General features: G+C 40.7%; 4 protein-coding genes across 11 annotated transcripts; 1 reads left to right on the top strand and 3 right to left on the bottom strand.

Moving 5' to 3' along the window:
- Positions 1-17,985: 17,985 nt before the first annotated feature.
- CASP3 (caspase 3) lies at positions 17,986-31,463 on the bottom strand. 4 transcript variants are annotated; one of them, XM_050338018.1, is made up of 8 exons: positions 31,364-31,463; positions 27,054-27,200; positions 25,843-25,935; positions 23,495-23,619; positions 22,862-22,990; positions 21,025-21,200; positions 20,419-20,536; positions 17,986-19,398 (listed from the first exon to the last, which is right to left on the bottom strand). In XM_050338018.1, the coding sequence occupies exons 3-8, from the start codon at positions 25,914-25,916 to the stop codon at positions 19,172-19,174; spliced, it is 849 nt and encodes a 282-aa protein (XP_050193975.1). In that variant the 5' UTR covers positions 25,917-25,935; positions 27,054-27,200; positions 31,364-31,463; the 3' UTR covers positions 17,986-19,171. The 4 variants fall into 4 exon arrangements, with proteins under 4 accessions (XP_050193975.1, XP_050193974.1, XP_050193976.1 ...); XM_050338017.1 differs by having other exon boundaries at positions 31,314-31,432; XM_050338019.1 differs by having other exon boundaries at positions 27,146-27,200; positions 31,314-31,432.
- A 19-nt stretch (positions 31,464-31,482) lies between these two features.
- On the top strand, positions 31,483-49,153 carry PRIMPOL (primase and DNA directed polymerase). Of its 5 annotated transcripts, none has more exons than XM_050338010.1 (13): positions 31,483-31,512; positions 35,492-35,676; positions 36,728-36,819; positions 37,527-37,668; positions 38,722-38,869; positions 43,028-43,321; positions 44,647-44,809; positions 46,096-46,193; positions 46,567-46,653; positions 46,741-46,849; positions 48,034-48,116; positions 48,197-48,243; positions 48,477-49,153. In XM_050338010.1, the coding sequence occupies exons 1-13, from the start codon at positions 31,488-31,490 to the stop codon at positions 48,771-48,773; spliced, it is 1,770 nt and encodes a 589-aa protein (XP_050193967.1). In that variant the 5' UTR covers positions 31,483-31,487; the 3' UTR covers positions 48,774-49,153. The 5 variants fall into 5 exon arrangements, with proteins under 5 accessions (XP_050193967.1, XP_050193968.1, XP_050193966.1 ...); XM_050338011.1 differs by lacking the exon at positions 31,483-31,512 and adding an exon at positions 31,775-31,825; XM_050338009.1 differs by lacking the exon at positions 31,483-31,512 and adding an exon at positions 32,548-32,625.
- CENPU (centromere protein U) lies at positions 49,145-59,061 on the bottom strand. The gene is made up of 12 exons (XM_050338014.1): positions 58,963-59,061; positions 58,660-58,789; positions 58,275-58,392; positions 56,769-56,874; positions 55,899-55,989; positions 54,752-54,824; positions 53,760-53,877; positions 53,298-53,376; positions 52,155-52,202; positions 50,744-50,805; positions 50,315-50,471; positions 49,145-49,596 (listed from the first exon to the last, which is right to left on the bottom strand). Exons 2-12 carry the CDS (start codon positions 58,708-58,710, stop codon positions 49,459-49,461), a joined length of 1,041 nt encoding a protein of 346 aa, XP_050193971.1. The 5' UTR covers positions 58,711-58,789; positions 58,963-59,061; the 3' UTR covers positions 49,145-49,458.
- A 1,656-nt stretch (positions 59,062-60,717) lies between these two features.
- On the bottom strand, positions 60,718-97,344 carry ACSL1 (acyl-CoA synthetase long chain family member 1). The gene is made up of 21 exons (XM_050338008.1): positions 97,225-97,344; positions 87,971-88,198; positions 82,537-82,651; positions 82,080-82,144; positions 80,701-80,802; positions 78,501-78,600; positions 78,160-78,338; positions 75,345-75,377; positions 75,114-75,165; positions 74,241-74,314; positions 73,116-73,193; positions 70,700-70,834; positions 68,948-69,082; positions 68,102-68,197; positions 67,758-67,830; positions 67,120-67,208; positions 63,884-64,000; positions 63,386-63,529; positions 62,730-62,831; positions 62,561-62,632; positions 60,718-62,364 (listed from the first exon to the last, which is right to left on the bottom strand). Exons 2-21 carry the CDS (start codon positions 88,163-88,165, stop codon positions 62,224-62,226), a joined length of 2,097 nt encoding a protein of 698 aa, XP_050193965.1. The 5' UTR covers positions 88,166-88,198; positions 97,225-97,344; the 3' UTR covers positions 60,718-62,223.
- Between the last annotated feature and the right edge of the window lie 42,097 nt (positions 97,345-139,441).

The following is a 139,441-nucleotide window of genomic DNA, read 5'->3' as shown; positions in this document are numbered from 1 at the left end:
AACTCCATGGGGTCTATTAAATGTAAAGACACTGACTCTGCCTAAAGCAACTCCTAAAGCCACAAATGTCTAGGGGCTTAAAGCTCTTTGATAGCCTTGAAAAAGGCCTGGAGTGGAAATGCCTGCAAATGGCTCATGGCAGGGCAGGTGTCCAGTGCTGATCCAACACCTCCCTCCAAGCAAAAGAGAAGAGTGTCTGGGGCTGGCTCTTGCAATGCTCAATGACTGTTGTTTCTAGTATGTCCTTCTAATTTCTTTGCAGAATGAGCCAGCTGTGAAAGACTGGAGTTTATGTATCAGTAGTTATTGCGTGGGAAAAATGCTTACCATCATTTAAATAATTTAATATCACACTCAGAGGACTGCTTATTCACAAAGTGGCACTTCCATGAATGACATTAATTTCTTTTGGTCAAAGAAAACACAGTTGGCTTCCCTGAGAAACACTAGGCAAATCACTAAGCAGAATTAGCAGCTTACTCTTGCTGTTTCTTCCTAACCTTCACCTGATCTCAGTGGAGCACATTCAAGGGTCTTGATGGGCTGCATTCTGTGTGTTAACAAAGGCATTTCCTTCCACATCTTCTAGCGTCACAAGTTCAGAGAATATACCAGAAGTTAAATCTTCTGTTGTGATTCCTTTTTTAGTATTGAAAGGTAATGGGGGAATGGGCAGCTTTTGTTTTCTAAACTTAACCTTCAGCAGTGACTCATTCCCTCCAAAAAGAGACTTTTACCTCTTGTGACTTGACTGTTTCAGTAAGACCTGGCAGCTTTAAAATCAGGAAAATTAAACCAGAAGCATCATATATCCACAACTTTTTCTTTACAAAATTTCTGAAGTTTGGAACTCACTCTTTTATTCACCTTCCTTAGGGATTCAGCTACTGGAATCAGTTGTTTGCATTAGCATCCTGCTTTCCCTTCACAAAAGAGTCACTATTCTGGCCTGGCCTTCATTTCTGTGAGAAAAAAACCCCTTGAATCTGGAAATCACTTCAGTTCTAGAAGGTAAATTAATAAGCCATCCATCTTAATTTTAAAGTTTAATAATATTTTTGAAAAGGTTAATAACATTTAAGACATTTTCTCTTTATGCCGTTGTTGTGGTTTCACCCTGTCTTTATGTGGAGCTGGCTATACCATAATTTTGGTTCTTAAAACCACTGTCACAGGCATTGTGAGTATTTACACAAACAATTGGAGCTGAATTTTCTAATGGAGCTGGGCCCCAAGCTTACCTGCTCACGTACAGCTGACCTGTTTATTTTTCTAGTATGTTAAAGTAGGAAAGCTAATCTGCTTTACAAGCCAGTATCAAGAAAATAAATCAATTGCAAGACTCCTGTAAGTCTTGCTTTAATAGTATTACCCACATCATCCTGAGTGCCTATACCCATTTTTAAACATAATGCATGGTTTTAATTTGTCCTGTCAAAAACATTCTGATGCTAATGTAATCTCCTGCACTGGCCTTTTAAACACTAGATAGTAATGATACCTTTCTTATTAAAAAAAAAACAAAACCAAAAAGCCCCATGAGATTTCTGATTATAGTTAAAAATTTGAAGTAGTTTTATATTACTGTAATACAAATAATCATTACTATTATTCCATTATACTAAGTATCATGGAAGAGTGTTGGCTAACCCTTAACAACTTGTAATAATTTCTTCTCTGAAATAAGTTTTATTTGTTGGAGGGCTTGTTGGTTTTTTTCATTTACTCTGTGTTTATACTGTTGTAAATAAAAGGATTGTCTGCGCTTTGGTGTTTCTGCAGTGTTCTAGAAGTATTTATGGTCATGTTAAAATTCATAGAAACTAAAGCTTGTTGCTTTTTTGCCGCTTTTTGCCCCATCCTTGCCAAGGGAAGGGGAATGGGCAGAGCAGTGGATGGACATCAAGAAGCATCTGCAAACTGTTGCAGGTAGAGCCCTGGAGGTACAGCTGGGTCTCTTCTTCCTCACCCAGCGTCTGGGGGAAAATAATTAACTCATTTAAGTCCAAATTGAGCAAATAGGCCCTTAAATACAAGGAGATGAGCAATACCTCTTGAGTTCAGAGAGAGCTTTCACGCATCTGAATTTCCATATGCATGCAGGAGTGTGTATGGGGAGAGCCTCCCACCTCTCCCCCTTTGCCTTCATTTTGCCCAGATTTCTTAACTCAAACTTTTTATGGTCCTTTCCCCATTTTTTCTCCCGCTCTAATGTCTGTGGGAGAATTAGTAGGAGTGTGGGAGTGTAGCTTGCTCATGCTGCTCCTATGGGATGTGGACCCCTGCCTCTTCCTGGTGGGGCTCAGCCATGTCATCTCATGGGATCAGAAGCACAGGTTATGGGCCTCCTGGCCAGCTGCAGCAGGGCTTCATCAACAGTGGCAGTGCTGTGTGCTGGCAGCACCACCCCAATGCTATTCAGGCAGCACAAAGAGGGAATTTCCTTAACGCCTTTCAGAGCAAATCCACCCGTGGGATAATTCCTTTGTCTTGGGTTGGGCTACGCCAGCAGGGACACCTACCCTTGAGAGGCTTCACAGGGTGTCTAAAGTAGTGGATACTACTCAGCTCTAATATTCCAGCTGTGCTGTTCTTCTGATTGCTAAGAAATGAGGTGGTAGGAGGGTTGCTTTGTTTTTACTGGTAATAATTAATGTAATAATTACATAAAACTGATGCAGGATGGAAAAATCTATTTGCTCAGACCAGATCTCTGAACAGTAGCTTCTCTAGACTGCAAAATAAAACTTTTCCATCACAACTCAAAGCCTCTCACGTGTTCAGGAAAGCCATGTCCTCATTAAGGTACTGCTTTATCCAGCCCTTAGTGAACTCCATCAGAAAGAGATAAGAGATAAAATAATAACCCATGACAAACATCTCTTCTACTGAGGAACTTTTATACCTTCCCAGTTGTATTGGTTTGACCACAGCCAGGTGCCCTAAGAGGATGGGTAGATGGGAAAAGGCTGTCTCCTGAGCCAAAAACATATATACAGCAGAGAAGAACACTACTGAGGGCTATAGCACCTATTCACATTACTTGTCATTGCTTTTATTTGGCTGCAGTACTTCAGCCCACACCTCTACCAGCTCAACTGCTGTACACTGTTTTCTTTAGTGACCCCAAGGAATTTGCTTAACACCAGCATTGTGAGAAAGTTTTGGCTACTCGTGTCTCTTGGCCCTCACAGCAAAATTTAGGGAGGAAAGAAGTCCTTTAAAAACATGGACAGCATCCTGACATTTCAGGACTGGAGTGGAGTTTGGCAGAGAAAACCTGGATGGGAGCCAGGCTGCTTCAGCAGATCATACCTGAAAGTGATCCCACTTAGTCCTGCTTTAATAGAGTGTTCTGCTGAAGTGGAAGCTTTTATGGCAATTTTCCCAGTGAAACTGAGGTAGAATATAAAGATAAGTGATATGTCACCTATTGGCTTGACAAAGCAGAACAAATACTTTTTCTTCAGGATAATAATGAGATATTAAGAGCTTTGCTTCATATCACGTAAAAACACATGATTTGATTTATTATTTCCAAACTTGTTTATTGTTGAAGTCAAGTCAGTTCTCTTTGCTGAGGCGAAAGAGACTTTTCTCTTTTCACCTTCCTGTTTGTAGTGCATTGTCACATATAAAGAAAACTTTCCAGGGATAGTCATTGTAGAAGTGCTCACCAGGCACATTCTCCCATCAGTCACTGTCTGAAGCAGATAACACCCTTCCTTAAATCCTGCCAAGGCCCATGGCTTTGTGGGAAGGAAGGTCCCACTCCATGCTAGGGGTGTTTTCCTCCTCTCCAAAACTAAGGAGGACAGAGGAGCCAACCCACCCATGGGACTTTCCCCAGACTGCCCTGGGCATCCCCTGGCAGATGTGCCCAGATGGATGAACCAGCATCCCACCTCCCATCCCCACATCTCATGGTCCAAGCCAGTGCACTCCCATGTTAGGCAATAGGAATTGGCAGGGAGGTGCTGGGACATGGACACTTCACCAACCCCTCAAGGGTGGTGGAGGCAGAGGGGTGCCAACAAGGGTGGGTCCTCCTCAGGAGGTGTCCTGCTGACAAAACAGGTGGTGCTCTGTGTGCCCACCAGCTTGTCTGACCCTGCAGCAGCCTCCAATGCTACATGTTTGGGGAGCTGTTTAAATATTGCTTGAGCCTTTCCTCTTTGGTGCATTTCCCAGCTCATACAACAGCAACACAGCCCAGTGTGACCCAAAAAAAAAAAAAAAAAAAAAGAGGGAGGCGATTATAAGCATTCAGTTTAAGGCTCTTCTCCCTGATGTTAAGATGGAGACTACAAGTTACACATCCACTTCCAAGCCAGCACCCTCTTTAAAGCTTTGTCTCTTTCACCTTTCCTAATCAGTGTTTAATTATTAATAGCACAGTAATTTTCAAATGAGTTCTGTCTGCTGACTGTCTTTATTGTATGTGGCCTGGCAACTCTGATCTCCAGAGAGCTTCTTCATAGCCTCTGCACATGCAACTGACCATCCGCTCAAAGCAAGACCAGATACAGCGTCTTCTGAATGCACTGGACTAGCTGAAGCTGAGCTCCTCTGCTACAGGAGGAGGGTCCAGTACTAGCCTGTCGAGTCCAGCAAGTTCATTTTCTGAAAGGCAGCAGCTGGCCCTGCTGAGCTGTTTCTGGAGTGCAGCTCTCCCATGACTCATCTCTCCTGCAGCCCATCTTGCTGCATTTCTCTTTTGACAAGTCATTTCTGCCACTCTGGTCGTTGCCCTGGTCTCAGATTTGCTAAGCCCATGTAACTGGGGAGAAGATCTTTCAGAGCCAAATGGCTGTCAGGGGCTGAACAAGAAAACCTTTCATGGCATATTAAAAGCTGACATCAATTTTAAGTCATGTATTCCCAGAATCTGCTGTTGTACTGCAATCTTGTTAGGATTACTGGAGTGTTGTTTAGCAATTTTTTGAGGAAACTGCCTTGAGTTCCCCAAAGAACTGCTGTAATGCAACTGGAGACATGCTGAGTTGGTATGTGAGTGCAAGGCATCTTGAAACTCTCAAAACCCTGGACAAGTTTGCTTTATCACTTTAAATGAAAGAGGTTGTGGGAGGGGAGGGAGGAGGAAAGCTGTTGGCTATTAATAGCGAACATGAGTAGGAGCTTTATTTTGAATGGCTTCTTTAATTAGTGACATGTAATGCAGAAGCAAGGCCCGTGATGCACTCTACCTGCTGACTTCCCATAGTCAGCATAGATCAGGCAGAGGCAGACAGATAAAAGTCCATTGCTGTGCAGGAGAGTTTTAAATAGGCGGAGCTAAAATGCCCAAGCTAAAAAATAACCAGGAGATCAATCAACCTTGATCTTCAGAGGGACTGTCTCTGAAGGTACACTAGTGGAGTCAGTGCCAACTCAGACTCAGGAAATTTAAGTTACCTTCCTAGTCTTACCTGCCTGCTGTGAGGTTTCCTCATTACTCTTATTTCTCTCAGAGTTTGTCTTTTATGTCCATGTCGATGCTAAGTTCCCAGAGATAACCGCTGTCTCCTCTTACTCGGTGTTACAGTGCCTGGTACAAATGTGTCTCACTTTCTCAGGAACCCTGCTCTTGTACAACACTACAAGAAATAATATTGCTCTGTACAGTGGTTCTCCAGTAGCACAATTTATTTGTACTCGTGTTTTCAGTATCTTAAATAAATCAGCAACCACCAGAAGCAACTATTTGGGAAAGCAACTATATTAGGAGAAGGCTTGCTTCCTTAGTTCTGTAAGTCATGGCATGACACCTGGACCTATGAACTCAACTGGACTTCAGCAGTACATTGCAATAGTGGGACTGTTCTGAAAAATGACTCAGATGCTTGTTGTTACTATTTGCCTGTTTGCACCTTGCTTTCAATAATTTCATGTGGGATGGCAAATCTTCCTTTTAATGAAAGGAGTACTCCACAGGTATGCATGTTATGGTGCTTATAACCAGTAACCAACCCCGCAGGAAAGTTTTAGTATGCAGATACCAAAAGCAGAGGCAAGGACAAACAGCTGCCAGGCTGAGGCAGAGCTCCTCCTTTCGCAGTAAAGTAGCTCTATGGGAATGCTGACTCACCTTCTCCCTGTATAAATAGAGGTGAAGAAAAAGCAATTATGTGTCATTTCACTGCATTTCTTTTCCTCCCGCACTGCCATTTCACTTGTGAAGTGGATCTGGATGAAGAGTCAAGAGTTCTCTGTGTGGGAAAGCTTTGTAAAATTATACCTTGGGCTATATGTAAAAGTCTGATAAGCAGGTATTAATAGTTCCCAGTCAGCTTCAAAGAAAGGGTAATGTTTCACTGCTTGGCAAGCCAACACTTAATGCACATAAACCCATTGTAAATAGCTGGTGGAATAATTGCAGAGAACATCTACCCAAAAGCTGTTACCAGATCTGCTGGTGGTGGTTGCACAGGCTTTTCCCCTTTTTTCTGACTTACCATGTATTTAAGGTTTTCATTGCAGTATCTCCCCTCTCTTCCCAACTTGTAGCGGGGGAGGTGAATCTTGCTCCTTAAGAGGAACATTTCAACTCATCTGCAAGTACTTTCTTGTCTGCTAGTGCTGGTCTATGACCAGTTGTTCAAAGCAGTGTGATTTTTAGCACCTGGCTCTCTCAGCACCAACGTTTCACTTTGCCAGTCAAGAAGTCACTGGCTGTCCAGTCAAATGGCTTCTCCTCCTTGGCCAGAGCCAAATGCCATTGCATTAAGTGGTTTTATGTGCAAAAGGGAACAGACATGGCAGATAGCTCTGAGAAGAGCTTCATTACATGGCTTGTCACCCCATCTCATTTCAAGTACTTTAACTGTTGCTCTTCTGTCCCTTGACCTGACAGCACAGCTAAATTATAATGTCAGCCAAAAACATATTTTCTCCTGAAGTCACAGGCTTTGAGTTCCTAGAATCAATTGAATGGCTTGGGTTGGAAGGGACCTTAAAAATGATCTAGTTCCAACTTACCCTGCTGCTGTGGACAGGAACACCTTTCACTAGACCAGGTTGCTCAGAGTCCCATCCAGCCTGGCTTTAACGCTTCCAGGGATGGGGCATCCGCAACTTCTCTGGGCAACCTGGTGCTTCACCACCCTCACAGTAAAGAATTTCTTCCTTACATCTAATCTAAACCAACTCTCTTTCAGTCTGAAGGCTTTCCCTATTGTCCTGTCACTACATGTCCTTGTAAAAAGTTTCTTTCCATCTTTCTTGTAGACTCCCTTCAGGTACTGAAAGGCCTCAGTCAGGTTACCCCAGCCCCAACTCTCTCAGCCTTTCCATCCCTCTAATCATCCTGGTGGTCCTCCTCTAGACTTGCTCCAACCGGTTGATGTCCTTCCTGTGTGGGGACCCCAGAGATGGATGCAGTACTCCAGGTGAGGTCTCACCAGAGCAGAGTAGAGGGGCAAAATCACCTCCCCTGATCTGCTAGACACACTTCTTTTGATGCAATAGTTGCAGTAGTCCTGATAAGCTGAGGATATGATAAAGCAAAAAACACAAGTTGCTCAAAATGCTCTTTTCTCCCACTTTATTAGTGGTTCTGGTAAAAGACATGACTTCTCTCTATAAGCTCGGTGATGAGAGGTTGCTCTTAGTATCCTCATCTCCCACTCTGTACCAGAACTCATATGATGTTGCTTGCACACTAAGCTGCTCTTTATTTTGCTAACTTGAAGGAAATGCCTAAAAGACAAAACTCATGTGGCTTGAGGGCTCATTGAGTATCCATCATCACAGGACTCCTTCTGTCCACCTGCCATTTCTGTTACTCCGTGTTTATGAATAACTGGGATCAGTGGATGCACAGCCAGCAGCCCACATGACCCGACATGGCTGCCTTGATTTTGACAGGTCAAAGCCAGCTAATGCCTGCTGGAAGTTATACTTCTGGAATACAGGAAGCCCTGATACACTGCATGGCAGTAAGAGGGGGCAGGCAGGTAAGACCTCTCCTCACTGCTCAACAACATCCCATTGAGGCTGGCAGAGTCTGTGGCTTAAAACAATGCTGAAAATCCTGGACTATACTCTCTTAATTCTCCTTGATGTTTCCTCCCTCTGCCCCTGGCTCAGGATCTCACTTTGTCTCGTTAGATCTGAGTTTCAATTTTGCCGTTTCCCAACCAAATCCCCATGGGACCTCAGAAAGCTGAGTTGCAGAGTTTGGCTGTGGCTGTGCTGTCTCCCATATACGCCTCTGGGATGTGTAGCTAAAGCAGCCTGGAAATGGGCGGCACCTGCAATGCTGTTGACTTAGGCCTGCAATCAGTGTTTGGAGTGTTTTGCAACATTTTACGAGATGGCAAAAGCAAACTATCCTCTGTTTTAGAAAGGAGGCAAGTGGTGAACTCCACAGCAGATATGTCTTGCGGTTATGGAGAGATCAGGATACAGGTGAAACAAGAACCCTGAGGCAGAGGAAGCTTGCTCTGTATTTTTACACTTTTCCGCTCTTATCTTTGGGTTCCAGAGGTTTGTGGCATTTTGCTCCAATCTTTTGCAGGGCCCTTGCACAGAAATATCTTGTTAGTCAGTGCCACATCTGCATCTATGTCCGTGCTGGAATCTTGTTTCCCACATAAAGCGTGATACCACCATGGTTTTATTCCCCTGCTATTCAGCTGCAGGTGTGACTACAAGGGACATAGCTTATAGCTTAAACCCAGAGTAAGGCCAGTGAGTGAACCAGCTCCCAAGGAATCTCCCCAGTGCTTCGTACTTGTAACCTAAATGCTAGGTAGCAGCAGATTCAGTGGGGTTCCTATCAGTCCTGTGAAATGTAGGTTTGGTTTTCTTTTTAAATTACCTCCGGCACTAAAATTAAGAAATCCTAGAAGGCTGTGATTTCTTTTCACCGCTTTTACTCTGCTCAGCTGCACATAGGTTTCAACGCCGTGTTAATCTCTGGGGCTCTAGAGACCCCTGTGATGATCAGTACAAGGACAAATCACCCACTGCAGCTGCCACTGTCACCTTCTCCCTGGTGAAGAAATGTGTGCAGGAGTCATTTGCCACAGCCATGGGCACCCAAAAAACCCAGAGGAGATCTCACCCCTTCGTACATGTGGCACAAAAGGAACATAAACAGGAAGCATAAAGCCACAGGAAATTCAATAACTGAAGTTCCTCTGTTCATAGATGCATTTTTTTTTTTTTTTACTAGCCCTATTGCTGTGTTTTATATCAGTAAAAAGCATTCACTTTCTCGCTCTGCTCAGACTTCAGGCAGGAAAAATACTGAAATTATTATCCCTTTAGGTTATGGATTGCTTTATGTTCCATTCTGCCTCCCACAGTGTTACAACCTGGTAACACCAAGCTCTAAAAATTCACACCAGGGAATGCTGAAATCCAGCTGTAGGCACACAGCTCTAGCCAGAACTTGGGAAGATGGTATAGATGGAAATATTGTTTTAAATGGGTTTGTAGAGTTTGGCATCTGTGAATGTTGCTGCTGTCACACTGTGCATGCACTCACATGCCAGTCACAAGATACCCTTCAGTTGCCCTATGTGTTTTAGTCACTAGGACAAGGCTGGTAACTACTATTTTGTTTTGAAGTGAGGGAGAGAAAGTAATGTGCTTTGTAGCATCCGTCGGAGCACTCCTTTTAACCCTTCACAACACTTCTCTCAGCAAAATTCTCCCATCTATCAGTTACACAGATAAGCAGTTTTTCTCCCAAATACTCCAGCTTTCAGCAGTGAATGAGGGGCACCCCATACTTAACTCCTTCTCTTGTCCTGACTCACCTCTCCTCAAGAATTTCTTCATCCACAGACACACACCCATTCCATCCCCTGTGCTGCTGATCCACTCTCTGCTCCAGCACAATTCTCCTGTCAAACTGAAAACCACGTTGTTCTCAGAGGCAGGACAGAGAGAAACCTGAAGGTTCCAGGTCAGTCTGTCCTGAACAATCTCTCTCTCTGTCTGTCTGCCTGCACTGTGACCTGGTAGGGAAGCAACATGGGGAGACCTCAGCACCTTTCCAAAAGTGGAAGCAGCCTGCGACTGACGCCAGCAGAGCTCACCTCACCTACACACTAGCCTGCAGAGAATCCCGCGACTCGGGCTTTCCAGTGTATCCACACAGCTACAACCCTTGCTCAAGAGCTCCACATCTTGGCCACCACCAATACTTTGCTGGGGCCTCCCCCAGGTGGTTTTCCCACGGACAGTTTCCTGGAGGTGGCTGTACTGGTGGTTTTCCCAGCCCACCCCTGGTCATCACTCTGTTGCTCTTGCATCTCTCTGCTGCTTCATTCTTCTCTTCCAAATACAGTTTTCTGACATAGCCTACTTGTCTGCTTTCAAAGCTTTTCCTGGTCTCCCTTGCCCACCAAAGCCATCCTTGTCCTGCTGCCCAGCAAGTGCTCCTCTGCTTTCTTCCCAGCTGCCATGCCCATTTGGACAATCCTCTAGAGTGGAATCATGCACAGCTCCTGGCATCTCTCCAATTACTCTTTAAAACTTTCTTATAGTAACTTCAGAAAAATCCACAACAGGTTGATACCACCTCTTTCTATACTGCCAAGCACCATCTCCTTGCCTCCTTTTCTACCCTACTGGTCCTGCCTACTGTTTCTTTCCCTGTCCTTTGCTTGTGAAGTCAGAGAATAACAGAATCATTTAAGTTGGAAAAGACCTCTAAGATCATCGAGTCCAATGCTTGAAAGATCAGCATCTTGTCAGCTAGACCATAGCACTAAGTGCCACGTCCAGTTGTTTCTTGAACAACTCCGAAATCTTTGAGGTTGCAAAGTTTGGGGCTTTCCGGGTGGCAGTAGGTGTCCTCTACTCTCTGAAGCAGCACAGGCCTGGCAGCAGCTCCTGCTCAAACTCATGGCTGGTACAATCAGCTGTTCCTAGGAACATTTTGTGCCCATCTCGTGGTGCTGTTGCAGCTCTCAGCTATAGCAGGTGCCCCCGACCCACATCTTGCACTTCTCCTTCCCCACCTCCTTTTCATTCTCCTTCTGCCAAGTTCCATCAGATGCTGCCATCTGAACACAAATTAGCACAAATGGTTTACCCAGAGGTTTTTACTTCTGCTCTTTAGGGCATTCCCTTGCTTTAGGGTTTTGCTGATTAAGTATTTTTTTATTGCAGGTCATTTTTGTGTTTTAGCCCTAAGGTAAGTCTGCCCCATGCCTGGACTGTGATCTCTCACAGTGACTGTCCTCCCTCCTCCTTAATTTTCTCTGCTCCCTGGTCTGTTCCTTCTTGTTCCTCACCCCCAGTTTTGTAAGCCAGGCTGCTTCCTCTTTCCCCCCTTCACTGGGACCATTTTTGAGTATTTTTTTAGCACTTCCCTTTTTCAGACTTGCTGTGCAGCAGTAGGTGACGGGGGTAGAGCATCCTGGGCACACACTGGAGTAACCCTCTGCTTCCAGCCGCTTGCCGCAGCATATTTTAATTTCGTCAACAACTGCACAGACTATTTATAATCAGCTCTCTGATTACATTCCTAAGGTCAACAACCAAGTTAAAAGACAGTATAGCTGATACACTGCTTCAAAACCTCCTCTCCACCAGAGGTTTCCAGAGCTGGTGGCTGGTATTTAAAGGCTGCAGCTAGAGGTGCCACCTTCTGACCTCCTGCTCAGGTCTCCCACCTCACTGCTGCCCCTCTTGCTTCCCCTGTGCTCCCCACTGCCTCCCACAGTGCTACCTTTGGGGAAACCTGATCAAAAAGTGCCTGTGTTGACATGCTCCAGCTGGTCAAGCCTTGCATGCCATATTCCCCATCAGGGTCTCCCCAGTTCACCCAACCTGTGTCTGGCCCCGAGGGGATACGGATCTTGCAGCACCCAGCTGGTGACCAGAGACACAGATGACAATGCTTACCATGCTGCTGTCCCTCCCTGCTGCTCAGTGTTTCAGCAGGAGGTGGTTGTTGTTCTGCCACCATCACAGGGCCAGGTCACTTTGGGCAGCTAAGCCACCTATCAGTTTTGAACTGATTTCAGCATGACCCAAATCCTCACTCTTTTCCTGTAACTTGCTTAGGAAAGTAAGCCAGTGCCATCCTTTGGACTTGCCTACAGAAACGTGGAGTCCTGTGGGCCACCAAGCCCTTCAGGCCACCGAGCCCTTCACAGTGCTGGCCCTTAGAGGTGGTCTACAAGGAAGCCCCACCAGAGCAGGGTGCCAGCCAAGGAGGTTTACATATCACATGAAGCCCCTGGAAGGACAGCAGGCATAAAGCATGGGGACTAGTGAAAGGGGTCAAAGAATCTGGTTTTCCTTTTGCCTCTGGACTGTGGGTTGGTTGCCCTGGAGAAAGGAAGGCTCTAGGATGACCTTACTGTGGCCTTTTAGTACCTGAAAGGGGACTACAAAAATAGTGGAGAGGAACTTTTTACAAGGGCATGTAGTGATAAGACAAAGCCTTTCAAACTGAAAGAGAGTAGGTTTAGATTAGATATTAGGAAGAAATTCTGTCCTGCCCAGAGACGTGGATGTACCATCCCTGGACCTGCTCAAGGCCAGGCTGGGCATTTGAGCAACCTGGACTAGTGGAAGGTGTCCCTGTTCACGGCAGGGAGGTTGGAACTTGATGATCTTTAAGGTCCCTTCCAACACAAAACATTCTATGATTCTGTGTTTTCACTCAGTAGCATTTCTGCAAACAGAAATGACTAAGCATAAAGCAGAGGTGGTAACAGCTCTTGGCATGCTGCTAGAGACTGGTAAAGCTGGATCCTTCTGATGCTTCTCCCATCTTCCGTAGGTCTCAGGACACAATTTAATTATCATAGTGCATGCATTCTTATATACATATATTATGCCCCATCCTGGATAAGAAAAGGTTCACCAAGAATTATGGACTCTTATGTGAACCTACATCTCCTTTAAATGCCAAGCCTGAAGGGCAGAGAGACCATAACCCACTTGGGGTTATTTATTGGCTTCCTGAGATCTTAATAACAGGTAGGCTGAATGGAGAAAGTTACACCCATGGGGTCACCAGTCTTACCAGCAATCTGGGCAACAGGACCAGATGTCAGGTGGGGAAGCCACAGTCCCCTGAGTGTGTGTCCAGGCTCAGGCCTTCCTGCAGCAGCAGTGTCATCACCAACGCCTGAAGGTCAACCCTAGCCCAGAAAGCTCACAGCCTCAGCTGAGGTGAGGTGGGAGAGCTGAGCATGGAGAACCAGCTGAGGACAAGGAGGCAAAGAAGGGTGAAGGGGCTCTACAGGAGAACCACTCTATGCTGAGAAGGTTACTTCTGTCTTTAGCCAGTCTTTTTGCATTGCATCATGCAGGAGAGGTATGGGCTGTGCATTTGAGGAAGTGGGTTTTAGCTGAATGGGATAAAAGGGAAACACAAAATGTTCTGGGTTCAGTACCAGAAGTAGACAGAAAGAGAAAGAGGAAATGTTTGTGTCTGTTAAGAAGGATCTTACAAATATAAATCACCCTGTTAGTGTTTACTATTAATCATGGTTTTGTGCAGATGATTGTAAATTGCACAGTGATGATTGTCTCCACTACTTTTTTTAAAGGTCTTGTGGTTAAATAAATAGAACCATTATTTTCTTTATGGTCATGGAGTACTGTGGTAGTACTCTTCATCCACAGGTAAATCTTTGTACATCAGATGCTCTCAAACCACTCAGATACTATAGCTTTAGGCATATGCAGGAAAACCTGTTACCTGGTCATTTTTCAAAGGTAGTGAGAGGGTTTTGCATGGCCCCTTTCTTTATACAATTTGAAGCCAGGAGGACCTATAAATCATGGTCTTCTACATACCCCATCCTATGTAATTTCAGTGGGTAAGTCCCTGTGAAGCTCACCATGTTCAACCAGACAGAAATACTCTGGTCTTGTGCACGGCCGGCAGAGGCAGAGCAGCATCCCTGGTCCTCCGACACTGGGGACAGCAGTGGTGAGCTATTGAATCCAATGCCAAATCTTGCCTGCCAACACTAAACAAAAACACTTCTGGAAAATGACTGCTGTGCATCTTGTTTTCTTTTGAGGCACTTCAATTATGTGATTGCCTTCATGACAGAACATCTTGGTCTCTAGGAAGAAAAGAACATTGTTTCATTTGTTTGGAAAAGTCAGGTATTAATTTTTTTGTTTTGTGATTATCCAGGAAAGTCTAAGCTTCAAAATTTGATTTTAAGACATAAAAATAAAATTTAGGACCTTCCCAGGCAAGTTCTTCTCTCTCTTTCCACTAATTGACTGTCATGATACAGGCAAAGCAAGCTATTGCACCACTCTTCTGTTTAAAGACCATCACCATAGGTATGACAGAAGCGTGTTTTGGGAGATGCTGCGGATTTTTTTCTATTAAACATTACAGAAATATCAGTGACATGACAGGGATCTGCATGGGGAGATGCTGCATAGTTGGAAATGTTCTTCTGGGTAGGTTTAGGACAGCAGAGACAAGCCTTTTTGCCTCAAAATCAGCTGATTCTGGTGTATTCTGATATGGAATAAGACAGGAAAGGTTTTTTGGGAAACAGCAATGAGATGTTCTCGCATACCTTGGGATGCAAGTCCCAGGATGTAATAAACAGGCAAGCTGACAGACAGCAAGCAACCACTGAGAGCTGAGAAAGGTTTACTTCATTCAGGAGGTTTTGGTCTTGAATGACTCAATAATGTGAGTTTTGGAGGTTATTGTGCTGTCTGCAGTGACACCCTGTGGTGATGAAGCAGTGGTTTATCTCTGACCCGTTACTGTTACCTGAGTTCTGCAGTGACTGTCCTGCTGCCTGCAGTCAAGAGCAGGAGGAAGTATACAGCTGAAAGGTAGTTTTTCCTGGTAATAAGATTCCTTATAGATATGAGGTGACAAGTCTTTTGGTGTTACTCTTATAATTTAGCCGTTACTATTCATACTGTTAATATTTCTTATCACTACTACTGATTTCGTATGTGTACTGCCTGGCTTCATCACAAAATAAGTAACTGAAATTATAGTTAAAAATACAGATTGCATGTGAATGTATAGTAAACTGGTTTAAAATTTCAGGAGAAACCATAAAGACTTCCAAGAGGAATGCATCATGTATAAAGAAATCTAGTACTTGTTAACAACTGTATCATCATAGAAGCAAAAAACGGTTTGGGTAGGAAGGGACCTTTACAGGTCATCTACTCCAACCTCCCTGCAACAAGCAGGGACAACTTCCACTACATCAGGTTGCTCAGAGCCCCATTCAATCTGACTTTGTTTCCAGGGATGGGCATCCACCACCTGTTCATGTTTCACCACCCTTATCATAAAAAACTTCTTCCTCAAATCTAGAATCTACCCTCTTTTATTTAAAGCCATTACCACTTGTCCTATTGCAACAGGTCCTGCTAAAAACTCTGCCCCCATCTTTCTTAAAGGCCCCCTTTAGGTACTGAAAGGCTGGTACAAGGTCTCCCTGAATCCTTCTCTTCTCCACCCTGAGCAATCCCAAATTCATATTTTGTGTATGAGTTTTCTTCTGTTATGGAGCAGAGTACCCAAAGTGTGGATTCTTTTCTCAAGGACAGATGATTTCCACAGGACTTACCAGCATTAGTGTCTGACTTGCCTTTTTCCTTTTTTTTTTTAATAAAACCCTATTTGAAATATGTACTCTCAGAGGTTGTTGTGGGAATAAGACAGACAGACTGCATTTAACATAAGGATTTGCTTAGCCAGAAGGGAGTACTTGACCTAGTGTAAACCAGGCAGCATGAACTGCCTCCCTGATTTCAGCCCAGGTCTGTTTCTTCATCCTTCCCTTGTTTAGCATCAAATGCATTTAGTAACAAAAAACAAAAACAAAAAAACCCAAACAAATAAACAAAAAAAAAGGTTGGTTTTGTTTTTTTTTTTCAGTTTTACTAGAAACACTAAAAGTTGTTAGGTATCTCATATGTTCTCTGTTAATGTCATAATTGATTTTTGAAAAGTTAGTTGTTCTGTTGGCTTTTCAAATCAGCAAAATACTAAGGTCAAGCCTTTTAAAAGCCACCTGGACATGATTTAACTGATGATCCAGTTAGCCATGCAAATATATGTATCTGCAGGAGAAAACAGAGCTCTGTGCTTTCCAGCTCAGTTTGGAAACTGCAGCCACACTAGGCCTGAAGGCCTCCCCCGGAGAAGTGATGGTGTGTTCCCATCAGTGTAGTATATTCAAAACTGTGCAACACTTCCAGAGAAGTGTTTTCAACCAGCCTTCCACCACTGGTGATTTGTTTGGCAAGGAGGTTTGACTAGAGCTGGTGAGCTAAGCCAAACCCATGGTAATTGGGAAAACATGATCTAGTTGAAAGGCTGAATCTGGGTAAGAGGCAGTGGGATGGAAGATTGTAATAGAGTAAGTGTTTAAGAAAGACATGAGGAAAAAGAACATTATCACCTCACCCTCTGCCTTCTCCAGCAGGCTCCATCTCTACCTGCAAGTCCCACCAGCTGGAACATTAGCTGAAATGAGCTAGAAAGATATAGATAACTTCTTGGCACCGTGAAGGAATTTACTGACTTAGAGTAAAATGCAGCTCTTGTCTTGAAGGGACTTGATGGGAATATTACCTCTTTTCCTAAGCCTTATCTCTATGTCCCCCTAAACAACAGCTGTTAAGAGTGTAGAAATTTGGCAGAAAATAAACTCCTGTCCTTTCCAACTCCCCCTCAGAGATCAGAGGGGCTGGATGTGGCCAGGTTAAATTTCTGACTATAACCAATTTGGCACTGTCAGTCTGGTTGTGTTCAGCAAGATCCCAAATGCACATTACACTGTAAGTTTGGTCTCATTTGCGACCACAGTCACCGATAGTGCAGTTTATTGAAGCAACAGGTTATAGATCCTTGTTAGATTGCCAGTGATCAGTTCACTAGGCCTACAAAATCTAAGTGTGGAGTGCTAGGTACAAGTGTTCCTGGGTATGCTACAGCACAGGTGGAGATGCAAATCTTACTGAAGAGACATTCCTGCTTTAGGAAGAGAGAGGAGCAAGCCTACTGACTAGTCTGCATGGTGGTCCTATTTTCATCCTCTGCCATGGCCATGGAGGATTTCAAATGTCAATTTAGACTTTCGGGAGAAGTGTTATTGCCATTATAAATGGTGGGGTGGAGCAACCACTTTGTATGTAAAAGAGGAAATCTGAGAGTTAAAAGGAGAGACTACAAAGGCTGTGGGTCTTGCTCAAAGGAGCAAGACCTTCCTCCTCTTCCACTTGATCAATTGCAGAGATAAAGGTTAATCTGGCCTCTACCTGGTAACCCATCACCCCCATCACCAGCCCATCACGCCCATTGTAATCCCTCCACTACATATCTAATGGCATATCTCATGGAAATCCCTTTACCAGGTATCTCATGGCTGTAGGCCTCATTCCTATAAACTGGTGACTCATCGTAGCTTAGATTTGATTTTGTTTTGCTCTATGTTAAAGACTATTGGAAAAGTTGTACAGTAATATTCCTTTGAAGGACCAAGAATCAAGACCAGAACCTATTAAATCTAAGAGAAGAGCGAACTCTGTGACAGGACTTTTACACAGCAAAATAACTAAGAACTCAAGGAACATCCTTATCCCCCCTTACTTCGAAGCAGATGAACAGAAGTCCTGTCAGTCATTTACATAATATAACTGTGCAGATGTTGTAATTCACAACCTACATGAACTGAGTTAAAATAGACCAATCCTCTCTCACAAAACATTTCTATAAAAGAGTGAAAAGATTCCTCCTATCCAGCATGCAGTCATTAGGGATGTCTAAATTTGCCTCCTCTGCATCCCTTCTGAACCTGCATTAGCCAGGTCTCAATCACTGCTCTACTCTTATTACCTGGCCATATGGCATAGAATGCTTTAAAGGGGCTTCTTTTCAACTTCAGGTGGTAAGGAGAGAAAAGGTACAGGAAAAAGGAGGAAAAGGGACATAATCAAAGTTACAATTAATTTGCAAAAGCTATCAGATCCTAAACAAATAACATACATAGAAAAGCATGATACAATTTAGGAAACAGTATTTAATTTAAAAAAGAGTACCAAATGCCTCTGGAAGTGAACATCAATTTGCTAACATTTTTTATGCTACACAATTTGAAGAGTTTCAAGTCTGGTTTTGCAAGCACCCTATAGTCATTTAGTATTCTGTCTTCCTCTGATCTTAAAGAGACTGCTACAAGCTGAAACATAAGCAGAAACATTTTACAACTTTGTAGAAGTCTGTTTCACAGCATTCAGAGTCAAGAAATTAACTATTTGTTAACATATTTTAGCTAAAGTTTTGTAAGTAACTCAAATTGATATTAAAGAAGTTAAATTTCTCCAGTGCCACAAATCTAGGCTTTCACACAGATTACATGTGATAAACATGTAGCACAGAGCAAACACACTCTTATTTAAGGCCAGAAAGAGGAAAACAGACTGTTCAGAATGCAGACTTCGTTTTGCATTGATACAGCCCCAAATATGCCCAAACAGCTCCACCCTTTAGGGAGCTGCAGAAAAAGAGATTTTGGAAGACTGGTCCCTTAGGCACTCAGCTTCAAGGTCAGAATACAACATTTATTTTGAAACAGCTACCAGCTTGATGTAATTGCTTTATCTAATATTCCATACATAAAGTTAAAAAATTATCAGGAAAAACTGACTATATTCTAAACATGCTTCCTACTTGTATGTAAAAAAACGAAATGGCTGTTTTCCACAGCTTATGCACAAAATTATAAAAATAGTTTAGGTTAAGTTATAACCTAAACTTCAAGAACTTAAGTTAAGACGAAATGTGTGACAACACTATTATATAACCATAATTAATACACGTATCACATTCTGAATCTTCTTTGTAAGATATGAAACCAAACTATTTACAAGAACTGTTTTTCTCTGCCCCTTCAGCAAAGTGAAATGTAGCACCAAATAGTTCTGATAAACGGTGTGATCTCTCTTCAGGCTCCCCTTCCTAATTTTTTGCGATGCTCAGAGCACTACTTTGAAATCTGCCTGTGCTTCAGTTACTCAAGTTTGCATTTCTAACACAGCCATACTATGAAATACTTCTAATAACGGACATATCTAACTTTGAGATAGTTCGTTGTGCCACACACAGTAGTAAACAGTTATCAAAAGTGGTATCTTGTACTAACACTGCATATAAATTGCAGATAAATACATGAACTGCAAAATTATTTTAGGAAGGGAAATAAAATTCTTTGGTGAGCATAGAGACAATACATGGAATCTGTTTCTTTGCATTAAAATCTTGTCGGGTTGAGCAGGACTCATACTCTGCCACTCTGCGATTTACACGAGTTAGAATCTGCATGAGTTCAAGTTTCCTTGCATGTTCCTTCAGCATTTTACACAGTGACTGAATAAACCAGGAGCCTTCAGCTGAATTCCTCCAGGAGTAATAGCCTGTGGAAGAGAGCAATGTCAAAGTGATCAGATGTAGCAGCCTTTGACACAGGACAGGTTAGCAATTAGGGGAACGACGCATTGTTTCCAATAGCAATCAATGTTGTAAAATAAAAACTCAAAACCACCAACAAACAAAATTTAGATTCTTCAAATTCCAACTCAAAAGATTTTTCTAATCCTCTCATGTTTTATAATCTAAGAAAACTTTAAGTAGGTAGACAATCAAAAGGCAGGAAAACTATCTTCTGCTGCAACAATCTTAGCCATTGATCACTTACTACTTCACAGAGTACATGAACACAAAGGAGGTGACAGTACAGATGGAGCCAAGATGCAGAATGGATTTCAAGGGCTCTGCCCCTACTAATTTTGCTTAAGGATGCTACGTAAATAGAGTTGATAAGCAAACAATACACTTGTGTTTATCCACCTCTGCATATCTGATTGCTTTGCTTTCTCAGAATAATACCTTTTCCTCCTGCTGCAAATTATTTGTACAACCCTGATTAACTCAATTTCCAGCAGATGAACATTTGAGGATTTGATAGGGAGAAAGATGTATGTTCAGGGTTTGGTGGCGGTTTTGTAGGAACTGAGAATAGCAACTACCTCAAAAAGAAATCAAATCAGTGTAGAAAAAGTGACTGAGAGAAGGAAAATCATACTTTCATGAAAGAGTGTATTGGGTCTGTCTGAGCTGGAGTTCGTTTCCTCACAGCAGCCCTCACAGTGCTGTGCTTTGCATTGGTAGCTAGAAAGGTGTTGGTAACACAACACAGTTCTGGCTACCGCTGGACAGCACTGGCACAGCATCAGCACTGTCTCTCCAACCTTCCCCCTGCCCCACCATTAAGCTTAGGGGGGGACAAAATCTTGAGAAAGCACACAACTAGTAGAGCTGACCCAAACTGACCAAAGGGATATTCCATACTAGTGAAGCCACCCACTGACTGGATACAACTACAAATTGTAATTTTTAGCACCAACAGAGGCTCACATATAGACACAGTCTCCCACCTGGAGCTGTAGAATATGCATACAGGAAGTCTGCTTCTACAGGTATTTTTTGACACACTGTTTCTTCTGATCCACTGTCTGTCTCAATACCGGAATCTAATTCGGTCCCTCTACAAGCCTATTTGGTGGAAAGAAGAATGGAAAATAAAATTAAAAATAAAGAAAATAAAGGCAGGGATCATGATCAGAATATTGATTTTTTTCATGTTTTCAAGATGGCAATATCTTGATTAAAAAACTGCAAAAATAAAACCAATTTATGTATCACATTTCCATTAGACTGACTCAGAAGAAAAGTAGCTAGCATTTATTTAAATCAACTACACAGTTTGGATAAGGTAGACATTCATTCAAAATTATATTCAGAAACTCTTTAAAATACTGGCTAAGTTTTTACTTAATCCGCAATCTCATCTATTACAAATACTATCTACCTAATAGGGCACATTGTGCCACTTTTAGACCTGAAAAGAATCTTATTCCAAAAGTAATTCCACTTAAATCAAATTTAGAAAGAATTAACTTTTATGCACTAATAATTAGTGGGAAGCAGTATTTTTTGAAGTATCTGACTGATTTGATGATCACTGTTCAGCTGTACATCACCTGAATGAAAAAGAGCTTGGGTTTTCCTGCTAAACTTCGGCACCTGTCACCTCTGAAAAGGCTTGTTAGTGCTTTCAGTTCAAGAGGGCCATCTGTACCATAGATTAGTCCTTCATCACCATGGCTTAGCAACACGCAAACAAAACTGCTTCTCTTGCTGTGATCTTCTTCAGAAACTTGAGAGAAAAAAAGAGAATTACCTTAACTTCCTGCATTCCCTAAAAATTTGGAACATTTGATCCTTCCTACGTGACTGAAATCTTTAAGAACTAATTCCCATGTTTAGAAATGTCCAACCAGTTTTCACTTCTGAACAAAATAAGTCTGCCTACTTTACTTATGGATGTTGGACACAGAAAACCCCAAATTAAAGGCCTACCCCACAGAACTAGGCCAGGAATACCACGGGGAAAGAGAGTGTTTCGAAGACAAACCTCACTCATTCAGTAATCATCAGTCTTGTGATCTGGGATTGGACCGATGTAAAGTTCTGAGTTTTGGGAAAGGATGGAGAAATCCGACTTCTCTCTCCTTCCGACTGGAGATGCTTCAACTACTTGGATTACGTGGGAACTGACTGTAGCATGAAAACTGCTGCTACTGCAGGGACCTAGGTACTAGCAGTACCCCTCTCCTCTCATTTTTGACTTGTAGCGCAGTCTAGAAAGATTTTTCAAGCCTCTTTAAATAAAACATTAAGACACTTAAGCTTGATATAAAGTGTCTGTAGATTTATACTTTTTTTCCCCTCCATCTAGTGATAGACAAAGAGCATAACATAGATATTCTCCAGTGTCTTTTGTTGCCTGACATCGTGGAAATTGTACTTGAGGGCCAAGATGATTCTTTTGAATTTATGAAAAGATGCAAATGTGGTTTAAAAGAAAGGATCCAAAAGAAACTCTGAGTGGTAACGCAAGAAGATGCAAGGGTTTGTACATGAAAAATGTAACAGCCTGTAAAGCTGAAGTTTTACTGTTTACTGCCAAAAAAAACCACCAAAAAAACCAACCAACCAAACAAAAACCCAAAACCCCCCAAAAAACAAACAAACAAACAAAAAAGAAAAAAACACAAAACAAAACAAAAAAACCCCACAAGACCAGGACTGCTGCAAGCTAACTGGCTGTTGGGAATAATCACTGGATGACTTTTACTGTTGAACTGAGATCTGAAAGAGTCTCGGAAAGCACTAGTAGGCATGAGTCACAATCAGAGCAGAGAACATTCCAACGGTTAACTAGAATAGGCTGTGCTCCAGGGCTACCAATACCTCCAGGCACCATTTAATTTAAGTGTCTAGATGTAGCCAAGTCCAAACAAAGCAGAACTAACACAGTAGTATAAAGCTCTCACTTGGGAGAAGGGTGTTTTGTTTCACAAGTTAGACAAAACTTGAGTTGTTTCTCTAGAAGAGTAACTCATTCCACACACCTGCAGTTCTGGTCCCTCAATCAGAACCCCTCTTGGGCCACACCACTAAGCATGTAGCACAGACCCCCTCTACCCAGTCAAGCAGGTTTCTTTCCAACTCACAGAGCTTCAGTGATCCCAGGGTCAGAATATAAATCAGTCTGCATTTAAGGTTCAGCCTTTTTTCCAGCCTTCTTTAGAAGACGAGATAGGATACGGAGACAACAGTCATGGCACAAAAGATGGAGAGACAGCAAAGATGAATAAACATAGAAACTATGACGTACATGTCATCCTAGCAATAAACCACTGGAAGGTGTGAAATGTCATCTAAAAGAACCATGTAGGAAGAGACGTGAGGGCTCGAGATGTATTTGGAAACAGTGGCTGATTTAACACACACACTGAACACATTATTACTTACCTTTTTTCAATAGTTTAAAAATGTCCTCACATGAAAGATCATTGTTGATCTTTATTTTATATCCCAATTTCATGAAAACCTCTCTGACACTTGCAGCATCTGCATCTGTACCCGAACGGGGTAGCATCCCTATACATAAAAGAAATGTGTTATATTTTTATATGATACAGATGGCATGGTCTGATTGAGCCAAATTCTTTTCTCATTTATACTGTTTCAATCTGAAATACTCTATTATTCCAGATCCATTCTAACAGAAAAACATTGTACTGTTACACATGCACACCATCTCCCACTCTCTGTACTTGTATTGTAGATTTATCTACATCTTATTTTTATATCTACCTATCTATGTAAGGACATAAAAAGAATTTTATTTGCAAAATAGAATTCATGACTTAAAGGTAAGACAGACTTGTACCGCCTATCAATTTGTCTCCTTGTTACTGCTATACCCTAATGTGTTCCCTCTCGGCACATTTGGAAGAATGCACCGAAATGAATCACACCCATTCAGATGACCTAATTTTAAACTGCAATCAAAGTTGGCCTGCATATTTAATTTTGAAGAATAACACATGGCACTAATTTATCTAAATTGCGGAAAAAAAATTAAAAAATTGAAAGTAGTACCAGTATGTCTGTGGAAGTTCTTATTGTTTATTATTATACATTCCCCCATTTCTGGATAATCCATTCTGTAACTGTAGTCTGGCAGAATTCCAGAGTCCATAGACTTGCTAGCAGGTAGGTTCCTTCTGCACAGAAACCAGACAAAATTTAGGTGTTAATTCCTGATCTCTCTATTTTCAAAACAGCAACACCACCACCACCACAATAGGTTATTTTAGCAAACCAAATGAAACTGGTAATGTTTGCTACTTTCTCTCTAGAAGTTCCCTCAGCAAGTTTGCTGATGACACCAAGATGAATGGGTGTGGTTGATACTCTAGACGAAAGGGATGTCAGCTAGACTTGAGAGGTGGGCCTGTGCCAACCTCATGAAGTTCAACAAAGCCAAGTGCAAGGACCTGCACCTGGCTCAGGGCAATCCCAAACATGGATACAGGCTGAATAATGAGTGGATTGAGAGCAGCCCTGAGGAGAACTGGGAGGTACTAGTGAATGAAAAACTGAATGAGCTGTCAATATCCACTTGCAACCCAGAAAGCAAATTGCACCATGGGCTGCATCAAAAGGAGAGTGGACAGCAGGTCCAGGGAGGTGATTCTGCCCCTCTGCTCTGCTCTGGCAAGACTCCACCTGGAGCACTGCATCCAGCTCTGGGGTCTCCAGCATAAGAAGGACATGGACCTGTTGGAGTGAATCCAGAGGAATCCATGATGAAGATGACTGGGGGCTGGAGTACCTCTCCTAGGACAGGCCGAGAGAGGTAGGGTTTTTCAGCCTGGAGAAAAGGCAGCTCTGGGGAGACCTTTCAGTGGCCTTTCAGTACCCAAAGGGGGCCTACAGGAAAGACAGGAGGGGCTTCTGACAAGGATGGGTAATCACAGAACAAAGGAGAATGCCTTTAAACTGAAAGAAAGTAGGGTTAGATTAGATATTAGGAAAAAATCTTTATTGTGAGGGTGGTGAGGCACTGGGATAGGTGCCCCAGAGAAGCTGCACATGCCCTACCTCTGGAAGTGTTCAAAGCCAGGTTGGATGGAGCTTTAAGCAACCAGGTCTAGTGGAAGGTGTCCCTGCCCACGGCAGAAAGGTTGGAACTAGAGGATTTTTAAGGTCACTACCAACTCAAATCAGCCTATGATTCTAAGTTACATCTGTGAAATCAGTTGGTAGATTTAAGTGAAGACTGTACTTGCCCAGAGGTTAAAATGAATGAAGCTGCTTTGTACAGTTAATGCTCCCAAATAAAACTTTTGTTTCGGTTAAAATGTGCACATACACAATGAATTTTAATAAAAAAGTAAAGTGTTATCTCTATTTGTAGTAACCTCCTGAGTAATTTGTAACAAGCTTAAAATTTAGAATCAAGGAAGAACTGTGTTTAAAGTTATAATGCCTCTGCACAGTAGAATATGAAAACTTAGCTTAAGGATGCCAGTTATTATATCAACAAGGAATCAGTTGGGGTTTTTTTACTATCCTCTTTTGAAAGCCATGTACCTGGAGCCAAGGTTAGCTCTGAAAATGCAAATGTGTTCAGAATTCTAACCCAAAGCCATATTATCATTGAATTTTCACAAGTAAACATTCAAAACCTAAAAGATGTAGCAGATATGTGCTCCTTTTCTGCTTAAGCAATAGCCACCAGTAGTAGTCATAATGGCTGCATCTGGATGAAGCTGCACTTTGGGGAGACAGATAACACAGTAGCTAAGGGCTACATCCCAAAACATGGCTGGTATGCAAATATGACTGTAAGTCAATTATCTTACTACATATACAGCATAAAGCCCAGGGCCTCCTGAGCTCTCCTGCTTGGCAGTGGGCTGCACACCAGGATCTCCCCTTCAACAGGGACGCCTCTCAAGATTACTCCTTGAGGCTGAGAGATTCCTTGCTGCAACAGATTCTTGGTAAGTAATTGATAGCAAGCTAAACTAATCTAAAAGTCTAGCTAAATGATTTAAATGATTGGTTGTGCACATACAATCCTTTAGACATAAGCTGTTGACCAAGTCTGGGACTAAGTCTGGATCCAGTCACACCCAGGCTCCCCTCTGATAAGAAGTTTAGAACGCAAGGAGGTCCTTTCTGAACCTCGTGACTCAACAAGAGAGTCTCTCCTTTTCAGTTCCTTGTACATGCATGTGGCCTGCTCTGTCAGACACTGTACATTTTCAAGTCAATACAACTCTAACAGTTGTTTATGACAGCTGTGACAATTATTAAAATTTACCATAATTGAAACTTTTCTTCTTAGCACTATTTCTTCTATGACTCTTGCCTTCTGTTGCAGCACAAGATTCTTCAAGACTTAAATTGAAGACTTAACCCAAAAGTACCTCACTTACCCTTTGAAACCTGGAACAGATTTTGCATCTGTCAGATCTCCCCCCAGATGTGGTCCATCTCTGATGTCTGCCATTGTGCCTTTCAATTATCAGCTTGAAAATGTAAGAAAATAGAAATGTTATGACAGTTCACAGAGTAACTTTAGCCTAGGAGTATTAGCAGACAAAAAAAATAGCATCTCTGAGTAATTCCTACATATTTTATCTTTGAAAGAAGAACATGAAATATTTTTCTAAATTATTGCATTCTAAAAGAACTCTGGGAAAAACAGTCAGACCAAATCATTGAAAAGGCCTACAAAAAGCAGGCTACGAGACAAACAAATTAAAAACAATCTTTAAAATATCGCAATGTTCCTACATGCGCTAGAAATTGAGAACCAAAAATCAAGCAGTACAAGTTATTGGACATGTGCAAAAATTAACATAGAAGATTAGATTTTGGTTCATAGTATTTTGAGAAATGAGTAATTTCTCTGCATTCTGTTTGAAATGAAACATCGTTGCATCCCATTCTAGTTGGTGTATGTGAAGGCAATTGCAAAATAAATTACATAAAACCATAACAATATAACTTCAAATAGTTTATGAAATGAACCTTATTCTATGGGCTGCTATTTACTTTTATCAGAACGCAGGACAATAAATTAAGATGGATACCAAGTCAGAAATCAGTGTAAAAGTATTAAAAAACCTCCCCCACAACTACTCTGTGTGTATTCATGGAACACATTACCAAAAGTTACCTTAAGCTCAAGTTTCGTAAAACAGTTAACCATCATAAATTTCAATCACCAGACAGGACAAAGTGATAAATGCTTAGAAGTGCTTAGACCTCAAGAAACAAACAAGGTATTACAAGGCAAGAATTTAACAAACTTACTTAGCAGATGTATTTAACAAACTACTTAACAAACTACTTCGCAGATATATTTATGGTAAGTAGAAATGCATACATAACCAGACCAAGTAGTAAGGTTTGCTGGTCAGATATGATGAAGATTCTTATTAAAGGCTTAAGTTCTTTGGTGGCAAACTATATTTGCCACCTTCCATCATCATAATATTATTATATTAAGTCTCAACTTCATATCTACAGAACATCAGAAACATCCATTTTCTGTGGCAATCATTATTGATGCATCAGAAGCACTAATCTGGTTATGTATAACCTTCTTTCTTTCCTTGTTTCTTACAAGACATTTACTTACGTTTTTAGTGACTTCAAAAGACCTTCAGGGTTATTCTGAATACTATTTCTTTGTATATTGGAGCACCGATGTAATTAAGAAATCTTGCTCACCAAATTATTCTAGACTTGAGAACTGTATTATGTAATGCAGCAAACAGGAAACTTCCTGAAAACCAAATTGCACAAGTATTAAATGAGCTCAGTATTTTAGAAATAAAATGTATAAAATACATTCTAGAAATTTAGAAATTTACTTTAAAGACAGTATCATGGGGCAGGAACTAAAGCAACAATGACAAACTTGCCTGCTTAGCACCATGATCTGGATTCATTCATCCTAACTGCAAAGTCTAATTCATTAAAACTTCCCTATGAGGAAAAAAGACAAGCACTTCCAAAGGTTACCTATGACCTGGGGCCTGACAGTGATCCAACCCTATGCCTTATAATTGTGCACTGCCAATAAAATCTAATTTATGTGATAACTGGTGTGTCCACCCAGCTCTAACTGAAGAGTAGAGCTTCTGATCCCTGGGAAGCAGAAAGAATGGCTTCCATTGACAAGAACACTGGAGTTCTCCTGCTTCTGCACAGCCCAGTTTCCAGGAGTTTCTCTGCTTTTTTTTCAACCCTCTCCCTACCACAATCATCCTTGGCTTTGGTTTCCAGCTTTCCTGAGGTCTCAGCCTGACACTTTTGAGCAAAATTTTAATTGTAGGAAAACATCCCACCAGACTGACCCACAATTCTGATGCAACTCAATGCTGTTCCTTCTTCTGGAGAAGGAGCTTTTTTGAACTACGTGCAAAAGCACAACCCAAACCCTTCACTGTGAATGGATTAATGGGAGAGACAGGGAAAAGGTTTACTTCCTTCCTCATTTGTTCTTTTGTCTACCAACAGTAATGAACAACTACACCATATAAAAACAGCACATATCATGTACCAACTCTATCATTGAAACCTGCCAGCAGGTGTGCTGACAGCAGTGTAGCCCTATCAGCACAGAAATCAGCTTCTGCTAAAACCCCAGGTGTTTATCCCAGCTGTTTGACACTGCAAAGATCTGCAGTGCCGGCACTGCAAGTACATGAAGCACAGAGTGTAAACCAGTAAATGTGTGCCTGCATGAGCTGTGGTCAGCTCCTCTCCATCATGTGAGCCAACCTGGGCTACCAAGAGCTACTTGGAGAAAAATTCACCCAAAGTATAGGGCAAGCTAACAACTCCGGCCAATAGATCAGATCTTGCAGTAACTAGGTAGGGTAAGTGGATCACTAGGCTGTCTTGAGTTCACATCAGATGTGCTCCAACCAAACTGCTGCATCCCTTTAGGCCCTGGTTTTAGTAAGCTGGTTTAGTAATGGTGAGATTAGCACTGGTGAACAGCAGCAGACTTAAGAAAGCAAACCGGAGACCTAACTGGCTGCAAGTACTGAGTGCTTCTACAGCATAAATGTTAAAGCATGCTGCAAACACTAAGAGAGATCTGCAACATTTAAGTGCTCTTAAATTATGACTAAAACTGCTGTAATTGATCCAATGCCAAAGAAACAATGAAACTGGAAAAATTAGCTAGCAAAACCTACAATTACAATAAACTATAGTACTTTGCTTCTGAAAAATGTAAAACACATTTTGTAATACCAATCATAAAAACATTTCTTACTGAAGCCTCTGCAAGCCTAGCTTGCAGCCTACAGTTTCAACTGTTTAATGAAGTGTTAGAGCTCACTGCATTCTACTTCATCACAATTGGAGCTTGTCTAAGAGACTTTACAGAAGTTAGAGAGATTGTCTAGAAAGGTTGGTTATAACTCGTTAGGAATTGAAATTCGCATGCTTTATCTTCATAATAGAATCTGTTACTCACCTTTAATATCCATCAATTTCTGATCACCTTAAGGCACCAAGTCATCTGCACTCGTTTAAACAACAAAAGACATCCACAAGGAGGTGTCTTTTGTTGCTAGGCAGTCAAATGCACATTTTAACCAGTAGCATGTTTTCTGCTCTAAAGCACCGGTCAGGGTAACAGCAGTGCTCTCTAGAGGATGATGCTGATTCTAACAGACTAAGAATTGCCTCATCTTGGTTTAGGTAATGCAATGATGCCATCCTCTTTCAAGCAGAATGCACATTTCCCTATGGAGGATGATCTCATCCTATTAGGGATGGCAGGGGTCCGGGAAGGGGTGAGGGGAGTAGGAATCACGACAGTACATAAGAATTTAATGAAAAAATGTTATTGTTATCCTTGACATTATTTTCTCTTATGCAATATGAATTTTCAACTGTAAGGAAATGTAAAAAACAAGTAGCTGAAAAGAGCAACAGCATTTTTGTAATCCAGCAGAATATAGTCTGTAGGTTTTAGGAAGTTTATTTTCCAATACTTCATCTTAAAAAAATATTTTAAAAATCCTATGACACAGATACAATGATTATAAAGATGATGCTATGATGATCTTTACAGCTACTAAGTAGTAAAAAACAAAGTGGTTCAAATGGGTCCAAAGCTATGCTTAGAAAGCTAACAAAAAATGACCTATGTCTCTCTGTATAGCAATAAAAGAAAAAATATTTTTTCCTTCTATAAATGTAGTTGTTACAATGCTTTTCTTTTGATAGAAAAATTATATATAAAACAATTTTTTACTCCCTTCCAGCCTGGATTTACTTACTCTTCCTGGACTTAATGAAAATAAATTCACATCCTCATGTATCACCACTGCCATACAAAACATCAGGTTTCTTTTTAAGTGATATTTATTTGAAATGAGAACCAACAAGTCAAATGAATGATACAGTGATAAAATAATACCAAAGCTTCTCAGATAGGGAAGGAAGCAAATAACTGAATTGCAGACCAGGAGAGACAAGACAACACATGTTCAGTATATATCTGCTGCTACAAAGCAATGATTGTAGCAGTATTAAAATACATCTCCAAAACAGTCATCAGTATTTAAAACATGTCCTTAATGATTACAAAAGGGCACTTTTCCACCTCACATGACTGCAAGAGAAAATGTCAAGCATTCAAAGAAGATATTTTATGTACATAAACATATATATGACATATTGCAATAATTTGCATGCAGACAAGCAAATTGAAATGTTTCCATTCTACAATGTATAATGCTAACCAATAATTATCTGATTAATAACATAAGAAAAATATAGAAGCTGTCTACATGAAAAACCAAAAAGCATTTGCAATATACCATTATATTTTCCATGTGACACTATCCCCCCTACTAAATACTGCTACCATCGATGGAAGCATGACAATTCTGTGACCACCCTTCCCATTACTTTGGTCTGGATATGGAGTTGGAAAGCCCTGACACTGGGCCAGCACCCTGATCAAAGCAAACAGACTTTTACTTAGTCAGCACTAAGCTGCAAAATTAGCAAGAGCTGAAATTATTCCGAGTGTAGATGGGACCCTTGCATATTAATTCACCAATACCAATTAATCACATCACCAACGCAATAGGCAATAGCCTTATCGGGCTCCTTAACATTAAGGGCACGATGTGTTAGTCCGAAACCTACCATCTGACAGGCGGGTAACTGAAGGCGAGAACTATGAGTCAGAGGGTAAAAGACTACATCAGAAAAGGTTAGTCATTGTCTGTCAGGGTCTCAAACTAACTTCCTCCAGCACTGGCAGGGTCGGTACACACGAGGTTTAACCCGCTTTGTTTTGGCAGATCCAGATGCAGGCTCTGACCCTGTTTCCGGTTAGTTAACGGTCTACCGAGGGGGACACCAGAGAGCAGCTTAGAGCTAAAGCGCTTTTTTTCCCCTCTCTTCTTTTTCTCCTGTTTAGTTTGTTTGTTTGTTTGTTCGTTTGGGCAGCTTCTCCACATAAACAGGCTGAAAGGGACCAAACTGCCTACCTCAAGCCTCTGAAAAACTCACAGCCGAGGTGCCGCGCCCTCCCCCGGGCAGGGTGAAGCGGCGGGGCCGGGAGAGCACCGCGGCCGCTCTGCCGCCTGGCCGGGCGGGACGGACCCCCGCCCGCAGCGCCGCCCGCCCCGCCGGGCCCTCCGTGCCGGGAGCCCCGCGGGGCGGCGAGGCGGCGCTGGGAGCCAGGCCCGCCCCCGGCTACACGCCCCTGCCCTTCTGCCCCTCACAGCCGACCTCCGCCGGGGGGATGCGGGCGGCCACGCGGGGCTGGAGAGCCACAGCCCGCTCTACCCCACCCCCCCGCCGCTTTGTTTGGCCCCGGCACCGCCGCGCCCCCATCCCTGCCGCCGCCAGCACCCACCGCCTCTGCCGCCCGCCCGCCAGCTCGCTCACTCGGCGCTGTGCTCCGACCTGCCTTCCCCTGCGCTCGGCTGGGCTGCGCTGGACACGGCTCGCTGCCGACGGAGCCCCGCGGCCGTAGGCCCGCCCGGCCCGGCGCTGGCTCCTCCCCGCGCAGGGCGGGCCGCCCGTCCCGATGGCGGCGGCGAGCGGCGGGGGAGGTGAGTCGGTGCCGGCGGGGAGCGGCCTCGGGGGCTCGGGGAAGGCGGTCCTGCCGTGCGGGGCGGCTCCCGGAGCCGAGGGGAGGCGGTGCGAGGCCAGGCTGAGCCAAGGAGCCGTGGGGTCGGGCCGGGCCCCACGGGTGCGCTCCGGAACACGGTGGGACGCTGAGCCACCGCGCCCCGCGGGCTGTGAGCGCTGAGGGGGAACTGCTGCGCTCGCTGCTCCTCGCTTTGAGTGGGGTGACCCAAACCCCCGCTAGGTTTGGTCTGTTGTTTCAGTTCCTCCGCCTGCTGAGAGAAATGTAGCATTCTGGTACGTTTGCACCACGTTGGTGCGGCCTCATCTTGAGTACTGTGTGCAGTTTCGGGCGCCACAATGTAAGAGAGATATTAAGCTGTTAGAGAGCGTCCAAAGGAGGGCAACGAAGATGGTGAAGGGCCTTGAGAGGAAGTCGTATGAGGAGCGCTGAGGGCACTGGATCTGTTCAGCCTCATCATAGTCTACAACTTCCCTGTGAGAGGAAGCTGAGGGACAGGCACTGATGCCTTTTTTTCTGACAACCAGTAAAAGACCCGAGGGAATGGCCTGAACTTGTGTCAGAGGAGGTTTAGGTTAGGTTATCAGGAAAAGATTTCTCACCCAGAGGGTGGTTGGGCACTGGAACAGGCTCCCCAGGGAAGTAGTCACAGCACCAAGCCTGACAGAGTTCAGGAAGCGTTTAGATGATACTCTCAGTCATGTGGTGTGGTTCTTGTGTCTGGTCCTGTGCAGGGTTAAGGGTTGAATGATTCTTATGGGCCCCTTCCAACTCAATATCCTGTGATTCTGACAGAATGGTGGTTTGTAAAGGAAGTAATCTGCGGGGACGATTACCAAACAAGCAACCACCTTCCAGACCTCAGCATGCGAGATCCTTATGGGTGTGCTGGCCTGTACTGCAGCAGGACCTGCCCCTTGGGCGAGGTTACTGCCCACCCTGCACAGGGAGAGCCTTGGGCTCATAACACCGACAGACAGGGACAGTCTGAATGTCCCTGCCTGCCTGATGATCTGCCTTGCTCAACAGCTCTCTGAAGCTGAGGGCTGGTTTTTGCTTCATCATCAACTTTCAGGTCAGTTTCATATTTGTGCAGTGACCTTCTCTAGCAGACACCAGAGTAAGATAACATTGGAAACTGCTATTCCAGCTTCTCACAACAGGTACTAACCTACATTTTGAGATCTTATATATCTGGTCTAATATACTGAGTTTTGCACAGAATTCCTCAAACCTTAATTTGAAGAACAGATTGCACACTGGAACAGATTGCCCAGAGAGGTTGTGGAGTCTCCCTCACCGGAGATATTCAAGAACCATCTGGACACATCCTGTGCTTAAGTGAGGGGGTTGGACCAGATGACCCACTGTGGTCCTTTCCAGCCTGACCCATTCTGTGATTCTGTGATTGTACAGGCCTCTTCCTCTCTTAGAAGGGCAAGATGAAAATATGATGCTCCTTTGTTGTTGTTGAGGGAAGACAAGTAGTGTTTGTCAGTATGCCACAGGTCAGCTCAACATAAGGATAACTCAGCTAATTTTCACTAACATTAAGAAATTTAACAATAGGGGCATCATTATTTATTATGTTCTTCTAAGGCTGGAATCAGTAGCTGGGGGAAAATCTCATGGATTTATTTGTGTCGAGGACCATGAATTTTGCCACAGAGCTATGTTGCATGATACACACTGGCCAGGATACAGCTGTAATCATGTTATTTTGAGTAGCAGCTGATTTGCATGTCTCAGCTCCAGTTCTCAGCAGGTGTGGACAGTGTTTTATCATAATCGTTACAGATTTTTTAGCATTTTTTTTAAACATTTTTCAAACCATTTCAGAAAGTCCTCATCCTTCAGGGGAAAGACAAACATAGATGCGTGATTTCATCATATGTGTCTCTATATTTTAGTAAAAAAAAAAATACCACCACCAAACCAAAAATATCTCAAACCAGCCATAGAACCAGGTATAAAAATACATGATATCCACTGTGCTCAGCAGTAACCAAAATAGTCTTCCATCAAATAGGGAAACTGAAATAGCAAGCTCTTGAAGTCATCTCTCAGGAGACATTTTCCCAGGCGCTTCATGCAGTCATCCTACTCAGGTAATAACATTGAAGTCCAAATGTTGGTTACAAAATTTTTGTTCTGTCAAATAAAATAAAAATAAGCACTCCCCTTACTTCTGGTGGGACAGAAGAGAGGAAGATGAAGTGGGAATTCCCCAGTGAATTCAGAAGGCTAGTCTGTATGTGTGATCTGTACATGCTGTAAATGGGTGTGCTGTGTTAGATATAGTTCATGCAGGAACTGAAGGTACCTTGAAAAGACCTGACCTGTTGGACTGCTGAGAATCTGAGAGTGTTTGGACTGCAAAGAACAGTGATAGGTTTAAGTTTTCAAGTAAGGCTCATCAACCTTCTCCCAGGTTCAGATATCCTCCCAGCTGTGTTTCTCCAAAAATATGGCCTGACATAACTAGAAAGTTTAAGATGAGTAGAGAACTACAGAAATTCACTTTCCTTTTTTTAATGGTCACCTTGTGGGAAAGTGCTGATGTAGGGAATGTCCTTTGCACCCAGTTAATTTACAACAGAGCCAACAACATGAAAATGAAACTGAGGGTTTTGCTAGCACTTCTGAGAAATACTGATTGCTGTCTATAATTTAACTTTTCATTCCTCAGGAAGAAACTAATTGCACAAAAAGGGAGTGGAGGAAGTGCATAGGTCAGAAGACTGACGAGGTCTATAGAGATAATGTTTGACCCCCGTTGGAGAAAAAACATTCTGTTATTTAGACTTGACATAGGCACTAAACTGTCAAAACACAGGCAGGTTTAGGTGTACAGTGGGCAGAAATGTAAGTGTCCAGGAACTTTTACCATGGAAACATTAGAGGGGGAATTCAGAGGATATAAAATCTGGGCTTTGGGGCCCCACAAGAATATTTAAATACTTAAAACTCACCTTGTGGATCCAGATTGTTAAAGGTTTGAATACTTTTGAGTACAGTCAGTTTCATTTTTGTTTTTCATTGCATCTGGTAGGTTGTTATGAGAACCATGTGGTTATGCTGGGCAAAACAAAAAGGTTCCCTTTCATGCTTGTTCCTTCTTACCCCTCTTCCCCTGTTTCCCCATTTCTTAGCAATGCTTTGTCCTGATTTGCAGGTGTTCAGCTTACAGATTTTTGTACATATGTGTATTTGTGCTTTACTACACTGCTCTGTAGCATTTGAATTACGGTATGGAACTAGGAGTTTAAAGGTTACAAGATAAGCAAGTGTTACTGTAGGGTGCTATTTCTTGAAAAGAGATAAGGTTGCTATCTTAAGACTGGGAGAAAGTACATGAGATTTTAAAGTGGGTGAAAGTATCACTGATAGGTAGCAAAGGTCAGCAGCGGAGAGTGGAGCCCTCATTTTAGATTTTAGATTTCAGTTACTTTGAGATATGAAGCTCAGAGCTAGAGTCACTGAAATCTTAATTCTTCTGAGGAACTCAAGTGCTGTACTACCCATACAAATTAATGATCTCATTTGTCTCCCCAACCATAAAGCAGAAATAATACTATTTTTTCATTCATTACTGATGTTGTGTGGCTAGTTGGCAGAGTTTGTGTACTTCTTGATGAGGAATGTAACACCATTCTGTGGACAGAAAGGAAACTTCCTAGGCCTTCCCTCATTGTGATTGTTCTATTGTGTTTATCTTTGATAGTGTTAATACGAAGCTCTTGTACTTCCAAACCAGTGTGGATAGATTTAATTGAAATGAGTATCATAGCAAGGTTGGGTGTTGATTTGAATATTGGCTACTCCCAGTTAATTGATAAATTACATTCAACAAAACAAGAATCAAAAGCAGCGACAATTAAAATTAAAATTGCCTTGCAAACAGAAATTGATACTAATTTGACTACTTGTAATTGCTTTAGGAGAAATGAAGAGAAAATGGGAAGAAAGACTGAAGAAAGTGGAAGAACTAGCATCCTACTATGAAAGAAACCCTCTTCCTACAGTTTACAGACCAAGACTGTCCAAACCCTTTCAGCCATCCTCTGTTTGGAAAATATTTTCTCGGCAGGCTGAAGCTTTTAATTATGTAAAAACCTGCAAAGAGGTATATTGTGTGTTAGGTGAATGTCTCCACTCTTTATGTTCTTTCAAGGTTGAACATCACTTAAAATCTTGGTTGACAGTGAAGCCTTTATAAGATTGCAAGAATGGGTTTTTCCCTTCCCAATCCTGAAACAGCAAGTTTGGTTTTTTTGTCTTTGTAGGAGATCATGTTGCACTGGAGGTATCTCTAAGAAGGACTAGTCCTAATTCTATGGTACACCTATCACACTGATATGTGATGTTAACATCTAACAGTAAAGTGCTTTTTGATAACATTGTAATGCTAGATTTCTTCCTCCTGAAGATAAGCAAGCTGCCAGGATTGGAAGGAGAAAGGGAAGGTAGTGAGAACTGATAAGGAAGAAAGAGAAGGAAGAAAAAGACAGAAACAGGAAACAGAAAAAATAAAAGCAATACAACTCTCCAGTGGCATCAGAGTAGCAAGCTCAGATGATAAGAAGTGATGAACCAAATAAATATTATGCAGAAGTATCCTCTGCTTTCAGTTTAATACTTTTCAAATTGATTGGTCTTTTTAAAGAAAGTACTGTGTTTTTCTCCATGCTGTTTCAGGTGTTTAGGTAATCTTGACAGCTTGTTTTCCAAAATGCACTCTTGCTGGCTTGGCAGTAGTTTTTTGGGGGGGTTCTTCTCAGATTTCTATTTTTTAATTTTAATAAAATAATGTCTGAAAAATACTTGCCATAAAGCCATATGCTGCCATCATGTCCATGAGGCTGATCCTTTGAGGACATTATTCCTCCTCCCGTTAGATGCACTTGCCACTGACCAGACAAAAGAAGACTTTACAGAGAAAGCAGAGGTTGTGTTCATGCACAGCAAAGAAAGGCTTCACATTTTCACCTTTGTAACTTATATCAGAATGGTGTTCTACATTAAAACCAGGTGCTACTTAGCTTGAAAAAGGATAAGTGATCTGCTTATAGTTCTCTAGTCTTTACTAGCCTTTGATTAATGTCAAATAGGAAGAGTTTAAATGGTTCTATGCTTAAAACTAAAACAAAAAACCTTCAATGTTTTTATTTTAAAAGGATGTTCATGTATTTGCTTTGGAAAAGAACACACAGAGTGGACAGAGGTTTTACCTTGTGACATCATATAAAGAGCTTTGGTTTTATTACACGTGAGTATGGGAAAAGGTACCTCTGTATGTTGCTAAAAGTGGCATACTGGATATCCCGTTACCCAGTAAGAGCTGTGACTGGATAGCCATCCCCAGGAGCTGCCTGCTGCTCTGACTAGCACAGAGCTGTAATGGGTTGCCTGAGGTTTCATCTTGGCCATGGGAAAAATGATGTCGTTCCAAGTATTGACAACTCGATCATGTGCTGAACTTTTTTCCCCATTTGGCTGTTTTATAATAAGACATTTGGTTATGAAGTAAAAGAAATCTGACTCAGTTTTTATATGATTTTTTTTCTCAATTTGAAAATGAGATTATTTTTTAATTTAATAAGAAAAAACTCTGTATGATCTCATTGTTCGTGTTTAAAACATATGTCTGATAACTTCATTTTTTTACTGTAGTTTTCATAGTTCTTTAAATGCTCAACAGCCTTTCTGTATGCATTGTAAGACTTGTGGGTGTATGGGGAGGAGAATATTCAAAAAATTAAATTCTAGGCCAGACAAATAATCTTTGTTGATATTTGATGCTGAAGTTAGTTACAAAATTTTTCAAAGCATTATAGGGCTGCTACATTTTTTAATATGGGTGGTTGATTGAAAAATAAAAAAAAATTAAGACTTGTGGGATCCTTGTTTGCAACTGAAAAGTATGTATAATGTTTATTTGTGATTTGGTTTTATTTTGGTTTTATTTATCCTTAGCAAAGGTTACAAAACAAGTCTTATGCATTGCTATGAAGTAATTCCTGAAAAAGATCCTTGCAAACTTTATTTTGATTTGGAGTTCTACAAACCAGCAAATCCTGGGGCAGATGGCAAGAGTATGATTGCAAAGCTAATTGAGGTAAACTGGATCAAAGTTGTTTTGCAGATTAATATGAATTTCTTGTTGATTTAATATGAAAAAAAAGGATTTAACACTTTATCTTGATTATGCTATAGTAAAATTAAAAAATTGTAGACTTACTGTTTATTTTGAATTAAGTAAAAACACTGTTTTAATTAGAGCAAAGATTCTCTTCTTTAAGTGAAAATAAAAAGTAAAGAATGATGGCTGTTGGAATGTTTGTATTCTCTGTAGGTTTACTGGTAAGTTTACTTTTGGAGATTGTTTTATGTCCTCTGCCACTTCAAAGCTGTAAAACTGAAGGACTGTTTAGGTATTCTTTAAAGTAGCACCAATAGAAGTTCCATTCAGATATTCCTGAGTTCATTCCCGTTGCCAAATGCTTGTATATCAAGGTTTAAATAAATCCCTCCTGACTGTAAGGTTCTTTAGACAACAGTTCATTATAGCTGAGTTAAATGATGATGCAGAGAACATCATGTGACTGCACTTATCAATTTGGTGCCTAATTTGAATATCTTTGCTAATTATCAATTGTATTTCACTTTATTGCAAATTTGGTTGGAAAATTAACTCCTCTGCAAGTTCAATATGACAAAGGTGGAAAATACAGCAGGTTTTTAGAAGAATATCTTCTAATAAAATCTCTTTAGTAAGTGGACATTTATTTGTGAGACTTCTGTCACCTGCTTTTGTACCTACGTTACAAATATTGTCACTGTGGGTGTGAACTGCTTTGTGGTGGAAAAAACCCTAGATGATAAAGCCACTAAATTAGACTTTGACCTGAAAAACTGAAAGTCTGCTCAGATTATCACTGGTAGTACAGTCAGTGACTTGCACATTTACGTAAATATGGTCTGTGTCAAATTTGGTTAAAACTTGATATGAGTTAGTCTGAACTAACTTAATTGTAGGCTTAAAATGAGAAAAAAAAGCTAAAACAGAAACCTTGAAAAAAAATGTAGAATCTGCATTTGTGTTAGGCTGTATAGGTGCCACTACTAAAAATGCTAAAGAAAATAACATAATTAATGTTTATGATTTCAGCTTGTCAGCCAAAAATTAAAAGAACTTTATGATGTAAATTGTTCAGCTAAAGATGTCTTGAATTTAGATTCCAGTACTGATGAAAAATTTAGTCGGCACTTAATATTTCTACCCCAAAAGACTGTATTTAAGGATAATATTCACGTTGGTAAGTGCGTTCTTTTCTCTTACACCTAGAAATAAAAGATGAGGTGTTGACTTTGTACAGTGCCCTCTCACATTTGAATATTTATTTCAATGGAATTATATGTGGAAACAAATATGTAATCCCAGCAGAAATTACGGTCAGTTTCATCAAGCCTTGTTTTTTCTCATCTTCTACTTCCTTTTCCTATAATTAGCATGTATCTTTTATTTATAAAAGTATGGACAAGAGTGACTTCTATGAAACTGGCGAGTCTATGATTCCTTAATTTGCAGGTTAATGTCAGTCTTAACAATTCAAGCTACTGTTATTTGCTCTAAACACAGCTCATTTGTGCTCAGCACGGGGTCAGGAGGGCAGGACAAAGGTGATTTCAAGCCACCTGTGCCTAAGCATGATTAAGAGGAAGCTGAAAGCAATTTTAATTGTTGATTGTAAGTTGGGATTTCTTGGGATATGGCAACTCCCAACAAAAAGAGTTGCCAGTTCAGGGTTGTCTTGACTCCATTTTTAACATAAGTATAATAATACCTCCTCACTTAACAGATGTATTTTGAATGTGCTTTTAAAATACTGCCTGTGAAGCACTGAAGTGCTAGTGGTGAACATTAAGAAAAGTTAATGCTGAAATTCATAATTTCTTCTTCTTCTATGTATATTCTCTGTGGTGTGCAGTAAAGCAGTCTTATAGACATACTTTGACCAGTGAGGGCACAGTAGAATATTCGCTAAATTTTGTCTGAGTGAAGCAGGAACTCATAGAAAACAGGTTGCCCAGTGGTGGAATTAAAATCTGTATCAACCTACAAATGCAGAACTCTGAATTAATTAACGTTTCACCTGCAACCTTGGTTTTGTAATATCTTAATATTTGAGTGTTTATTTTTGTAACCTTTGTTCCTTAGTGTGTTTTTTTTCAAATAAACAAAAAAGACGAGAGAAAAGAAGCAGAAATGCTATTCTACATAGATTAATATCTCAGGGGTTATTAGAAGGGATGAAATTTAGATTTGTGACATTTAGCTCTACTGTTTGTGTTCAGGAAGAACTGTGACAACAGCAGTAGGATTACAAGAAGTTATGTGCACTGTTACTGGGTTTCCCCAGCAGTAGAATAGGAAGAGTTCAGGGTGTTTGGTTCAAAATTTTGATCCCACTCAGTTTCCCGCTTTTATTCTGCTGTCTGCTTGTCACAATCTGTCTGTCTTCATGCCCAGTCCTCCCTTTCTCACCCTTACCTCTTTTTCTAGCTCTGCACCCTCCTTCGTTTCAGTCTTGAGTAAAGTTTATACTGTATTTCTTATTTTTTTAATACCTCCTGTGTTTGTTAAGTGGATTCTTACTGGGCACTGTGTATGACCTAGCAGGGTCTTGTAGAGAGCACAGGGAAGATGAGCTCTTTGCTTTTAGTACTTAATGACTGCACAGCAATGCTGTTCTTAATGAGAAAGTGCTGGGCTTCTGTCTAGCCCAGTACAGCATTAGAGAAAATCTTATTTTCCTTTTGAATTTATCTAGTTATTTCATGGGGAGAACACACATACTCCTGGATTGAAGTGGTGTGGGGTTGACACATTTTGTGTTGCTCTGAGGAATCATTTGTGGAAGGTCTTGTCAGCATGCACATCTGATGGAATAGAGCAGACTGTAAGGACAGGATGGATATTGTAAGCCTGCACTTAAATACAAATTTTTTTCCCAAGTATTTTTAGTATAAGCATGTGGTCCATGGCCTAAACACCACTTCGGGCCAAAATTCATGATCCTAACTCTAACACGAAGAGGACAGAGTATTTCCAGAACTGAGGATTTTTTTTTCCAGCTTTTTTTAACATTAAAAAACCCCAATTTCTCATTCTTACGAGTAGTGGAATCTGTGTCCCTAAGTCTTTTGAGGAGTAGCTCGAGGAAAGCCAAGCAGATTGTCTTGGTTATAAGCAAATGCTGCCTGTACTATTGGCTGCAAGCGTGACGCAGAGCAGTTATTTCTCACTTGACACCGTGGTAGCAGTTACAAATCCTGGAGACTTAACTGAGAGTGCTGCAATTTTCAGTTCAGAAGTATGGCCTTTTAACTCCTCTGCCAGTATAAACACCTAAGTAATACATGGATGGTAAATAATATGGTATGACAGCAATTTTAGCCTCTGATCTTGATAGCTAAATTACATTAGTCAGTTCTTTCAGTAGAAGCTTCAATTGTTTATTCTGGCCCATTGGTTTAAATGTTCTGTGTCTCCACTGTGACGTGAATTTGACCTGTTTACAAACTGCCAGAATTAAAAATACATTTCTAGCTTGTGTATTCGTATTCTGCCTTTGCCTTTACAGCAAGATATTGAAGTCACAGTAGAAGTCAAATTTTTATAACTGAGATATATAAATGCCAGTGTTAAATTCATGCATGCTGCCAATAATATTATACTGGAGACTTTTCATTAATGCATTTTAGTAACCTGCGTAACAAACTTGTGCTAAAGTGTATTGCTTTGTACTTTGTGCAAAATACTCTGCTGTAGTAAATAACTAAAAATGCAGATAACTACATAAAGTAATTTCCCAGAATCTATATGAAAAAAAGTATTTTTTGATGTGATGGAAAGATTTCTGTCTAATATTAAACTTGAAAGGTTTCATATATTTTTCAGACATATGCAAGTGGTGGCTTTTCTTATGTTCAGCTCTGTGATGTTCTGCCTCATGCAAAAAATTTTTTAAGATGAGTTAGTGGTATTTGTGTGGGATAAACTAGAATAAGAAATATCACGTCTTAGATGATATTGTTTCATAAGCATTTTATGTCAGGAGTCATGCACAAAGTGCATGGACTTAAATATGATTTAAAACTTCTAGTATGTAATATTGGGAATTAGTTACTAGCTAGAATTAAAATACAGGGGCTGAGTTCATAGCTCATATTAGAGAGAGGTCATGTATGTCCATAGGAAAGCTGTGGAGATCAATGAATTTGCATTGCTCAACTCAGATGACAGATCCAACATACGAAAAATACAGTCAAGGATCAAAAGTATGAAATGCAGGCTTTGTTTGCCACATCTGACCAGTTAGAAGACATTGGAAGAGAGAAAACAAAGGCGTATGTGAATGATAAAGAACTAAATAATCTTTCACTGACAGAACCCTTGCTATTCTGACACCAGAGTGATTGTTACTCAGCTACAGACACAAAAAAGTGAAGTAGTCAACCAGGATTTCTACAGATACTCTAATTTTTATGGCAGTTGAAATAAACTTCAGTTCTGAAACAGGTCCATTTTCTCCCTGAACTGACAATCCAAGTAACTGTTGTTATAAAACTAAGGATTTCTCTGTGTGTATTTGGACACACAGGGTTAAAATGCTGTCTGTGACTGTGACTCATTTGTGTGCCTCAGTAGTCCTGTAACTAATTATGAGGCTAATGATGACATTGATGCCTGATACGCTGAGTCATTCTGTTGATATGTAGCATTGGAGGACTTATATTTCATGTTCTTTCATGTTCCCCACTGAAGGTTCATCCAACAACTGCAGAATTCTCCTTGCCAGTATTCCTTTGACTTCATTGTTTTTTTCCCCACATCTGTATTTATTCTTTGCTCCGCTTTCTGCCTGGAAGTAACATGGCCATGGTTTTTATTTGTTTGTCTTTGGTTACCATCTAGCAGAGCCTGGAGGCACAACGGATTTGAATTACAATACTGGGAGTCTGAAAAGTCATTACAAAATACTTTTGTACAAATAATTTGTTGTTTGAGTAAGCTTTGATCAAACTCTTAGATCGGTGAACACACTATGAAGCTGCAACTAAACATTTTCAATCATTCTGGAAATGCTGTTAGGGAAAGCAGTAGTGAGAGGGACAATCACAAGCTTTTCGGAATCCTAAATTTGAGCTTGTTCATGTCTTTGGGGTTTTTTTAAGAAGTTTAGTACAAATTCTTGCCAAGCATCATTTTCTTATTACTGGCCAGAACCATTTTGTACAGTGTGCTGATCAAAGCATTCTGCATTTTTTAAAAATGCAGAAGGGCTAAAAAAGACTCCAAACTCCAACCACTTCCATCTTGGCTATTTTAAAAAATGTTTGCACAGAAACTCTTTCTTTCTTGACTCATAAATGACATTATCTGCTCTTGTCCTTTTCTGTTTGTTTTTAAGGTAACTTTGTGAGAACCATTTTGCAGCCTGCCATAAGATTAATGGAGAGTAAGGCTGCTGCTGCTGTGATTCCAGAAGAAGCAGCAGGACATGTTTTCCAGTCTTCTGCAGAAGCAGTTGGATTAGATGGTGCTCTTACAAACCTCACAGCTGTCGAAGACGCTTCCAAAGGCTGGTCAGCCATTGCTCACAAAACAAAGGATACGGAAATGTCACACCAGGGAGAAAATTTGGATTTTTCCTTTCTAATAGTAAATGGTAAAGAAGGCGACAAGCAACTTTTTGTGGATCTAGGTAAATATTAGTGCTTTTAAACTTCTTTAGGATGCAACAAAGGTTAAGAAATGAGATATTTCTTAATCTTCTATTACAGACAGTAAGAACAGTGGTGTTCTTACTGTTGTCCCTATGGTCAGAATTTAAATGAAATACAATATATGCTGAAACTATGATCGTAAGTGCTATCCTTTAAAGGAACCTTAAATTCTTGGTCCATGGAACTTCTTATATGACTACATTTAATTATCTTTTTCTGAAATTTGAAGAAATTCTTGCCAGACAAGACTCTCTAATTATTTTTTTCGCCTAATACTTAATGCTCCCATTTGAATTAAAAGAGGATAGCATATATTGCATTTTTTGGTTATTTCAGTTGAATTAGAAGCTGCTTAGTTATGGAATAAGTCTTACAGGCGTGGCCTTCTGAATTGTTCTGTGTGTACTGAGCCTTCTTTCCCTGTTTGGAATGGCAGCTGTTAGGTGTCAGTGATGGAATAACGGAAATTTTGGGTTGGGCACTTCATGGCCCAGCTGAGGTTAGCCTGTTCATGATATTAAAATGTTACTAATCTCCAGGAGCACAACACCCACAGTCAAACTAAAGTTTGAAAGTTCCACCCTTTTTAATTCCCAAAACTGTTTTTTCTGCTTTTTGCCTTGTCTCAGTGAAATGAAAATAGCTCAGCACGCTTTTGCATGGCAATGTGTTATGTACTTCAAGACTTTACCGTCTTTTTTTTCTCAGACTCCTCTAAAGAACCCCCATTCCTTCAGATTCTTCTCACGGAATTCAGGATCACTTTTATTGCAGGGCTCCTCAGTATGTCTGATCTACTGAAACGTAATCCCAGAGTGGGCCCTACAGTAGGCTTCTCCGTTACTAATTCAGAAGGATTTACTTTCACATACTGTTCAAAATTCCTTCAAGCATATTCATACCTGGAAATCAAATAAAACCCTATTTTTTGACTGTGTCACCTTCTAAGAATTATGATGGTAATTGTGCAGCTTTTTGCCCTCAGTTGTATTTCACAAAATTAATGTGAAATCACGGGTTTCTTATACTGAAGTGAAACTTTCAGCAATTATAATGTCAGAATCATTAAGATGCCTGGGTAGGGGTGTTGAGTGTTTGTCTTAGTTCTTCTATGACATAAAAATGTACGTGCGTCATGACCTTGCTTTGTTGCCCTTCAGCTATGGGGTGTGAGCTGTAGTCAGTATTTGTCCATTCATGAGACTTTTAGTTGGGTCTAAGGAAAACTGTTTAATTTACAAGTGCTAAGTACCCTAAATCCTAGCCAGCATTGTTATGTTACAAAATATTTGTTTTCCTCTAGGAGTTTATACAAAGAATAGAAACTTCCGGATGTATAAATCGTCAAAAGCAGGAAAAAATGTGATTCTGAAGATAGCAGAGGATAATAAGTTTATCCCTAGCTGCGAAAAGGATGTTTCCTTGGAAGAAGCATATTTTCTTTCCTCTTTAATCTGCAACATTAGGTAATCATTTAATTCCAGTGGAATTTACAATATTTTTAAATAAGATAATTTAGAAGATAATTCTCCTTCAGCAGTTACAAATAACTACTTTGAATGAGCAGTTATTCCATTAACATTGTTACAGTGTAATTTTGGAGTTCCTAGTAGAATTTCTTGTTTTTGAAGAAAAAACAAGAATGAAATTCCTGAGAGTCTTGGTTTTTGGTTGTTGGTTTGTGTTTTTTTTTTTTTTGAACCTACCTTCAAGTGTTTAAAGAACACAGAACTCGTGGCACAGCTCCTGAGTTGTGCCTCATTTCTCTATACACACTCAAACTGCCAAAACATAACCATTATTAAGTTTGGTTGGATTCTGTATGGCTCTGAAAACAAAAACTACAGATTTCCAGTCAGTTAAATATGAAGAGTCTGAATATTTTCCAAAGTAGGATAAGAAATTAAAAGGATTCCTGTACGTGTTTACTTGCACACCAGATTCCCCATTTGGTACAAACACCCTCCTTACGTTGGGTACTCGTATGTACAATAATTAACTTTTCTGCATCTAATCTAAACCTCTGATATATCATATCCTGCACTCACTGTCTTAAGAAGATCCTAATCATTGCTGCAGCAGAAAGAGGGTTAAAATGGTGTCATATTTTTATTCAAAACATGGATTTGTTCTGATTTCAGGTTTTATATCCTGAAATATTCATTATCCTGAAGTGATGCCAGCAACCCTTTAGCATAAATCATGTAGTGTATTCAGATCATAGGCATCAGCTGAGTCTGTCATAAATATGGCTGAGAAATTCTGCTGTGTTGAATTTAGACTTCTTTGATCACCTGGCTTCCAGCTAGCAACAGGGCAAAAAAAAAAAAGTAGTTTATTTTAGAGAGACAAAAGAAATTGAAACCTTTCAAAGGGTGTATCTATATAAATATGCTGTAGGAGTGTGGACCAGCAGTTGTTAAATGGCAGGTCCTGGGACTTCCACCAGGAACCAAATGTTGCTGCTGAGGAGGAGGAACCCCTGCCCTTGGTGCCAGTCAGGGAACCTGCCAAAGTGAGAAGAGAGAGTGCTCCAGGGATAGGGAACGGTGCACACTGAATCACGGGCTGCCTGAGGTTGGCAGGGACCTCTGGAGGTCTCCTGGACACCCCCTTGTTCCAGCTGGGCCCCCTGGAGCCGGTGGCCCAAGGCTTTGTCATGTTAGGTTGTGCCATACTGTGGTAACTTACATGGTACTGTGTTATGCTGTAAGAATCACACATCTTCCTTTGTGTTCTCTCCTTTCTTCAGAGTGAGCGATGACACCAAAGTTCTGTCGTCTGGCTTTTCAGAGGAGGAGAGAAAAATGTCTGCTTTTTTAAACAGTAAAACAACTAGAAGCAGCCAAGGTACCCCAAACCTTATTTACTGTAGAGAAAAAAAAGAAAAGTTCTCTTTAATTAGATGTGTTGTGACTTGTACACCTGATAACCTCTAGGAGGGCTCTTCTTCAGCTCCCCTTCTGCAGGAGGTAGAGCACATCTGTACTGAAGGATGCTCTGCAGCACCTGAATGCCATTTACCCTCTCCTCTTGGGGGTGGGAGTAGCATTTTAAAAGATCTACAAGAAAGGAACAGTGGATTTATCCCTGGTTTCACAGTTGAGGGTGTGATGTGATTCCTGTGCATTTCCTGTCTATATAATGTGTAATGTGTGATGATTGCATGTTAACAATGGCAAAGCCACTAACAGTCTGTATCTGTGGCCTGTTGTTTTAACAGATTCCATGGAAGGCTATCAGGGTTCACCGTATCCAGAAATTGATAATTTTGTTCATTCTTTGGTTAATAAAGACGGGCTACAAGGAGGTAAAGAGACCACTTGACTATTCACAAATGAGTGTTCTGCATCACTAGTTTTAAACAATTTAAAGAATTTTATTTTTTTTCCCTCAGGGATACGGCAGTGGAATTACTTCTCTCTCAAAGAAATACTTGTATATGATATTTCTGGTTACCGCTGGTGTGAAAATATCGGAAGAGCTCACAAAAGTAACAACATAATGTGTGTTTTTAATTCAGTTTTGAACAGCTTTTTTTATTTTCCTGCTCAACTGTTATTCTCTAAAGCTGAAAAATCCCTTATTGGATAGAATTAGCACCTATTACAATTTCTGTTGTCTTGCTCTATGAGGATACAATGCTTCAGTTAAAAAAAACCCCACCAAACCCAAAAAAACCAGACAAAACTAAACTTTTTCACCCAAGTTTGCTTTGCGATAACTGAGCTTGCATTTCTAATAGCTCTACAAAGTAGGTATTCATGGTATTTAAAATACGTGCCTAAAGATGCTAACATAAAAGTCAGAGTATGTTAAAGCTGTTAAGCAGTACTATGCATTTATACTTTCCAGCTAGGAAGCTGAAAAATCAGAAAAAAAAGAAAGCAGACCACTTTTAAATTAATTTACAGTGCACCTTAAATTACATTTTTATGTTATTAAAATGACAAAGTCATTTTAATAATTGAGAATTACCATCTTAGAAGGATAATTCCTGCTGCCGCTTTAGTTGAGATGAGTTTTGCCAGTGACTCTGCAAGGAGTTGGACTTCCTATAGTTTTAGCAAAATAAATGATGGAAAATCAGGTTTTTTAGATTACATTAGAATTCCAGTATATCATTAGTAGAAATATTTTAACTTAAAAATTATTTTATATAACATTTAAAGTCACTGAAACATAAGGAGTAGGTTTTTGAGAAACAAGGATATTCAAAAAACGTGACAGCCACTGCGCTAGATGGTGTTTCCCAGGCAAGTTGCTTGAAGTTTGGTGTTTCTAAAGCACAGCTGAAAAAGCTGGGTGATCTAATCAGTTGACAGGAAATAGTGATTTTATGTGGCTTTTATAATGAAATTATCTGTAACAGCAGCAGCACCAACAAAATCTTATCTTACAGTTAAATCCCATATGCTAAGCTTATTTTAATGACTGTCTTCCAAGCTTAATGTAATGAAGTTAACTGAATCTCACTTCCAGATGTTAGTCTTGAAAATTTATTTCTTTTAACTTAAGAAGCCTGAAGTTTATCAGAAATTGGACAAAACATGTAAAAAGTATGTCAGAGTATGAAAGCTGTGTCCATAGTTGAGGATAAACAAAACCTATCCATTTAGTGTCAGAGTTTCCTACCGTATGAATTCATTTACTTACTGTTACTGAAAAACCTAAATAATTTCATTCTTAGGATTCTGGTAGATCTGAAGAACGAAGTCTGGTATCAAAAGTGTCACGATCCTGTCTGCAGGGAACAAAACTTCAAATCACAAAGTAGGTAGTCTGTGATCTCAAAGCAGTTATACCTAATGCTTTTTTTGAATGTTGATTTTAATGCCATGTGTTTGATTTAGGTTTTCCATTACCACCTGGGATATGTCTCCCATCTCTTTTCAAAGAGGTATGTTTTTGTCCTGTCAATGCGCTAAGGTTGCTGGAAAAACAGCAAATTTCTACTCTTGCTGAAATGGTCTTCCAGAGGTGAACATGGTTATAAATTAACGTGCTGGAAAATGTTGGCCAGCTTTCTGTAGTATCCGTTATGTGTGACAGTACAAGTTTCAAACTTGCAGGGCAACTAAAGGTATGAAGACCATTTTCACATGGAGTAAGCAGTACTCTTGTTTCTCAAAGGAAGAAGAGTGTACACCAGTGGATGAAAGGGGGAACACAGAAGAAAAGTGGAACCCACATTTTAATGCGTCAGACTTGTCAGAAAGCTCAGTATCTCTGGCAAACAGCTTGTCTCAAGGCTTAGACAGTGAGTGGGAAAATGCAAGCGTTGATGCCTATTTCCTGGAAGCTGCCGAAGATGTGGAGCTCGCTGAAGCTGCAAATGATAGTCTGAATTATGCCATGGAAGAAATCCCAGATGAAGCTCTTTTGGAAGCTTTAAGGAAAGAAGACTCTTGCAATAAAGAAGGCAGCTAACCACTGGCTTGGCCAGCACACAGACTGCCAGCAATGACAGCTGCGTGCTGTGTGCCCCTGGAAAGATACTGCGATGTAGTTAGAAAGCACTGTTCCAGAGGTGCAGGGCAAAGAGCAGAGTAGCTGGATGATCTTGAACAGGGACGAGGAGATCACTGAAGATTACATGAGGTCTGAAAAGTGCTGGAATGAAACACTCATTGTGAATGCTGCTCCAAGCTTAGCACTTCTAATGCTCTCTGCTGTACAGTTTCCTTTTTGCTAGTTGTAGGTCCAAGTTTTATTGATAAGCCAAGTTAAACAGACTTCTTTAGTTCCAGAAATGGGATGAAATTATTTATTTCAAATACAAATTTAATAAAAAGATTTGTCTGTAAATAGATCAGCCAAAGTCTCTGTGTTCTCTTTAAAAGTATATGTTGCTGTCAAGATCGCATTACTTTAATAGCACAAGATGAAAACCCAACATTGTTCACAAGCACAGAAAAGTTTTATTACTTTAAGTGGGATTAATATTTCAGTCATTTCACTGACACTGAGACAATTTGACAATAGAAAGGTAATCTCGATCAAGTCACTGACTTTCAAACATGGAAACAAAATAGAGCAACAATGATTAATCACGCTTTAAGCACTACCATTCTAATGATTGTTTTTAAAAATGTCAGAAAGTCTTAAAAAACACTTAGTCTTTCTTTGATAACCTCTTTCTTTGTAGAGCCAGAGCCTCTTCCAGTTTTGTATTAATATTCTGAAAGTGTCTTTCTGCTCCTAGAATTCTCCGTGACTCCATCAGAAGAGCAGGGAGGCTGGAAGTTCCATACTGTTGATACAGAAATAAAATCACAAGACAACATTTTTAACTCTTGGAAAGATCACTTACATATCTGTAGTTATTTTTCCTCTATCTGGAATGGCGCAACATGGTTTTTAAAAGTGAAGAACAGCCAGAATTAATAAGATTGTCTTCTGAAATGTGAGGCTTTCCCTTACACATGGCAGGCATGTAGCCTTGTCAACAGAAAATACCACACCAGGTCCTGGTAAAATGGGAAGGAGTTCTAAGGCTACATGAGAAGTTACTCTGGCCATGAAATACAAGCACTGTTCTAGGCATTAAATATCTTACAGAACAGACATGGAAGTACCAGAGCTTTCCCTTTCTTTGAACAATAACAACCAAAGAAATTAATTACTTGTTTCCCAGTGTTAAATCTTTCTTCAATTTCTATAAAAAAGTTACAACTGAGGACAATTGTTAGGCTTTTATGTCCTTTGAACTCCTGGACACAGAGAGCAAGGCAGCAGAATCCTCTCTGAAATACTTTAGCTTTTAACATGAGACCAAAAAAATGAGATACTACAGTACAGTTACAGCAGCGATTCTCAAGTTGCTTCCACAAAGACAATTAAAAAATGTTGCTATTTAATATAACTTAAACATGAATAAAAGTGCCCAACAGTCCAGAAAAGAAAAAAAGGAGGGGGCAGGGGGTTTTGACCCAGAACTGTTCAGAAACACATGCAAAATATGTACTTACTACCATTTTTTCTTTTGGGTTTTCTTCTCTATAATCCAAGCAGTCTTGCTGTAGCTCCTTTAAATCAGTAAGTAATTCAATTGTTTGCCTCAAGGAAGATTTCCTTTCCTTTATCTCAGCATATTCTCTTTGTAGTTGTGTCAGTTGTGGTTCAGCTCTGAAAAAGGATCAAGGGCTTTGATGCTTCTATCTGCATGTTTATTGCATGAATAACTACAAACATACTTCCTCTGAACTTGCAAGAATGACTATCTAGGCAACTGATATATATAAAGGAGAGGTCATCACGAGCTTTTGTAAAAACAGAAAACAAGACAGCAGTAATTTCATCAAATAAAGCAAAAAAACAAAGTTATTTTCCATTCTGAGCTACAAAACACAGATTCCTTAAGCTCCTCAGGCTATTACTGTGCATCGTTGGAAACATACCCAAATAGCTCTTCTTGGAGCTGCACCAGTCGCTGCCTTTTCTTTTTGATGCTTGTTAGAGCCTGAAACAAATAGTGAGCAAAGTCTTTGAAACAGTTTCTGTAGTTTCAAAGGCAAACAACTCATGTTTGATTGGCTTTTATTCTCTGGGATTTTATGCTTCTGATTTTCATGGAAGATTCCAAGATACCAGACCCTATAAACTGCCGTATTTTACATTTGTATTTTAAACACTTTAAAGCTGCTTAAAATGTCAAACTTTTATCTCCATTCAAAATTTCTCTTAAGGAACACTGGGTTTACAAGGAAGAGTTTGTGACATTTTGAACACAAACGTGACCAACTCTGGGAGGTCTTTGTTTTAAAAATGAAAACTAATATGAAACTACGTTCAGTACGATTGCCATAACTAAGATTTCCTTAATATAACATCCAATTAAAAACAAACAAAAAAAAGCAACACCCAAAACTGATCCTAAAATTAAATTTAGCAACTAAAAATCTGATTTTAGACAAATGTATATGAGTCAAGCTATGGATAAATGTGAGTGACTGTGAATTCAATATGTGTGTTGAAATTTTCATTTTACATGCTGAGTAGCTTGCCATATCACCTCAAATCAGCAAGATTTAGCATATTAATTGCTACATCCCAGAATAAGCCTCATGTTGACCTTATTTGTTGGAAGGTATTTTGTCCTTGAAAAGTTTGCAGAAGACGTTAATCTGGGCAGAAAGCCAGACAGTGCCTAAGCTTCTCTTAAATCTCTCTGCTCTAGGGCATTCACCTCTCCCTGGTAAAACCACTGCAATGTTTTTCTGCTCTTACACTAGTTCCTCCTGTCAACATCCCCCAGCTGCACTTTCAGTAAATTACGACTCGTTCTGGATGAACAGAGGAACTGCCTTCTTCTGAACAAAAAATCTGCATATATTTAGGGAATGCAGTTCCCATAGACGTCTTTAACCTAAGAAACCCAATTCTACCTTTACAGGTCACCATCTTTGCTGCTCTCCTAGAATTTTATATTCATTTGTGTTTCTTGAAGGTTAGCTCTCCATAATTAAGTAGCTCTCCAGAGGCCTCACAAGTACTCATTAAAAAAAAAACACAACACCTGACTCCAAAAAACCAAAAGAGTAATTTACACGCATAGACATCTACACATCCTAATGTGCATTCTTTCTTTTTACACCCCTATAGCAGTGTATCTATGGAGTTTGCATTCCATTGTATTTACTCAGATCTTTCCCAGAAATACTCTGGTGGTTCCCTATCCCCTATCTGTGCAGTTGATTCTGTAGTACACTACACCTTTTTGTCAATTATTTTATTTCTTCCAGTCAACTTCTTGAAATGTCAATGCCCACTACTGTATGCCATGCAATCTAGTGATATATCTGTATTTACCTTCGCATTTTTTCTCTTCATATTCTTTAATTCCTGGACTCCCGCTATCTACAGAGGAAAAGAAGAATGACAGATTGACTGACTATGGATCTTGAGTTCATCACTATCCTCCTAAAACCATGGCTGCAGGAATTACATTGGAATAACATAAAGAGCTATTTAAAAAACTAACACTGTTTCAAAGTGAGATTACAAGTGTATCACTTGTGTATCCAGTCTTTCCTCTCTGCTCATGCCAGAGAAAGACTGTTGCACAAAATTAGTTAGTGAAAGTAATGCTCCTTGTACCAATCAGTGTAATATTACCTAGCTTTATTTTTCTATAACTTTATATATATGTATAAATCTAGTCTTTTTAAAACGTATTCCTTTTCATGAAACACTTAGAACTATAGTTTTAGTACTTATCCACTGTACTTATCACACCTCCTACAGAGTTCTGAGTTCACTTTAACTCGTTGCAATTAGTGAGAAGAAATCTTAGTCTTCCAAACCAGTAAGCTTGTTACAGAATCCCAGAATGGGTCAGGCTGGAAGGACCACAGTGGGTCATCTGGTCCAACCTCCCTGCTCAAGCAGGGTCATCCCAGAGCACATGGCACAGGACTGTGTCCAGACTCTTCTGGAATTTCATCTTACAGTTATGTTCAAACTGCTCATTAAAAAGGGATGATTTTCCCTGGACTATGTTCGAGGCCTTACTCAGGGCTCTAAACAAGAGTCACTGAGACACAGTGTAAAAATTATATCATTGGTCTTTTAAAACTCTAGTCCATGAGGTTTTAAAACAGTGTTTGACACAGCTGTTATGCTCATTCAAATTATGCAGCCCTCCAGTTTTCCTACATAACGATTTAGATACGACAAACACTTCAGGATTATTGGATGCTTCCCTATTCTCAAAAGCTGACAGTTTTGCAAAGTACCTGCATGACAGCAGTGTTGTGTCTAGAGGCAATTCTAATGAAAGCCTGCACGGGGGCAGCAAATCATAACCTGCACACAACAGACTCTGGTTTTGTGTTATTTATACTGACAATAGATTGGAAAAAATTTACATACTGTAAAATAAGTGCATAATGGACAATATAAAACCACAGGCATTTCTGACCACAAAACTGATTTTGTTTCTGGTGGACTTACAAGATCGGTGATTTGGCCCTTGAAAGCAGAACAGAAGTCATCAATAGCCTTTCTGCAAATGTTTGATTCTATGCTTTGTCTGGAGAAGTCAGAGGGACAAAACACAAGTCACTTAGTTTAGTAAAGGGGAAATCTCATCCAAAAACATTCCTTTAAGTAACGAATAAAACCGAGTGTTAAGCAGCTAGGCAGCTGTAGATCTTTCATATACTAGCAATAGTTTAATTTCTACCTTGAAAAATGTCAGCTGAGATGTTTGAAAAAAAATATCAAATCCCTGGAGACCACGTCAAGATCACATATGAAAAAACATTTGTATCACAGAAACTGAACAATCATTAAAATAACATCAGAATGTAACCATGCAATACTGCATTCCCTAAAGGACAGCCCACTAGCAAAACCACAGGTAATTCTTTTTAAAACTTTGAATATTCAATTATAGCAAAGCAGAATATTTACCTGTAATTTGCTGCTATCTTCTCAACTTCAGCCAGAACAACATCCAGTTCTGTAATATCTCTAGGAGATCTCTTCAGCTCTTTGGGACACCAAACCTGTACAGAATGCGGGCTATCCACTGAAACAACAGAATAAACATAAGTCTTGCACAACTCAGGTACATGTTTTAAAGCAATAGAAAAATTATTGTTCCCATCATCAAAATAACCATCTAAAAGTTATAAATATTTTAATGTTAAATTTGAGAAGAGTGATATATTAATTATTTCATCTGTCTCTGGCTGAGCAACTATGATAGATTTATCCAGAAGCCTTTTAAAACTGGGATGATCAATCATATACAACTTACTCTTTATCATTACAAGCAAGTCCAGAAACACATTAGTAAACTAATTGACAAACTACATACTGTACTGTAGACATAATTTTTTTGTCTTGTAAAAACTGTTAGTCTGAGTCTGGGCAAAGAATCGTGAGTTTTTATATTTGTATTTTATTTATATTTATTTTATTACATTTATTTCATATTTGTATAAATTTTGTATTAATACAAGTCATGGTCCTTCAGCTCAGGGCACTGAGACCTCCTTGGTCCGTCATCCGAGTTGAAGACAGAGGCAAAGAAAGTGTTAAACACCCCTGCCTTGTCTCTGTCCCTGTTTGTGAGGTGACCATCCCCATCCTCTAATGGGTTGATGATATTTCTATACTATCTATTGCCATTAATGTATTTGAAAAAACTCTTTTTATTGTCCCCCACATTTCTGGCAGCTTCAGCTGAGCTTTGGCTGCGTGAATTTTCTCCCTACAGCGGCAAACAGCATCTCTGAATTCTCCCCATGTCACTTGACCTTGGTTCCCCTGGGCATACACCTTCCTATTTTGCCTTACCTCCAAGAGTATGTTGCTAGATACCAGAAATTAAAAGCATGGGAAAACATTCATCTCAAATGAGGAAAAGCTATATGGGAGTTTTGAAAAGTCTGCTTTACCAGAAGGGTCTGACGTGCTCTCCTCTGAAGGTTGCTTCCTTTTCGCCTGGAACTGAGTAGCATTCAGACCCTTCTGTGACACAAAAAGCAGATTAACTTCCAAAATAAACCCTTGTTATTAACTTAAAATTCTGAGAGATGGCAATTAGGCAGAATGCAGGAAAGCATTTCCTGACTGGAAACATCAGTAACGTTTACATGGGCCTGTTTCAGCAGAATCCCAGCACAGTGACCACAACACTGCTGCAGGACAGCAGCTGCCTGACTGCACCGACCAACTGACCACATCTTAAGGAGCACAAGGACCCTCAGTTCAGCACAATCATTGCCCAGTAATAACATTTCTCTGATCAACACTGCCTGCTCACCTTCCTTTTCACCCACATTCTGTCCCAATTCCTTCTCTCAAATACTTCGACTACTTCCTGACACCAACAGCACTTCTGCAAAAGTGCTGCATAACCTCCAGTTTACCGATGAAGGACTAACACTGTACGGAACTTCACAGCATCATTTTCAACAATTCCAATAAATTTCAATATGTAAAAAAAACGTTTATACAAACTACTGCTCAGCCTCCTTTATCACAGGTCTATTTGAGCCTGCAGATGATTAACTTTCTCTATATGTAAGTGGGCCAAGAGCATTTTACACTAATCGTGGAGTAATTGTGGAAAAATAGTCATTCAAAACTGGATGGCTTTTAATTCTAATACATATTCAAAGTTAATTTTATCAGTATTTTTTTCTCTCATAAAGTTGTTTCACTTCAATACTGAAAAAGCACAAAGGATTCATATTCCATCTGGTATGCCATTCTTCAAGCTCATGTATTCTAGATACAAAAAAGATATTTGAAAGAAGGAAAGAACATATTCCCAAATGAAAAAAATAGGCTACAGGATCCAGAACACCTGGCTATTCTGTTATATTCTGTGCTGACATGATGACTGTAGCTTTAAGCATTTCATATGGCTACCTCACAGGAACACTTTGAGGACTCATTATTTTGGACACAATTAAGTACTAAGGCAGTGCTAAGAAACAAATGGAAGGTCTTCCTCTCACCCCACCCTCTAATGCAGGCATGACATGAAGTAAGCTAAAATTAAATTGACTGATGATACTCATGCAGCTTTTTGTGTACCACAGTCTCCTTAAGGGGTCCATCTCCAGCATCAGCTATTTTGGGTATCTGCCCATCACCATCAGATGTCTTGGAGCGACGCTTTTTTTTACTGGGAAAAGGAAAACATACACTGCTATACACTGAGAAAGAATGATCTTCACCATCCACACAACAAAATCTTGTGTTTGGGGGTACATTTTGTACAGCGTTTCCTGTGTAGACTACACTAAAAGTTACAAATGGGCATGTAAAGAGAATGGAATCTTCATCCCTCAACAGCAGCCCTCCCGACTGACACTGGGATAGCCATGGTGTATTGAGCAAAAACTTGGAAACAGAGACAAAATTATTGTTGAGGGTATTTTAGCAGGAATGGAGACAGCTTTGTTGGGGAGGAGTGGGGTTGAGAAATCAAATACTCTCACAACATACTCTCATAGAAGCACTATTACTGTCTTGCTATTTAATTCAAATAAGAACTATTTCAGATCTAAACCAAATTTGATTAAAGAAATTATAAACATACAAGAATTTGAATTAAAATATTTTTAAAATAATTTTCTCAGTTACATATAATTTAACTGGCTTCTACCCACTTTTCAATTTTACCTTTAGACACCACAGAGACATTTTAAAATCCTTTCAGTATAAAAGCAGCAGTAAGTACTTAAATCACTGTACTGCTTACAAAAGGCAGACTCAGATTTATCCTACCATTTGTTTTCTACAACCTCCAACCTCACTCTTTTGGTTTCTGACCTTGGAAGTTAAAGCATCTGTTTAATAAGCAGCCAGGGAAACCTGACAAACAGAATGTTTTTCCCATTTAATCTAAAAATCCAAAGATTAAATTAAATGCTGGCAATTCTTTTTTTTTTTTCAACAGACCTTCTTTCTGTATTTTTCCTTTGCAGTGCTGAAACATGACCAAGTGACTCGTTTTGTGAATGTTCCTCTCCATAAGCATCCACAGCAGTACTGTGCAAAGGGTGATCTACAAAGAACAGAAAACAAACTGCATGAAAACTGCTCCCATCTCTTAGGGCAAGGAGCACTGCTTGCCACTAAGCATTTAGTTAAGAGTATTTCTGGTTTGCTAGCTATTAAAAAGGAAGTTCTTGTTAAAAGTATTATTTGAGGATTAGGAAAAAATACGTAGTGAAAAGTTTTATGTACCCATCCACCTGCTATTTGTTTACAAACTCAAAACAAAGGTGCAGGAAAGCTGGGCAGGTACATATGGCATATAGCAGGCAAAATATTTTGTACAGTGCCTTTAAAGTCTCTCTTTGCTATGGCATACATAAACCTTCTACATATTTAAACAACTACTTTCTAATTTTTGTTAATGTAGATTTTAAGCTGCTTTATTGGATGCTATAAGGAGACAGTTACAGCTGCTACAGAATATTTGTAAACGTAGAATTCTTAAAGGTAGCTACCAAAACAGGTTAGAACTTTAGTAACTTTGGGTTTTAGCATGCCTTCTGTAGTATAAATGTTTATTTTTAAGCACATTGCCACAAAAATTTTGTCTTTGTTTACATTAAAGTCAGTGGGCATCCTTCTTATAATCTAAATACACAGCACAAAAGTGAGGAAGAGTTTTTCTTCTTGATGCCTTGCCCTTATAACAACCCTCTTGCTAAATTTTTTATAGCTCATTTTCAATGCTCTTTCTGGTAGTCACATGTACATTTCTACGATTTTCGTAGAGTAATAACAAGTACAGTTGAGAAATAGCTCTTAGCATTTTCTCTACAACTTCCGATTACACAGTTTTTCAATTATTTATATATATATATAACAATAACAGAGGACTTCACTCAGGAGCACCTACTTCATCTAAATTGATTCTCTGCCTGTATACTGAGGCCTCACTACAGAAGTCCAATATGAAGCATGGAAACGGTTTTAATCCTTCACCAAAAATTGTATGGTTTTATGTCATTTTTTTAAATAACATTTGAAATTGGCACAACAACATCACTGTGAATCTCCAAATTTGCTGCCGTGAATACTCTTACAACAGCAAAAATTCCACTTCATAATTTGTGTATCTTAAGAGAGAATAAAGTAAGATATTGAACTCTGGGTTTTAAATGTAAATTCTTAGATAACTGCAAAATTATAATGTGTGAAACTCTACCCTTCAGACTACAAAACTTGAATAGCCAGTATTTTTCTGTTAACCTTAACTTGCACATATTACAGCATTATTCTTGTTACTTCCTAAATTATAGAAAATAACATAAAAATCTCTCTATCTCTCCTGTCTATTACTTTCCCTGGCAAAGAACCAATAAACTCTTCCTAGGTAAGCACTGAAGTATTTTGCCCTTGTGGTTTGTTTGTGAAAATCATACATTAAATGACATTCAAATTCATACTCACCAAAGGATTCGTCAAGCTCCTCCAGGTCTTTTGTTTCCGCTACCTTCAATATCCTTGAGATATCTGGTTCCTCAAGCAGAATTGATTTCCGTTGAAGATTGGAACTGGCTTTGTGTTCCTGGATGGGTATGAAATTAACAGCCAGTTTATCCTGGTTTTGAGTGTACAACAGATTAAATATGACAATGAATTTCAAGAACATTTGACGAGAAATACATTTAACTGGGACCATATTAACTACTGAGCCATGGCACAAAGTATTGGGAGGATGTTTTTTCCTCAGGATATGGGTTTTTTTCCCCTAAGGGAAGTGATGGTATAAAACATGCACATTGTGCTATTTGATACTGTACTCTAGTGTGAGCTTTGTCTTAGCAAAACCTACCTCTGATTTAGAGCTTGGATGAGTCTTCTTTATTTTCTTCTTCGAGGACATTTCGCTTTTCAGTATATGCTGAGGAGAAAGTCAGTGAAAAATTGTCCCCGACACAGAGCAGCTTTCTCTGTGTCAGTACCTGGGAGAGAACGGGATATCTTTGTTTACTTCAACTTACTACGCTCAGCTCACTTCAAAAGCAGCAAAACTCACTCCATTAGCCTAGAGCGACGTTATTATAAGTTCTCTATACATAGCACGCACCAGTTAGTGAGGAGCCGGGCACATAAGAGAGATAAACCGCGACTGCACCTTCGCTCCGCCGCTGCAGTTCCCCTCACGCAGCAGGCCCCGCCGAGCGCCCCAAGGCGGGCACGGCAGACCCGGCCCGGTCCGCCCGCCAACACCGCCGGCCCTCGGCCCGACCCCTCAGGACGCTCTCCCGCCTCCCGCCGCCGTTCGAACCGGGAGCACCGCCCCCGGGAAGGGAGGGAGGGAGGGAGGAAGGAAGGGAAGGCGCGGGATGGAGCCGCCCCGCCGGAACAGGAACCGGGACAGCGCCGCCACAGCCCAGCTCCCGCCCCGGCCGGGGAGCGGGCCACGCCCTTCATTCCGTGTTTCAAAGAATTCACACAACCCTCACTCTGCTCTTACTTAGTCTAACTAAAAACAAACAAACAAACAAACAAAAACCCCACAAAAAACCCAAACAAACAAACAAAAAAGCAGCCCGCCCCGCTTCCCTGAACTGATCCTGTACATCGGGGAAAAAAAAGTGAACGAGGTTACTTCTGTTAAAGATAACCTGAAATCTAAGATCAATAACTTGCAGCACTTATAATAAGGTATTAATCTAAACCACACAAAAATAGTACTTGCTAGAGTAGCGTGCAAAAAAAAAAAAAAAAAAAAAAAGTAGGCTTTACCTTGAACACTTAATTCTGTCTCTGCATTTAAATTACCAATTAAATTGCTAACAGGAGTTTTAGCAATTCATCGAAAGTCTCACTAGTTGAGAGGGGCCCTTTTGATGTCACATCTCTTCATCCACAAATCAGTGTTCTCCCAAAGATCAGCTGCTGCTCACATTAATATGCCCAGCTACCCATTGTTATCTAACCCAATAAGCTAAAACAAAGTGAAATAATCACTTCAGGATTAACAGTTGGCAAGGTCTCTTTAGACTTCTAAGTTGCTGGCTATAGCATCTGCCTCATTCAGCAGTCCCTGAAGCAAAGCTAATAACAGCACAGCACAGCTTTGTTTCAGTAGTGATAGGTGGCTCTTGGAGGAAGGTTTCTTTGATTGGATGTGTTATGAACTTAAACCTTAGATCCAGCTGTCATCCATCTCTCAGCTATCTCCATTAGGAGAGGTGTGGTGACACTTCACTCTGTTTTTCCAAGCAGCATATTCAATAACATACTTGAATAAGTTATGTGAATAAGTGACAAAAATTTGGTTTAGATTTCCTTCAGTATGGAAGAAATGTATAAAGGAACATACAAGATCATTTAGAGGAGAAAGTGGCTAGGAACAGAAGTGTGCTTAGTATCTCACAATGACATGTGTATGCACATGGAGCTCTAAGGAGTGCCCTAGTGCATCATGATGCTTCATCTACCCTGGTGTGGTAACTCTGCCCATAAAAATCTTTCATAGCATAGCCAGATGCACAGTGTAAAGGCAGGAATAAGGAAAACCACTACCACCCATGAGCTACATAAGACTTTAAGAAAACTCTAGCTTTCATTCAAGTCATTTATGATGATTGTAAGAACACAATTGCCAGAAACTATACTGAAAACGGACAAAAAAATTTGAAGATTTGTTTGTTTAGGAATATACTGAAAGAGCAAGTTGCATACAACAGCATCCCTTTCTTACAAATATTGGCCAAAAGCTTTAATGTAAGAAGTTACTTTCCAAAAGTGTAAACAACAGGCCTTTATACTGTATTTAGCATGTTTATATAGCAGTGATGTTTTACAGCATGTCAGTTAGCAAATTACACCTGGGCTTGTTAGTCAGCAGCATTTTTCTTTGATAAACAAACATGTCAAGGAGTTGAAATGCAGAAATATTTATTTTGGTTTCCTTCATTGGTTTTGAAAATTGTTTTGGTTTTATAAAACATAGAAATAGCCAACACTAAGCAAACATTTGAATTCCAATGTAACAAACTACTGCTCTAACAGTTGACTTGGATTTGTGTACCTTAATTGCACACACGTATGAAATTATGCTACAGAGTAGTGCATTACAATCACACACAAATCTTAGTGCAAACCTTGTTGTGCTTGTATTTTACATATATCCATGTTTTCAAAAAACAGCAATGAATGCTAATGCAAAACCAATTCTGTTAAGGATAGCAAAAGACTTATGCTGTTATAAGGCTTATCTCTGCTGATTTCTCAAACAAAAGGTAACTACTTATTTTGCAATTTACCTGGGAATTAGGTTTTTATCCCTGAACAAATACCTATCCTGGACCAACACACAGTTCTGTTGGCACATATAAATACTTCCAATTGCTGCAAAGCATCAGGCAAAAAACATTCTACCTGACCTATTTCGCTATTCAGTGAAGAATACTCAGTGGCTCATACATAAAGCATGGAAAACAGAGGTTATGTCAGAAGCTCTTCCACTTAAGAGGACCCAGCACTTTTTTTAAAAATGCATTTTAAATACAAGGTCATTACAGGGAAACAAGTGGCTAGTACAGGTGCAGTGTTTACCCTGACTGTTAGCATAGCCCAGCCTCTGAATGGTTTGGATTTTAAGTCTCTAGTGTTCTTGCCAGAGTTAGGATCAGCTCATTTGCAGGGCTGGCACCACTCCAGAATCGTGATAATGTAGCAGAGGCTACACTTGCTGATTTAACCCCATCCACACTTTCAGTACAGAACCACATCTGTAGGCTTACCCTGAAGAACTTCTATTCATCAGTCTCCTTTGTGGGGAGTGCTGACTTCTACCTTATGAAAGTACATCTCGGAACTGGCTGCAGATATAGAAGGGAGATACAACTCAGATGCCTTGCCCCAGTTAATACTAGGACTAATGAAAGATGTGATGCCAGCTATACAACTGTAAGGGCTTGGGGTTTTTTGATGGTTGGGTGGTGGGGTTTTTTTTGAACAGACTTAAGTCATTTTTCTGAAGATGCGAGATACTTAGAGGCATTTTCATAGCTGCCAAACCCTTTGTGGGATTGACAACTGCAAAACACACTGCAGACAGCAAACATGCTGGCAATAAAACCTTAGCTCCTTGGTGAAGGCAAGTCCCATTTTTGGCCAAGGAAATCTTAAATAACTTATATATAGTTACCATTTATAGTTAAGGCTCTTTTTGGAAATTGTAGGTCACCATAAAAACAGTATGCAACACAACTTGACAGTAAGGCAGTGTTCCATTTCTTCAATGTTCCTATGGCAAGTACCCATTTTTGCACAAGTTAATGATTGCACAGTTTCCTTCCCTATGTTTGCTGTAGTCAAAATACAGATATGAAGACCAACAGTAGACATCAGATGTGTGCCACTTTGCTCATTCCATTTGCAGTTACATTTTGGCGTTAGCATAGAGTTCATTTATCTGTGACTGGAAGTATTTTCGCAGTTCTGGTCTCTTCGCCTTCAGTGTTGGTGTCAACAGGCCATTTTCAATAGAAAACATTTCAGTGTGCAGGACAATGTCTTTCACCTGGAAAATAAAAAGTTACTAGTCAGCCTGCATTTCTTGAAATAGACAAGGCTTTTAAAAACTTGCCTAGATATCACAAAGCCCATCACTTTAAAAGTTTTCCAGATGCAAATTAAAAGCAATATCTGGAGAATCGGATTATATTGGTATTGAGAAGTTTAAAGAATTAGGTGTTTGGTTCTCTCAAGTGTCTTACCTGTTCAAATGACTTCAAACCAGCTTCTTTCCCAACTCTCAGCATGTCTTCCAGAATGTATTTTTTGACGTCCTGTGGATACAGGAATACGTGGTATAGCTTCATGCTTGTATAAACATCAACTTGAAAAAGTTTATGTGGAACAGCTGTTTAGTTGGATATGTCTCACCTTGTTTTTGCATAGCTCTTGATAGGAGCCTTCAATTCCCTTTTTCTTGGCCCAGTTGTGCAGAGTATCAGGATCAGGTACCACAATAGCTACTAAGAAGGCCTAAAAAGGAAGATTTTCAAGCTTTTTTCTTTATGCCAACACTTAATTTCCTACACATTTCTTACTAGTCAGTTAGGTTTTGGAGAGAATTTCTGATCCTGCTGTACAGTCAGCAGCTCTCTGCTACCTGAACAGAGGACTGCAGTTCAGAAGCTTGCACTTGAGAGAATTAGTCTTAAGAACCACACATCTATTTACACTTGAAAGAACCTGGATATCTTGAGGGTCTTCTTGGTGTGGGGGGTATGTGGGGGGGTTTTGTATTTTTTGTTGGGTGTCATCCCCCCTCCCCACCCCCGCATACTGTTAGCAATTTATATACAGTCATTCATACCCAATTAAACTACTTCAGCTCCCCTACCTGGTCTGAAACTAAATACAAAAGCATGCTATATAACTGCTGGAGTCCATTCAGAATCAAAATGTATAACAATAAAAAGTTAAGATAAAAATTTAAGATTTCAGTCCCAAAGCTTGGGGGGGGGGGGGGGAAGAAAAACTTTTCTGCAATCTCCTTTTGCAGTAATTTTTTAAGTTACCTGAAAAATGCTTACCTGCAAACTCTCTCCATGAACAAACACCTGTGCAAGTGCTTCGCATCTCAGATACACATTCTCTATTTTCTCTGGTGCTATGTACTCTCCCTGGGCTAGTTTAAATATGTGTTTTTTCCGGTCAATGATTTTCAACGTACCATTCTGTTGACAGAAATAACTTTCACTCAGAAGAGGCACTTCAGGTGAAAAACCAATCTACACAGCTTAAGCATGCTTAGTAAAACTGTGCTAGAGCCAGAATACTGTCAAACTAATGGTAGAAGGGAACAGGTTACACATCCATCTAACCTAAACTAGGGAAAGCCTTAGAACTGATATTGGCAATACTTTAGCCCCAGGCATACAGATTTAGCTACAACAGTAACTATCCTCCTCCCCAAATTACTCGTGTTTCACCTAATTCCCTCTGTTCAATACCATATGTTCTCTATTTTATTTGTTAAATTACTGCTAATAGCTATAGAAGTACCATTTCAGCTATGTAAGTGAACTTACTGGTAGCCATTTCCCAATATCTCCTGTATGAAGCCAGCCATCTTTGTCCAGAGCTTCTGCTGTTTTTTCTGGATCTTTCAAATAGCCACGGAACACAATTGGCCCTTTTACACACACCTGAAAATAGCATTTTGTTAATGTATGAAGGAAAGTTAAAAATCACTATTTGCAACAAATGCTTTCTCCGATGGTTCTCAGAAAATCCCGCTAAAAAGACAAGATGGAAGTTCACGTGTTTGTGCAGATCTCTACTCATGGGTTTTGGAGACCTAACATTTTCCATTACTATTAAATATACTAAGAAGTCATGGGAAGCATCTGTTTTCTTCCAGTCTAGAAGCAGTGTTCCTACCCACTATTTGAATAATTTCAATTTATGGGAAGAAAAGTGTTTTTATTTATGTGAATAAATTCTGCTGGATCCAGAAATACAGCCTGGCAACATGTTCATTTCAGGGGTTTGTGCATTTTTTGCTAAAACTAGTAGGAAAAAAAAAAGCTGTGTATGAAGCAAATGACACATTTGTTGTCTAAAATAAACCAGTTAACACCTAAGGACTTAGAGCACTCAAGACTTTTCTATAAAGAAACCCAGCAATTTCATTAAATTGAAGTTTGTATGTGTGTACCAAGTAGAAAACCAAGAACAACTTCTCTGAATATAACTGGATGCATGAGAATTGTTAAGATCAAAAGATGTGCTTATAGGATATGAGAAAAGGACCAACATGATTAAAGGTTTATAGGGTGAAGAGGTTGCCACAATCAGGTCAGACCTTACAAGCTAAATTAAAACAATAGAATGTCTGTCAGTAAGAGAACATAAAAGTAAAACAACTATTCAGGAACATGGAATAGAGCCTGAAGCATCCAGCAACACTCCCAGATTTTCTTTGCAGTATAATGCCCAAGGTTGTAAGTTTTCTTTGGTGGGGAGAGGGGGGACAGAATATACAGCTCTTATTATTTAAGGACCAGCAGGACTATAGAAAATCTTCCCTAGAAATGAGAACACAGAGATAGGCAAGATAAACAAGAATGAAGCAAAACTTAAAGTGCCCACTGCACACAACTGTTGAGGAATCAGGAGTCCAAAAACCTCAAAAGCTCTATAAAATAGAGCTCAGAAGCATCAAAGGATTCAAACCATCACACTAGCATGGGAGTGACTTGGCACACACGATGACAGGAGATAGTAAGAAGGGTCTGGTCTGGACAATAGCATCAGAACTCTAGAACTAAATCTAGAAGATATGGGATAGAAAATGCAGTCTAAGTTAAGCACAAACAGAGAATAAATACCAATAAAGGCCAGTAAAGTACTAGGACAACTATTATTCTAGGGGATTAGTACAATTGTAAAATGGGCAAGGAACTAGCTAAAAAGTCTTCAGACACTAATACAGATTCTTAGACTAGAAGAAATTACTAATGTAGTTCAGCAACCAATTCTTGAAAAACTCATCCTAAGTATTTCAGTGCTTATCACAGCATGCTGGTGAACTGCAATACAAATGAACATGAGATGTCAACAGGAGGGAGATCAGAGTGTTAGTGAGGGTTCTGATGGCCTTGTAGAGACAGTACCAAATGTGGAACCAAACCACTGTTCCAGTCAAGTCCAAAAACAGACCAATCAAACGTTTAATTTTTCACAGCTCCTACCACCACAGGAAGGCAGTAGGTGACAGCTTTGCCCAGCAGAGACAGCAAACCATTTATCTGTATCCTGCTAACCAGCATTAAGACCTCATTTTCATATGATCATATATAACTATTCACAAATTTATCCTTCTTGAACATGGATAACTGACAAAAGTGAAAGCAAGGCTGACAGCAGAGAATATTGAAAGCTTACTCTTAGAAAGGAATACTAGGAGTATTTAATCTTCCTTATTGTTTGCTTTTCAGCTGGAAGACTTTAATTTTAGGCAAATGGATAAGGAGAGCCAGTTCCATAGCCATGGGCTTCAAGTTCTGTGAAACAAGTTGTAACACTTTTTTATCTTCAGGATAGTTCACACTGAGGAAGTTTGTCTTTCAGGCCTAAGACAGTACCTCATATATTAAGGGGCTACCATTTTTATTCTGGTCCAAAGTAACTCCTAATGCAGCAAACTTTTACAGCAAGTACAAGTAAAGTATTTTTAAGGATTTTTTTTTAAAAAACAACTGTTTCTTATTATAAGAATTTATACTCAATTCCTCTAGCAGACTGGGCTTTAAAAGCATATCTAAAGTGAAGTAAAAATTGCTGATGAAGACTAAATGAGGTGATATGCAAGACAGTAGAGAATTTTGACATTGCTCTCCACTTGCGAACAGTTTCTCACCACCAAGCCCAACAAAGTCCTTGAATATTTCTGTCTCTAGTCTAATACAAACTACAACCAAAACAAAGATTATAGGTTGTTTGTAGCCACAAAGCAGTCAATTTCTTAAGCTACTTTTTAACTTACTCATTTCTCACTCCCCAGCTGCCCTCACAGCTTCTCAAAAGCATATCAAAGACACCACAGGTAATTTGCTTTCACGGCTCGGGGAAAGTGAATTACTACACAGACACCTGTTCAAGGTATATACACAACGTTTAATCTGTATTTATTTTACTTGGAAATAATATTTTAAAAGACAGCCTATGGCATTACATACAAAGCTGAGTCCTCAAAGTGCAATTTGTAAGACATGTTTAATTTGTGCAGGCTGCATTAAAAAAATGCAGAAAAATGTGCAGGCAGTCATCAGAAATCATCAGCAGCCTTCAAGGCATTTTTTTCTTCATTTCTCTTGAAAGCGTTGAAGCCACTTTAAATTACCTCATCTCACACATCACACGCTAGGTAACCAGCTACGTGCATCAGCTGCTCTCCAGCACTTGGCAGCAGTGTGGCAGGGAAGTTCTCTGCTAGCATTCTACTGAAGGATATATGCAGTATGAGATGGCTACTTCTAACCTTCTCAGCTATCCTACACAGCTGGAAGATGGTCTGGTGGTCACACAACCATACATACTGTTGGATAACACATAACTTTGTAATCTGCTTTTTCTTCCCTCCAATATACTATTTCCTGGTTTGCTTCTGTGAATCACTAACTGGTCTTGCACGTAGGCATCTTAGATTTTAGGTAATAGGCCATGTTTAGCACTTTTACTAAACTTACTTGTTATTTCAGTAACAAAAAACATTTTCCAAGATTTCACAAGAGGCTCATGTTGACCTTCTGAAATGACTTACCTCACCCTCTCCTTTGGAAGCCAAGTAATTCATTTCTTGTACATCAACAAGCTTGATGATACTGCATGGCATTGGTGCTCCAACATGACCTATTAAATAGAGTAACACCTCCACAGTCTGAACTGCTTTTTAGCCAGATTCTTAAAAAAAAATAAGCTGGTTTCACACTGAAGAAAAATGGAAAACTGACTTCTGGTAGCTTAAGATTGCTGGCACTGAAACATTAAATATCCAGATATCCCCAGAATGCTACAAGCTGAACCATGTACTCAGGCCTGCTTTTTATTATAATCAGGATCCTCACTCTACTGACATATTTAAGCAGAAGTCCCATTATAGTGTCAATTATCAATATTACTTTCAATTAGGGAGGCAGAGATGTAACAGCTGACAGAAGTGCTCTCTTCATTCCAACACCAAAAAATGCCATTTAGATTTCCAGCACATTAATTTTCCAGATTATTCATAGCTATTTAGAGGTAGAAACTTCAAAGGATCCCTTCAAAACTTTATTTCATTTGAAGAAAACCAATGTTATCCTTCATGATAGGTGTTACTGAAGATTAAATAGTAATACCAGGGACCTCTGAAAAATGTCAGCACCCTGAAATTTAAAGGCAGACTATTAAACATCATACCTGCTGTCCAGTCTCCAGGCAATGACAGGGAGCATCCAGCTGTGCATTCAGTCTGTCCATAACCTTCATAGAACTAGAATGTGAAATCAAAATATTATCTAAACCATTAAACATACAGTTTCTTCCTTTAAGACAGGTCAGCTGGTTACTTCATTTAAAAGACTTTGAGATGAATGCAGAGATTTCAGGGGACTGAGAGAAACTCAGAAAAAGAGTATGAACTTGTGTAGTCTCCAAGAATACCAGAGTTATCCATATAATCAGACTACTGGAAATGCTCTAACATCAAAGCTGGAACCAGGTATTAAAAACCTTTGTTTTAGGATTAAGGCCAGGCAACTCACCTGACAACCAAGAGCTGTTCTCAGGAAGGTCAGTACACTTGCAGATACAGGTGCTGCTCCTGTAACCATCAGTCTTACTTTTCCTCCCAAACTTGCCTACAACAGACACAAGATACTGTGGACACCAAAAGCATTTTAGAGATCTTTCCAGAGTTGCCTTCTATTCCACCCTCAGCCACTGTCCACCTACAGTGCCACCCACAAGTGTTAGACAACAGTTTAGTCTACTATTGCAAGCTGTCTTTCTTGCAGTGTTTTTAGTCTCATTAATGGTTGGAAGACATGGTATCTCAAACAAACAGTGTCTATACAGACTGTGCTGTGGTGTCACTGCGATGCAGACTCCACCAAAAGTTTGAAGAGCTTAAGCCATGGCCTTATAGCAATGGCTTTATTTTTAACTGCCTTCTATCAGCTTTCTCATACATCCTGAATGCTAGAAAAAGCAGCCAGGGGCATGTTGTACAACCAAGGTTAAGGCCATAGCAAGTGAGTGTCAGATATAACAGCAGGCATAACTTACTAGTAACCAACAGGGAGGAGACAGTAGGGGCTACAGGTGGCACTGTGTCATATTTAGCATTCCTCCTTCAGAAAGACAGTGTTTGCTTTCAAAGCGGCAAGAAAGAAGCACCAGACTGTTTTAGAGTAACTTCCTTAATACAGTTAGCTGATACTATGAGAACTAAGGGAATTGCAGAAATGAGGTTGAAAATAAAGACAGCTCTGATTTTTATTCTGAGTAGCCACGTAGTCTTTAATCAGTGATGAAAGCCATACCAGATTATAAACATTCATATGAAATTCAGTAACTGCAAACTTCAACTCAGAGGCTTTCAAGCATACCTGTATTTTGCGGAAGATGACTTTATCCCAGAAACTGTTATTTCTAACTATACCACTTCTGAGTTCTGCTTCTTTCCTCTTGGAAGCAAAATCCAGCAGCCACCTCTTTAATGAAGTATCTGCCTGTCCAAAAATCTATTAAGAAAGATGAACTACGGTTAGAAGCCTGGCAGACTACCTACCATTCCCTTTTTCTTACAGATGCATGCATAGAGACTTTTAACAGTGAAAACTAAGTAAATTAAAACAACCTTTATTGGTACACATCTTAATTCTAGTAAGAAATACTTGTGCATTTTTATTTTGATCTCCACCTCAGTTCAAGAGTTGAAATTAGCACTTAACTAATTCTTGATACCCAAACTGTGTGATGCTGTTTCAATGTCTAACTTTTTAATTAAAATGGATGAATGAAAATGGATGGCTTACTTTTCTATTCTAGCATCAGAATTCAAATTGAACACAATCAATCAATGCTGAGGCGCTTTCTGAAAAGTACCCTATCATAACATGTAAAAGTAACACGTGGTCTTCTGAGGAGATGCAGACAACTTCAGAAACACCAAATGGAGATCTGTCTTGCACTTACAAACTTGCACTTTGGATCAATTGTCAAAGGCTCCTTCTAGTTGTTCTCAGGTAGCCACAGAGCAGACTCAACAGCAAGTCACACATTAGTATATTCACTTGGAAAAGGAAGACCCAGCCACTCTTCAGCACTGTGACCCCCCACCACTCAAGTTCCCCAACTTGCTAATTCCATATGCCAGGTTACTGCGAGGCTGGGTGAGGGTGAAAGTGCTGTAGCAGTGTGAAAGCCTCAGGGCACCAGACTTAAGAAGCAAGAGGACATCATGAGAAGGAAGTCCCAAGCTTTGACTCTGCTTCTCAAATTCCAGTATGGAATGTGAGTGCAGTATGAGGCACTGCATTTTCAGCACTAAAGGCTGGTCTCAGGATTTCCTCCCCTCCAACGAATCTTTGTTCCTGAGGCCAAACAGAACCTTGTGTTACTTGCTGTTCCTCTGGTCTCATGATCAGAGAAATGTCCTGGCTAAGACAGCATAGACAGCTCTGCCATTTCTTTAGCAGTCACAGGACTTACATCCTTTAAATCTTCTGGCTGTATCCTACAAAGAGTCAGTTGTCCATATGCAAAAGGACAACTTAAAATCTGAAGTTCAAGAAAGAATCTGCTTCCCAATTCCCATCTCAGATGACCCTGAGCAGGCAAGCAGCGCATGCAGGAGAGTGGAGCTGCTCACACCTTCTCTCTCCAGCACTCCCAACTGTCTGGTTTACAGTTCTCCCAGCTAGAACACACTGGCTGCTGTGTAGGAAACTTGTATGCGTCCATGCAAACACAGGCAAATACCTGACCTTGCTTTGCAAATTCCACTCCATGAGTCAGATGCTAAAAGTGTGGCATGCAGATGCCAAGCCTCATTTTCATGTTGTAGACAGGACTTAAATAACTTGCTCAGAGCAAAGTAAGTCATTTATCAAGACAGAGAGAACCAAGTTCCCTAGTCAGACTTCTGAACACTAGTATTTGCTGCCTGAAAGTGTTGTAATACAACCAGTGCTACTCCCCGCACTTTCAGTTCTCTTTTAGGAAGAGAAACACAAATTTCTTAGCATGCCCCATTTAACATTCCAGAGTACAGACAGTTACTCTTACCCTGGCAGCACAAACTTTACGAAGTCTCTTAAAAACCCTGCACAGGTCTAGACACGTGACTGCAGACTTACCTTGTCAAACATTCTGTTCAACAGTCTTGGTACTACAGGAAATATAGTTGGTTGCAGTGTTTTTAGGTCATCCATAAGTAGTCTGATATCCCCTTGAAAGAATCCTATCCGAGCTCCATGGCACAGAACCACACACTATTAGAAAAAAGTAAACACTCTGAAAACACAGGAAATACAATGTGTTCTAGCTGTGTATGTATGACATGTCCTATGCGGTGTGGACTGTGCAGAATCCACCTTAAATCCTCTCAGCTTCTGGACTGGTTCTGCAGCATTCTCAGACTATAGAATGGGACTAGAAAGACCAAATAGCAAGACATGATTAGTGTATACAAGCCAAAGACTTTCAAGCTTAGCACAAAAGCCCCTATGCAAAAAAGCCAGCTGGCCAAATAAGGCAGTGTCAGTGACTCAAGAGACAGCAAAAGACTGAAAAGCAGAACTTCTCCATTTTAAATATTTAATAAGTTTATTTAAAAATACTAGACTTCCGTATGTTCCCTGATATATACTAAGAAATTCTGCATTTAAACTCAGCACAAGCTATTTACTAGTCCATTGGGGATTTCTGCCTTGTGCTACTTCATTCCTATTCTCTCAAACTCCGGTTTTCCTTCTCATGTCACAGGACTGATGTGAGCAGAGGATTTGTTAGGTGATCAAGATGCTCTTTAAAAGATTCTAGCAGAGCCACCTCTTATTTCTGCATCACTTCAGACCCACACAAAGGAAGGTAGACTTAAAAGAGAATATAGAACACAACAGGATTAAGAGACTAGAAGCTTCACCACTACTACCCACTCCCTTTCTCCTTTTTTTTTTCTTTCCTTGGGTTTATTCCTACCTGTTTTTCTCTCTCCAACTTCCTCCATAACACCTACTCCTGCATTCCCTGCCATCCATTCTCTCATTTTCTGCATGAGACATGCTAAAGTGTCACTCTTCTCATTCACCTGTGTTTTGCCACCATCTGCTAAAAGCAGCAAATGTATCAGTCAAGATGGACTAAGCAGCAACTAGCTTTACTAGGTGCAAACATATTTGTCAACTTCATTGACCCTCTAACTTCCTTATGAAGCCAAAAATCAGCAATCATCAACTTTACAACAGGACTCTAAACATTGCATCTCACAGAGCCTGTGTTCATATCTGCCCCAAAGAGTAACAAATCTTTCCTGCTTTCTACCAAAAGTGTTCTTGCTTCACATCCTCATGTAAATACACAAGTAACCACCTACTTTCTACAGGCCTCAAAAAGCAGAGGAATTCTGCAATCCAAACACTTTTTCACTTTATCCTTTAGAATTAAAGTCCCCATACTGTTTCTACTGCATAATCAAGAGCAGCGCTGTTACCTACAGAGCTGTTACCTTCTGGTGCAAGACAGGGGAGTAAAACAGACACTGAAGTATGACTGCTATCAATGTTACCAGGAGAAAAAGTGCTGAAAGCCTAGGAGTGCCTGTACACCTCAGTTATGCTCTATTCCCATCTTCATAACATGACACACACATATATACATTTTTGTATGTACACATACACACTCTTGGCAGAAAGTTTAGGATTCCTGCCGGAAATCACAGGACAGTTTCTGGCTCCATGTGCCTTTTCACATTTGCATAGGTGCTATTTCCCTATATAAACCCTGAACATATGTATTTGCAATTTCACCTGAGGAAGAGGTGTTTATTCAACTTCAATAAGTGCAGTCATTTCATACCTGTGCCTCTGCAGTATGTAAGTAGTTTGAGGGAACTGCATCCTCTCAGTAATGTATAGCACTCAACTATGGGCCTCAAGACTGCCAGTATTAAGACAACCTGACCCCCCTCATTCTCAAAAATCAAGCCCCAGATTTTTCTGTACAGTAAAACAAGTGATCCAAGAGAACTTCAAAGTTTGTCACTGAAGTGGCATTAAAAGCCACTCTGTTTCCTGGAAGAGAATTTCACAGAAGCAAATCCCCTTCCACTTTACAGAAGTTTTTTGGAAGCAATGATAAGTATAACTAACTTAAAGATAGTTTTGGGTCAGCAAACAGGATGCCACATTATAAAATAAATTTTGGCATTTGCAGACTAAAGAATGGCATGGATTTTTAAAAGTGCACTGATTATATTGGAAAGAACTTTGAGGCAGTGTACATGTGCTAAGGGATTGTGTCATGTTGTAGGAAACCAGTTTCTTATTAACTCTAGTTTTAAGGTTAATGTTTATATTTTAGTATGAAAACCAATCGTCTATTGTTCACTGGATACTGTTTATAGGACACTGTTTTCCTGAACCTTATTTCAAACTTTCATATACATGTGCAAGAGTCAAGAAGCAAGACCATGTATCACCTGGATCCAAAAGACATGCATTCTGTAAGAAAAGCAAGCTTCTCAGTAATTGAGTACAACAAACAGATACTTACCTCAACAATCCTCTCAAACATATGAGCCAGGGGCAGGAATGATATCAGAACATCGTCAGACGAAGGCATAAAAGTTTTCTGAAAGTGTTAACAAAAGTTTAATTCTCATTGATTCTCTATTTTGCCTAAGAAACACAGCAGTGAAATCTAGCATTTAAACTCTAGAGCACAGCCCTCACTTTAGTTTTGTTTGTAATGAAGTTGCTTTGTCTTTCCTTCATCAAAAAGACTACAGCAATGACTTCTAGCATAAGTCTGCACACACTGCAGAAATTATAGTCTTTTAGAGTTGATTACAGTGACCAGATTATTATAACTTACTATTCATAGGACTATGAATAGAAATAAATCCTGAGAGAAGCCACAGAAAGTTCCACTATACACATTGGGAGGGAGGGGAAACAAAAAAGGTTAAAAGATCATGCCTTAGGGATTAAAAAAAGCACTTTCATCTTAGATCAGTAAGTTTGCTTGAACAATTTACACCAAGGTTGATATCAAGAGTGCTTTACTTGAGCTAATTGTGAGACCAGTTGCTTAATTTAAAGACAGTTCTATTTGCGTAGTACTTGGCAAAAAAGGTACAACTGAATTTTTAATTCTGAATCTGCATGTGTTAGAACCATCTTATTCACTAGCCTACAGATGAACTTTAGTTGTCTACTGTAAGCTATAAGTTAACACTGTATCAAGTAAAAATACAAAGTCATGCTCCTTGCTCCTTTAGGTAGAGGTTTTAAATATTTTGAGGGTTTAAAATACATGATAGCTTCTCCCATCCTCAGGGGAAAGAGGTTAGCTTCTACACATGCCCTCTAACAGAGCTTGCACTAATGAGAAGTATTATATGCCCATGGCAGAATGTGACGTACATCCAATATCAGGATCTCCATAACATTTTGCTTAGATCAGAACAAATTGTAAACCTGTCAGTTTCTTGACAGTGACAGAAGAAATCAGTAAACATTGACTTTGACTAGCAGGGACAGAGAGCTGTCAAGTTACATTTTCACTTGGCTCTTACTAAAAACTTAAAATCAAAAGTTAATGAGATTTCAAGGTTTGTTTTACTCATGAGATTATTTCCCTTTATGCAAGTCTACAATGTTAATCTTTGCATTTTACCTCTGTAGTTTTCACAAAAGCTGAAGCATTGCTGACTATGTTTTGATGAGTGATCATAGCTCCTTTAGGGTTTCCTAAGGAAGAAGGATGTCAGGATTCAGTGAAATTCAGAGCTTTTAAGTTAAGCAGTGGCAAAACTAATCTGATAGCATTCTTTGATATTAATGCATTTCTTATATATCAACTAAACAAATGCTGAAAACTTAGTAACACTTTCAACAACAGCTGGCAACAGTTAAGTAGTAAGTTTGTGCTGAATGCCTAAAATTTTTTAAGGAGAGTAAATCCTTAAGAAATTGTTATGTTTCTTGGATAAGCTTCCCATTTAAAATTCAACCGTTCTGTGAAGATGCTGCTATCAAACCCAGACTAATTTCCGTTCTCATGGAAATTTAAAAGTGTAGCCTGTCATTGTACTCTTTCCTTTTGCTCTGCGCCAGTGTTGGGTATTAACTCAAACATCAAGCAAGTGACATCTTGACAGTCTTTCTGTTTTGGTCTTACAGCAAGGCTGCTCAGAGGTATGGAACAATTTTGCTAATACCGTACAAGAAAGACTATGGAAGAATTGATATATCGTCTGAAATCTGATGCAGAGCCCTTATTACTATGCAAATACAGGTTCAGTACTTTATTTATTTCCAAGACCAAAAATGTAACACCTCCACCCCCAACACTGCAACCCCATATTGATAAATGGAGCTGGGGGGAAGATATCAACGGGAGCCTTACCATAACACTTCCCTAGGTACTGCTTGCCAAAAAGATGCAGCAGCAGGGGAAAGTCTTGGGGAGGAAAAAAAAGTAGGAGGGCTTCTGAATTAATTTTGCACATACAGGACAATAAATTCTGCATAATGTAATGAGGTATACCTGTTGTTCCGCTGGTGAAACAGATGACTGCTAGATCTTCTGGTTTTGGAGGCTATGAGAGTTAAGAAAGTATTAGTATGCTTAAGATAACAAGGAAAAATATTCTTCTGGGCAAAAAAAAAATCAAGATACTACTATTACTTTTGAGCTATGGGAGACAGGGAGACTTGCTGTTTTGATCTAAAGAATGCTAACCAGGTTCAGATTGTCACAAACAAATTTCATACTTACCATAGGTTTTTGCCTGTGTGCTCTTCCCAGTTCCTACAGAAAGGAGAGAAAAGGGAGAGAGTTTAGACATATACGTGTAACTTTCTTGCTTTAAATATATCAAACATTACCAAACACTTCATAATACTTCACTATTTAGACTGTCTGTTATGGCATTTTAACTTGTTTAGCAACCTGATCCTAATGGGTGGCATCCCTGCTCATGGCCAGACAGTTGCAACTATATGATCTTTAAGGTTCCTTCCAACTCAAACCATTCTATGATTACTATAAGAGTAAAAAAGACTTTTAAGGACTTGCTAAAAACATATGTGATAATTACTATGTTCTACAAATACAAAAGTGATAACTTATCTAAAACTCATGAGGTTTTTTTTCCAGCTAGTATACCAGAGGTCATGCTCAAGGGCATGCTTGAGGTTTAGCAGCGTTATGACAAGACAAACAATCCTATACTTCATGCAGAGGATGTGCCACTGACAACTGTTGAATAGATGAAGCAAGATCCATCTCAGTAAGCACCTCACACCATCACTGCTTATAAGAAGGAAGACACTTTCCCCATGGAAGGGATCATTGGTGGTTTGTACTCCTTTTGTACAGGAGTAGAGGTACAGGACTCTCTCATGCAGAACCTCTTCCATGTCCCTCCTTATTTACTCAGGCCTGACCATTAATGTCAGGGGTCTTTAGGCAGAAGCGGAAAGGACATCAAGATGGAAAGGACACAAAAACAATCCTTTTATCGAAGGATACAACAAATAAAGAAGAAATATTTGCAAGCTGACAATTCAGTTCAAATCAAGACATTACTGTCAAGCCTATTTCAGACAATACTAGCTTCAGGACTTAACAAGTTAAAGTGGACCTTTTGTTAAGTATAGCTTTGAAAGCACCCTTTGAGGACAGACATCAACTACACCATTGCCTTTACATTCCAAATACACAACAACAGTACTATGCATTCCTTTACTAGCCCTAGACTTCCTTTAGTATGATGTACCTCTCAGATCACCCAAAGATGTTTAAGACAAGAGGAATGTCTGGAAACAGTTAACATTCCCATACCTGCAGACTCGCCTTTTTGAAAGGGTTCATTATGCAAAGACTTGCCATTATGCAAACAGAGCTGTCTGCTCAAAACATCATCTGCATTTCAAGTACCAGGGTAAGCTCAGTACTTCCCTACAACCTGCTTTGAGTAAGATCTGGTATTTAACTGAATATACAGCTAAGATTTCCAGACACTTCTTTTGACCTCCTAGAACAGAACTTCACCATCTTTCCCTATTAAAGAGCCATTTATTCATAGCTACTCAGCAATAAGTAGCCACAGGATACATAAAGATACTGGGTGTCAAAACCCAAGCTGATGGTATCTGGGGGATACACAGAGGAAGTGGTCACAAAACCCAAACACAGCTGAGCAATAAGCTCAAGACAGAAATCCAGAAAGCAAGTACTTAAAGCTAGAGATAGTTCTATTGCAACCTAAGCTCCTAAACAGTTCATAGTTACCTTTCTGGAAAAAGCAAGTCTCTATCCCTTAAAAAAAAAGTGATAAAACTTATTCCTGTTCAGTGAAGCACTGTTAGAAATATTAAGTTTGCCTCTAACTTATCTTCAGAGATTTAAACAAAAGGCTCCTGGAGCACCTGTTACTTAACAACACAAAGTTTTGGATTAATGCAGCTAAAAAGTACTACTGAAAGTCACTAATTAAGCATACAAACTTCTAATGTGAAAACAACATTCATCCCCAGTCTTGGTTTTATGTGGCTAAAAGATCCAGTGGAAAGCATCTTCCTATGTCAAAAGCTGCAGTTCAACTCAAGGAAAGATGCTGATTTTAGTGTAACAACTTAAAGTCGGGCCAATCCATTTCCGAGTCTAACCAAAACCTTAGTCCAGCAGAGTCCATGTCACATACTCTGCATTATGTTTTTAGTCCCATTTCAGCCTGGCTGCCTTGCTGAGGCTACTTAGCTACAATATAATCAAACAACTCTTAGAAGCTGACGTTTTTGTATCTTTACCAGAAGGTGGCCCTATTAACATAGCTGTCTCAACTGCTATGAAAACAAGTTCAGTGAAATGAGGCGTTTCACACGAGTTACTGACACCTGCACAAGACTTGCACACTTATCTGGCGATATTCAAGGACTAGTGAGCCAGAACTCCAGCTGAAACCAGACTACATTCAGTTTCATAATCTCACAGTAAAGATGTAATTTATGCAATTTGATCCTGGGAGAGCATTCTCCAAATAACGAGTGAAGTTATGAAATACACTTGCATAAGATCTATGCACACAAAATACCTACAAGCAAAAGTAACACTTGGACATTAGATGGTTACACAAAATGGTTTCTACTTCCAAAGCCTGGAAGTCTCATTCCCTTATTCTGCAAAAGTTTACTGACATTTTCCTTCTCCCCCAGGAAGTATTTTGAAGATTAAGTGTACAGGGAAAAATGCCATTTTTCGCAAGACCAAAACCTACACAAGCTCTTTCTGAAGTAACTATTTCTGAAGTATTAGTCATGGTATATAATTATCATGTTGTGCTTCACACGGGCAAGCCTTAACACTCAGATCTAATGTTGAGTCTGGACTATGTTAATAAGCTTTCATTCTGTCATCTTGGCATACCCAATTTTATACTCTAAGCACTGTGAAATACTATTACCAAGTTGTTTTCTTTCTATTATTTTTTATATTTTTGTGTACATGCCAATCCAAGAGATAGTTAAGTATTTTGAAACTAATCCATTACAAAGGGATGAAAGCAGTAAACGAGGCTAAGCACGCTTACCTCTATTTCTCTCATGCTGAAGATTTCCACACCACACTTTTTGCCACGTTCCACAAGATCGGCACCAAAAGACTCCATGATAACAATGGTGTTGAGTATTGGAGTTTCTCCCTTTTCCACACTGGTTAGCAGAAGTTTGGCCTTGTCAGGTTTGTCACAGAAAACCAATGACAAGTCAGCTGACGGAAGAGAACTACATTATCAGTGTGACAAGTTTAGACTAGATTCATACATACTTCAGTACGTCATAATAGAAAACTTTTCTGAAGAAAGCTATTGTTCTGCCCTCAGTCAGCTCTGTCATCATATACTGACTTGCTGAACTACTGAAAGTGTCCTACCTTTGTTCACAATGTATGTAATTGCTTCAGCTCCCAGTGTATCGTAGAGTGGTACCACCACCATGGAGAATGCATAGCATCCCTGCTCAATGATGACCCACTAAACAAAAAGAAGAGATGAAAGTCACTATGCTTTGCTTATTGTAACAGACTTCCATGAAAGATTCATATTTAAATTCTAACAAGGAAGGTAATAGGACAGAGCTTATTTGGGCAAGTTTTCTATAAAATAAGTGTCAATTTGTATCATTTATTTACTTTGAAGACCTACTCAGTTTTTATCTGTGAAAGGAAGAAAGAAAAAAATCCAAAACAAATAACAAGGAGCTATGTGAACCAATATTATGTTTTCTCAATCCAAAACAAAACTTACTTCCAGAAGAGATGACTTTTTTAGTAACTGAAAGAGAAACTAATATTTTTATTTACAAATCCAGGATTGTTTTTCAGTGAATACTTAGGCAATTAAGATGCTGGAATTTTCCCTATTAGGGGTTTTCCCCAACAGTTGTTCCCTGAACTGACAAATGTGAATCATTTCACACAAAAAAAACTTCACATAATCTCCTGTCTGGATTAGTGATTATGTTTGGGATGTCACAACACTCATCCAGTATTTTTCAGAAGGGAAAATCCCAGATTTAAAATTGCTGGTTTAAACAAGCCTTTTCAGCTCATTCCTGACCCAACTCAAAGCAATGCAACTCAAGCACATTTTGTCTCTGTGGTCCAAGAGCAAACCACACTTCCATGCTCTCCTTCAGAAAATCCAGTTATCCAGTTACTTTGCACCCAAAGACCTATAGAGAAACAGTTCAAACAGGCACAACATAAACATCCATCTCCCTTTTTCACTTTCAGTTAATCATGTTATATGCACAGGAGACTGAACTGTAGTGTCTCTAACACCACATAACAGCTTCCTAGTTGTATATATTCCAGCCTTTTTGATCACTGAAATAAAATGGTTGCTGTTAGAATCGGAATTCCAGCAGGCAAATCTGAGTGGCAAACTACTGAAGCCTGAAGAGTCTGGGAAAATTGTTGGGTTTTGTTGTGGGGTTTTTTTTCATCTGTACAAGACTAGAGTTTGGGGTTTTCTTGTGGTGTAGGTTGTGAGAGGAAGAAGGAAGCCAAAGTCATTTGTCACACAGCTTGTATTTCAGTGACAGCAAGAGACCAAGACATTGACAGAGCTTCTAACCCTGTCAGCATTGTAGATGGCCCTTGATAATGGCACCACTGCAGCCGGCAGTGTTTAATGAAGAGGGACAGAATCCTTTTGACAAAATAGAAGAACAAGTCTCCTGTCTTAATATAGGTTTAGATTGAACTAGCTTAATACAGCAAGTACTAACTCAAGCTATTAAGCACATAAACATAAGTTAGAGAAATTCAGTCCTATTAAACAGATTTATTAAACAAGTCTAGGGAATACATACTTTCTAAATATTTCATAATATTTTTTAGAAACAGCAATCTAGAACCACTTCTAGGTTAAAATGAATAGTCAGTAGCTAATCGTGATTATCCCCGTACATTGTTTCAGAGTTTCTTCTTTAATTATGTCACTTCCAGTCTTTCTACCCCTTTTTATTAAATAATTTTCAATTTTTACCTTCATCAGCAGTTGTTCCTCCCAGAATCTTTATTTCCAGAGCCTCTTCAGAGACAGAATTATCACATTTAACCATCTTCTATTTTACCAAATATTTAATCACTAAGTATTTCTTCATGTTTTGAAGGGTTTACACACGTCCTTGTGACTTCCAACCACTTTAAATTACCTTGTACTCCAATGTCACTTTTTAAGAGAAAGCAAGTAGTGTTTACATTCATTAGGTACTACATTTGCTTCCTATTAAACAAGCCTCCTCCATAACCAGAAAATAGAAGGTAATCAATTAAGTTCTTCTGGATTCCCTGTTTCTCTTCCTGCTCTCCAGCCTTCTGCATTTAGTTCTGGGAGTAAAAAACCCACAAAAATATAAGACACTAACAGCTGTGCCAATTACCAGTTTTGGTTATTAGCTGAAGATGCCATACCTATGGCTTTTAGGTCTACAATGGCAGCCTTTAGCCTTTTTCCAACACCAAAGGGGCTCTCAGTAGGGAAATTCAGTACACTGCCAAGAGATACAGGAGCAGGCCATTTCAATAACAGCTAAACCACAAATGTAAACACTGTCAATTAAATTACCTCAGGTCTGTTTTGTGAAAAGATTCCTATATACTGAATGTGAGATGGTTTGAAGCCTCGGTGGAGTAATGCAGAGCCCACACACTCAGCTCTGTCTGAAACCTGGAGGGGTTAAAAAAAAAAAAAAAAGAGAGAGAGAGAGAGAGGGAAGACAAAAAAAGGTAAGAGCAAGCTTATAATTGCAAAATCCTCTCAACATTATTTTACTATGCCCTGCAAAAAAAGACCAAAAATTGGTATGAATGAGACAGAAGTTTTCTAGGCTATTTTGAATGTCCTCTGTGACTCTGACAACCTAAACATTGCACTGATTATAGTTACTACACTTGCACTCAATATGCAGCAGAGGAGACAGGTAATCCAGTCAGTCTTGAAAGTGTTAAAAAGTTAAGCTCACACACAGAGAAAAGGCTGTTTTGTTATATCTGTGTTAAACTCAAGAAGTGACCCTGGAATGATTCAACATTTTATTTCTGCTCAAATCACAAGCACTACTTCTGCTTCATTCAGTGTCTATGGGGATGGCATTTCTCCCTTCAAAATGCAGGAGAACGAGGAGGCAAAACACAGTTAGTTCTATAAACAAAGCTTGAGAAGGTGATTTTCTAAATTCTTTCCACGTAATGTGGATTCAAGTCATATGCTAAGTCACATGACTCAAACAGCAAAGCTTTAATAGAAGGGAGGTTGTACCTAACAAGTTCCCAGCAAAGTCACCTTGGGAAAAGTGAGGCCTGCTACATACAGGTGTTTAATGACCTTAACAGTACGCAACAGGCAAGGTTTATGCAAATTTGAAGACCAAGTGATTAAGCTGGAGCAAACTAAAAACACAGCTGTTAGATTTACATACAGACATTTTCAGGGATGGTGAAGCAGCATGCTGCTAGTTAGAAGTGTGTCTGTTAACACTCTACACAACCACCATTCAGCACTATGGAGACAAGCTGTCAAGAAGCCCAAGCAACACCTGTAGATAGGACTTCCAATGTAAAGTGAGCCTCTTGGAAGCAACCACCTAAAGTAGTAGCAGTCTGAGCTTCTGAACACTACTTCAAAGCTGTAGCCCTTCAGAGGCAGTGTCCAAAATCTAAACAATCCAGCATAGAGATGCTTAAGACTGCCAAGATGACCCAAAAAATTCTGAAATAAAACTGTACTAAACCAAGTGCAGGAGATGCTCTTTTCTCTCCCTTGCATATATTTGAAGTTGTTCCTCTAAGACACTGGTAATAGGAACTAGAACCTTTCTGCAATATTCTGCTACTACTTTAAAACATTTATAAATAATTCATATTTGTTATATCACATTACTGGATGTTGTATCAATGGTCTCAGCAAGCAAAAGCAGGTCTAACACCAAGTTAGAGACCACTTACCTCTTTATAGGAGATCCACTCATATGGCTGGTTTGGTTTTCTAAAACCTAGACATGGACCATTACCTAAAAAAACAAAACAAAACAAAAAGATAAAAGTTACTCAAAATTTAACCATGACTCCTCCATCCTGACGCCACTCTCAGCGTTAAGCCTCTACATTCTCTGCAGGCACCTTCAGATGACAAAGGTAGTTTTTTTTCAGGGGTGTAGGGAGGGATACTAGGAAAGGACAGAGACACAGATCCTCATTTAGGCTAAGAACACAACATAGCCTTTATTCACACAACTCCTCTTCACAAGAGGTCAGTTAAATTTGCCTTCAAAAAAATCCCTCACATCCAAAACATTTTTTCATATTGCTAGATAGAGATCCCCTATTCCCAACTGCATTTCAGAAGAGCTCAAATACCTAGTTCCTGACATATTGAAAATATTATCTTTAAAATTAAACTTACTTGATACTTGTAAACCCCTCTGGAAAATATCATAAGCTGTTCTCACATCATCATAGTAGTAAACCAGCAGTTCATCACTGTTAAGAAGAGCAGACCTTCGAGCATGTTCACCACCCTAAGAAAATCAATTAGAAAGGTTAGACACACTTGTTGTCTGTAAGTGAACAGGAATTTCTTCAAGGAATAAAAATACTTCATTCATTAAGTTTTGTTATGAGCCTTGTCATACTCTTTTTGAGAAAACTTGAGAGATACGCAAGGTTTCCCAGGACATTGTTTCAAGAGTCAGACTGCTCCCTGCATTACCAAAAACCTGTCAGGAAAGATCTTATTCCTCAGCTATCTATGATAGAACAGAACAAAGGAGAATACTAAAGACTGTCAAAGGGCATTTTGACAGACAGTTTTTCTTAAGAAATGTTTTACTCTATTAATGCAGTATATAACACAATTAATTTCATCAAGCTTTCTAAAGATCACTCCAGCCTCAGAGTTCTCTACATAGAATATTAATGCTGCAATCCTGATCTCCTTTTCCAATTAAGATTATAGAACACAATCACATTTGAATCTGCAGTTTCAAAACCTAAATGATTTTAAGGGTGGTCACCAACACCCTAAACAAGTGTTCTCATAAGTAAAATATTTTGTTCCAGATAAAAACAAAGCCCTATAATCCAATTTAAGTTCAATCTGAAAAAAGGGTTTCTTCTTGATCTATTTAAATGCAGTCAAGACAACACTACCTTGAGAATTAACATAATTTTGCAGCAGGTGAACATTTACATAGGCTGTAATTGGAAGTCAATACAAGAATTTAATAGTTCAGTTTTAACGCTTTTTTAGAGTGACTGATTAAACAATCTCATTTTATAGCAATCTACAGCAATCAAGTTTCACAAATTGCAGTTATGCAATTACTACTGGGCCACAGTTATTAGCCCTGTTATGATGACAGACACCTACAAGCAAGGTCTTATCAAAATAGTCCAGCTGCTTAAACAGAGGGTCTTGAGTAAACAGTGCATAAGATTTTACTCTCTATCAGTGGTTGTAATCAATAGCTGGCCCTTTCATACAGTCAAGTCCTGGGCTTACTAAATCTGTGCCTGGATTCTCTATCATTCACAACATCAAAAAACTTTTCATATGCAGTCATAGGTTCTTCATGGCCACTGGTTTCTTTTCCTGTTTTTGAAGTATCCTGGAAGGTCAGACATCATCTGTATGTATAAGCTACATAAACACAGTTTTATCTGCAGAAGATACCATATTGCCCACGTCCAGAAAAACAAGCTAGTACATTAATGGCACAGAGAGAGGGAAAAAAATATTTTTACACTAAAACAAGTCTAACTTGTTCTAGCAAAACACTATGCGTAATGCAGTGCTTGCCACTCCTTTGACAGCGCGCAGAAACGTACATGTGAACGTGACCCAGAACAAGTTAACCAGCGGCTCACCTCTAAAAGTTTGTAACATTAGAAATTCAAAAGTATACTTGCTCTCACACCAACATCTACTCTAGAGGAAATTAACAGATCATTAGTATATGTCTCTGCCTGGACAGAAAAGGAAGACTGTTGCCCTGGTTTCTCAGATGTTGGATAACCAAGGTCAGCTTGGTCAGATTTTCCCAGTTTTGCCACCTCTGGAGTTAAACTGAGGAAGATCACACAAAGTGGTTTGTTACCACAGCCACAGGTAACATCAACAAGTGCAATGTATCACATGTACCATGTTTGAGGTGCTGTAATTTCTGTATCAGGTGAAATGCAATACCCTAAGCCATTCCTTAGCAACAGTCGAGAAGTATTTCTTTCTCTTCATGTGAGCTAGTACTATTCTGTTTACAAGCCCTATTACACAGCACCACAAAAGCAGTTTTTGCCGGTCCTGGGTCACTAACCAAATTTGAGGATGAGACTTATCAGGTAGCACACTGGATAGATACAGGACTGATGGCACTGTCCCAAAAAGAGAAACTATAACAGACTACTATTGAAGAGATCCCATCAGTTCTTAGGAGTTTTCAGTAAAGGGAAATATAACCTTTTAAAGTTTTGCTTACTTTGTTCTTTTCCCCCATAGTAAGATAGAATTAACTGGATTTTCAACAGTCTTAGAATTTTGCTGAAAAACACACAATTCCTTGTGTGAAGGCCATAAGGAGTTCAATGTTACTGATGCAGCAAAATACTTCCAGATTTGCTGAAGGTCAAACCACAAACATAAGGCAAGATTTAAATTAACTCATCTACTAGAAAACAGAATTGGTCTACATTTTGCTTCAGAGCAGAAAGAACTACTGTTTTAAGAGCTTGTCCAAATGGTCCTTATCCAGAATATTTGTGCAATATCAAGTTCTGTTTGCAGCAAACTTGCCTAAGTTTGGTAGTTACAAACACCAAAACATCTGAACCTCAGGACTGGACTACATGGCTGACTTCACACCAGTTATCTGAATGGGATCTAAGAGAACTGTCCAAAAGGGTAGCCAGTTTTAACAAAGTGTTCTTAAGGGACCAGACAATAAAATTTGATTAATGCAAGGGCAGTTTCTAGTTACTTGTGTAGAGCAGCCATTGCAGCACCTCAGGTTGTTGCAGGAAATTAACCCATTAGACATCAAGTGCTGGACATTAGGTAAAACCTTGGCATTGGTTCAGAATAGCAGCAGCTGAAGGAAACAGATTTAGTCTAGAACAGAGGTGTATATTACTCTATCAGTTCCTACTCAGGTCATATAAGATAGCTGCTTTTGTTCAAGCCACAGGTTTGCCTCTCATTGACACAGGATGATACACTCTTTAGGATTAGCAGTAAGGTCGAAACACACTGTGGACTCCACCATGCCTCAGAGGAAAGAGACTGAATTTCTCTTTACCTGAGAGAGAAGGTATACTAGCAAGTGGTGCTTAGATCACCAACATGAATCAATCACAAGTAAGAATTACATAGAAGGTTTTTTTATAATTCAAAATTGTTATTGTTAGTGAACAGGTAGATTAGATATTAAAATGGTAGAGGCATTGCCTTCTGCCACATCTTTCTTGGAGCACATTTTACTCCTCAGACCTTTTAACACTGTATTGCTTAGGCAGGAAAAAAATGTTAAGAAATTTGGTTAATTTTTTTCCTGTGGAAGTGACATCTTAACATATACTTAAGAAAATGAAATATGTGAAGTTAAATTATAAGCAAAATGTAGTGAGAAACTGAAACCAAGCACTGTATTACAGTCTTATCACTGTTATAAAAGTACCAATTCCAACAGACACTTGAAATTTACTTCGAAACATATCTTCTCATTTGATCAGTTTGGTACAGCTTACAAATTATTAATACTTCAGATGCAGCCCTTAAAGTGAACAAAACTGGATAGATCTTGCTCATTTCAACGATGTTCTCCAAGTTTGAACTCTTATCATCTGCTAGCACACCAGCTGGTTTACATTTTTTATTACCATTCAGTCTTCCTATTAAAATCTATTTTCTAAAGAGGCAATGAAAAATAATGCTGTTATACCTATCTTGCTCTGATCAGAGAGCCAGTGTTAATTAGTGTAATATGGATCAATGATGCATTAAGTAGTTTAGTGAAGTTTCATACCACCAGACAATGATTTCAATCTCAGAATCCAGCAGTGACAAGTAATTTAGCTTGAAGAGATAAAGGCAGTGAACTGAGACTGCTGTCAAGAGTTTCAAACAAATAAGCATTTGTCACTGGGTTTATGGACAGTTAAGAGCCCCTGTTTTACCATCTTAAAATGCAGTGCCCCTCCAAAATCTGCTGAGGTCTGTACTGACTAGTGAGGCCATGCTCAGTGGAAACTTTTCACTGCTAGTTTATTCCAGCAACCAAGACATGGTGCTTTACAAGACAATTCGGCTCACTGTCTAAGTGGCTGCCATCAGGATGGGAAAAGCTCACCAAGAGAAGTCAGATCTAACATCTAGATCCTTACTCTACATATGTTGCTTGAAAAGAGGAATTTTGGCAGTTATCACATGGCCAGAGCATACTTTTGTATTTGTGTACTTCTAGAGGCAGACCATTACTTGCTATAATAACGTGACTGTTGTGTCAATAAGCTTACTGTATGCTTACTGAGAAGATTAGGAAATAAATGGTACTTACTAAACTACTTGGCCCTTCCATTCAGAAATGTGTCATTCTTCAATCTCAGTATCATGAAACATCAAAACCAATGCCCAATCTGAAGCTATGACAGGAGTTTGCTTTGCTGAAGTTGATGAAGTTGACCTACTGCAAATTTCAAACTGCTCTGACACATTTGTTTACATCAGTTTGTAGTCACATCTACTCCTAAGCACAAGAGTCATGTGATTTGCATTTAATATAGGACAACTAGAGGCTGTCTATCCATGCAGAAGAATGTGCTGTAAAGGGAAACTACATTTGAAAGTAGCAGTTGAAAGTTGAAAAATTTCATTCGGAAGTATATATATATATAAAAAATCTATAGTTTCTGACAATAAAGACTACTGCAAAAAGCTGTCAGCTTTCAAATCCTACATTTTATAAGTATCTCCCTTGAAGATCACAACCTTTCAAAGCTGTCTCCCTTCCTTCAAAAGGAGAAGACACTCTGTCTATCCTGAAGAAATACAGAAGTACTCCTGAAAGAATAAGTAGTCTTGATGCTGTAGTGAACAAGGGGAATCAATATAACCACTGCTCAAGAAACCTCAGCCTTGTAATAAGTCCTCTGTATTTGCTTTTCAATCAAGTTTCTCCCAGTCAGACTGTTTGCACATTTAACTTCACTTTTAAAAAGCCACCACCTAACAGTAACTTTGTCTGCCTCTAAAATGCATAAGACAAAAGCTACGTTGGCATATACAGAGTTTATCGGGTGGTTGGTTTAATTTCAATTTACTCTACGGCTGGGATCTCTTGGCAGACTAATATTTCTTTCCATAGATCATCTGAGGACAATTAGTACCCTCTTCATGCTTGTAACCCAATATAAAGTCTCATGTGTCAGCTATTATACACTAAAAATAACAGTAAAGTATTAGCCTAATAAGTAATATACCTGCATATACACTATAACCCCCAGACCTAATTTAATAGGTCATCACCTACACACATAGCAAGGAATTGAAAACTACACTGTGCTAATTCTAACATTAACAAGTTCCCTCCCACCAGTCAGATCAGAAGCTTTGTCTCAGCACAGTCTTTTTCTCCCATGCTAGTTATTGCCACCATGACCTCAACCCTCAAGCTGGTTTTCAAATTCAAAAAAAGCAAAATAATGAGTTCAAGCCGTATTTCAAAAATGTATTGCCCACACACTGTAAGTTTAGAAACACTTATGCAAATCAACTGTTTGGTCTCTCTCAATGCTGCATTTAAGCTTCAAATTTCAGTAAACTACAGCATCCATCAAGTGACACTTACCTCGACTTCCACAGACTGCATTGCTAAATCACATGGTGGTTTTAGTGCTTTTGGTCTTGTTGCATACCAGTAGGTCGTGAGAGCAGCAAAAGCACCGAAGCCCATCAGCGTATTTGTCGGCAGGGTGCGCACATACTGTCTGACATCCCCAAGTTCTGGCATTCGTAGGTATCTAAACAACTCATGTGCTTGCATTGCAGTTCAGTGCAGTTGTTCCAGTGCTGGAATCTGTTGGTATAAAAGAAAGTTGCACAAAACAAAAAAAATCTGAAATCCCCTTCTGATTCCCTGCTGCTGTAGGAGTGCAATAAACACTTTGTCCTACTGACTTCCCACTACCAAAATAACTTGATCTGCAAGTAGGCAGGCAGTATCTTTAGACTTCTGTGCTGCAACTAAGTAAGCAAGCAATTATTGGTTCATACTCTACAAAAACAGGTGGGGATGAAAGGAGAGAATTTCTTCAGGGTTTTAATATTGCTTTTAACAGAGACTGCATTAAAATTAAACCCCGGAAGTTCTGGTAAAGGAGAGCATTTCACAAATGTGAAATAGTTATTTGTAGAGTAGCTGTACTGTAAGGTTGTTTAAACAGTTAAGTGTCAAACAGGGAAGTCTGGGAGAGGAAAGACAGGGACATAGGTTATCTTGCCTGCATATAACACAGAGCACCCTAATCCTAGAGTAGCATTGCAGGATTTTTACTCATTTAAGTCCAGTAAAATAAACTCTTTCCTACTCTCCCTTCAGTCACACACAGAAAGGTCAGCACAGCAAGCTGCCTTCAAAGCCAATATCCTCCCATAGCTCCTCTATGCTACTAGCAAGTTTCCGATTTCTCCCAGCACCATGCCAGAAATTTGTCTCTGGTCATGAGGCAGACTAAAGCAGCGTCAAAAGAGGCCCAAGGCAGCAGCACACAGCAATATAATCAAGCACAGGAAGCACATTTAATTTGTCACGTTCACACAGAAGGAAGAGCTGCAAGAGGCTGCTCCCCGCCAGCACTCACTGACACGGATATTCCACAGCAAGAACCAGCTGCAGGAAAAAAAAAGGGACTGCAGTCAGCTCAGCTGATGCTCTCCTCTAGAGCCAAGGTCTCCCGGGACGTTTGTCACATGCCAAACCCACCAGCCTGTGCCCACTAGGTGAGGGGTAAGCAGGAGGCCCGCCCGGGGCCAATGGGAGCCGCAGCCTGTCACCCCACCGCCAGCCACAGGGCACCCCCGCGGGCAGCACGGCTGGCACCGGGAATCACGGGCACTCACTCCCACGGACGGCTGGCAATGGCCACTGTCAGCGAGCAGTGCTTCCCTGCTTGCTTGAAGAGCAGGGATGTATTTACTCAGGCAATTTAGGTCCTAGCTATTTCCTATGGACGATAAAATTAAACAAATGCCCTAAAGAATGTCAGAAGATGTGTTTAAATAACTACGACATCCTGCGTATCAATGCACTGCTTCAGGATGGCAGCACAGGAGGCTCTGAAATCCTAATAGGTAGAATTATATGTTTATTAGTTTTAAAACCAACCATATCAGGTTAAGATTTCATAATTCTACAGGAAAACTTCTAGTTTACAGTCCAACCTTGAAATCTTTACTGCTGCAATCAGTTATTCAACCAGGCAACAGAAAATCAGTCTAGTTCACAAAAAGTCTAACCAGTATTTGGACAAGGATTTGCTGGAGACAGCAGAAAAGCATAAAATTAGTTCAAAGGGCTCATGGTTTCACAATGTTACCATGACAGGCTGAAGTAACGTCATGGATGGGGGTAGTGTCAGGATGGAGTCAAGTTCCACCTCTGGAACAGTCCTGGACCCATGGAGTGCTCCCCACCCTGCACACACTGCCCTCCCCCCACCTCCTTTTCTTTCCTGGCATAGCTGTACAGCACAGGACTGCATCACCTAGATATACAGTGCAGGGCCACTACAGAAATGCCTTTTGACTATTTGCACTGTGATACACAGCAGACTGTACTCAAAATCCACAACACATCACCTTGTAGTGATGGAAGGTAGAAAAAAACCTGAACATATTAACAACTTCATCTTCCCTTGGCATTAAAATTTTATTTAAAAAAAAAAAAAATCAGTTACTGGCTTAATAGTTAGAATATCATACTGTTGTTTTTTATGCATCAAACAACGTTCATTAGCATTGCACATATGAAAACTACTTGAGTATAATATACACAGATGAACAGTAAGACAAAAAAAATTTTAAAAAAAAAATCACAGCAACAGCAAAGGCTCCACTTACAAGTTTTGCATATATCATAGACACCATGTCATGAAACTAGAAAAAGGGGGCTCTGATGTATGTAAGGGCTAAAAGCAAGCATAGCTTCTTCTTCAAGCTCCACAATAGGCACCTTGAACTTTTTACATTGCTTTCCTATCTGCATTAGTCCTGAAGTGTCCTGCACACACATTATGATTTAGGAGTGCGATGTAATTCTAATTACTCCTTAAAAAGGCTGTGGTGCCATTACAGCCAACAAGAACTGAAGTAAACATATTTCATTCATGGAAGAGTCCCACTCTAGTCAAGGAGCTGCTAAGATTTCAGCCTAGGTGAAGACAAGGGCTGCACACCACTGTGTTTCATTTCCTTGACCAGTTGTTTGTAGAGCAGCCTGTGACAAAAAAACCCTTCTTGAGCAGTTATACCATAGGTTATCTGTTATGTAGTAATACAGTTTGCTGCTTATCTTTATATTGATTTTATTTTATTATACCTTCTGCCTAATTAGCACAAAAAACAAGGTGAGGGCAGAGTTTTCTGCAAGACTAAGCAATTCCTGGCTTTAACACTGCCTGTTAAATCGCATCAGCTCTTGTTTTCTGTATTTAAGGCAAAGCTGGATGGAACAGGGAGAATAAATTCACATTCTTAATGGGGCATCCAAATATGGCCCATCAGTGCCTCCCAACCTTCTTTGAGCCATCTCTATATTTACTTGGCTCATACTCCAACCACATCAGACATCCCAGGTTTTCACCATGACCAACGAGAGTGGTAGCAGGTTTAGAGCCTTTAGACTGAGATACAAAGATCACAGTGGAGCTTGGATCTGGATTTCAGTCTTTGTCCTCAAGGAAGGACCCAGCTAAATTTGCTCACTCAAGACAAGCAAAAAAGCCATGTTCTCTTCACAAATTCAGGTCCTGCAATTGCTTCTCACCAGACAGGATCTGGACCACAAGCTGGACTCAGAAGCTCTGCCCCGGTTTGAGACACAGTTGGAGACCCAAAGGAAGAAGATCCCAAATGAAAAGTACCAGTCTGTGATCCCCAGGTTGCTACATGCAGGAAAAAACCACAACCAACCAAAAAACAGAAACAAAAACCCAACAACAAAAACAACAACAACAAAAAAACCCAAACAAAACCCCAAAACCACCAAAACAAAACCCCACAGAACTGACTACATTTGAGGTCAAAAGATATGGGAAAGTGGTTTTGATAACCAGGCAAAACTACCTCAGAGATAGCTATCTGTCCTGACCACCTCCACAGAAACAGTTCCCAAAATCCAGCCCAAGAAGGCATCCCTCTGAACTCACAGAACTCAACCGAATTGATATGTAAGACTCAGACAATGCCAGCTCTCTCTGCTCACACACGCACACCCTGCAGCACCCAAGACTCATTCTTTACAGCAGAGCCAGTATCTCAAGGCAACGACCCAAGTTGGCAGGACTGTGTCGTTCTTTGCTGCTCCTACTCTCGGCGTACAATGGTCTATTTACAGTGGGCAGCAGCCTGCCCATTGTCTATCCATAGCCAGACATCGTTCGAGTGCAACGGAAGAGAACAGGAGCAGCCGTCAGCTTCTGCACAGCAAAGAAAACAACCCCAAGGACCAATGGCCTCTCTTCCTTTCTATTCTTATATTTAGATGAACAGCCCAGAGCACTGCAGTTGCCTGCTGTAAGGGCAGGTCCACCATGGTGCAGAAGGGGCTGTGTTATTTCTACAGCCTCTTGCAGGCAGGAGAAAGCTACAAGACAATTTGTCTACCTCTTATTGTGAGCAATAAGATGTTTTTACTATGACGTGCTGGAACAAGGAGCCAGCCACTCATACACCTTTGCGTCCTGCCGGATACCTGCCACTGCAGTTTATTGTTTTCTTACTCTTACAGGTTACACTATACAGCTCCCATAGATCTGTTTTACTTAAGCCTTTTTCCACTCAATCTTTGAAAGAGCAAGTGCACAACCATGTTCTAGCTCCTCTATTACACGTCAGAAAGGGTACACCAAATAGCTTTGGCTATTAAACAGAAAAATCCTTTTGTCCGAATAGAATACATAATCCTAATATCAGAGTGCATTTACAATCAGCTTAAATTTGAGTCGGTCCAACCTGTCCTAGATAAATGTTCCCACAACCCTCTCCATGCTGGCCAGGCAATCATCTGGTTGCATCACTATGGACGTGATCTGGCAAACACCGTTTTCCTGGATTAGCTGTGATGCTAGTTCTCAACCAGATCAACTCTTGTCTTGATGGTCAGACAACCATTAGTTCCCAGATGCAAACATGACAGCACAGCCAGGGAAAGTGATAGAGTGTTGCAATAACACACATTAAGCCATGCAACTCCAAACACTTTTGTGACTCTGCCCTGCAGTCAAGGCAGTAACTTGACTGAGGTCTTGCAAACACCTGTTTGCCAAACTGCAGCCAGCAAGCAAACCACAATCACCCTCGAGATACAGCAAAGAAGCTTCAGGATGAGATATGAAGGAGAAACCCCAGTTTAAGTCCTGTATAACACAAACAGGCCAGCAAGAAGCCTCCTCTGGTGCAGCCTCTCATATCATGCATGATGTGACAGTCTCTCCTCAGCCACAGAAGACTTTCCTGAACAAACACAAGAACTGTTGAACTGTTTGATCTCCTACTCTGCCCTCCACCTCCACATATACTTCACTCCCTGCCCTGTCCCCAACTGAAATAAAAAAAAAAAAAAATCAAATAACTCCTCCAGAATTAGCAAGTTCACCAAGCCAACCATCAGAGCTATAAACCCTCCTTTTAAAGCAGTAACTGACAAATTTACTTTCCTGCATGAGTAAAAAGGGAGGAACGAAAAAACTATTAATAGAGAACACATCCCATGCTCAGAGAAGAACCATCAGGTCCTTAATATTCATCCCCCTCACGCAACTCCTCTTCAGCCCCCTCAGTCTGGCTCCAAACAACCAGAGGGCATCATGCAGTGGGGTTCAGATGCCTCTGCAGGTTCAGCTTCTGTTTCTGCATTTGGTACAGGGCAGACCTGCAGTGAAACACCCTAGAAGCTGGACTCAGACCCATCAGTTGGCCACAGTGATTTACTTCATAAACTGCAACTGAAGTTAAGACTCCTGCTGCAACCTTTACGGAGCACTGCGTCTGATAGTGATGTCTCAATGCTCTGTTCACATCTTTAAGGAAAGTCACAGCCCTGTCTTCAGACATTTGACTGCAATCCTCTTGCAATCAAGTGGAACATCACCTGGAATCTTGCCTCTTAATGATGTCCAACAAGTAATCTGAGTGCACACTAGTGAGGTCACTGGAGTTTATTCAAGTTCAGGAGCAGAATCACATGACAAGAACCTGCTCAATGCCTTTTGTGCAATTACAGTACTCCAGCAGCACTTGGTAACCCCGTGTATTAAGGAAAACCAATACTCGCCACTAAAACCTTTCAGACAATGATTGATTTAAGTTACTTTAATCCATGCACACACAATACCACTACGCAGTCTTACTGGTTTCTCACCTTCAAGAACCAGAGAAGATGCTTACAAATACTTACTTTGCAACCCAAACTGCTTTCCATCAGAATTACATCCCTACAACTCTAATTTGCAAGTACATCACGGTACTGCTCTGTTAATGTAACCAAATCAATCCAAATACGGTAGAGATGAAAACCACCCTACATAAGCAAATTGCTACAATCCAGCAGCTTTCTTGTGGCTTAACAGCTTGAGTAGATCATACCAACTTATTCATTCTGCTCCTCCCAGGAAAAGGCTACTACTTCAGAAAACCCAGTATGCAACATCAAGTTAACACATGCTTCAAGTGCTCACCTGAGACTTCACGAGAATGAGTTTCTTACTCATACTTATGACACCTGAAGTCTTGCAGAAGACAACCTGGGTCAGGCACACTAAGCCCCATTGCATCACACTAGATAGTGTTTACATTCAGAAGGTTGTTTTAAAGACATATCCCTTAACTCTACGAGACTGGACAGATCAAAAAGCTATGAAAAGCAATTGGTTCACTGAGTGACTTCCCAACACCAGCAGCACAAGGAATATAACAAACCAAGCAACCTTTTGACCTCGGGTATTAAGGTATGCCTGCATTTCCTCTGAGTCAGTGATAGTATTTTCTTCTAGTTTTCCTAGGAAACCAATTCAACCTTACCAGCCTATTATTGCAGTCCAGCTGCAGAGGCCAAGTTTTCAAAACATGGCATGAGCCCCATCAAACTAAAGTTTGAGAGTTCTGAGTTCAAGAACAGTCATTCATACAAAAAGGCAGAAGTTCTCTGCTGAAAACAGGACATTACACTGTTCTGCTATAACCCTTAAATGGTCCAACTACAAAAGTAAAGACCATTTTTCCTCTACATCTCTATAAAACCATGCAACCTGTTTTCAGCCAACAAACTACCAGTAATACTAAGATTCAAATCCTAATCAAAAAGAAGAATTTTACTGTCACAGAACGGTTTGGGTTGGAAAGGACCTTAAAGATTATTTAGTTCCCAGCTCCCTGCCATGGGCAGGGAACCATATTTTACCCTATGTAAATGAACAACTCCCAACATGAAAGTCAGAAAGAGACCAGAAGCCTTATGTTATTACCAAGTGTCCTTGTTTGAGGAGTCAGGCAGGACCTGCAGAAATGCAAGCCCCCCATCTGCAGCCAGGGTTCCCTCTACAGCCTGTAAAGGTCAGTGCTGTACAGCAAAGTTTCCCTGAGCCACAGAGCACTGTAAACTCCCATGCAAAACCATTTGCCAATGAACAAACCCTTGTCCCTCTTACTTATGAGGATTTCTGTGGAGTTACCACTGGTTGTATTTACCACACTAAGATACTTAACTTATCTGAACTTGTAATTTAGCACTGCAGGGAAGCAGGATATGGCAGGCAGTCGATTAATAATACCACCAGAAACCCACTTTATCAATCCTTGGGCCAGAATATCTCTATCCCTCTGCTGCACATCCAAAAAACTTCGTGCCATTAGTCTAGTTGAGTCTACAATTCAATCAGCAATATTACTAAGATCTAGAAAAACAAAACAAAGTACAGAAACCTACTATTACCTTATGTTGCTCTCATTAGTCAAAGTGTTGTTTCCTTGGAGGGGAAAGAGAGAGAATGAACTGTTTACTCTTCCCCACTGGAGAGCAACACACACAGGACAGGGAAGGTATAACCCACCTCTGCCTCCTCCAGAAAATTCCATGCAGTATTCACTTCTAATGGACTGATGAGATAGGATAACCAGCTACACAGAGTTTTGCTAAAGAAAAAGAAGAGTCACTTACCCAGATAACTATTTCAAAGTTGTTTTTCCTTCCATTTCAAATTGCTGGCTGTTTTTCCACCGATACCAACCTTGTACTTGCCCTTGAAGCAAAAGGCTATTTGGGGGTTTCCTTTTGAAGAAGGAAGACTTACTCCAAGCCTCATGTTGGCCAATTGGTAGTTGTAAAACAACATCTACCAAATTTTGAAGCTGCCTTTGTAAATTCATTATAATCCTGCAGTCCTCAGACTAGGCTAAGGCCGTTTGCTCAAGACCTTGAATTGAGTACACTACACACAACAGTTACTCGTAATGACAAGCTTTAGGTTTTTACCATCAGCCATCCTTCAAATATTTCCATATACCAATACAAGCAAGCTACACATTCTTAAACTTTATAAAGTTAGGGAGTAACAACAGGGTTCCATGAGGAACTTTGTGTGTAAGTTTTTGCATTATTAATGCTGCTATTGTTGCAAGAGAAAAAGAAAGGTATTTTTCAGTAACTGCAATGCCCTCTTACACTCAGAATTTCTTGATCCAAGAAGTCTGATCCAAATCCTTGAGCTGAGAAATCTCAGCTTGTGAGTTTGAGAGCATGTTCCAAAGCAGAAGGGCAAACATAAACACTCCTGAGCAGGCTCAGGAGACTGCATGATTCCCTGTAAAGCAATGTGGATGAAAAATTAAATTTGCTAACATGGAACAGTTCTGTGGTCCGGGTACAGACAGAGAACCATGGGCTATTGGTAGCAGTTGCTTTAGAAGTCGCTCTTTCCTATCACAGGACCTGACCATCATATCTCAGACACTAACCCAAGTGAAGCATATGTTTAGATGGATTACTTAGTCCAAGAACATGTCCATAATACGCCATAGAGCTCACAGACATACCGTTTAGAAATTTAGAAGGCTTCAAGTGTTGCAATTCCTGTTCAACAGGAACAAGAAATGTATGCATCCTAGAACAAAAGCGTCGTGTAACCAGGCTAAATCCCTGCGCTGTAGCACTGCAAGTCCTACCTAACAGCAGAGGAGGCCTGCAAAGTCAAAGCCACTCAACCTTCCATTTTAGGCCAGTTTGCCTCACGCTGCGTTTCCATACGCGCCCTAAACTGCTTAAATAGAAGAAAAAAAAAGAAAGAAGCTGCTTCAAGTACATGCTGCCTTCGTGCCCGAAAGAACAACCTCACTAGAGGCAAGGTCCGGCAGCTGACCAGACCGAGCGCCCGGGTCAGCGCCGCTACCTGCTGCTCGGCCCGCCCGAGCCGTTCCCTGCCGGGCCGGGCCGTGCCGGGCGTGGGGGCAGCGCCGGCCCCAACAATGCCCGGCCAGCCCGAGCTGCCGCAGCGCCGGGGGGAGGCCGGAGGCGCCCGGCTACGCTCTTCTGAACGCTTTCGTGCGAGGAGACGCCGAGCCGGCTCCACGGGACGCAGATCCCACTGCGGGACGAGAAGGAAAGCGGCAGCCTGCGAGGATCGGCGGCGGGACGGGACAGGACAGGACGGGACCGACCGGCCCCGCGGGTGACAGCGGCCGCGCAGGCCACCCTGGCCCCGCGGCAGCGGCCCCGGCAGGCCCAGCCCGGCTCTCCCGGCGGCGCGTCCCCGACAGCCCACGGCCCCTCAGTGCGGCCGGGTCCGCAGCCCCGGGCCCCGCCGGCAGCGGCGCCCCCCGAACCCCGCTCACCTCCCGACTGCAGCGGCGGCGACCACGACTGTGCGCGGCTTCCCCCGGCGCCGCCCTATTTAAGGCGAGCACGGCGGGAGCGCCGTGTGCGTTGCCGAGCCCGCCTCCTCCACCTCCTCCGCCTCCGCCTCCACCGCCCGCCGCGCCGCCCGGCGGGCGCTGGGGCCCGGCCTGCCCCGCACCGCCCGCCAGCCCTTGCCCCCGCCCCTGCCCTTGCCCCTGCCCACAGGAGCGCACGGGAAGCCGCAGGGAGGCTGTAGGAGTGTTGTGCTGTTCGGGCACGAATGACAGGGATGCACAGGGAGCTCAGGGGGAGCGTTGGCACTGCTGGGTGCCTCGCTTAACACCTTACAGGTCTGAGGTGACAGCATGTCAAGGGACGGTTTTCTTACAGCTTCCAAAAGGATATCTGCATCTCGTTTAAATATCCTAAAAGATCATCTCGTTCCAATTCCCCTGACATGGGCAGGGGCGCCTTCCACTAGATCAGGTTGCTCAAAGCCGTATCCAACCTAGCCTTAAGCATTTGCAGGAACGGGGCATTCACTTCACCGGGCAACCTGTTCCAGTGTCTCACCACCCTCACAGTAAAGAAATTCTTCCTCATATCTGATCAAAACCTACTGTCTTTCAGTTTAAAGCCATTACCCCTTGTCCTATCCCTACATGCCATTCCAAAAAGTCTCTCTCCAGCTGTCCTGCAGAGACCCCTTCAGATATTGGAAGACTGCTGTAAGGTCTTCCTTACGGAGCCTTCTCTAAGCAATCCCAACTCTCTCAGCTTGTCTTCGCAGAAGAGGTGCTCCAGCCCCCTGATCATCTTCATGGCCCTCCTCTGGACCTGCCTGAAGAGGTCCATATCCTTATGCTGGAGACCCTAGAGTTGGATGCAGTGCTCCAGGTGAGGTCTCACCAGAGTGGGGAAGAAGGTCAGAATCACCTCTCTCAACCTGCCAGCCTCTCTCATTTTGATGCAGCCCAGGACACAATTACCAGCTCATGTCCAGCTTCTCATCCACCAAAACCCCTAAATCCTTCTCCCTAGGGCTGCTCTCAATCCATTCCCTGCCCAGTTTATATTCATGCTTGGGATTGCCCTAACCCAGCTTGCACCTGGCCTTGAGGTTCACACAGGCCCAGCTCTCAACTCTGTCTAGGTGCCTTCGGGTGGCAGTTGTTACCTCAACTGGTCTTGGTTTGGCCATGTGCTGCATCAGTCTGTTAGACCTGTAAATCACCAACCCACATGCCAAAGTCCCACAATCTTGCGCATTCTGCATTGTCATAATTTTCCTGTGTCCCATGGGTATTGTTTGGGTTATTTTAAGAGTGTAATGTGGGGGAGGTTAAGGCTGTACACTTTCATATATATATATATAATATTTTATAAATTACCTGAGGTACTTTTATTTTACATAAAAGCAACTACTATTTGCTGATGCTTCCATTTATACTGGAATATACCAGGCAAAAGATTTCCTGCAGAACAGAGTTTTATCAAAAGAAGGACCCTGTGTTCACTTTTCAGCACAAGGGAGGAGGGCACTTGTGAAGCTGGTGATAGGCCCCACTTAACTTCACTTGGGTTCCCACTGTGGAGTGGCTCAGAAATGCAAAATAAATTCCTTTCTCAGGAAAGGAGGTGGAAACACGTGATCCAGGAGTGCATCCGACTGACTGCAGCTGCTCATGGGCATGGAGTCCACAGCACCACACTAAAGCTAGTTGAGTAAGGCCCCAGAGCACAGGCAGCATGGACATCAGCTGCTCTCCCACAGGTGGGATCTGCTGCTTTGCTCCTGTTGCACCACATTTTGTCCTCATGTAGACACAGCTGGACTCTGCCAAGTGATTTTTGCATTTTTTTCCAGGGTTTTGGATGAAGGAAACAAGTGATGAAGAAATGCATACACCATTTCAGGCACTGGTGATTTCATGCTTTGTCCTGAATGCATCTAGGTTCCATCTGCCAAATGTCAAAACTTATTATTATGTTAGCTAGTATGCTAATGAATCCTTCATTAGGACATCTTTCTCCACACCTGGGTTTCCACAGGCCATAAACCATGTTTTAGTGCTTTTTCCGAGAAACTTCAGTGAACTGATTTTCTCTTGTCTTTCGCTGGAAAGAGTGTTTCTAAAAAATCTCTCTCTCTCTCTCATACATACCTTTTCATGAATTCTGTCAGCAACATGAAATTGCAAAAGTCCCAGCTACGATATTTAAATAGCTATCTCACTAATGCCAGGTATCATCTCCAATGCTCCTTGACACCACATTATACATCCAGGGACTACATTACTCTCTGGGACTGGCTTTTTTCCAGCTAAGCAGAAAAGATAGGGACCCAGCCTCAACCAAACTGTTGAGAAACATACATAGACCAAGTGGAAGTAGGAGCTGTACATAAACAAGGTCTACAGTAACAATATGGGATGACTTACAGAGGGGTACTAAGGAATCTGGTGTTCTTGTGGACCAGCAGGGTCTAGGACCCTTTAGCAACTACATATACATTTTTCATTATATTTGAGGTGTAAGCAACTCTTTTTATTGATGTACATGGCATACAGACTCTAAACCCATTTAATTAGGGAAATCCACTCATAAAATATGTCCAATAAACCAAATAAGTTAATAAAGACATCCAAAAGGAGATTCCAGCTTTCTTGTTTAAAGGGAATTCCCTGTATTCCAGCCTATGTCCATAGCCTCTTGTGCTTTCCCTGAGTATCACTGAGAAGGGTCTGCCTCCATCTTTGCCCCCAAACCAGGTATTTACACACACCAACAAGATCCCCCCCAGCCCCAAGTTTTTCCTTCTTGAGGCTGAATAATCCCGTTTTGCTCAACCTCACCTTGTATGACAAAAGCTCCAGTCCTTTACCATATTCATGGGCTCTCTCCAGTATGTCCATGTCTCTTTTGTATGGAGGAGCCCAGAGTACACACAGTGCTCCAGGTGTGGCCTCCCCAGTGCTGAGCAGAGGGGAAGGATCATGTCTGCTTGACTGCATGTGCTGGTGGACTACTCTTGAGCTTGGAGAAGGTGATCCTTAAAAAATCAATCAGCTTTCTTGGACCCCTCGTCTCTCCAGGACCATGATGTTAACAGGGCAATTATCCCATAAATAGATTACCCAAAACAAAGGATTTCCATTTCAGGAATAAATGGACATTATAGAATTTTCAGCACTGTTATTTGCTTTTCCCAGTAATGTTGATATCAAAGTACTGTTCTTATATAAATGTACTGGTGGTCATTGACAAAATAAATTAAGCATCTGACAGAAAAAATCTCTTATCTGTGTTCCTTTTATTTTTATTTACAGGGTTTGCATATGACTCTACTGAATATGGCAGTCCCAAGTGTATCATTTCAGAACCATCCCAAGTGTATCATTTTAATACAAAACAGACTGTCTAGCCTACCATTCTGTATCTGCATCTGCTAACACTTGTGTTCAATTTCAAGAGAAGAAAAACAAAGAAATGTTATGTAAATAAGCACTTCAAAATGTCTAGCATATATAGCAATTAAAAAACATAAGCAACTACACCAGTCCATGGAGCGGGAAGTTACTTACGTCTTTTCAGTGCTCTTCCTAGTAGGAAATGGAATAATGTTTATTTTGCATTTGTAACTTTCATACACTTGGAGAAAGGGAATGTCTGTCTGGACAGGAAACACCAGGGAGCAGGAAAGGGGAGTGGGGTACCTCCATAGTCAGGGACCAGCAACGAGCTGAGGACAACTCCAGTAGGAGCAATGCTCTTCTCCAGGACCAACAGCCTTGGGTAATTTGAGGTGGTAAGTCAGGTCTGGGGACCATGCGGAGACCCAGTGGAGAAGAGCAGGAGCCAGCACCAGGGAGGACAAGGCTAGGACATATGTCACCTCCCTTGACTTGCTGGCCACACTTCTTTTGATGCAGCCCAGGATGCAGTTGGCTTGCTGGGCTACAAGTGCACATATTCCTACCACACACTGAAAGACAATGGTGACACGGGGACATAAGTTTCTTGAAGTTATATGACAATTATAGCATGGTTGGACTTGATCTTAGAGGTCTTTTCCAACCTAAATGGGACAAAAAGGTACTGTGTGAAGAAGATATTAGAAAAAGATATTGTAGGCTTGAAACAGATAAACTGGTTTGTTGAGGACAACTGAATCTGGTTATCTCTATGCATTTTTTTTTCCAAAGGTCTGCGTCATTATACAAGTGCATTTTCCTCTAAGAAACAACACGTCATATTGGGCACTGCAGCAAATAATGCAAAGGTAAGAGACACCCAGAAGTAAGAAACTCTGGCCTAGGTCAGAAGGGAAAAATAAATGCAGGGGGATTCCTGCAGACTACAGTCATCTGCCTTCCTTACACATGGATGAACACAAACTCAAACATACTGAGGTCATGAATGAGCTGGACTGGCAGGGCGCTCTGGATAAAGGTCTGTGCAGAGCCGGCCTAAACCACGCTTCAGTCACCCTCCATATGTTACCTTAAATAGTCCTTCAGCTTAGAAAGACAGAAGTAAGGAATTCATGAGTGTATTGAGTTCCATGAAACATAGGTCTTCTGAATGTTGAGATACCTAATCAGGAAAAGAAAATGTTTACAAAATCCTCTGTACAAAAGCACAGAAAAAAAATTGTGAAACTTGTATTGCACACCAGAAAAGAGACATGAGATGATGATAGATAGATAGACAGATAGATAGATCTACACACATACATAAACAAATATATCTAAAGAGCTTTAAAAAAAAAAATAGAAACAAAATGAGAAAGCCAACTTAAATAGCAATTCCATGTTTATAAGCATGTAATGACTTTGTTGTGTTTTGATGATTTTGTGGGGGTTTAAAATACAGGAAGGATTTTTTTGGCTATTCTTACTATTCCTTCCACTTTCTATTACTGTCTCTGTTTATGAAATAGTTCTCCTTCTCCTGCTCCCTACCGCCTATAAGATAAATGTGTAGCTTATGGTTTAGGATCTTCTGATGAGCTTCTGTATGAACTGACAAAGTCTCTGTTTAGTTCATACTCAGCACACAGAAACTGCCCTTCTCACAGCATTGAGGTGTCAGTTTGAACCCCAGAAGATATGAAGAAGATAGAGAGACCTATGGAAATAGTATTCCGTCCAGTAAACACAAGACAACCCGGCCATAACTGATTCAGCTTGCTTATGTCAGGCTAACAAAAATGTTATTTCCTCATTACCTATGTAATGACACAAGACTGGAGAAGTCAGCCTAAAACAGCAACAGGTCAAATTGTGTCAGCTCATTTGCCACTAGTCCTTCTTTTTCCGAGCTTTGGTCCACAGACTGCATTTCCGCCTCCTTCCTTCTCTAAGCTGTACATGTGTGCAAGTTTACTAGCAAGTTTACTACTTGCTTAATCAAAATTATCAACATAAAGCTTTTCAAATTTGAGAGTTATTTAAGTGAAACCACAAACATAAGAAGAATGTTCTGCTGGTTGTTTCTGCCAGTACAATATGAACAAGACAACTTGTTTGCTTTTTCACCTGTATTTTCCCCAACCACCATTCCTCTGTATATACATCTTTTTGAGGGTCAAAGGTATCACACAAAAAAAGGTAAAGTTTAAGTTCTTTATTTCTAAAATCTATTTGAGAACAGCAGCTGCATTGTGTAAAGTTATATTACTGAAATAGATGAACCAACAATAATGTTCCATCTGCTTAACTGAATATCAGGCAAAATATTACACAGAGATAATCAGAGCAAGAAAGCTCAGCAGTTAAATATTTATTATGGTTAAACTGCAGCTAAGAAGCAAAGTGTCCATGTCAAAACATAAAATATTATCTCTTCTGCTGGAACATATCCTGATCACAACCTTTTCTGGCTCCCAAAAGGAGTAAGTTGTTTTATCTGGTAGAATTTACAGTTCACCGGTACATGTTTAACACACAGCGGAACCCCAGGTATTGCCAGCCCACAGTATATTGAATGTCCCTTGCCAGCAATGACCTCTAAATGCACAGCATGTTCTCACATTCTTCACATACCCACACCTCCTCGCAACTATTTCGAATGAGAATTGATGCACAAGCGCACAAGTTCAGCCCCAGGAGCAGGCTAGATGTCATGGCAAGGAACATCTGCTTTTCAAGGATATCTCAAGTTGAGTGTGCTCATTTCCCCAAAGCTGTCAGCTAAAAAGCATGCTCCAGCACTGCAAGGGTTCATTTGGTCTCAGAAAGGGAAAACAGAAAGAATTAGCTCTCTTTCCCAAGGCCAAAAAGCTTGTGTGTAGTGATTTTGACACTTGGATTTTAAATTAGTGCCTAGCATTCAAAAAAGCTTCTACAAACCTTATTTCTTACAAAACATATGTGCAGACTGAACACGTACATTAATTCTGTTAGTTGCATTTTCATATAACACTTATGTCACAACAGCTTTGAACCGTGTGTGTAAACAGAACTCTGCTTTCGAAAGGTTGGCCCTGCATCTCATCTGCCCAAGGCCATCAAATGCCAAACAAGTCGAGCCTGAAGATGCCAGACCAAAACAATGGGTGAGCAGGTGTTGGAAATTATCAACTGCCTTCCTTAAACAAAGGGAGAAGATCCACAGGAGCCATGCATGTAAGCAAAAAAAGATGCCAAAGCACAGGCTTCTGGACAAGACTTACAATTCCCACACGTGGCAAGCCCTGTTCCAGTGATTGGCTTCTGTGGGAAAGAGGGAGCTCAGGTTGGCAGCTGGAGCAGCTCAGGCTTTAGTTAATGCTCCTTCTTGTCTACAAATCTGAGGCTGTGCACTCCTTCCTGCACTCTCTCCTGTGTTTAGACAGGGAGAGAGCTAGAGCCAACTCACAAGTTAAGGTTGTGGTAAAGACGAGTCCTGGGAATACTTTAAATAAAAGGCTTGAAGGACATGGATAAGATCAGCATGGCTAACGTACAGCTCATTAAAATATTCCACAGCAAGGTATGTCAGTAAACTACATCTTCATTTGGGATAAAAGCCAATCCAGGGATTAACTGAACAACCTGTCAAGGCCCTTCATCATAAATCACCTGTCTCTAGAAATGGGTGGAAACAATTCCACCCTCCTTCCTCCTGTGATGGGGTAATTCATAGTGTTGCACAGGAAAACAAATAGGTCTGGCTCGTGACTAACAAACCTGCCTATGCAAACTTTAGTTTATAGGAAATAGACATGAAAACCAGGCTAAATATGCCTCTGCTTGGTAAAACATTGATTATAAGAGGAAAATAAACTTGTTTGTCTATGTCTATGTTAGAAGGAACCACCATTAATCAAATTATTATTATTATAAGCATGTATCCAGTTGTCTACACAAAATAGTTTAATGTTAAATAAAAATTGAGTTGATTAAGCCAAACTTGAGTTTAGATTAGCTTAACTAAAAGCAGTTATGTTATTTCAAGTTGTATAAATATTTTGCAGTTTCTTTTCCTATTTGATCCCCCATTCATTATTTGTGTTTTGAAATTATTAATAGCACAACAATGCTTAAAGTGAAATCACACAATCAATTTGGGAGAGCAATTTTATTCTGGGCTCCCTGCAACACCAGCAGCCAGCACTGCCTGGTGTATCCAGACGTGGTAACAGCAGTACAAGGTGCAGGCACTGGCAGTGCCAGCAGGCAGGAGCAGCGCTGGCAGCGTGTGGAGCCTGGGGCTCTTGTGCTGGTCACAAGCACTTCATGTGCTCCAAACCAAACTGCTCCGCCAGGCTGCTTCACTGCCCTCCTGTGCCCTGCTTGCTCCTCCCCGGAGAGGTCAGCACTCACTCATGCTGGTTGGCACAGGCTACTTTTGTGTAAAAAGGGCAACAGGTGGCAAGGCTCACTCCAAGGTCATGGAGAAGCCTGTGGCTCCCAACTGCCCGGGAACAAAATCTGCCTTTGCATTCCCACTCCACCTGTGTGGCACCAGGTATTGCTGTAGTTACACATGAAGTTTCCATTACATGGGCATTTGCTGACAGAATTTTAATAAAGCACACATTTGGGACAGGGGTTTCTTTAACTTTTCTTTCTTGAGGTGACAATGGAGAATGAGGACCCAGGGGTTTAGTATGGAGTGCTGAGTACATTAAAAAAATAAAAGTAAGATTAAAATACACTTTTGGCTGAAATAACTAAAGGTTGAAACATGATTTGGCACAAATCATCGAAGAATGCAAAAGACATCAGTTTGGCTTGTCTGAGTTAATGACAAGCTGAAAATTATCCTATAAGTCCAGACAAGGAAGCTTTTGCTTACTTGTTTGGTTTTTTTTTACGTTATTAACTGCACACCTACAAGGTTAAATACAGTTGCTTCTCTTCTCACTAAACCCACGGCATCTTAGAGCGAAACCACAAACTTCAGAACTCCTGAGCAAATATCAAATGTGGTAAAAATTTCAGTATCCTACACTTCCCCTTCAAGTTTGGACATAAAAAAAAAAAAATTGCAAATGTGCAGCTTGCATAGGTTCTTTCCCACGGCAAATGCAAAATTCCCTCTGCTCTCTTTGGCTAATACACCTTAACAGGCAATATAAAGCAGAGGTAACCTTTAGATAACAATTTAGAGATTAGCTGGTAACAAATTAGAAAAATTAGAAATTTAAAATTAGCTGTTAACAAAAAATAAAAATAAAAAAAAAATCCAAGACCTAGTGACCTTTCCAGAAAGTGGGATAATATTTTCCCTCTCATGGCAGCTGCTTTACCCTCTGTAATGGCACAGCTCTGCTCTTCCTGCAGCTGGCCCATGGCCTCTGAGGCTGCAGGGCACGTGATCCCTGTGTTCTGTACCCACTTTGGAAAGAAGCAACATTACACCAGGTGCATCCTGTAGCATGTCCCTTTCAGTAAGCATAGGCTCATCTTGAATCATCAGTGGTAAGTGATGAAGCTGAAAAGTAGCTTTTAGCTTTGTAAAAATACAAGTTCAGTAAACTCAATATTCTCTTTTTGCCTTCAAAGGCTTGTAGAATGCAACTTTCTTTCAACTGTTATCTACCCCACCAAGCACGGAAAAAAACCCTTCAAAGCCTACAAAACCCTGGAGCAGCCACAGTCACAAACTATGCTGAGTTATCAGAGATCTTGCTCTCACAGGGATGAAAGGACCTTTATCATATCACCAGAAAGTAGTGGAGGGCATGGCTTTGTCCCTTGCAGAAGGAGTTCTCCCTCCTGTGAGAGGGTGGTTTGAGTTTTCCTGTAATGCCAGGAAAGCGTGTCAGTGTCCAGCAGCATGGTGCAGTCATTCAGAACACAGTGAAAGCTGTATAATTCTAAACTTCAGGAAAAGCTACCCAACTGAAGCACGTCAACAGATGTTTCCTGACATCTGTTATCACCTACTGTAGCATAGGGGGATGAACCACAGGGACATTTCTGACAGGTTAATTCAATAAGGATTGTGAAATAGAAATACAAAGGGAGCGGAAGGAATGCAGAGATCATCTTCAACCTTTTTTTCAACCAGTCCAAACAGGCCATATACAGTAATGGTCTCCTCCTTATCACCATAGTAACTAACAAAGCACCACTGAATTTTTAGAAGTCCTTTATGTGATTACGTGAGCACATGAACACTGGGGTCAGCTAATAACCTCATTCAACTTCTTCTGGAGTTGATGACAATCTTTTCCCTAGCTTCAACAGAATCTAGATTAGGATATTAATAATACACAGAGGGTGCAGTGTACTGCCTAAAAGATCTATTGCTGCTTAGCGAGTTTTTATCTACAGTAAAATGGCACTGGTTTCGCACAGTTGTATTTACCCTTGGTATGATCAGATTTTAAAGACACATACAGTTTAAGAATTTGTATGTCTTACAATGCAAGTTCTCCAGCAAGTAAAAAATTCCCTTCAGAATCCGTGAAGGATTCCTGAAGAGTTTTCCAGTACCAAAGCAAAGGGGTTTGACCAAAATGTCTCTGAAAACTTAAAAACTTCAAATATCCAAACTCTTTGTGCAACAGAAATATTTCTCAATAAAGGACCTTTAAGAGCTTTTCCACTGAGAGAGCATGTGATGTGTTGGCAGAGCAGCAGCACCCTCCCACCAAACAGGGCCTTCTCTGCAGGACATGCAAACATGGAAAGGCCCCCTCACTAAATTGCAGCTGCATAGCACCTCTGGTTAGGAGAAATGCAGTATAAATGTTTTGAACATTTATACTGCAGAACTCTAGGTAGGTTTTTTTGGAGGGAGTGTCTTGGGTTTCAGTCATTTGAGACCACAATTATAAAAGTAATGAGTTAATTATCCTTAAGAAATAAAAACATGAAACAAATTCCAAGTGAAAGGTCAAAAATACTGTTTCCAGTTCATAGGAAAATACTTGTATCTTTCAGATAACACCCCAGTTTTAAGACTGCGATTATTTGTGTGCATCAAAATTCTTTACTAATGACTCCCAGTCCAACAGAAATAAGTTACCTCTTGGTGCTGAGGGATTTACAGGTTAGTGTGACTCTCTCAGCCCTACTTCCACTGAAATCCAGGACAAGATTCCCATGGCTTCTCATATGGTAAGGTCTGGTAAAAAGAAGGTCATCTCCAGTTTGCTTTATGTTTCCTCTTTGTACCAGCAACTCCAAATTCAGACATAAATCCCTAATTAAAAAAAAAAAAATAAAAAGAGTTTGTTGTTCTTCCTCAGACTTTCTTGCTCAGCTCACTGTGCCCCTGCTCCTTCTTTCAGTAACTTTCTGGCATGAAAGTGTTTCAGCTTTTCAGTTAGGGAAAGTGAGAGGGGATTTTTATAAAATCATGTATTAGGAGCCTTTTTGTTTGTTTGTGCTAAGTGGGAAGAGGACCAAGAGTGAGAAGTTGTGATCAGTGGGGAGAACCAGAGGAATTTCACCACTGATAATTCCCCTTTCTTCCCCAGGAGCCACATTTCTGTCCTACTTCCTTCCACACAGGAAAAAAAAAAAAAAAAAAAAGGATTTTAGGTAATAGAAAAGCACTTGCTTGGGGTAAATTAGTCAGGATTAGTAATTCTCTTTCCTGTTTGCAAGTATTAGAAATAAGTCTAGAACTCATACGCTGTGTTTCAGGATGGTTATGAAACATTAATTTTTAACATGATGCTACCTTGTAGACTTTCAGTTTCCTTTATCTGGTTTTTTCATACTCAGGGTAAAACCATTACGTGATGAAAATTTGTTTTAATATCTTAATCATTACTTGCTAAATTTTTGTTCAGGTGAGAGTCTGTGCACTGATAGTCAGCATGCTGGTGCCACATCCTGACTGCATTTTCCCTTTCCTCTGCTACACTGCTACCCCAGCACAGTTGTTCCATGTCTCCCACACCAGGACAATAGCTCACTCATCAATAATTATTTTATAGGCTTAGAAATGAACAGTCTTATACAGGCTGTGTTATCACAATGGTAAATTGTACAACCAAGTTGAAAGCCACAGTGTTTAAAACAACATTTATCTGAGGTTCCTGTAGAGGACTACAGTGTGTAACCAGTAACACTTGAGCTGACACACGCACTGCTGGGTAATTCAAATCCTAGGCCGAATAAAAAGGGCAAGCCAGCAAGGACTTGCGAAACCAACATCACAGCGTTACTCAGAACCATCCATATACTTCACCTCTCTCTCTGCAGCAGGACAGCAGGGTGCCCTGGAGAGCTACTGTCACATCTGGACTGGAAATCAGCCCCAGTTTGGCTCTCAGGAGCATGGCTGTGAGCCATGAGAGACAAATCAGGAATTAAAACCTTCATGAGCACCTGCTGGGTTAAGCCTGGTTAAAAGGAAAGAAAACCAAGAAGCTTTGCTTAAGCCAGGAGAAAGTCATCACTCCCATGATGAAGCCTCCCCCCCATGCCTTGGGTACAAAACCCCAATGCAGCGAAGCCTTCCTAAGCCTTCCCATGTGCATCTTCCCATAGTGCAGTGAAATAATGGAAGCATAGGTATAAACAGAGTATAAAACAACCCAAATGAGTAAGTGCTTCAGAGACATCTCCACACTAGTGCTCTCAGGCGGTACAAGATGATTAAATAATTGACGAGATTAGCCCAGAGCTGACACTCTGCTTAGACAAATGAGACCAAATGGCTTTGAATAGCTGATTATCTGGCATCGTTGCATTGAACAAACATTACCTGAGAAGCTCAATAAACGCAGCTCCCCCTCTGCAGTCACTAAGAGCTGGAGAGGCTCAGCCTTCTGTGGACATTCATCTCCTTGCCACAGCAGAAAATGGCACGGTGCAGCTCTTCAGACAGTCCCTGTGCCCCAGACCATGCTTTAGCTTGATTTCCCTCCAATACAGAAGATCCAAGATTCATCACAGCAGGCTGCACAGAACTCAGCATGGATCACCTGCAAGGGAACAACAGCAGCAACAAAAGGAACACTTAGAGTTCCAAGCCAGTGCCACTGCACAGCTGTAGAAGGCTGTTCAATATCATTTGTGGCCATTAGAAAATGAGAAGTTGGTTAGTGATATTCTTATCATTCTGCAGTAGGGGAAAAGCACATGTAGCTTCAAGTACAGGGAATTCTTCCAACTTTGTCCACCCTCTACAGCATTACACACCTTGCAGTGCCTGCAGGAGTAGTCAAATGCCAAATATTGTGTGTCAGTGCATTTGACTCCTCCACAATTCCTTCAAAAAGGCACACGGTTTTCTTCTTAAAAGGCTTAGAAGCTACATTTATGTGATGACAGACTAAACTTCTCCTTTAACCTTTAAGTTCTGGAAGAAATTAAGATCGAAAATTGTTCTTTCCAGCAATCCTCGCTTCTATGTAATGAGCTGAGCCCAAAGCAAAGCTCAGTCACCTCCAGGCCTCTAAAGACATATGAAATCAGACTGAACCTTTGCTGTAACAGAGTCCTCTTCCCCAGCCCCCTACCCAGCTTCACTTACACAGCAACTTAGGTGCAAGCACACTGTGCTTGCACACATCACCTGTTGAAAGACCAAGTGTCTGAGTGTTATTTTGGTGCAAACGCTGTAATAGTAGCTTATCCAAATATTTTTATTTTGCTACCTCACATTTGTCACATCTGTTTGTGGAATGTCACATTCAGTTGCACGTCCAGAACCAGCATCTACTGCCATTACACAATACAAGGCTCAACAATCCCCTGACTCACAAGGTTTTCTGGTAAGCTTCCTCATTCCTTTTCAACTCCCCTACCAGTTATGCTTCCATTTTCTGGGAAAAGAGCTTCCATTTTCATTAGGAAATAAGTAGTGCAAACTACTCCGTATCTCAAACATCGGGTCTTTTATCATCAGAGCTCTTTAGGAGCATCAGTAATAAACTCTCAGTGACACAGGAGTGGCTAGGCTGGACCTGAAGACAGATGGCCCCAGATACTTCTGACTGACTGACTGGAAGGGCTGTTCCAGCAATGTTATATTTAAACAAGCCATCAACTACCTTAACAGTTATTTAGGACCTCCTTTTCATGGCAGGTCAAAATAGTACACAATAGTCTCTCTCTTTCCTTCTGACTAGGCCAGCTAGGAGGAAAAACTCTATGACTACCCAAACCAAATGTTAGCTACAATAATATCTTGAAAGAAGGTATTCAAGTAGCTTCTGCTTCCCTGGATTAGCTTTATCAGCTTATTCAGTGTAGATTGCTAATGCTTGATTTGTATGGTTACCCACTCACATCCACACTCCGCAGGTGTGGTGTCTGTAGACAGCGGAGTTGGGAACCTGCAAGGCTTACAAAGCAATTTAAAGGTGATGGGTTGGAAATTATTTTCTGGTTTTAACTGGAACTGGTTGGTAAGTACAGACCTCTTGCTTCCTTTCTCTTTAAGACAGGAGCACATAGTGGGAGGAACTCTGTCAGCCCATGACTCTAAACCCACTACATCCAAAGGCAGCTGTTTCACATTTCTGCACTACTGATCGCTGCCATCAAAACCAGGTGATCTTCCACATTAATTCAACTATAGTGGTAAAACTCCACTAAACCCTTGGTACCTGCCTTCATTTCTGCATAAAAATCTACTCTACGGTCAGTTCAAGGAATTTATATGCTAATAAACTGAGAAGGGAGAAAGTTCTTAGGGTCAATTTGTTTCCAGGTGGGCTATTCCTTCCCTTTCCTGCCTGGAGAGAGGAATTTAGCACTGAAAGGTTTGCTTGTAGAGATGGCACCTCTTCAGAAAGGATGGAGCAGCTGAGTTCTGAATTCACAACCTCTCTCTGCAGTGGTGTTTTACAGCTTTGCTGGTCTACAGTCATGCTGCTGGGGCTCACTGTACAGCAGAACAGTGAGTGCTTAAGCTACGCATTCATCCATGCTCCCCATGAAAGTCCGAGAAAAACAGTATTTGTTCAGGTTTATACACGCATTGGCATGTTTGTTCAAGGACGTGTCAAAGAAACAAGAAGTCCTGAGCTGTCCTCTGCCATACAGAGCTATCCCAATACCGCAGCTGCCTTTAAGGAGGAACTCCTTTTGCTTCAGAGAGCTCTTGTGCTGCAAGGTGGGGGGAATCTGAGGTGTGACAGCAATCCTGAGACCAAACTGCCCTGCCTAGGCTTCAAGCACTCTGATAAGCTCAGCTACTTTACATGAGTGGGGGAAGAAGAGAGAAAGTTTCCAATGCCTTGAGAGAAGCACAGAGTAAAAAGGAAAAGATATGTAGGCGCTGCAGTGAGGTCAGAAAATTTGGACACACCCAAAAAACAAGTGCATGGACTCTGTTTCTTAAAGTATTGATCACAGTTCTGAAAAAGGAACAGAAATAACACCTGATGCAGAAGTCAGGAATTTGGGAAATGGAGCAGTACCTGACCCTTGCACAAACCTAGGCTATAAAACTTTGTTACAGACTTAAATATTATTTGTTTTAAATATATAGTTTGGCCAATGGTCAGACAGCACTGGAGAAATAGTCTAGCTTCTTCCCTCAGCCCCACCATGTCTGTGAGCACAAACCACTTGTCTGTGGAGCCTGCACACATTTTCCAAGCAGCCTCTCTGTCAGCAGAGAGCCTTTTGCTCCCTTACTCCCAGGTGCTATGATGGATCAGTGATCACAAATATAATTTTGACACCAAGGGCTCCCTGCAATATATTGGCAAATATTACCTCTTCCTTGTCATTTATCCCAAGGCCTACCCTTCCTCTCTCCTGGCAGTAGTTTTTTTGCTTGCTCTCCCTCTGAAATCTCATACCCTAGCTTCCCTTCCCATATCCAGCTCTTCCCACAAGCACAGAATCAGCATGGTTTGCGCATCCCAGCTTCAAGAAGGCAACCTACAAACTTGCCATCACCCTTTTTTCCCTACTCTAAGTAGCAGTCCCAACATACAGAGTGGAGAAGAAACATCCAAGGAAAAGATCCCTAATTCCCTTCTCACTTCATATCAGCACAGAGGTGCAACACAGGAGTGTCTTTGGGACTGATTTATGGAGACAGATCTGCAGCTGCTGCTGCCAGGAGAGCCACTTGCTTCCATTGCATGGTGCAATGGATCATCAGCCTCTTACACGTGATACGGCAAGAGAGGAGAGGAAGTCCTGCCCCACTCTGTGTTAGCACAAGTTTCTGGTATGTTAAGAAACTTCCTGGGAGCTGAGCAGCCAGACAGCTGTGGTCAATGGGATCCTGCTAATCCTGATGGCATAAAACTGAAAGGAGACCATTTTCAGCTATAATTTTACTCTTTGTATGTGTTGGTTCTCTGATGACCTCTTCCTACCCCAAACACCATTCAAAGAGAAACTGAGAGCATACCAGCTACATCAGCCAGCAGCAGTGCAGCAAAAGCTCTGGCACAGAGTCTGTGCAGGGCATGCATGGGGATTGGAGAGCAAGAAATAAGGACTTGTGAGGACACCAGGCTTCCATCACTCCAATAAATGCTCTCTGAGATTTTACTTTTCAGGTAACATGTCACATTAGACAGAAGCCCTGCACTGTTAAATCTCCCCTGCAGAGATTTTGTTCAATCTCTTTTTGCTGCTAAGGTAGTTTTGGAAAAAAATTACAATCTGCATATAACCTGGAGTTTTCTGTTCTCTTCAAAGCAGAGAGGAACAAGAGCAATAGTACAGGAGTTTAAGAGCCTCCATTCTGGCAGAAAGACAATTTCCCACAGTGCAGGTACTGCCTGCCTGCCATTTTCCCTTCACATCCTCTGAGCCTTAGACAGCAGATAGTGAGGCTATAAACAAACCATGAACAAGTTTACAGGGCTACCCAGAGGGCAAGCTGGAGTGCAATTGAGGAGAGATTGGTATAGCCAGTCTTTCAAGAAGTCTCTTTGAAATAGAATATATCTTATTTCCAATCATTAAAGAAAACAGTCAATTCCTGGTTTCCTATAGAAAAGAGGGAAATTGTCTCCTAATGCTCTGGTCAACATATTTTTTTCTTTCACAACCACATTTCCTAATTTCCTTCCAGATCAACAGCTACTGTAGAACCAACCACAAGACACGTACATCTTTGATTACACCAAAAAGCACGTCTCCTTTAGTGCAGATCAGTGCAGCTCTTGCCTTGCATTTCACAGCATTACATCACTAGTAGAAAAGTCACAGTTTCAGTCTTATCCTCCTGAGGTCAATTTTTCTGCTGACACATACCCAGACCAAACCAGGACTCTTCCCAACTAAGTCACAGTGGTGCTGACCTCTTCAGGTTTCTGAAACTGCCATGGGATTTAGCCTGCAATGGCACTGCCCAGCCATCTCAAATCTCAGAGCAACATTATCTCCATTTCACAGATTGAGAAAGAAGGGCAAAGAGAAGTGCACTGATTTGCCCACAGAACAAAATGAACATCAAGAATAAGAGCAAAACTCCAAAATGTTTCTACCTCTACACCTACTACTCGGACTTCAACGAAAAGTGGCAGGATAAAGGCATGTATTTGTTCTCTGTTACTCCAATGCCTACTTATTCTTTTTTTAATTAAACAGGTCAGATGCAAGTTGCAAAATTTCCCTGATGTAAATTAGGGAAAAGTGGCAAAAGATACAGTCTCATATCAACACAGCTTGGCAAGGGCCCCTGGTGTCAACATGATAACACTTGAAAGAGTTGGCATGGCTTATTTCACCCAGAAAAATAGGGAGTCTTGCCATGTCTGCACTGGTTATTAAATGCCCTGGCAAAACACTCCTTCACCAGACTTGGCTGTGCTGCTCCACCCAGGATGGACTGCTGCAGCTGCTGTTTTCGTAATTCCCTTTTAGTGCTAAAGTCACTGCTTGAGCAGTAGCTAAAGAAAAAAGAAAACCCCTGCCCATTCTCCTTTACACGTTTCCCAATATCAAGCATTTTTCTTAAAGAACATAAAAGGTGGTAAAATGTTTTTCAAAGCAGAATAATATCAACACTCAAGTTTACTTTGTAATTGTCAGCTTTGACCTTTTTCACTGTATGAAATGTATTTGACATCTAAGATGATTGCAATAGGAGTCAACAACCACAGCACTGACTTTTTTTCTTCCCTCGTTGCTCACAGTTTGACAAACTCCTGAATTTCTTTTCTTGCAGACATCCTCAGAAATTATGTAGGGATACCGCAGGTTGAATCACACTGTTGACAGCATCAAAGCTAGCAGGTCTCACATTCAAGAGCATGACAAAGTCATGAACTTAAACCCTTGAGCTTTCCCTACTCTAGTAAGTAGGGAAATTTCCCTACGTTAGTAAGTAGGAAAATACATCAGCATTGAGACCTCTTATTTCCAAATGATACTTGGTCCTTTGTGCCCTCCATAACCTTTAAGGATTCCCACAGTATATTTGGAGCCAGAGCACAAAATGTCCTCATTCACCTCTGTATGGTGATCATAACAAATGGAACCAAAAAGAGATTCTTTTTTCTAACTGTCAAGAAAAAGGTTTACAATATCCACATTCAGGCAAAAATTTATGCTCTGGGTATTTTTGGTTACTTTAAGCACAATTATGCGTTGAAGCTGATGTCTTATCATATCTTTCTCCATTTAAAAAACCCTCTGTAACAATAAAACATATGAAGGAATGAAGCTAAGGCTGAATGCAGGGTGGTGTGTGTCATCGATGCTGAGCTAATACATGACTAAGCTTTGACTTACACTTGACTGTCACACAAAGCTCTTCAGTGTCCTCTTCCTCTTGAAGCTCACCAGCAGCTTTTGATGGCACTTGCCTTTCCCAAGATTAGCCTGAACTGGGTCAAAGTTTATCTGAGAGGGGAGGGACTTTTTTCTGCTTTCTGCTTGCACAGTGGTGGGCAAGAGAAGATCAGGGGTCCTCGAAGTTGCAAAAATAAGAACTAGTGTTAGGATCTGTCAGATGCACTGGCATAAAATCTCCCCAGAGGTAATGAAAATTGAGTGATGAGATGTATGTTTTGGAGTTCAGACTCAGGCTACCCCCTGTGACTACAAGACACCTCGATAATAGCACTGAGCTCCAGAAAATATTCTCCCTTCAAACCGATGAACAAAAATCTGGAGTTCCAGTGGTGGTATTTATTTTTGCCCTTCCATAAACTACTTTTATGATGAATTTTGTGGTGTCACTTTTGCTGACTGTTTTTTTTTAAATGAATTTAAGCTCACTTGAACACTCTGAGATATGTTGGAAACTTGTCCAAATTAGTCTCTTTCCAGGGTAAAGCCTCCATACAACAATGATCCACTTTGGACAAACCTCTTTGTCAGCATGAAGACTTTCTGGAGTTTCACAGGGAGTAAGTTATAGAAGGAGTCAGAGCATAAAGCAGCATCATTTTCCTTTAATGACCCACTGAAAATGATACAGTGCTGCGAGAAGATGTAGTGGAGACTGTCAAAAGTTCAGGTGAAAACAGCAGCAAAAGGACTCCTATATGCAAGGTTTGGGTAAAAACTCAGGTATCTCTTGCATGATAAGAGGTTCTCAAGACCTTACGTGGCATTCCCTAGACAATTGTCCCAACTGCTGTGTTGAGGATTCCTTAACAGCTGGAACAGGCCTGAGACTTTACTAGGCTGCACACTGTAAGAACAGCAGAGATTATCACAGGAACAACAGGATCCTGGGAAAAATGTGTCATATTTGAGATTTACCTGAAAAATATGGGAGGAGGATGGGTAGGAAAGTGGGAAGGAAGCCAAATACAGACCCACAGGATATGAAGGAAAAGTAAGTAAATGTAAACTCAGTTTATACACACATCAATGCTTCCTGAACTTGTTTTCTCACAAGCAGAATAGGAGTCATGTTCAATTTAAACAGAAATATTATTTTTCTAAAAACATACAAACTACCTTATGAATAAAAAGAAGATCATGAACTGAAAGTCTGTATTCTTCAGGAGATGGTAAAAAAATCCCCCAAGTTACTAGAATGCAACTGTTGGCAGTTCCTCACATACTTGACATTCACGGTTTACAAAAATCTGCAAAGTAACAACACTGCTTAAAAGTAAGCCCTGAAATTTCATGCAGTTAAGTGTGCACAGTGGGAACCTTGCTGTCATTGGAAGCCAGCAGTCCTCTTTTTAATGTGATACAGTTATGGCTGGATGGAGGGAAAAAAAAAAAAAAAAGCTGTACCTTCTGAATGTCATTGATAAGGCCATTTTGGTACAATCCATCAGGAAACATTAGTGCAAGCACACAATAATCCTAGGACTGAAACAAAGATAGTCCAAAGGAATTTTGGACACAGACGTATTTCAATTTTATTGCTTTGCAGAAAACAAAGCCACCCTGTTGAAGGCAAAGCAGTGTCTCCATAGCCAGTCGTTGAAAACGACAGACACTGTATAGGAACTTACACAACAAAGTAGTTGTCAAAATGCAGATCACTTTTTGGAAGTAACATACATTGACAATCAAAGCCCAAAGCCTTGCAAAATAACCAGCAAGCAAAACAGACACAAAGTCGCTGAGATTCTGAGCAGTGTAGTAATTTCAGGGTATGTGCATCCTGCTCTTGCAAACAATATAGCTTATGGAGAGCAATCCTGTTGCCTGCAGTCAGTTTACTTTTATGAATAAGGGTTTCAGGATCTTGCCCTTAAACAGAGAACAATTCAAGACTCATGTAGTCTACATTAAAAAGTTAAATAGTGACAGTACAGTTTGCAACTTAATTTCACAGTTTGTCACCACATAACTTTTCTTCCCATTCCAAAATTCTTATTGTCTACAATGAAGGCTCTGCAGTTTAATAAACAAGAATTTTTAAAAATACAAGGAATAGTATCTCTACTTGCTGCCTACAGAAATAGATGCAATTATCAGTTTTCAGGCAGCACTTATTATCAGTTTGTTAAACTCCCGTTAAGAGTCATACATAATCTGATATATATATATATACATATATGTAAAAGTCAGACTGATGTTTCCGTAATATCCATTAACAGCCTACTGAAATATCCCAGATTCACTAAGGCCAAACACTATTTTTCCTACAACACTGTTTCCTAAGGAAAAGTAATTTCAGATGGTAAAGCTGAACTGAGGATTATCTTTATACGGCAAGATCTTGGCTGCATGACAGAAAAATTAAAGGAGCCTGCTGATCAGCTAAAATACTACAGTTCCAAGTACGTTTGGATGACAGCCAAAGTCTTGGAATTGTTTTGCCATGAAATCTGCTTTAAGACAGGAAGAACAGGAAAGTTTTCAGTCTGGAAGAGGCTTCATGATGAAAAGCCTGGAAATCAAGCCCATTATTCACATCCAATCAAGCCTGCCCCTCCCTGCTCCTTGCTGCCCTCTCCATCCCCAGAACAGGCATGTCCATGCATACAAGTGTACCCCACACACTACACTACTCACCACGCCTCTAACATGCTCTTGGACTTTATTTTTGATAAAACTGCTTAATATTTAATTCAAAATTATACTGCTGATTTGCCATTTGAGTAAGCATTCACATAGTGCAGGTCACAGAGAGAGCTGCCCTTTAAAATAAGTTATTTGCCAGTATTACTTGTGATTCTAATCTCCTGGCTCCTAAAGATAAAGGCATTACAAAGAGGCTCTGCCTGCTTTTTCCTCTGTCTGTCTGGTCTGCAGCCTTGATCTGCAGTTGCCTTTCAATCATCACATATTGTTATCTGACACATAGGTTTCTTAACTCTGAATTTCAAGTAAGCCACTCTTTCCTCACCTCCCCACAAGTGTTGTATTAGCCACTTGTTCTAGAAAATCTACTTTGTTCAAAGATCTCTTGGTGTAATTTACATGACCAAAGTACCTCTTTTAAACCAACAGGTTTAGAGAAAATAATTCCAAATTAACACATAGATATGGTTTTCCTCCAAGTTACTTTTGTTCCAAGCTTGGGGGCCCTGAAAATTGTCATGCACACATCTGGAAGGGACCGTGTAAGTTTTAGTCACCAAAGGTTAGGTATGACTGAGAGAGGTTTAGGCATTACTTTGAAGCCTTTGTTCTGTGCTAGTCTGTACTTAGCAACTCATAGTTACAGTTTTACCCAGCTGTGCCTTGAATCACTTGCAGCTAATACAGTAATACTGAAGCAGTCACACAGTATATGCATCCTATCCTCTACTTCATTCAGGTCATCAAATCCGCTGTGTAGATTTTTCAAACTCTTCTGCCACCAGATCCAGGAAAACAAGTGAAAAGGGTGGGGTGGCCACACCACTCTGTAGTCTAGCAGAGCTCAGCTACCATGGAATACCTGGCTGTCCAGATCCACTCTGCATTAAGGTGGCACAGATTTATCAATGGATGGCAGTGATCAACTAATGTTAGATAAAATGAGGCATGGACCACTTCCAAAGACATGAACTTTTGCATTCTCAGCGTGTTATAACATTCTGAGAGGAGTAGGTGAAATTGTCTCTATTCTTGATCTAGTGCTGTCATGAAACTTGTTTACATTGTCCTGAAGTCTGTTTCTGCTGAAAGGCATTCTTTCTATTTCAAGAAGACCTTCCAAAGATGGTCAGTTATTGATAATTTTATGTTACACAGGGCAATATGCTTTTATATTACATTGCATACTTCTTAGGAATAATTTTGTTTATGAAGATGTTTTACTGCTTCATGACTTCTTTTTTATCCTGAATATCCCCAGAAAACAAATACTCCATTTAAATGCCTTGACTTTCTTTTGAAACATGCAACATAAGCCATTGCAAGCATTCTCAAATGCAATGCCTCAAAGCATACTTTATTTCCTCTAAGCTCCACTAACTAAAGTTGTCTGAGTCATTGATTTTCTGTCTGCTTCTGTCTGTAGTCTACCTATTACCCCTAAGTATGGTGAGAAGTCCACTGTTGCAAGTCCAAAGATTTCTGTTTCCTTGTTATATATAGCCAGAGATTTGACTTTGCTCTGGCAGCCCGGTTGTACCAATCACACACGGTCAGACCTGCGTGCTCAGCTTTTTTCAGCAGTCTAGGCAAAGTTGAACTATAGTTGCCCTGAGGGTGAAGCGGAATGGCACACTTTGCTCTCCTTTTGGAGGGGTCAAAATTCAACTGAGCAGTCGCAGAAGGGCTCTGCCAGACTCTGCCGCCTCAGACAAGCTCATGGTACGCTAGTTAAGTGAGCTCCCTTATCCCAGGAACAGGAGGTCACAGTCTAGTTCAGCTCTTTGCATACATAAATGCCCACAGTATTCAGACTATTCTTGTACCTCTCCCCATCACCTTCAAAATAAATAAATATATGGTACTGCTGACCTGGGGAGAAGAGAGAAGTGAAAAACTTGGTGTGTTGTGTTCACCCCAACTTCTTTTTCAGGACATCATTTTTCCAGTCATATCTGCCTACCCTTGGGCAACTGTCAACTTTGTTTGCATCTAGTGCCAGATTTAGATGCTACCAGGTAGTTTAGCATACTATAAAGACACAGAAATTTGGGCAAGACCTTGAGACCTAGGGTTATCTCAGAACCCCTGACCAAGACACTCAGTTTTCCCCTTCTCTAAAATCGAGTAACAAGCAAGCTCTCCTGTGCAGACCACTGAGCTGGTGCTACCTAACAGTGACTGAAGTACTCTGATAAACTGGTATCAATGTCCACAGAAGTACCTTGTATTTAGTCTGATCTTCAAAAGGGATCACCTTCCATGATTTATTGATTGGCTTTGAAGTTGATGTGATGTGACACTAATTTTATGCTTACATGTGTTTGTACTTACCACTCTCAGAGCATTTTGACATAGTATGGTGCAAACAGACATGTCACTGCATGAAAACTGAAAGTTGGCATGCACAAAAAATTCAAATTATTTATACCACATTGGTTTTCAAATCGGTTTCATTTGATAAATCTGTACAAATTTCCTGTATGGATATTATTAAAAGTTTAAGAACACTGGGATGGAATCACACATGCCAACAGCAGAGCATTCATGCAAAGGAATAGTGCTTGCTGAGCTGTTATGTATTCACAGATACTATTTATTAAATCAGATTTCATCTCAAGAGAAGTTGGGAAAGAGAAGGGCAGGGTAGTGCTGGTTATTATCATTCTCTGCATCTTTTTTACATTGTTAAGTTTGTTTATGGAATGGTTACATGGGTATTCTTGCAAAACGAATTCTAATTCACTGCTTAATCCTGCAGTGCATGTGTTGTTCTCAACACTAGGACTCTCTTACATGTCACCACAGATACGTTTTATCTCACAGCTGGTATCTAGATACTTATTTTATTCCACAAACAATTGTAAGAGAATGGTTTCAGAGAGACAAAGACCAAATATTTGTTGTGTTTATGATCCAAAAGTGAGCAGGATAAACTTAGGAGTGAGTAAAACTATCCTATGAATTGTGAGGTCAAAATGGAAACTACACATTGTTTTGTTTGCAGTTCAAAGTGATCCCAAACTATGCCAAGACCCAACCCACTTTGGCTGAAAGACAATCACTGTATTTGAAAACGAGTCAAGAAAGGGATGCTTAACCACACTCAAGACTTCTGCCTTCAAGCACTGCAGCTAGACTTACAAAGGCAAATATACCCTGACCTGAAAATCCAGTACAGTATCTAATTTTTCTCATCATTCTCCTCTCAGTGAAACCCAAGAAAGGGAGGAGAACAAACTTAAGGAGGTGGGTAGTCTCTGCTATACTGCTGCTTCTTGCAATTTCCACTATCTCTATTATCCTCATGCAGCCCTGCAGTCTCTTCTCTGCCATGTTATTACCTGAACTTCAACTAGCTATTTCCCAACAGCCTTCTGATTGAAGACTTTTTCTTCCTCTGCCTTCTCAATTTGTCACAATAAATCATCCACAGCAATTCCATTTTCTGCTCAAGGAACCACTCCATCCCTCAGTTGTATGTTTTATTGTCATCAAAACTTCTTCCAACTCACAGCCCTTTTTTTCTTCCATTCAAAAGAAGGGCCTTGAATGAAGATATTCTTTGCAAACAGTTCACCTCCAATTCTTCATCTAATGTATAGCTGTTCTTTGGCCACCAGCTACTTAAGCTTTTTACTTAGACACTCCATCCTGTGAGATGTGGTTTGCAAGGAATCGTTACGCTTTTCCCCTTTCTTCTTAGCTTCACCTTCTCTTATCCATTAGTACAGTGCTATTTCTCACCATTCTGTATACTCTCCTATGTCTGATTCCTTTCCCCATCCCTCCCATTACAACTTCTCTCCACCTCACCTTGTCCTACGAATTCATCAAGACCTGTCACCTGGACTATAATACTACAGATCATCTCTGAGAGAAATCCTGTAGGAAGGATGGTCTTCCTCAACACGACAGTGTTGTCTCCTCTTCCAGAAACACCATCCACCTCAGTTTGGCCTCTGCTTCTCATGTTACACCCTTCCACCAGTTCTCTTTGCACAAGATGTTGCTGATTTAATCTGAGGAAAAACTGACCATATGGATTTTCCCATAACTTTATCCTCTCATGTCAGCAGATTTGAATTTTTTCATGCTCACAGGGGCTGTTCTTGCTTCCAGCCTAGGACACTAAATGCCACAGCTACTACAAAAGAACAAAACAAACAAAAAACCACATCCCCCTTCCAATAATCCCACCACCACCCCCACACTGTCAAAAAGCAATCAAACTAACAAACAAAAACATGCCCCCCAAGAAACCCCAACCCCACCCAATAAAACAAAAGAAACCCAACCAAAACAAACAAAATCTGTCAGCCAGAGCTTATTACATAAACAAGAGAGGAAAAAGGGCATTCAGACTCCTGAGAAAAATACCTCAGCATCCTTTCAGAGCAAGCATCAGTGCTTCCCTCAAAATAATCCAGAGGGAAACCACTAGCTTCAAAAGCAGTTCTTCTGCAGTGTCCTTCCTTGGGCATGCAAGCAGTTCTGAAAGGAGCTTCAACCCCTACCTACTCTTCTTGTAGTGGGGCCCAGTGCTCCTCTTGTACTGGGCTTAATGTTCCTGGACTAACTCCCAACACCTGTTTGGCATAGGACCAGCTGCTCCCCTAAATCCTTAAAAGCCTTTTCTCCGTGTTACACTGCTCTTTTCTCTAACTCCTCATGTGCACTGGTGACCCTGTCCCATCTGAGAGATGGATGTAGCTCACACCTGCTCCCATCCACTCACCCTGGTCCTAACCTACAGTTCTCCCCTCCCAGTGCAGAGCTAAAAGCCTCTGTACCCATTGACTTCCTTAGGTGCTTCCATAATCGCCTTCCAAATTAATGCTTTCTTAAAGCATTGCTACACTAAGAAGACCTTCAGGAAGACTTTTAGAAAAGGTCTGTCTGGACCATCATCTGCAGGCTGTACTGCAGCTTCTCAGTTTCCTCCTACTCTGCCAAAATGCAGAGTAGGCTTTGACCCAGACCGAGCTCCTCGGGGTGGGAATATTTGTTTGCTCAGAACTGTTAGCACCCAGCCCAACAGCAACCTTCTGTGCACTACAGTAATTAATAACAACAATACAGACACCTATGGTAGAACATTTCACAGCTTGACAGCTTTACTTAAGGAGGTATTTCTTTCCTATTTTGTTTTTAAGTATCTGTTTTGCTCAACTGTCTTACTGGACCTCAGGCAAAGTGGGAGAAAAGGAAGACACTTGCACAGAAATCTCAAGATGGATAAGCAGAATGGCAGTATTTCTTGAAGGCAACAGCCTTCATACTGAAAATAATTTTGTCTGAACAATTATTGTTTTAATCCCTGTCCTGGTACACAGAGATTTCAAAACCACGATCTGTGGGTCACTGTGGTTTTCCCTGCAGCTCAGTAAAGATAGTCATAAATTTATATCAATATCAATGTATTTATACCAATATCAACAGTTTTGGGCATCCACCTCACCATTTACTCACCACTGCATTTTCTTTTTTCCTTTTGACATTTTCAGTACAAAAGTTCAGCCTGTCATTTCAAACTCCTCTCTCAAACCAAATTTAATTTTAAAATAAATCAAAACAAAAAAGGAATGTTTGGGGTTTTTTTCTTTCTAAGCCAGTGCAGATTTGTGGGATATTTCAGGACAAAATAAAATAAAATAATAAATAAAAAATAAAAATAATTAAAAAAAAAAAAAAAAGGAAAAAAAAAGGAAAATAGGAAGCCAAATTACTTGTGTCTCTCCAATTTTTTCTCATTCTCACCACCCAAAAATAGTTATTAGCAAAACCATAGTTAGTAAGCAACTGCCTTAGCCTGGATAGTACATCATCTTCTCTTGGTTTCCGGTGCTGAAAAAAAATAAACAGATTTTAATGTTATTTTTCCACCAACACTATGGTAGCCATCATCACAGGAACTCCGCTGCAGATTACTGAGTGCCATCTGATGACTCTCTACCTCTTCAGTCCCCAAACCCAACCAAGCGCACCTTGAGGACACAGTGCTCCATCAAAGCACAGGCTTGGGCTGTATGCCCAAGAACTGTTCCTGCACCAAAGTTGTTCAGGCAGATCGCTTGGGGAATGTCCTTGCAAACTCTGTGGCCACATCCCTATGGCCACACTCCTATGTGTGCAGCAGCCAAGATATTCCTGGCACCATTCCCATGACCATCCATCAGCCACCACAGGGTTTCTGTGAGCAGACAAGACCAGGTCCATGAAGCTTGGTATGGATGCAAGTTGTATTTTAAACACACCATGCAATAGAAGACATTTAAGGTGCATTATGACCTTGTAGATCACATTAAATATGCACAGATAGGCTGAGCTGGGCTCCTTCCTCAGGGTCACCAGCACCATGGTGACACATGGGCAAAAGGTGGCTCCCTGCACTAGAGGCAGACTGGATGCACCTTGGCATCTTCTGAGGCTCCAGCAGATTGAGTTTCCTGGGGTCTGGACTTGTCCTTTCCAAACTCCCAGCGCTGTGCCTGCTGCTCACCTCTGCCTGACTTACAACACTGCATTTTCCACAGCCTTTCATCAGACTGTTGCAGCAATCTGGGTCCATGCTCTCTTTCGGGCTGCCTTTGCCAACCCCGTTGTGACACTGCATGTTGGAGCAACATGCACCATTCCATATGCTGCAAAAGTATTTAAAATGGTCATCTCTGCGGTTTCTTAAGCAGCAAAGACTGGAGAACAATATGGCAGGGAAAGACAGTATTTTGCAGGACCAAGCATATGTCCTTTGCTGTGAACACCTCAACCTTTTGCTGGGCATGTAAGGTAGACAGAGCAGAGGGAACTGTAGTTATTATGGGAAAAGTTAAGTAGGTAAAAGGTTAAAATAATGTCACTGGCTCGGGCTTCCCGAAAGAATGCAACCAGCTATCTGAGATCAGAGTTAACCATTCACAAATGCTGAGGTGCCCTGAGGGTTTGGTACAGAGAATTCGAATCCATTGGGGAGGTGGTCACTAGGCAAAAGATAACCTAATAAGGAAGTCAGGAGGTTACAAAAGGTGACTCTTATTTTCACAACAACTGTAGGTCCTGCACAGTATGCCCATCAAATGATTCTGCATTGATAAAACCAAAAAAATTCTGTCTCCCAGAATACAATAAGCACAGTTTTTAGTGAAGAAAATTTTAATGATCTTGCATATTAGTATTCCTATTTTTGCATCAACCCAGATCAGACTGGGTTTACACAACTTGGAGAAGCCCCTCCTCAAAGACTGGAGGAGCCCCTGCACTGCTGTCTGGCAGTTAAAGTAACTCCTTGGTCCCACTCAAATCCTTCTAACAGCCTTTATCCCAAGTCACAAAATGTTATCAATGTGTTGCTGAGGAAAGCTCTGCATGTCATGCCAGTTTATACAATTTTAACTCAATTATCCTTTTGCAATACATCATACAGGTCTACTGCTTGTAAAGCCTATTTTTCTTTCATAATTTGTAAAAGCTCTGTAAACAATGCTACCCTTCCATATAAAACAGAGATTCACACATTATGCAGGCAGAGTGCCCTGAAGCTGTTTTAGAACCATATCATGACATTTTGAAACAAATTCTTTCTTAAACACATTTAAGGTTTTAAAAATATTCATTTTTTCTTAAACTTTACTACATTAAAGACTTATTAGTGAAAACCTCACCTTAAAATGCTTATTTTTTATCTAAAATGCAAGGTGCAGACAGACTCAATCAAGGCAATGAGTCTTCAGACTAAACTCCTGATTTCCATGACAGAGATTCTTGAGTAAAAGGAGAGGATTAAGTACCTAGTTTAAAAGCTACTTTCAAATCAAGTAAACAAAACAGTCTGAAAATCACCACACCTTTCTTCCTAGGGAGTCTCTAGCTGAAAGGTATAATTCAAAAGAAACACCAGTCAGAAAACCCAGAAATAGCAATACTTCTAGGCATCCCCTCTTAAGTAATTCCTAAGGCATTACACTTACACTACATTTTGGGTTTGTGTTCCTTCTTTTCGCACCCACAAAAGGAAGAAGAACTACCCGAGGCACAAGAGAAACAGTACAAGGAGGTATGATTGTAAGTGGATCAATATTATTTTTCAGTGGATCAATATTATTTTTCAGTGCTGAAATGTCAAAATAATCCAGGTTTGCTCCTTGAGGTCTTTCTGAATAAAAAAGGCTGCCCCACTAAAAACATCTACCAGTTCCATCCATGTCTTCCAGGGACTAGTCATTGTGTTACCCAACAAAACACATCAGTCCAGCCACATCTTCTTCACAGATCATTTCCTCTTGAGCCATCACACCACCTTTCTTTTCTCCGTTCCTCACTGATCTGCCCATCATATCCATGTGCAGAGGTAAGGTAATATCAGAGGGAGAGTAATATCGAGTCACTTTTGGAAGGAACAGACCTTTATAAGACTGCTGCAAAATTAGTCCTAGTGCTGTGCAGGTAGAGCCCAGACACCAAAAGACAGTAGATCCACATCAGTCACAATTCTTAGGGTTTATGGAACCCAGGAAAAGAAATCAGGAGGATAGTCTTGGAGAAGACTATGTTTTACCTACAAACCCTGAGACCTAGCAAAAAAAAAAAAAAGGCTTCCAGCTGACCAAGGCAGATGGAGTCAACTGTGAAACATTCCACAAAAGAATGAAGAGTAAGATGCCTCATAAAATTGAGACCTATAAGCAGTATGGTTTTAACCACAAAAAGAAAGGAGAAATAGCAAGAGGATCTGTGCCAAAGTCCACAAGAAGTCAGAGAATACTCTGGAAAGATGGACAGTGCCAAAGCTTTTTCTATACTTAATCACAGAATCTCAGAATGGTTGGGTTAGGAGGGACCTCTGGAGATCATCTGGTCCAACACCTCTGCTAAAGCAGGTTCACCTAGAGCAGGTTGCACAGGATCACGTCTATGTGGGCTTTAAATGTCTCCAGATATTTAAACATGTCAGTATTGCAGTGCTCTTATCACACCAAGCCGTTGCTGAAAGGGCCTCTCTCTCCTCCTGCTCCCTTGAAAAAATGTTGACTTTTTTAATCCCCAAATTGATGACTTGTGATTCTGACTGCAAACTTGTATAACATGCAGAATGAAAGACTGATGAAGGGTAAAGTCCAGAGCTGAGCTGACTTGTCAATCCAAGACAAATACAGACTGTTTGGTCTCTCAATGGACTGTGAACTGCAGCTGTCAGATGGACCAAACCCAGAAGAAAGATGTCAAATCTCCTAGCATGGGATAGTCAGGCCAGCATTTTGGGGGCCTTATTATGGACCTAAAGAAGAACTCTAAAAATTAAACCAGGTTCCCTTTAAAGGTATTAGCAGGTTAGTTCGTAGCACAATGCATCAGAAAAGATGAACGACAACTGTGCAAAACTTACAAAACCTCAATTAAATGCCTCATCTGAAAAACAACACTGATGGTGCTCTAGAAAGCAAACAAAAAACTCCAAAGAAAACAAAAGGAAAATTCGGGAAAAGCCTCCCAAAGAAAAGCAGTCACTGGTGCATTGGTGACGAAAGGCAGGTAGCCACTGTCTCCTATGTGCCTGGCAAGAATAACCACCAGACTGCCTCAACTCTGGATTCTGCTTTGAGGGATGCAGGTTACCTCAAGCATTGTGCAGGGCATTCCTGTGGTTAACTGAAGAGTCAGGTGTCCACTTCTCCAGTGGGACACCTAGGGTGAGGCTCTGGCTCATTCCCAAATGCAGCTCACAAATATCAAAAAGGTCAGATAGCGAAAACACTATTTTCTACCAAAAAGACAATATAAACTAGGGTAACCAGTAGAAAACCTAAAATCCACTGTTTAATCTAAACCTATGTCTGTTGGAAGGGTTTTCCTCAATCTGTAGGAGATACTCTGGATTTTTTATCCATCTTCACAGCAGTTTAGAGGTCAAATTTTATCACCTTTCATGCATGTTGTTTTCTGAGAACGACAGGAAAACAAAATCACCTCAGTAAGAGCTTATTTAGATATTTGGCTGTTTGCTTATTGGGTTAAGCACTCCATTGACAAACCTTTCACACTGATTGAAGGGTACAAATTCCACTGGAAAAGAAGCAGTCTGTAGATGCAATCTTATTTAGCAAAATACTTAAACAGGTACCTGAGCTTATCTGGTGCTTTAAATTTCTAAAAATCTTAAACTTTCTGACAATGCATCTCATAGATACTGAATACCAGCAATTTGCCTTCAGCAAGCTTATTACAAAATATGCTTCTGTGCGTCTGAAAACTAAAATTTACACTGCTAAATAAAGGTCCCCGAACTCCCAAAATAGTACTAGAAAATGAAGTTCCCAGAAAAAGAGGGAGAACTGTCTGATCCAAAAAAATTTATGACTTTTGCTATGACAGCTGCTGCTGTTAATGCTCAGTGATTAGGGTGAAATGTAATAAGGATTATAAATGGAGAATTGCTTATTAAGCAATTTACTTCTCCCTTTTACCAGGGTTGGACAATTCCCTCCAGTGCTCCCCTGAGCTTTCTGCCCAGGGTGTTTAAAGATGACTCTGCTAATGCAGCTTCTTTGGAAGATTATGCCTTAGTATAATAGATCAAATCAAGAAAATTAGTCTGGTTTTCTTTCTAAATTTTGTTTTAATGTCTTCCTCCTTCTCCCTTTAACTGTTTTGCCTGAGGCTGCTCTTTATCTCCCTCTCCAGCTACCTGATAACACAACAGTAGCACAGAAAAAAACCTTTGAAGGAAAGAGAAGGTATGTACCATTGTCTGATAAACATGACAACTTCCAGTAAAGAGTGCCTGTATAAAAACTATGAAGGAAGGCCTCTTTTTTTGCTTTTCTTTTACTAGTGCTAGCTGTGGGCTCCCTTCACCATGCCCTGCTCCATGGGATACATTCCCAGGCTTTTTGTTTCCTTACAGATCTTTCTCCTCCTGGCACCCCTTTGGTAATTGCTTGTGCTTGAACATCAGCATTAGAAGACATTTTCACAGCTCAAGTAGTCTTTCATGTACTCACTCTCTCTCTTAACTGAACAGATTTCCAACACCTATTTTAGAGTTTTTTGTAATAGTGAGGTTAAAGACCACAGCAGATTGACAGCTGTCTGAAAATGTTTGCTCATATTTATCCCTTATGTAAATTCACTAAGTTCAGAAGCAATACAGCGGAGACGACTTTAAACTGTTGATTCCTCACATATCTGAAAAACCACAGCCCTCTTCAGACAGTAGTGGTCTTAAAAAATAAAGTTGTATTTTTATGGAAATAAATATTCAGTGCAAAAATCAGTAGTATCATCAACAGAGAAAGTTTGTACTGACATTTCAGTGTTTTAACTCCATGTTTACAAAATCAAGATGAACATGAAAGTGTAAATAAAACCATTAAATAGTCTGAAACTGCCAATAAGTGAAAACAGAGGTGTTCAGTGCCATCAGAGACATAATTTAATGCTCTCTGGTGCTAATGCAATGACCCCAATAAATTCTCATGGACTGTTTTGGAGTTAAAAGGCCCACTGGCTGTAAAAGTAGTTTTGCTCTGAAAGAGAATATCCAGGACCAAGAGTGACAGTAGCCATGGCCCCTTTCCTCCTTCTGCTTATTGCCCTGTGCCGTGCAGCACCAGCGCCTGCAGCATCAGCTGCCAAGCCTCAGCACTCCTCTGCAGACAGCAGAGAGGCACCCAGGCAACATCCCCACACAGACAAAGTCTAAAATAATAATATAATAATACCACACACACATTTACATCGCAAAAGTGAATGCCATGACTAGGGTGATTCCTAAGACCACCTCTGCAACAGAGTGGGAATGGTTTGAGAGGCAAGAGGTAGCGATGTGAGCTCATGCAAAAAGAGTAAGAGAGACCGTAAATAAAGAACCAGAAACTGTGCCTAAGGGCTCCAGTGCTGACATCAGTAGCAGAATGACTTGGTTGGCATATGTAGTCTACACATAATGAAAAGATGTAATTTGTGTTTATCATATAAACAGGAAGATACCTATAGGCCAAGGTTAAGTGAGGATCCAAGTAACAGAACTCATAATGCAGGGACTTACAAAACTGTGGATGAAAATCATTGCTTGATAAAAATAGCACAGTTGTAATTTAGAATTACATAGCTCTGTTCCAAGGGTCATCAGCCACAGTTGTGTCCATCCAGCCTCTCATGTACATCCTGGACCAACTTCTCCTGTCTCCCATTTCTGCCATAATGGTCAAGAGGACAGCACATTGGTTTTTTTCTTGGTTGTAATATAAAATGAATATTAAAACAGCCCCTTAGTGTTCATCAGTCTACTTGTTCATCAGCATATTTCTTGATAGTTTCCTTCCCATCCTGCAGAGCAATCTCACCTGGCTAACTTGACTTCTTAAATAAAAAGACTTTTTTTACAGATGGAGGTACCAAAAGGAAAAAAAAAAAACCAAAACAAGCTCTCCTAATTTCACTTGCAGATTCATTAATGCTTTTAGCTTTCAAGGCAGTTTGAAGTGTTATGAGAACAATCAGCTGATGCATGCTACAAAAATATCTCAGAAAGGTAGAACACGTCAACATCATTTCATATCCCCCTTCTGACTTAATGTCAAAATCTATCTAATTTGCAGTTGACTTTATACTGATGCATGGGTATTAAAAGCAGGACTGAAGGTACAAGCAGTGCCCTGCTTTACACAGCAAATGCACTGAAATGCATCTCTCGCAGTGCTGTCTGTGCTGCTCGCCCATGCTCTTCTCTGTGCCTCTGCTCTTGAGTACCATCATAGCAGACAGCCACTTGTTTTCCCAACGTTATTTCAACCAAATTCTCCTCAGACAGATACAACATAACACACTCTAAGTGAAAACAACCTGCAAAGGTGCATACTGAATTAATAACCTGTTTCTATGAGAACATCTTGGAACAGTCTGCATCCCAAATCATCAAGCAAATATATATTTGCTACAGGTTTTTGACCTCCACCTCCACAAAAACACCAGTGAGAGGACATAGCAATACGCAGAAGACTGATTGTGTACATCCTAGCCCTGGGTAAGCAAATGAAGAAGTTGGAGTAAGGCTTTGCAAAGCACAAAAGAGGGGACAGAAAGAGAATGGAAGATCACAGAAAAATGGTGGAAAAATAGTCTTTATGGGAAACTTGAGGATCTTCCCCTCCCAGTCTATAATAATAATAATAATGGCCAGTCTTCGCGAGCGAAGATCCGGGGAAGGTCTTTACACCTTCCAGCCTGCGCATTGGATTTTTTTTTTAGGTGAGACACAGTGTGCGCGGAACTGAGCCCACCCTTTAATCCTAAGGTTCATCTGCCAGGGCCAAGCGAGCTTGGGCAGTGGCAGTGAGGTCCTTAGGACGTAGGTGGGTTGCCTTTAAGGGCTAATGAGCCCCACCTGCCCGGGAGTGGCCCTGACCGGGAATCGAACCCGGGTCTCGGCGGTGATAGCAACGCGCCTTTACCACTAGACCACCAGGGGCTCCTTCTCCCAGTCTACCTCTTATACAATTGCCACTGGTATCCTATACACATGTGAGTGGTGCTAAACATGATTTACTCCTTCAGTATAAAATTGTTGTAAAAATTTTCCAGGATGCCTTGTTAATAAAATGCAGTATTTCCTTCCTGCTGATCTGCAGTATTTTAGTAGCTTCCTCAGACTGGGCCTCTGTGCTAAGCTAACCTGGCAAGTAGTTAGCATGGGCAAGTTCACCATTTACACACAAACAGCTGTTATTGGTACTCAGCCCTGTGCAGCAGACACCAGAAAAAAACTTTCACTGTTTGAACACCAGTCACTCCCTAAGATTTAATTCTTACCTCTCATCACCCTTCTCCCTCGTTATTCAGTTAGCTGAGCAGAGGAGCCTGCTAGCCGGAGCAGTGGGGTGAGCTGCTGGAAGCTCCCCTTGGCCCCTCCAGTGAAGCGGGAGCTTGTGCAAGCCAGCCCAGCCCTGTAAGTCAGATCTGCAGTGACAGGACGCCGTCCTCACCCGGTTTCTTCACGTGGGATTGCCAGACAGATAGGATAACTTGTGACGATTCAGGTGCAGGGATTAAAGTAAATTAATTTTTATCGCTTGTTAATAATTATAAGGTTCTGTCTTCCCAGGAGATGCATGTTGGCAACCAGGAGCAGGGCAGAGGGAAGACCATCTAGAGACAGCTTGAAGAAACATGAGGCTCTGCAGACCACTATCTCCAAAGGGAGGAAAAGGCCAGTTATAACATTGAAGAAAGCTACTAAAATGCTGTTCCCTGTGATGAACTCTTTCCTTCCACTGTGTGGTTTTAGGTGACAGCACTGTTCTGGCTGGTGACCGGTCACTAGTGGGGTTCCACAGGGCTCCATTTTAGGATCAGTTCTCTTCAGTATCTTCATAAACAACTTAAACACAGGGCTGAAAGGTAGACTAAGTTTGCAGATGACACGAAACCGGGAGGAGCTGTTGACTCCTGTGAAGGCAGAGAGGCCCTGCAGAGATACCTTGACCAATTAGAGGGCTGGGCAATCACCAACCATTTGAAGTTTGGATGTACATACAGACTGTGGAACAAGAGGCTGGAAAGCAGTGCCACAGAAAGAGACCTGGGGGTCCTTCCTGCTCACTGGTAAGTTGAATCTGAGTCAGCAGTGCCCTGGCAGCCTGGAGGGCCAACCATGGCCTGGGGGGCATCAGTCAGAGCATCGCCAGCCAGTCGAGGGGGAGGATTGAGCCACTCTGCTCTGCACTGGGGAGGCCTCACCTCAAGTCCTGGGTGCATTTTTGGATGCCACAGCATAAGAAGGACATAAAGATACTAGAGAGTGTCCAATCAAGGGCTATGAAGATGTTGAAGAGCCTTGAGGGTGAGCTGTGTGAGGAGTGGCTGAAGTCACATAATCTGTTTAACCTGGAGAAGACTAAAGGGAGACTTCATTGTGGCCTCAGCTTCCTCATGAGGGGGAAGTGCAGGGTCAGGCACTCATGTTTCTCTATGGTGACCAGTGATAGGACCCAAGAGAATGGCATGGAACTGTGCCAGTGGAGGTTTAGGTTGGATATTAGAAAAAAGTGGTTGGGCACTGGAACAGACTCCCCAGTGAAATGGTCACAGCACCAAGCCTGAGAGAGTTCAAGAACCATTTGGACAGTGCTCTCAGCCACGTGGTGTGACTCTTGGGGATGTCCAGTACAATATCAGGAGCTGGACTTGATGATCCTTGTGGGTCGCTTCCAACTCAGGGTATTCTGTGATTCTATGCTGAAGCACAGTATGTTGTCACGTATGTTTAATTTTTATGCCAAACATATGCAAATGCCTCCACAGAAACAACAGCGTGGGCTGTACTCAGGCAGCAGCAGAGTCTATTGCTTCATTGAGCTGCTGTTTATTCGGTTTCCAAGGGTTTGGGACAGTCCTATGGACTTTCTGGCCACTCTCAGAGCGGTTATGCTTACTGCAGGGTGACTGATGCATCTGGAGCAACTAATCGTATAAGGTGACTAGGATTTTCACATTTCAAATGCTGCACTCCTAAAGATACTTAAGAGATTCCTCTGTATCTAGTACCAAAGGCATGGCTGTGGACTGACTTAAGTGGAAACCTAGTTTTTCCAGATTCCTGGCTTTTGCTGGAATCAGTATGGCTCTGATAAGAGTAGGAAAGCAGAGGAAAGAGGTTGTTAGGAGAAGAGGGGAGAAAAAACAGCCTGACTCAGATCTAGCCAGTTGATTGGGAACCTGGTTACCTTAAAGTTCCTGGTTTACCCCATTACCTGGAAAAAATCTGCTCTGTTAGCACAGCACCTGGCGAGATCCCTGATTGCCTTTCTGAATGGCCCAACTATCAGGTTAGGGGACATGAGACCTTCCTACCTCTGCAGTTGTCAGCCATAAATGTTAGGGTTATCTTCAAAGGTATCTAGGACACAATGAAAACCATAGAAATTGAGAGTATGCTGTTTTTAAAGTCCTGTATTGCAGCAGACAAACATCATCTTCCCATGCAGATGAGGATAGGGCATTGCTTCTCATAGCCAATAATTCTGCTGATATATTAGGGAAATTACTAGAAAAATTGGCATCTCCAGTATCGAGATAATTTTAGGATCGTTCAAGATCATTTCAAGACAACCGATGTTGAATTTGGAGTAATCACCAAGAAACAGAGTAGCTAAGCAAGGCTTATGGAGAGGTGGTTTAGGTTTACATTCTCACCTAGCTCATCATTTTTTCCACGTTTGTTTTAACCTTCCCCTGCCTGCAGCTGAATGATGAATCACTATAATTTGACAATCCCATGTTAATGAAAGATCATTTGCTTTCTGTTTGCTCTAGAACTCTTCCTTGTAAGTCATATAAATCTGGGCTTTGCTCGTTATTCTCGTGCCTTTGTAAGGTTTCATTTTATAAAGTTGCCGCAAAAACATTTTTTTGCAGCAGACAATCTTTACTTTATAGGAAGCAGTCTGATCATACGAAGTGAACATTTTGTTACCCAAACATATCTCCAAAAATATCAGTAGATTACACAAGAGACTCTCTGCTAATGCCGGTTTCCTCCTACATCATATGGCAGATGCCAAGAACTTTTGTAACCTTTGCCCTACATAAGTCTCAAGGATAAGTGATGAAATACAAAGACATTGCACCTACAGATGATGGCAAACAGAGTTCATTGGCCTAGAAGCAAGAGCACAAAAGGTGCGATAGAGCAGATAAGCTGCACTGTTCATGTGTGTGATGATATCGTGTCCTGGACTCAAAACATGGAGCAGCCTATGTGACTCTGCAGAGAAATTAAGCATATTCATTTCACTAAGTTGTGAAAACAAATCAGAGCTGTGAACCAATTTTTCACTCAATTATTTTTCCAGGATAAAAGTAAAGGTGGCCCTCTTGTCTTGTGTGTTTAATACATAGGCCAATTAAATCAACACACTTGTCGCTCTGAGGATCTCGTAATTGCAGCCATTCTACCTGCAGAGCAGCTTGGCTGTCTCCAACCCACAGTTGTTGATGTTCATGAATGAGCAACACAGCTGGGCACTAGACTTAATGAGACAGTTTTTCTTAATTGACTGTACTGCTTTTAGAGCAAAAATAGCCTTAAGCTACTTTAAATTAGATCCTAGCCAGACTGATATACAAAAAAAAAAAAAAAAAAAAAAAAAATTACATAAACCCTCAAGGCTGCCCTCTAATGCCAAATGCCAACAGCAGATTCTGTTCAAACAGTGCTTCCATCAGGTAACACTTGATGAGAAATTAAGCAGGGAACCAAGCATTTTGAATCAATAACTAGAGCAAAAAAAGCACACGTTCTACTTCTTAACTCATTTTAGCACAGAGCTACTTGCTCATTTTAGCACAGAGGACAAAAAAAAAAAAAAAGAAAAAAGGAGAAAGATCTCTAGTTCTACTCAAAATCCAGCTAAATCATTATTTTTGAACCAAATATTCTATTTCTCAATACCTTATCTGCTATAACTTTTCCCGTGGTCATTATTTTGGTTTTGGTTGTTTGGGTTTTGTTTTGGTTTGGTTTTTTTTTGAGAGAAGGGTGAGTTTCTTATTATTAAAAGGCTGTATTTAAAATGCAGCAATGGTTTTGTTTACAGAAGAAGTTTATCAAGAAGCTTATTCAAACCAAGATTTATCAATTTCCAAAGAATTGGGAAATAACTAACTTAGGTGATAATATAAATACCTTACACAGAATGCTTGGATTCCATTAACTGTATTTTTAGAGCTGTATCAGGTGGTGTCCACTCTAGGTACAGTCCATCACCTCGTGTAAGTCCTGAGATCTGGTGATTCAGGCACTGTTTCATAATACCGAATTTCATGCATCTGTTCACACGCAAAGTTTTTTTTTAGCAACTTGATTAGAAAAATAAAAGGCGAGTTAAAACCTCAGGCGACGGTGAAGATCACTAGAGGGCAGTAGCCAACCCCTAATGTCCCCACAGTTTCCCACAAAGCTTTGAAGGCTTCCACAGGGGGAAAAGGCTGATCAGCCTCCCCGGCGACGATGTTCGTGCTGGATGGTGAAAAAGAAGCCTTCCTGTTCTCCACGAGTGTTAACACTCCTCGACATTAAGCTATTTTTTAAAATTCGAGGTGACAAGTAGTACAAGTAATGTTTTACTGCTTTATCTAACTGTGCCTGCCTTTAGCACCCCAGACAGGCAGGCACTGGAAGAAGAACTGGGACGTTTCTACCTTGCAAGTGTTGGGAGCAACCTGTGGGACACATTCTCCACTCCCTCTTAGCTTGTCAGCCACGTGTGCCATGGGGCACAGTGATGACATTCCAATCTGCATTTTCATATGATTCTTCATATGTACTTATAAGGTAACACTGCAGAAATTAGTGCTTTTTATATCAATGCCATTTATATAATACTTTCATATATATATATATGTACACATATAAATATATATGTCTTCAGTGATATATATATCTTCAGTGAAACAATGCCAGATCAGTTGAATGCAGTTAGTGATTCCAGTGCTTGGCACTGACAAACTCTTCCCAGCTCTCCTTTCTGGCACTGACACTTTCATGATTTATTTTCCCTATTCCATCCCCCAACCCAATTTATTAGAAAAAGAAGTAACTAATGTTTAAAGTTCCACAACAGGATGGTGGCCCACTCCTATCTGTGCCATTAAGGGGGTAAAGGAAGAATGGAATCTGAGATCACGCACGAGATGGTTATACACTCTCATGACATCAAGAGGTCCATGGGATAGACATGGCATGGCAATAAAGCCAGAGGGGACATGGGTACTTCTTCCCAGCCTGCTATAATTAGTTTAAAAATAAGCCAGGTGAAATGAAAAGCAGGTGGCACCATATCTAGCACAGACACTCTTTCTAGTGTTCCTCAAACCATTCTGTTTTAATTTAGCAATTCCACTGATATTTGGTCATTTACACTTTTGCTTAAGGATCCAAGGATTTCATAAAAATAATTTTCCATTCTAATGGTCATAAGGAATACTTGAGAATCTGAGCCATAAAAGCTGGAGAAGCAAAAAGCACCAACAGAAAACCACAGAAATAACCCACCTTCTGGTGGCTTTTTATTATTGCTGACAGTTTTAAGTTCCTGACTTATAACTGACCTTTTAACAGTTTGGGGGCTTGGCTCTTGACCTATGAATGCTGGGGTATCAATATACTCTTAATTTTGTCCATAAAGAGAGACTTATTGCAGAAATATTTGGTCACCATCTGGTACCTCCATCAGATCTATCAAGTTTTGTCAGAAGAAGAATGGCCTTACGAAGTAGGATCAGAGCTCTGTTATCCACCCTCTGATGTTAGATAGTGCTGCACTAAGGGAGAATCAAAGAACAGGGCGAGAATCAAAGACGTGATGCTTACCCAAAATACTCTGACACCTTTTTAAATAAGATGTTTGCATTTAATAGTCATGTTTTGCCTGTGTAGCAGAAGAGATCTCATCTTGCTACCACCAACGGTGTACATATGCAAGGAAATACTATTTCAAAGCCAGGACATGCAAGCAACCTGTTTTTGAGGAATTTGTGGGATATTCATCTTTGGGATTGCCTTTGGGCTGTGAGTTCACAAACAGGAGAGGGCTACTGGCAGTGTTCAAAGACAAAGAACTTGACTTCAAGAAGGACAACCTAAACTTTCCAGAAGAGGGTTCAGCCAGAAAGGCAATACTTGCACAGAATAAAAACTCAGATAGCAATGGAAAGCCATTAAATATCTTGTAAGATGCCTTTTCCCAGCATCAAACAGCAGTGCCTCCCGGCTGCATGTCCCAGATCTCCCTTTCTGCTTGTATCCATCCCTCCTCTCTTTGAATAAAGACACTAGATAACTCAAAGCTACTGTGGGTTTCAGAGAAACAAGTGATGACAGCTTTCAGCAACAAGAACCACTCAGCATCCAAGAAACAGAGCCAGCAGGAAGGCTGGCCACCCACCCACCCACCCAACGATAATGAAGCTGTAAAAGGCAACTGGTTGGGACTGCAGTCCTTGCCTAGAAGGCATGACAGACTCTGCAGGAACCCCGAGGCATCAGTGTCTTTCTCTTTTTTATTGCACAGTGTAACACATCAGCTGCCTTCACAAAGCCTCTGAGATCTTATATTTATGCTTCTTGCCATATGCTGACACTGGAAAACCTCACTAAAGCCAGCTACCAGTGTAACATGCAGGACCATCGATATCACCTCATTGTTCTCAAAGAGGAAGAGAAATGGAGGTATGGGTCTCATCATCCCACTCTTTTTCTGAATCTGTATCATGACTGTTACAAGCCCAGCATTTAAACCTAGGAAGTGTGGTACAGCCTGTGCATAATGAAGCATTCTAAATCTCTCAGATTTAGCAAAAAGGTCACAATTAATTCTCTGGAAGACAATGTAACAAGTAATGTTTGGTCCACTTGGTCCTTGGAAGTCAGAGCAAAGCTGGACTGACCCAAAGGATATTTTTTTGCTGAAAAGAGATCCTTAAAGTTCCTAGTCCATGCAATAAGCTCAGTACTGAGGGTTCATAATAATAGGATGCTTGAACTACGGCATTACTAAATTAGTAGGTTTTGCAGGGTCCGTAAGTCTCTCACAGGGTCCCTTTTTCCATTTCAGCTAGAAAAAATGTCATGGCTAGGAGTTACAGAGGACCCTAGAGGGAATTAAGCTCTGAAGTCCTATTAAATTAGCATTGTTTACAAGCAATGGTAAGTATAATGGATGTTAACGAGTCTTTAATGAGCCAAGTTGCAGTGCAACACATGGTGAAGTACAATAAACAAAAAGACTGCTTCCCTCCCATTTATTCTGCTTGACACAGGTGTAGAAGCCCTGAATCTAAATGAATTGTCCTACTGAGAACGGAGTAAAAGAGCTGAATCTGCTGTGTAGTTTAAGACAAAATTAAAAGACATTTCTTCTATGCCAAACCAAACTGGGACCGAATTATATCAAAACTAAATGTTCACACAGGCATTGCACAAACTATGAGGTGGCTGAGGTTGGCAGGCACCTCTGATGGTTGTCTGGTCTGACCTCCCTGCTCAAGCATGGCCACCTAGAGCCACCTGCCCGAGACCACAACCCAACAGATTCTGAGCACCTCTAAGGATTGGAGACACCACAGCCTCTCTGGGCAGCTTGTTCCAGTGATAAACCACCCTCACAGAAGAAAAGTTTTTTCCATGTTTAGACAGAAACTCCTGTATTTCTGTTTGTGCCCATTGCCTCTGGTCCCATGACTGAGCACCACTAAAAAGAGCCTGGCTCCAACTCCTTTACACCCTTCCTTACACACGGGTAAGCTTCCCCTGAGCCTTCTCTTTCTGAGGCTGAACAGTGTCAGCTCCCTCAGTTTCTCCTCATACATGAGGTGTTCCAGCCCCCTGATCATCCTTGTGGCT

Source organism: Myiozetetes cayanensis, unplaced genomic scaffold, assembly GCF_022539395.1.
Source record: "Myiozetetes cayanensis isolate MyiCay16 unplaced genomic scaffold, myiCay2020 scf7, whole genome shotgun sequence".
In the NCBI taxonomy this organism is placed as follows: domain Eukaryota; kingdom Metazoa; phylum Chordata; class Aves; order Passeriformes; family Tyrannidae; genus Myiozetetes; species Myiozetetes cayanensis.
The sequence above is the reverse complement of the archived record's forward strand: the minus strand, read 5'-3'. Positions and strand labels throughout refer to the sequence as shown.

Bases quoted from the DNA above. Each gene is read 5' to 3' on its own strand.
- PRIMPOL (XM_050338009.1), top strand. From the start codon at position 32,559: ATGATCTGCCTTGCTCAACAGCTCTCTGAAGCTGAGGGCTGGTTTTTG. The intron at 35,677-36,727 runs GTATATTGTGTG...TTATTTTAAAAG, and splicing joins ATGTAAAAACCTGCAAAGAG to GATGTTCATGTATTTGCTTT. The intron at 48,244-48,476 runs GTATGTTTTTGT...TGTTTCTCAAAG, and splicing joins TCCCATCTCTTTTCAAAGAG to GAAGAAGAGTGTACACCAGT.
- CASP3 (XM_050338018.1), bottom strand. From the start codon at position 25,916: ATGGCAGACATCAGAGATGGACCACATCTGGGGGGAGATCTGACAGAT. The intron at 23,620-25,842 runs GTAAGTGAGGTA...GTTTCTGTGCAG, and splicing joins TCTGTTCCAGGTTTCAAAGG to AAGGAACCTACCTGCTAGCA. The intron at 21,201-22,861 runs GTAAGTAATAAT...TTTTCTCTCAAG, and splicing joins TTTTAAACTATTGAAAAAAG to TTTCTGAAGAAGATCACAGC.
- ACSL1 (XM_050338008.1), bottom strand. From the start codon at position 88,165: ATGCAAGCACATGAGTTGTTTAGATACCTACGAATGCCAGAACTTGGG. The intron at 75,378-78,159 runs GTAAGCGTGCTT...TCCTTTCTGTAG, and splicing joins TCAGCATGAGAGAAATAGAG to GAACTGGGAAGAGCACACAG. The intron at 75,166-75,344 runs GTAAGTATGAAA...TAACTCTCATAG, and splicing joins CACACAGGCAAAAACCTATG to CCTCCAAAACCAGAAGATCT.
- CENPU (XM_050338014.1), bottom strand. From the start codon at position 58,710: ATGTCCTCGAAGAAGAAAATAAAGAAGACTCATCCAAGCTCTAAATCA. The intron at 55,990-56,768 runs GTCTGTTGAAAA...TCCTTTTCCCAG, and splicing joins AGGAAAAATACAGAAAGAAG to TAAAAAAAAGCGTCGCTCCA. The intron at 52,203-53,297 runs GTAAGTCCACCA...TTTCCTCTGTAG, and splicing joins AGGGCCAAATCACCGATCTT to ATAGCGGGAGTCCAGGAATT.